The sequence below is a fragment of the Ochlerotatus camptorhynchus genome, unplaced genomic scaffold (assembly GCF_037179485.1).
Source record: "Ochlerotatus camptorhynchus isolate MF236.1 unplaced genomic scaffold, CSIRO-AGI_Acam_v1.1 ptg000316l, whole genome shotgun sequence".
Classification (NCBI taxonomy): Eukaryota; Metazoa; Arthropoda; class Insecta; order Diptera; family Culicidae; genus Ochlerotatus; species Ochlerotatus camptorhynchus.
In genome coordinates, this window is record NW_027040804.1 from 2,350,566 (window position 1) to 2,494,744 (window position 144,179).

At 40.0% G+C, this 144,179-nt stretch overlaps 2 protein-coding genes across 2 annotated transcripts; one reads left to right on the plus strand and one right to left on the minus strand.

Annotated features, from left to right (window-relative positions):
* Positions 1–9,904: 9,904 nt before the first annotated feature.
* Positions 9,905–117,783, minus strand: LOC135707715 (T-box protein H15-like). The gene is made up of 7 exons (XM_065229601.1): positions 116,521–117,783; positions 94,252–94,418; positions 94,050–94,180; positions 29,574–29,859; positions 11,530–11,774; positions 10,897–10,908; positions 9,905–10,805 (listed from the first exon to the last, which is right to left on the minus strand). Exons 1-7 carry the CDS (start codon positions 116,774–116,776, stop codon positions 10,295–10,297), a joined length of 1,608 nt encoding a protein of 535 aa, XP_065085673.1. The 5' UTR covers positions 116,777–117,783; the 3' UTR covers positions 9,905–10,294.
* A 22,628-nt stretch (positions 117,784–140,411) lies between these two features.
* LOC135707730 (small ribosomal subunit protein eS19A-like) lies at positions 140,412–140,964 on the plus strand. The gene has a single exon (XM_065229612.1). The coding sequence runs from the start codon at positions 140,441–140,443 to the stop codon at positions 140,765–140,767; it is 327 nt and encodes a 108-aa protein (XP_065085684.1). The 5' UTR covers positions 140,412–140,440; the 3' UTR covers positions 140,768–140,964.
* The last annotated feature ends 3,215 nt before the right edge of the window (positions 140,965–144,179 follow it).

Consider the following 144,179-nt stretch of genomic DNA (forward strand, 5'->3'; position numbering starts at 1 on the left):
TGAATTATCGTTTAATAAATGTATAATAATGTATAATTTAACGTTACTTCACATGAGAATCAAGCGTTTAAAGAACATCACTGTTTAAAGGAAGCAGTGATGTCTCATAAACGCTGAATAATCAAAAATATTATCGTTTAAACTTTGATACAACTCATATAAGTCGAATAAAAGCTTCTAGACATACCTTATACAACACCAAGTAGTTCAATGTTGTGGTTGAATAAATTCTCCAGATTTGTGTGAACAAAGCCTGAACAGAAGTTATTATTAAGAATAATACAAGTACTATTAAGCATGCTGTTGAATAAAATGGCCAAGAAGTCGCTTCTTCAATAGACCATTGTTTGTTGGGACTAGCTTAATGATTATTCAAGTGTGTATTTCAAAAAATGCGGGACCAGCGTTGGCAAAATGTTTAAAAGCTTATCGGTATCAAAAATTAAAAAAACGGTATTAATCGGTATTTAATATTTTAAATAATTTTATACTTTCGCCGTTTTTGAAAGCGCAAATTTTAACTTTTGGACCATGACCGGAAAATTCTGGAAGAAAACTCCAGGGAATGCTTGAATTTGCTTCTAGAGGAAGCTGAAAAAATACAGAGGTAGAAGAAAGAAGCTCTCCTGCAGGAAGTTTGAGAACAGTTCTAAGAAAAGTCGGAAAAGCATCCGGGTAACTTCCAAGACAATAATTGAGAAACTTTTTTTTCCTTGATTTATTTTGCGTCGATCTTGTTTTCCGTATTGAGCACCAATGCAGTCGACGCCAGGGAGGCAGCTCCCATACCTGGACACTACCTATCGACCCATCAACTCATGAACCGGGGACCAACGGCTTTACTTCCCTTCCAAAGGAAGGCGTGATCAGAGATGTTATGCCTCAGAACATCCCGGCGGCGCCAACTGGAATTGATTGATTTACCCCTACTGGGGTAAAATTGAGAATCTTATGGCGAAAATTTAAAGAAACTTTCGGAAAAATATTGGATTTCATATCCAAAGGAAACTAGGAAAGTTTCGGAAATCGGAAGTAAATTCCAGAAGCAGCCATTTCTAGGGGAAGCTAGAAGCTCAGAAAACCTTCCAATAGAAGTCGAATAAAACCAGACCCCCTTCACTCTTTGAAATTTATAGAGACAGATACAATGATGCGTATAACGTAGAAATGATTGAAAATCTATGCAATCATAACGAAGTGAGAATCTTGCTATCGCAATATAATGATGATGACATCGGTCATCCTCTTCCCTCAGCTGGTCATCAACGTCTGCGCTGGCATATGTCATACTGACACCTGCCATTTATTGAGCCCTGGTGGTAAAGTTGGCAGTTACAATGTGCACTCACTAGATGGCACTGCGATCACATAAGGGTGGTGTATCCATAGCCTTGTTCGAGGAATTGATAAGTGGGATATCTTGTTAATTAAATATCTTTGATAAAACCCATGGCTTATAGACAAACTTCCAGAAGAAAACGAAAGAATCTTCTTGGAGAAGATTAATTGAACTTCCTGGAGAAGACGGAAGAAGCTTCCAAGCAGAAACTTCCGAAGGTAGATTGGAAGAATCTTCTGGAGAAAATCGGAAGCCAGAGCGCTTACGGAACTGTCAAAATAAACAATGACATAATTCCGGAAGAAAGAGATTCCTGGAAGATTATTTTTATATTCATTAAAAATCCCTGAAGTTTTTGTAACAGGCACTACGGAAAATGACATAATTCCTCCGAATTCCTTAAAAATTCTTGTAATTTTGGGGCTGTTTTCGAGTTCTCTGATCATCATCGAAGTACTCGAAACTTCCCTGATTATAATGAGGTTACCGGAATACATCGAATCATCTTTGAAGGACTCTTGGCTTTCTTGAAGATTACGAAATTTCATAAGTGCTCTCACAATTTTCTTGAATTGATTGTAACATCAACATTAAAGTTCTTTGATCTTCGCGATGTTTTAAACTTTTAAAAGTTATCGACAATGCCATTAAAAAGCATGGTACTTCCCATGAAATGTTCATGGTCATGTAACTTCCCTTACGTTTCCTAAATTTGCATGAGCTTCTCGGAACATTGCTGAAGTTTTTGGAAATTGCCTGATTATGTTGGAACTCCTTTAAAATTTCAGCAATTTCCTAGATTTGTCCTGATGTTCGCAGAGCTTCCCAAAGTTTTCTTAATTCTTCGGGAAACAAATGCAACTGTCCTGAATTCTATTAAATTTCCCTGAAGTTCTTTGGACTTGAAGTTTCCAAAATATTTATGATTTTTTCTTAAGTTCACTGGACTTTCCTAAAACTCCCTGGTTTTCGAATTTTAACAGAAGTTAATAGAACTGTCGTTAATTTATCGAAACTTATCCTAAAGTCTAGCCTTTTCTGAAGTTTCAGAACTTCTTAAAAGTTTATGTAGTTCTCCTGAAGCTGGTGTGAATCCACAATAAAAATCTGTAAGCATCCCTGAAGTTCCAGGAAAATTGAAAAAAAAAACTACAAGGGGCGCCCTATGGGGTTGTACGCAATGGTGACGTAGGACTACGTGGTCATACCTACATAATAAGCGTTATTTGTTAACTGCAGCAGGAGCTTGTGTTTTGTGTAGGAATAGGAATTTGAGCGGGGTTCTCTCTGTTTATACTCTTTAGTATGACTATGATTACCCCGAAAAGAACCTTTTGATATGAATTTTAGTTGGGACATGTTCAGAAATTTAACTCTTTTGGAAAATATTGGTGGCCCTGAAAAGGACCGATGGTAGTACAAGCTTAAAGCCTTTGGAAGATGATGATGACGTGTAGGCAGCTGGATCAGAAAATCAGACCGGACAATCTTATATTCTTCGGTTCAATGGGACTCGAGTCTCGGCTGGAGGTGGCTGCGACGGGTTGGAAGGACACAGTGAAGGATACCGTAACGACGAATCGGCAGTCTCGGCCGGGCTACTGCTGGACATCAGTGGTCTATAAATGCTAAAACCTGCGTTTTTTAGTTTATGCGAAAACGGTCCATTTAAGCCATATAGTATCTTGGGAGAAGTTTGTGCACTTAAAAAGTCCCTTCTTTTGAGCTTAGCTATTTCATGATTAATTCACCTTGCAGGGAGATGAAAACTTTACTTTTTTTTTGTTTGTCTAGAGAGCAAAATTGTGTCTGCAGCAAAGTTTTAGACAATATTAAAAAAAAAGTAGAAGGGTCTGTGCCTAGGGGCACAAACGGAAGCTTGACGTAGGACCGCTAGTGGACGGAATAAATGTGAAGAGCATTTAGTTCTTTTAATTGATCAATTATCTATTATCTCAACTCTTAACGTTTTTAAATTGTAGGCGTACCAAATTTGTGGTAATATTTTTTCAAAGAGAAAGTTGATTAAGAGAATCAATCAAAATCACTTGCAGCCCTGCTTCCAAGTTTGGTTACAAGATTACAACTCTGGAGAGCATTTGGTGTAGTCGTTGGAAGCTTGTGGTTCTGAATATGGACAAACAAGCACAGATAAATTCTATTCCAATTCTTTACTGATGTAAGCTTGATGGCCCTGAAAAGGGCCGCTTGGCGTGTTAAGTGTAGGTGACAGCATCACGGACCTCATTTTCCAGGAACACCTTCAGCACACCTCGTAGATCAGACCGGAGATACGTTTGACACCACCACCGCGAGCCAGACGACCGATGGCGGTTATCTCGAAGAACTTTGCGATGACGCTTGGCGCCTCCTTTACCAGACCTTTTCCTCCTTTGCCACGACCAGTCAATTGTTGCTTGTTAGGTGTGAAGGAGTGGACTAGCCACCTTCTTACTGCTGCTATTGCTGTTCATCACACCATCCGAAGCGAAAATGAGCTAATGCCATACAGCAGCGTTCTCTTATATCTTTTCAGGTTAAAGCAGAACGATGTGCAACCAAGTGGTATAAAATCTACAAAGACTCCTCCCATTATGAGTAGTTTGCTATCAAGTAGCGACACTGGCTCTTTTCCATTTGCGTACACGGCGAATGAGAACGACCCAAATTTGAGTTTAGTTCACTCATAATCGCCAAAAGTGCAGGAACTCAGCGATGAGTAAATTTGTCTCATGCTTTCCTGTTGAAAACCTTAACAATCTGCCAGAAAATGAGGAAATTGACGAAAATTTTATTCAGTCTCGGAGTAGTACCAGTGGGAAAACATGAGGCAAATTTACTCATCGTTGAGTTCCTGCACTTTATTTCTTATTTCTGAGATAACGAAACTCAAATTTGGGTCGTTCTCATTCGCCGTGACATCACCTTGAAAGATATCGGCGCCGGTGGTTAGTGTGATTACCTCTCACCCCAGCAGGCCTGGATCCAATCTCAGTAGGTGCCACCCGCATTTTCTAAAGCATAACATCTCTGATCACGCCTTCCTTCGGGAAGTAAAGCCGTTGGTCCCCGGTTGATTTGATGGGTCGATTGGTAGGGTCCAAATGTGGGAGCTGCCTCCCTGGCGTCGGTAGCATTGGAGCTCAGTACGGAAAACAAATCTCGCGTCACTTTTCAATAGGTCCTATCTACATTGATCGATTCTCTTCATGGACACTCTCTTTCGTAAATTGGCGTTGACGAGAGCTCTGTAACTCTTTACTCCTATGGAGAAATCTCATATGTAACTGTCAGTCTATGTGTGAAACATGGCGGACTTTTTCTTATTCTCTCACTCCAACGCAAAACCCTATAAGGAACTGTCAAAATGTGTGTGAAGAAACGTCACTTCGGGACTGGTGTCAAGGCGAATAACTCGGCTTCACAAATGTTTCCTACAGTCTTCGTCGAATTAGATGCTAGATTGTTGCTTCCTCCATCGAAAATATCCGGCAGTGGCGATTCAAAGTTGATCAAGGTTGATCAAAATAATTTGTACCCCTGCTTCCAGTTTGATGACATGAGCATTTTGTGTGATCGTTGGTTCTAAATATGGACCAACAGGCAGATGAATTCTATTCCTACTCTTTACTGTAATAAGCTTGGTGGCCCTGAAAAGAGCCGTTTTGTTGCCAAAATTGGTGATGATTTAACCTCCGAAACCAACCAGAGTGCGTCTCTGTCACTTCAAAACGTAGATGACATCCATGGCCGCTTGCGGTTGGCGTGTTTAGTGTAGCTGACAGCATCACAGATCTCATTTTTCAGAAACACTTTCAGCACAGCTCGTAAATCAGACCGGAGATACGTCAGACACCGCCACGGCGAGCCAGACGACGGATGGTGGTTATCTCGAAGAATTTGCCTTTGGTTCTGAATATGGCGATGAGTGTGCAAAATATTACGCAATTCCATCCTCCCTATTCGCACAGACCGAAGATCGGAGGTGAATGCCACTTCGACTTGTTTCGTCTACTTACTACTCTCTGATGACTGTGCTGGGGAAGCAGCATATGCATGTAGGTAATTGGTGGGTTTGTTAGTTAATTCAACGCTTTCGAACAATGCTGGACATTTACCAGATTTTCAAAAGTTTTTTGTTGAAAATCAATATTTAAAAGCATCGATGCGTAGCTATATTTCTGATCGATTGGTGATAAAATGATTGAAATTGGACCAGGGGAAGCTGAGTTATTAACGTTCAAAATCTTTCTTAATTTGTTACATGTTCCATTTTCGGTTATCACAAAGTGTACCCCCATATAGAAATCAAAGACGTAGTTTTACGTCAAAAAAGTAAAGTTTTCATCTCCCTGCTAGGTGGATTTATCATGAAATGGCTAAGCTCAAAAGAAGGGAGTTTTTAAGTGCACAAACTTCTCCGAAGACACTATATGGCTTAAATGGACCGTTTTCGCATAAACTAAAACACGCACGTTTTGGCACTTTAGGACCACTGTGCGGTGGTTGGAAAGGCGCAGCGAAGGATACCTCAACTTTGCTACGAGAAATGGGCACTCAGAAGAGTCTCGGCCCGGTTACTTCAGGACTAGAAGCTTGGTTGCTACCGTTTTGCTGATCATCGCGATGGTTCTACTTCCACACGGAAAGTTGCTTTGTTGGTTATGTGACTAGATGAGTGAAAATGTAAACCACATCAAAGATTTTCGAAAATGTCATTGAGGTTTAGTGTTTACCTATGGTTACTTGATGATTAAATAAAAATAATTGTAGAAAGTAGGACACAGATTGTTGGTTGTGAAGGTGCTACGAGGAATGGACACTTGGAAGAGTATCGGCCAGGCTGCTGCTGGACACGGGTGCTTCGTTGAGTGCACTTGCCTCCAAGTTTGGTTACAAGATTACAACTCTGGAGAGCATTTTGTGTGGTCGTTGGGGCGTGTGGTTCTGAATACGGCGATGAGTGTGCAAAATGTTATGCAATTGCATCCTCTCTATTCGCACACGTGCGAAGATCGGAGGCGAATGCCACTTCGGCTTGTTTCGTCTACTTGCGGCTCTCTGATGACAGTGTTGGGGAAGCAGGATATGCATGTACGTAATTGGTGGATTTGTTAGTTAATTCGACGCTTTTGGACAATGTTTGACATTTACCATTTTTTCAAAAGTTTCTTGTTAAAAATCAACAGTCAGAATCATTGTTATTGATGCATAGACATATTTCTAATCGAGTAGGGATTAAATTATTGAAATTGGTCCAGGGGCAGCTGAGTTATTAACGTGCAAAATCTTTCATAATTTCGTTACATGTTCCATTTTCAGTTTTCACAAAGTGTGCCCCCATATAGAAATCACAAACGTAGTCCTATGTCAAAAAAAAAAAAACTGGCGAATGAAGACATAAGAACATTTGAGCGAAGGCTGAAGAAGCTTCCATGGGAAGTTCAAACAAGTTTCCGGGAGGAGTCAAACTTATGGAGGAAAATTCAGGATGTTGAAAAATTAACAAAATTTCAGAAAGTTAAATAATGCTAAAACAGTATTTCCCGATTCCCTAAGAAATACCGGACAGAACAAGGGAAAGAGCCATCAATTGTTTCTCGACTCATGGTAGCCACAAACGACAAGGAAATGGAAACATTAGTCGAAAAAGTATCAAGCACAAGACATTTTTAAAGATGTAAATATTTGAAAATATTTAAGGCTCAACAAATTTGAGATAAAAGATAATTTGAGAATAATAATTAAATAATTTTGATTATTAAAAAAAATCGGTACCAATCGGTATAAAATCTAAAAAAAAAATTGGATTTCTGGAGAACCTTATCTGTATATCGGTATCTAGTTTGAAAATCGGTATCTCTGGCATCACTGTGCAGGATGTTATTTTGATGATCTTCTTCGAAGGTGTCTCGTCTCTAAAGCCTGTACTCGAAAAAAATGCACCAGAAAAGTGTTCGTCAAAAATTTATTTTAAGTCGGATTTTCTTGAAACTTTCAGGGAATGAACTAATACATATGGATTATGTTTCGGCATAATTACTTTATTCAATTTCCTTTCCATCGCTGAAATCCCGTATCTTTCCCTTAAGACCCCTCATTACATTTTGTGCAATGGTGAAGCCGACCTTTTTGGTCACTTTCATCTATTCTTTCTTCAACTCCAGCTCGTTCTTAAACATGTTGCACGATTTTCGAACTTTGGCCTTCATTATGGCCCAAAATCTTTCCACCGGACGAATCTCTGGTGAATTTGGGGGGTTGGCGGTTTTTGGTACAAAAACAACGTTATTGTCTCTGTACCAATCCAACGTCGATCGCGCGTAATGGCATGATGCCAGGTCCAGCCAAAATAGTGTCTCGCCTCCGTGGGACCGCAGGAAGGGCAACAGACGCTTCTGGAGGCACTCGGTGCGGTAAATTTCACTGTTGATGGTACCCATTGTGATGTACGGTTTACTCAGTTTACCGCATTGGCATATGGCCTGCCAGAGCAAGTATTTTTTGGCGAATTTGTCCACTTTCTCAAACAAACATCAAACCGTGATTTGGCAACGTAGAACTCCACCCCGTTATCTGCTTTGCGTCTGCCTTGATGTAAGTTTCGTCATCCATAACCACACACATCGGTTTCGTTAACCACTCTCGATACAGCTTCCTTGCGCGGGATTTGGCCGCCGTGTTTTGTTGATCACGCCGGTACGGTGCCTTCCGGACCTTTAATACACGAAGCCCAGCTCGTTTCATGGTTTGCTGAACGAACCAGGTGGAACACTTTGCCTTCAGAACCGCGTCGCGAATCGAAAGGTTCGGATTACGCTTCCGGGCCTTCACAGGGTCAGCTGTCTTCGATTTTCTTCCACTTCCAGCCCGCCGCTCGGTCGTCTGGGACTCCTTAAACGATTTTACCACCCGAGACACAGTTGTATGGGTGATTCCCAGTTGTCTTCCGATCCATCTCATGGTCGCAGTCGGATTTTCCATAACGGCGCGTAAAATTCTCCGTCGATTTTCTTCTTGTTTTGATGACATCTCAGTAACCACTGAACCGATTGTTATGAAATTTTGCACATGTAAACAATTCACACCAAACTAGTTATACCCAGATTTTCATCAATTTTTACCCACGGATAAAAAAGTTACACACGGATAAAAATGGAGCATTTTTTTTCGATTACAAGCCTTAAAACGCCTAAAAAGGGTAGAAAATGTTTTTGACCGTCCTAAGTCAGATTTAGAAAATGACCGGTGCCAGCGGCGTGGCATGGTGGCGGTTACTCATGACCCTCAGCGCCTTGAATCGAAATGTGTTTTTCAAGTGATAGTATTGGAAGGGTACACCTCAGTGGCTGAAACATAAATGGTATTTTAAATTAAATTATCAACTTTTGGACAGGATTGATGGAGCTCACGAATCTAAACTGAGCCGAGCGTAACATTTTTTTCTGAGGAGTAGAATTCCTACTCTCAAATCAAAGCATCGAGCTTCACAGCTTGCGCAGGAAGGGGGATAAAACGGGAGTGAGTTGTGCTGCCACTGATTTTCATGTTTTCTATCACACGCTCTTGCTCTCATCCTGGATGAACTCTGAGCTTCTTGCCTTGAACAAAACAGTCATCCGGAGCCTTGAAAAGCGCATCTCACGTCAAATTATTCTCTCGCTTGAGTTCTCTCACCCGAGAAGTTTTAGTTTACTTCTTCCATATTTCTGGCGTCACTCACTCGAATCGGGGGCTGCCTAAACTCGCAGGACAAGAGTATTTTAAAACCTCCAGGTAGTTTGAAGAATTTCATCAAGCCTGCTTTTGGATGATGCAGCGTTCGGCTTTAAAATCATCGCTTACATGTCGATATAATATTTTATTTTGAAATCTAGAGCGAGTCTTCTTTTTTTGTTTTTGAATAGGTAGGGTAAATGTTGGCTTCGGCACCCATTGACTGTTTTCGGCAACCAAAATTTAAACGTTAATTTCATTATGTTTTCCCATCAACACACTTCCCTGAATGTATTCAAACGATTCTTAAGTCTTTCAGCTTCAATCTGATTATATTTGTATGACCGATCAATCCTGTAATGCCAGATTTTTCTTCAAATGAAGCATAAGCACTACAAAATGGGGTTGATTTCGAGTTGCTGATAATAGAACAGCTGGTTAACACGCAGTTCTAATGGGAAGGTTGCCGAAGAAAAAGAGTCTGCCAACAATAGTCACACTCACCTGAGAAGTTTGGAGCGTTGTAAAAACGCTTTAAAACCGTTTTGAAAAATTCTATCGATTGGAATGGATAGAGAAGCAAGCAGCAGATGAATGTAAACAAACAGACACGTCATATATGAGCGTGACGCTGAGAATATGCTTATAGAAGTGCGGACGCTGCTTAGATTGACGAGAATACGTAAATTCCCCTATATTGATTATTTTGAAATGGTTTATATTTTTTGGAAAACAAATTAAGCAAATTGGTCCTTGGAGGAGATGATAACATTAAAATCCTCATTAAATCGATACCTACCTTCCGCAGTCTTTGGATTTCTTTCAATAAAAAATTCTTCAAACGGCGTATTATTGAACTCACAGTATTATTTATTTCCCGTTCTTCTATTTACAAGAAAATTCGTTCAAATTGTTTTGAATCACAACAAGTTGTGTGAGAATATCAACCACGTTTTTCAGTGCCACTATTTTATTCATGTAGCATTATAGTACCATATTACATTAGTTTGCCTAGGAAGTGAACTAAGAATAAATTACAAATCCATTAAAAATCGATTAACAATGTGAATACACCAATTGATGGGCGAAAAATTTGTGTCAACACAGAATAAAAGAAGCAAAATAAATAACAGCGATCGACAGAACTTGATATTTACACAGTGAATAGAAACGAAGGACCTAAGCAGATTCAGAATGCAATCATTCCCGCGTATGTATTGCATGGTATTTCGATTTTCTCTAATTCGGTGGACTTCGGGGCGAGGGTGGTTGGTTGTGCTGTGGAGGCACATGCTGCGGTGGCATCTGGTAGGGGCTGAAACGGTTGCCAAAGTGCTTGGCTCGCATATCCGACGGCGACGGAGACCCCGAACTGGACGAGGACGTTGAAACCGTGGTATGCGAAGGTGGCGGTGTCGAAGCTTGCGATACGGCGGCAGATGCTGCGGCGGCCGCTGCAGCGCTCTGCAGAAATGCAGCCGGAGGAAGCTGCTGGGGCCACGGTTGGCTCTGCCAGAAGCTTCCTAGATTCATTTGGGGTGGGCGTTGGTACATCTGGGGCAGCAGGAGATCGTTGTACGGTGACCGACCCCAGATCTGCAGGTGTTGGCGGGCTTTTTCCAGCAGGGCTACGTGAGCACCGTCCATCTCCTGACCAGGACCCATGGCAAATTGGGCCAGCAAGGGATCGGGGAACAGGCGCAGGGGGGCACGCAGGTGCTGCTCCAGGAGGAGAGCTTCCATGGGATCTCTGGAAGGGGAGGACAGAGAAAATTCGGTTTTTGGTAAGTAAATATATCAACTTTCGAAAACTGATCGAAACACCACAACTGGCTACTTACATGTTGGGAAAACTGAAACGAAAAACAAAAGACAAAATTTGAATCAAAAACTCATCAAATCGGAATGATAATCAACGGAATGCAAAGCTGGTCGAGCTCTTATCGGAGCAGAATTTTGGAAGAACAAAACCGATCGGCAATCGATCGAAGGCAAACGAATCCAAATCAAAGGGGGCAACCATTAATCACCGAGTCAACACCCGTTAATTAGAAGCCGGCGATCATCGGCCGCGGCGGACCAGCGCTTTTTTGGGGCGTGGATTCTGCGAGACGCCTTTCGGCATCTCGATCCGCGCTCCTCGTTCGGACCAAATTAACTCTTCGATGAAAGGCGCAGCAAAATGCGGCGATGATGATGCTGCGGCTGCCAGCTCGGGATGATTGGAGTTAGAAGAAGGGATGCGGGTGGGGGGAGCACCGCGATATATAAAAACGGTGTCGGCGCTTTTGGCTTTGTTCTTCGAAAATCCGAGAAAACACATTATAAATTGCTAGTTTAATGTAATTAAGTTAACATCTCAACATATCATAAATCATGTTTTTGTTTTGTTTTTCTACGGGGTTCGAATATTCGGCTTGAAGGGTCGGTGGTGGTGATTGAGACAGGTGCATTAGGAGGTGAATGTGTCTTACCTGTCGAAATCCGTCAGTCGGGACGAGTCCCGGAATCCTTTGGCGAACGGATTGGAATCGATTTTCAGCTTGGTAATCAGCTGGTTCTGGTAGGCCGTGACGCCCGTAAACACTGTCTCCGGGAAGACGAACGTTTTGTGATCGACTTCCTGCAGCTCTTTTGGGCTAGTGGGAATCTGCTGGCCGGGACCGAGGCGGACCAGATGGATCCGCGGCTGATATCGGTGCATCGAGTTGAGAATGATCTGTTTTGAGAGAGAGAAAAAAGAATGTCTAATGAATACGTTATCCAGGTTGAGGTTGCTAATGGTTCGTAAAACACAGGTAAGATCAGGGATGAATTAAGGAAATGATTACCACAGGCAATCAATCTCCCAGCACCGAGAACCGTCTGTCGCCACGTCATCGACGCGTTACGTCACGGAAGAATTACGACCTCTTCTAGCGGACCTATCTACTCATAAACCAAAAGGCGCCGCGCCGTGAATGCCCCCCAAGAGAGCCGATAAAGATGCCTGCTTCAATAATTATGGCGACAGCTTTAGAGGGCGATGGCTGATGATGTCGGCGCATTCACTTTTGCAAAGATTAATTACATCCTCCTCGTGCCCACATACAAACGCACACACACACACACACACACACTAAACGCTTGACGCGCCTAATTGTTCAAACCTGAAATTGCACCGCCGGACACCGGCTGCTCATAACTTTGCAGATCATTATCGACAGGTTTAATTGTGATTCTTCTTCTTCTTCAAGCCCGAGCCATTCAAGCAATTAAATTATCGTTTGGTTATAAACGGTCGAAAAAATATGTTTTTCGAGGCACGGGCCTCGAACATTGTGGGACACTTCAGTGTGTCTATTTACTCGCTGCGTGCGGTTACTATCGGACCAGCATCGACATTCGATCCACCATCGAAGAAGTTTGTGTGGTTTTGATAAGCATCTTCATCGTATGCAGATTTTCTGACCACCTGTGGCGCCACTACTGACCCAGAGCGCGGTTTTGGGAGACCACACCGTTGGATATTCGATCCAAACTCGACGTTTAGTATGAATTGGACTCGTTCTTTGTTTGCTTGAGCACCGGTTTGTAACTCTAAGCCGCCAATGATGTCTAGATTCGAATAACTGTGAAACTGTGAAATGTTTCTCTCTTACCTAGATGTAAAGAAACTTGAAGGACTGTTATAAAATTATGTCAACATGATATAAAATCATAATGAGCGAACACGAAATTATTGCAACACAGTATGTAAATGTACTGTCAAATCTCATGTATTTATCGGATTAGAGCCAAATGTGTAGGGCAGTTTTATGAGTGTATTTTGCTCAGTTTACATACCAATATTGGATCAATTACACTAGTTTACAAAACAACATAAAAAGTGTGAACTTTAGTGGTTGACCAACGTTTATAATGCAAAATCCTACGCTGAATTCAATGCCGTGGTCAGAAAAAAATTAAAGTAGAGCCATTTTTGAGATATTCAAAAATTTTGATTTTTTGAATTTTGGACAAAAGTACGATTACTAAAATGTCAATATCTTTGGAACTAATGCACCAATTTTAAATATTTTTTTATGAAAATGAAGTTTAATAAATTTGCTATCGTTCACTAGAATATTATGTCTTAATTAAAAATTTTATTTTGAAGTCATTTAAAAATTTACAGCATTTTTTTTATTTTTCCTGCGGATTTTCCATAAAAATCTTGTTTTAATCCACATTTTTAATGGGATAAAAATATTCAAAAAATCATTCCATAATTTATTCTTAAAGTCCATTAAAAACTGGAGAAAATGAGCCTTTAATAGATGAAATCGGTTGGAAATTGTCGAATTTATGAAATTTTTTGTAAAATCATGGAAATTGAATGTTCCAAGATTGGCCGTTGTCCCGCTCCTAGGTTCATGCACCACTTCCAGTAAGCCTTTCTGCGGACGTGTACGCATACGGTGCATTTCACTAACACTACCAGCTGTCACGCAAAATTAAATGGGATATTTTCAACAATATAATTTACGCTAGTGTTTGTGAGACCGCTCGGCGAGAACCTAACGCAACCAACTCAATTTGACAGCTTTCTTTCTTTAACATTGCTTAACGATGTATAGGACAAAACGTGAATTCAAGTGTAAAAATGATCCTCAAAAGTTTTGTTACGCGTGTGGCAACTATATATTTACAAAATCGGTCAATTTCACTGCTTCGTTGCAAACTGCATACAGGCTTTATTTTAAAATTGATCCTGGAGACTTTGACGAACCGTGGATTCCAAAAGTATTATGTAGATCGTGCAAAACGTGCTTAGCTAGGTGGATGTCAGGCGCAAGGTAAATTGATTTTTTGAATAACTTTCATATAAACAATTTATGTACTGCATGGTAGTGCTTTGTTCTTTCCTGATCGACATTATCTTACTTCATCTATTTTTGATAAGTGTTAATGTCTTACTTACTAACTCACTCATTTGTTATCTGTCAGTCGCTATTTGTCCTTTGACATGCCCACCATATGGCGTCGACCGTTTTGTCATGCAACGGATTGTTATTTCTGCTTGACAAAAGTTAAGCAACAAGGACGTCACAAAACAGTTGAGTATCCACAAGTGGCTTCTATGACAAAACATGTTCCACATTCAAGTTCGATCCCGTATCCTGTTTATCCAAAGCGGAAACGAGCGCCCTCTGTTGAATCGACCGTTACAAAAAGTGAGGAGGAATTCAAGGAGGAATGCGAGGAAGACTTCGAGGTGGAATTGGAAAGAAACCCAAAACTGTTTACACAATCCGAATTTAATGGTTTGGTGCGAGATCTCGACTTATCAAAGGAGAAATCCGAATTGCTGGCATCACGCTTGAAAGAACACAACATGCTGAGCAAGGAGGTCAAAATTTCTTGTCACAGGAATCGTCACAAGAAATTTGACAAATATTATTCTACAAAGGACAAGGCATGTTTTTGCCATGACGTAAACGGCTTGTTTGAAGAGTTTGGTGAGCCATATGATCCAGCTGAATGGCGTTTATTCATCGATAGCAGCAAGTTGAGCTTGAAAGCCGTTTTACTGCATCAAGGGAATGAGAAACCTTCTATTCCATTAGCTCATGCCGTTAATATGAAGGAAACGTATGAATCAATGGCTCTATTGCTCAATTTGATAAATTACAATCAACACAATTGGAAAATTTGTTCCGATCTTAAAGTGGTTGCCATGTTGACTGGACTGCAACAGGGATACACAAAATATATGTGTTTTTTGTGTAAATGGGACAGTCGAGCTCGTAAGGAACACTACGTCCGAAAAGATTGGCCAAAACGGGATAATTTCACAATTGTTAAAGACAACGTTAAAAATGATCCTCTTGTGGTAAAAGAACGCATAATACTTCCACCACTACATATAAAACTTGGGCTATTCAAAAATTTCGTCAAAGCGTTGCAAAAAGAAGGGCCGGCATTCCAGTACTTGAAATCAGTATTTCCAAATTTATCTGACGCAAAGATAAAGGAAGGTGTATTTGTTGGCCCACAGATAAAAAAAACTGCTCAATGATTCCGCATTCAATACAGTTTTGACACCAGATGAGGAAGAAGCGTGGAAATCGTTCCAGCGTGTTGTCACAACCTTTTTAGGAAATTTCAGAAGCCCAGATTATGAGGAAGCCGTCGATGAATTCATTGTCATAAAAATGAGGGCCTAACTACAAGGAACAACTTTGTACAAAAGACTTTTAGTCTAAAGTTGCAATTTCAGGCTCAAAACATATCAACATATTACACGTGCGATGTATTTTGCAACACGCATTAGAAATTCGCGCGTTTTCAAATCCCTCTTATGAACTAGCTGTCACTGTTATAGACGGTCATAGTTATAGACCTGTCAATGTGCTGCCATGTTGTAAAAACGAACATTTTCCATACGATTTGATGGTTTGATTGGATACGTCAACTCACGATTGCTAGTATACAACTTGACTGTCTATAGTCACTGTCACTGAAAAAGTGAATAAGGGGCAGAAAGTCCCAAATTTATTCAAATTTTGCCAAACATTACTCTAAAGATTGATTTATTGATTTTTAGGCGGAGAAATCCATTTTATCTGATTCATCCGATAGAATCGTGCTTAAATCTGTAAAAACAAATAATATCGAATTTTATCGGTCGAATCTCACATATCTATAAATATTATGACAGGTAACGATGACAGCCTTTTTTTATAAGAAAAGAACATCGTGAAATCTCAACCAACAATTAATCATTTTGTCAAGCTTCTGCATTCATGTCTGGTACCTCTATATATACATTTATACATTTACACATTCTGCACACACAGGATTTCCCGTCGATTTCTATGAATGAGGTGGGGCAGAAAGTTTCTTTTGTGCAAAATATTTAAAAAAAGGGACTTCAGATGTTAATCTAAATGCATATATAGAGGTACCAGACATGTTTTGCAGTGTCAGGTACTCTATTTTGTAGTATGTGAGAGGGAAATCACAAATAGAGTGACATCAAAATACATGGTATGTTGAGAAATTGAACTAGTGAGAGCAAATTTTGTCTCTCAAATTTTTATTTTTTGGCTCTCTGGGGACTGGTTGAAAAACAGGTAAGGCTGTCTGGGGAAAATTCATCTTTAATTAACTTCAGCTTCTTTACAATAATTTCCGGGAAAAAAATTGAACGAAAAACTTCATGACTAATTTCTTCAAGTTGTCGTTCACTTTTGTTGACCTAAAACACCGAAAGCGAATTATTCTCACTTCTCAAAATTTCTACATGGGGATTTTTATCACTTCCTACCAGTGGAACAGCGCCATCTCTGTGGAAAATAGCCGGCAAATCAACAACACCGTCGGCTAGGAAAAATTCTCTCCTATCCGATGGTGGAATTGGTTTGCGTAGGCGTGCTTCAGTTTGCAATTTAAGGTTATTACAAATTTGCTGATCCACCCTTTAGTATTGTTGGCTGATAAATCTGATCGAAAATTGTATGTTCAAAAATCATTTATGGTGATTCCTTGAAGAGTTCACAAATTTTCTGATGATGGCTGAGATGCCCTATCACTTCAAGTGTTCTAGAGCACAAATTTCGGACACAGTTGTGACATCACTCATGAACTCCCTGTTTGCTACATCAAATGTGAAGTTCCAGTTTCATTGTTGTTTGTTTTGTAGCTGTGCTCTTGAAATTTTGAGGTGATAGTATAACGCATTACACACATTATAGGAAGTGCGGAAACCCATATGTCACGAATGGGAATTCTCGGAGATCTCCAAAGACATTACTGATTTCCATCACCACCTCAACAGACTTCCCCAATCTAAGGCATCCGGTGAAGATCAGCATCGATGGCACCTATCGTTTGGTCTTGGGTTTGGTCACGTTTGGCCATCAATTCTGTTGCCAAATCTCCGAGCAAATATCGTTGCTTCCTAAGTTTGAACATGTAACAATCACAAAAGCAGGTGCTCAAAAAAGTGACAGTTCACACCACAAAACACACAAAAAACAACATCAGCATAATGCTCGATAATTCTACCACATCCAAGATTGTCGATGATTAGTGTATGAAATTGGATAATATCGGCAGGTGCTTGTTATTATTCATAACGACTCGAATTTATCTTAAAAAATCGAAATTTTGAAGCAAATCTTATAGAAATCAGTTATATGAAATGTGAAGCGGATAACTTTCATCCCCTTTGAATGAAACCGACAGTGTGTTTCCATCCTATTCCATCTTTTTATTCAAGAGCACCCACCCCCGAATGCAGCTTTAGTGCTGAACGAAACAGCCATTTTCGCCATTTTGTACCTGAATAAGAGTCGTAAAAACGTAGAAAAAATCGAGAAAAATCACAGGCCCATACCAAACTTTTTCAAAGGATCTCGTTGAGATGAGTCTATTGGTATATGCCTTTTGTCTCTCCGGGTCTTGGCACGAAATTGTGTTTTCAAGTGATATCATAGCCTTTCGGTACACTTTGGTGAACGAGAAAGGCAAAAAGGTTGGTATCAACAAATTGTGTTATATTTAGCCAAGATTTTCCCCCTCAGTTGTGTAACTGCAAAATGTAATGAATATGTTGCTTAATATATCTTATTATAAAACTGTATTTGAAAAATCGTTACAACAGTGTAAGTGTTAAGCGCCAATTCATCGTACTTGGCTTCGTAGTGCAGCACTCTCCATTTCTCGATGATCTTTATTGAGGTATTCCTGAAATCGTCCTGATCCTGATTCATCAACACTTTTTGAGCAAGAAATGTTTAGAATCGCATTCATAAGCTTATAAATTGCTCTTTTGATTGTCAATTTTGCCATATTTAGGTGGTGGTGGAGTTGAATCTCTCACTAAGATGTGCTCGTTTCCCTGCTGCTGGCGTGCAAAAGGACCAGTACTAAGCAACTAGCAGATTTCCACACTACATGGCTTATTAAAATTGACTCAAATTTAAGTTTGAACTACTCAAAATCTACAAAACGTAGTTTAATAGTAGTAAATTTTTCCGAGCCTCATAAATTTTTTCGAATATCACAAAAATCGACGAAAAATTTACTCATTCTATAAATATACAAATTTCGTATGAACTTCGAGATGTTGTTTATATTAGAAAACAAATTCCTGTAAAAGCTCGGGTGGTTTTACTCAGCCTATGAGTTAACTAAGTTTTCAAGAATATAAGTGATCTAATCTCAACTTTGAGTCAACCTCATTTTTCGTTCAATCGTTACACACCAAAAAATTCTGAATTTTACTGGCGATGTAAACATCCATGCATGCAAACATTCATACATGTAAACTTCCTTTTCACGTAAACTAGCAGCTTGCAAGAAATGTTGAAAACAAAAGTGGACAGTTGCATACAATATATGGAATATTGCTTGACATGTCTCATAAATTTACACGATCTATAATCTAAACTTGTATGATATATGACGCTCCATTTATGTGCATCATAGTAACGGAAATTTACACTACTTTTTTTAGCTGTGTATTTATCTTTTTATTAGTTGCTTTTAACGTATACGACGTAAATGGATGCATTCCCAACTCCAATGAGGTTCAAATCGATAAAAAAAAAACCTCCCCACTCCCCAAAACCATCCCTCCCATTTAGGCAGCCCAATTACAGACATAACTGAAATTCACAGACATTTTTCGCAGACTTCTGAAAAAAATCTGGCATCTCCGGTGCTACACAGCTAAAAAAGTAGTGTAAATTTCCGTTACTATGATGCACATAAATGGAGCGTCATATATCATACAAGTTTAGATTATAGATCGTGTAAATTTATGAGACATGTCATGTAATATTCCATATATTTTATGCAACTGTCCACTTTTGTTTGCAATTTTTCTTGCAAGCTGCTAGTTTACGTGAAAAGGAAGATTACATGTATGAATGTTTGCATGCATGGATGTTTACATCGCCAGTAAAATTCAGAATTTTTTGGTGTGTACTATAAGTCACTACTAGGCATGGAACATCATTTACATTCATTTTAGGCATTCATTTACATTCATTTGCCTCTAACTTTTTTCGTCAACACCATTGCGCAAAATGATGTAGGACCATAATCTGTACCTCTCATGCATCACGAACTAAAGCGGGCAGAACTTGTTACTGTTTTTCAGTGAATGTAAAATACATTTATTGAAAAACAGTAGTTGCTTCTAATCGCTCTGGTTCGTCATGCTTAAGAGATACGGATTTGAGTTTTTTACAAAAGTTGTAGCTTATAACAAAACCTACAAAAGCTCTATACATAATTTTGCGGAACTCTGTTTATTTAAAAAAAAAAGGGCAAATGAATGTAAATGAATGCACGAAATGAATGCAAATGATTTTCCATGCCTGGTCACTACTTGGTCACTTATTTTATCAACTAGGTCACTAAAATCACTAGAACAAGCTATTCAAAGCAAATTTGCAAAAGAAATCATTTTTTCTTTAATGGTTCACGATTGCTTGCTTTTATTTAATAAAATAAGGTGATCCCTGAAAAATGAGATTTTCATCAGTTACTTTTTGTACATTAATTACTCGTTAGGTACTTTTGGAACTTTTGGAAAATAGTACTAGTAATGGAAATATAGATAATTATATATATTTCGTGACACATTTATTTCCTAATCTTACCACGCCAAGCTATAAGAAAAAATTCTTTGTGACAGCTATCACCGATTGTTAGTTCCTGATTACATTAACACCAGAATTGGGCTGATCACCTGACGTGTAAAGGTGTCAAAATGGTTTAGCCAAGCTCAACTTCCTTACCTCCCCCAAAAAATACATAATCCTTTAATGGAAACCCAATCGCACATCAGAGGCATCTTTCCACTTATCCCTGCACATCGCCATCGACACTCACTCTCCCACTCACCATAAATATTAATACACATTAGGGGTAAATGGAGTTTTTCTCGGGAGAAAAAAAAAAAAACGAGAAGGTGGCCCAATGAAGCGAAGGTCTCAGGTTTCCGAATCGGCGAGGCTCTGTCGGAAAAGCCGAAACCAAAAGGTGCGAATGTGTTACGTTGGTGAAATAAACATAAAATTAGGATTACACACGTCGTCCTCGGCGTCGTTCTCCGTCCGGGGTAGGTTTGGATTGGTATGCAAATATTTGACCACTCTAGGGCCCAGTTCCGTTCGTTACTCGTCAAACGGAAAAGGCTCGCATAAAGTGTCAATGTTATGACACTTACCGTGGCTGACTGCGAGGAAAGTAGCGATCGGACGGCTTCATGCGATGATTTAATTAAGTTGTAGGCGTTAGGTTGGAAGGATTTTTCCCAGGTGCGAACCGCACCTTACGAAAAGAACGTGGTGAAATCTAGCTAGGTTCGGTTCTCGAGCCAGTATCCCGCGGAGACTGGTTTGTGATTGATGGGAATGAAGTCCGGTGCGGATTGTCGGAGTTACGATTATTGGTAAATTATGGAAATTTGACTGCGGGTAGTCGAAAGCTATTAAAACATTGTTTACCTTGATTGATATCGTAAAAGAAGTAGAAGTGTCGCAGTTCGTTTGAACAGAATGAAGAATCACTTTTGGGTGGCAATAATCAGGCTTGGAGAAGAATGCGACTCTTGATTGATTCATTAACTTAACGATGGTTTACTTTTGGAACCAGCTTGGTAATTTTTTCTTAAATACTGAAGGCAAAGGGCTGTAACCTCATCTGTCAAGCTCACAGCATATCAATCGTTTCAACACTAGAAATCAACAGCTTTTCAGTGCCTTCATGCCAAACCACCACCCCTTGAAAATGTCTCAATTTTCCGGCAGAGATAGTTGTATTAGTAGTGGTAGTGCCTCTGTGCATTAGTTGATGTTTCGTACCTAATTTATCAACCTAACACCTCACTCGGTGCTATGAGCCATTTGTATGCTAAAAATCGGCGCCTTACAGACATACCCACACTCACCCACACAAACACACCCACACGGACTGTAAAACTTTATCGTCGGCGCTTCGACTCCGTAAGTGTCACCTCCACCACGCTCGGCACACTGACTGCTGTTTTACGCCCGCCATTACCACAGGCAGCCAACCAACCAGTTCTCCAAACCACCCACTCTCAATTAAAAGACACAACGCCACACTTTTGTCCATTTACCTTCACTCGGTACCCGGCGAAGCGGGAGGATTGTTAGTCGGCAGACTTGGTGAAGACATGCGCTTCACCGCCTTTCCGTGGCTTATGGTCCGCTCCAAGATGGGATGGGGTGGAAATTTTCCACCAACACTCTCACACACACACACACTCTCACATGGGCACAATGGTGCTGTGTGGAAAACATGCAAAACTTAGCAGCTCTACTGGGTGGGTTCCTAACTCCGCTCTAAACGAATGTGGGGACACAGAGGAGCCAACGTGGTTGCCATGGCAGCCAACCGATCCAGCTTCAACTTCGCACACCATTTCTCAGTGCGCGCTCAATGCGAGACGAGGATTTTGTTTTTTTTTTTTTTGTGACGGGCATTGGCATAAATTATCTTTGATAAGTCTAAAATTTCCTGTTTACAATTTTGTTCACTATTCCAGTGAATTTGACTTTGACTTTTGACGATCAAAGAAACAGCTTCCGAACGTAAGAATTCATATCCCGTTAACATTTCTCCCTCCTCCACGGTAGAATCCACAGCAACTTGCCAGGACTTGCCAAAAGCTGACGACAAATCGATTCGCTTCTTTTTCGGGGGGAAAAACTTTTTCACAGCCCATCTCGTCGCTGTTGGCGGGTTCAGCCTTGCTTCAGCTTGCCAGAAGAATATGGAAAACGACCTACCTAAGAGCCAGTTGACAGTACATAGAATGGTTCATTTTCAGCATCTCTTTAATTACTCTCAATTGGCGAGGGAAAGGGGTCGGAAAAGCATTTCCATTTTTAGAACCGTCTTTAATTCTAATTGAGTTTTCCAATTTCCAACGTAAATGGTCCTAGACGTGACGTGCCGTTCGAAAGAACGATGACACCTTGAATGGCCACACGTCGCGTATCGATTTTTCTGCCGTGATATTTATATCTTTATTATTGGTATTTGTTATTTCGTTACACCTCGTCGATTCCTTTCCCCCTCCCGACCCATTCCATTTACTCGTTGGATTTGTCCTGTCTGCTGCTGCTGCTGTTGCTGTTGGCGTTCGTTGGCAGCTTCGACGGCGACGACGATTGTGTGGCGATGGTATCAATTTCATCAAATCATAATTTATAGATTACCATCGTAGACGTCTTCGTCTTGGTCGTCGTCGTCGTCGTCGTCGTCATTCTGCCACCCGCTGCAACCGATTCGATGGCTTCAACGGGAGCTGAGTGGGTGGCTGTGGCAGCATGTGCCGGGAAGGAGTGAGTCTTTATTTATTGGTCTTTGGCCAACTCCCTTTCCGCTTCCACACCCGAGTCACAATGTTACAGTTTTACATGAGAAATTGTACATAACCTAACGGATGGGAACGGAACGAACGGCCGGGTACATTGCTCATGTGCTGTTGAGTTGTTTACTGCTCTGTTTAAACGTTTTGACAGGGTCGTTGAAATGGTCTTTGGGTGCGTTGCTGATGTGAGTGCGACACTTCAGTTCAGGACTAGATGGCAAGATCGTAGTATGTCGGTATATTACAAGAAATATTTAAATTTCATTCTTTAAGACAAAATCATGGTTTTGAACCGATTAGATCCCCGAATTAGTCGTTTTGAGTCGACTTTACAGTCAAGAAAAAGTGTTGATTACAGCTTTTTCGTCTTCAAGAATTCGATTCTCCCCAGCTCATGGGTAGATAGATAGCATTGGCGTCGGTAGCATTGGTACGCAGTACGAAAAACCTAACACGCAGTACGAGCCAGGGGTTGGGATCTTCACCAGGGCTAGTTTAAGTATAAGATCGTAAAGATTCTTGTGGTGAACGAAGTTCAAATAAGAGGGAACTAAATTGTTTGTACATTTAGAACATACAATCCTGGAAATTTCTTAACGGGGTGCGCATATCAAAAATCAGTGAATTATATCGGGTTTCTTCATAAAATTCACCTGGAATTCTCCTCACAGTCATCTTGGAATTTAACTCAGAACTGCATTGGAATTTACTCTCAATCTCCTCGGAATTCTTTTCAGAAACACCATGGAATTTTACCGAACTGCCTTGAAATAAAACACTGAATTTCCTAGCAATTCTCTTCAGAACTCCCTCGTAGTTCATCTCAGAATCAACTTGGAATTTAAGCTGGAATACTTTTGCAATTTTCCTTAGCAAATCCCCTTAAAATTCCCTTCAATTTATCGCTAGAGTACCCTATACAATTATCCAGCTTAGAAATTATCATCAGAATTCATCTAGAAAATAATTGATATAGCCTTAAAATAAACTCTTGGTTGCCTGACCACAGCATTATTCGGCTTGATTGCACCAGCTCCAGGGGGGTGCTGTTGCGGTCGTCGTCAAGAAAGGAATGAAATACCGCACTCTGTCCCATATCCGCACCTCTATCATCAAGGCCCTTGGTGTGGAGGAGAAGTCGTCGACTGGATACGTCCAGTTCATCGCCGTCTACTGCCCTCGACAGTGTGCCGCCAGCAGTGGACTAGCGGCTAAATTCAAGAAGGACCTGGCCACCATCACCCGTACCGGTTCTCGTTTCGTGGTTAGAGGAGATCTAAATGCTCGCCATGAGGCCTGGCGGAACTACCAGTAGAACCAGAACGGTCGTCTGCTGTTCGACCATTCGCAGCTTGGGCTGTACTCCGCTTGGTTTGTGAATGAGCCAACATTTATCTCACCGGCGGGCAACCCATCGACGTTAGACCTGTTCCTGACAAATACCGGCTTGTCCAAGCCGGTAGCCTTCAACGAACTCAGCTCCGACCACCAACCGGTGATGGTTGAAGTGGGCTACAACGTGGCCCCTGCTTCAAGTCTGCACAAGGACTACCAACGCGTAAACTGGGCCCTTCATCGACAACCCGCCGCTTGACACCGTGGAGGACATCGACCGAGCGTTGGAGGGACTCCACCAAGCCATAACCGTGGCTGACGAGGCGTGCATCCGACGAGTTCCTGTGAGGGGTAAGTTTATTGCCATTGATTCCCACACCCAACTCTTGATTCACATGAGAAATGTTCGTAGACGCCAGTTTTAGAGGACTGGAGGTCTGGTCGAAAAACGTGAAATGGCCGATCTGAACAGGCAGATTGCTTCCAGAATGGACTCACTCCGAAATGAAAGTTTCGGGCGTGTTGTCCAGAATCTGGACGACCGCTCCAGACCATTCTGGAAGGTAGCCAAGGTCCTGAAAACTCATCCCAAACCCGTTCCACCTTTCAGAGTCGAAAATGATGACGATCGGCTTTTAATCACCCCACAGGAGAAAGCAAATGCGATCGGCGAGCATGTCGCTTCATCGCATTTGCTTGGCTCGAATATCCAGAGTTCGCTCGAAGATCGGGTTGAGCAATGCGTTCAAAATCTAGATGCCTCCCCTTGTGTCGTGCCTCCGGCGGATATGATTACAGTACAACAGATTTGCTCAGCGCTGAAATGTACCAAGAACATGAAGACTCCCGGGTTTGACGGCATATTCAACTTGATCTTGAAGAGACTCAGCATGAAAGTGCCGTCTCTTCTAACCACAATCTTCAACAGATGCTTGGAACTGTAGTACTTTCCAAGCATCTTGAAAATAGCAAAAATCATACCAATCCGCAAACCCGGTAAGGATCCAACCGTATTTTTAGTCCCAGAATCCTTAAAATTTCTCCACGTTTGAAATGATCAATCCTTTGTCTGTTACTTGGGGTCAATTTAACCTCAGGCCACTTTGAAAGGTTGTAACTTTTTTATTTGTCGATGGATTTCACTAATTCTTTCATTACTAACTAGTTGTGTCCACCGAAACTATGTGTTATTAGATGCAATCTGCTCCAAAAACCTTGAAAAGAAATTTATTAGGAATTTTTTTTTTGAAATACTTCCGTTGTCAATTTGACCCCAAATTTACCCCCGAGATCTTGGCGAAGCAGGTGGTTGGCCGTTTCAAGAACCCCTTGCTTCCCACGGTTGAGATACTGGAAGTTCAGAAACTGGGCTCAGTATCTTTCAGCGAGGTTAACCCCACAGCGTCGTTTCTGGTGACCTTTTCTGGTTCAGCCCTTCCTCAGTACATCGAGCTGGGCTACCTGTGCGCTTGTTTGTTCCATAGGGCCTCTGCAGCCTCATTCTGTTCCAAATGCGGGGAGAAGCACGAGGATGGCGCCTGCACAGTCTCTGCACCAAAATGCGTGTACTGTAAGGGAACTCCTCATGCCCAAGAACCATTGCAATTTTTATCGAGGTTTTAAAGCGTTCTACAAGTCTAAAAATGGTGTACAGAACCCTCATAAAACCCAAATTGTTACTTGGGATGGTCTCTCGTCGTGCCCGGCGTACAAACAACGCGGGGAGAAACTAGAACGCTCTCTTAAGGAGCGTTCAAGGCAGTCTTTTGCAGCAACACTAAAGGCAATCACACCATCGACCAACGACAAAAATCCCTTTGCTGTTTTGTCTGATGACGAGTCTGACTCTGACTTGGCTGAGGAGGGAGTTTCTTTCTGTTTTCCGAAAGTTGCAAATCAGGAACCCCAAATCAGCTTGCCCAAATCAAGGAGTGGTGGAAACAATGAGACTTCTACTCCTCCTGGATTCCGCAGTACTGACTATACTCATGATTTTCCACCCCTCCCGGGGGCATCCAAAACCCCTGATGGCCCATTTTTAAGAACAGAAGCCCCTTCTTCATCTGGGTTGTTCTCATTTGATACAATTGTGGACGGTATCCTTAAGTACGTCGATATTTCTGATCCTCTCAAAAGCACTGTGAACACACAAGCACAATGCTTCCTTCTGTGAAGACCCTCTTAAAGCAATTGACATTGAAGTGGCCCCTCCTTACAGCAATTATTTACTTCGAAGGATAATTTTCCAAACGAGGTCGGGGATTTGATCACTGCTCTACAGTGGAATTGTCTAGGTCTTATTTCTAAATTAGATTGAACCCACGATATTCTGCTCAGTAAGCAAAAACGTTTGCCACTAGGCAAACGAGCTCCTTTTATTTCAACACACAAATGATCGATTTGTTGTTATTGCAATGTATTCACATTATCAAATAAAGCGATTAACTGATCTTGAATGTTAAGAGGCTTAAGATTAAACTCATGATGTCCTACTCAGTAATCAAAAATGGTCGCTCTAAGGCCACCAAGCCCCTCATATTACATCATACAAGCTACGATCGCGTTGTTATTGCAACCATTCAAAACCGACCCCTACGGGGACGTTGATGACGATGTTAAGTTTCACAAAACACACGATAATCAAGCGATGTTACTACAAGGCTCCTTAATATGATAGGACCTGGTATTTATTCAAACTCAAACTCGACAGCGCACAGTGTTGCTTTTTGCCGTTTTCGTGCGCTTTTTTAATAGCTTCTCAAACATTGATTTTAGGGGTTAAGTTTGTTTAAAGATGTTTTTGCATATGTTAATCTGCTTCTTTTTATGTAGACGGTTTTGTGATTAATGTACCTCAAAGTGAGATCAAAAAAATATTTTTTTATCTGATTCAGATAGAGACTTATCGTCTTCAATAAAGTTGTAGCAACACGTGACAACTCGCGTTTGAAAAGTATTGCAACACTCATTTGAATATTGCATCACCTGAAAAAGTTTAGCATCACCCAAGAAAAGTTTATATTTTCACTAAAATTTGAACAAAATCACTGTATTCTTGTTAAATTATTGTGGTAAACGTTCAGAAAGCTCTTAATTAGACTAGGAAGGTTTTGCAGAAAGTGATGGCTCACGGTAGAGAAGTTAGATTTCACTATGGATAGTACTGAATCATTTCGAGCTAGAAATCATTTCAAATTTATTGATCCTTAGTGGAGAAATTTTAAATCACTATGAAAAATAGTAAATCATTAAATATATTTTACCAGCCATAAGAATAAAATTGCTTCACGGTGAATCAGACCTGAAAAGCTTAGAATCTCGTGAAGTCGTTGCGATTCTATACACAAAAGTTTGGTATGATTTGAATTTGAAGTGAATCAGAACTGAAAAGTTTGACATCACTTGAATTGGATGTGAATCAGACCTGAAAAGTTTGGAATCACATGAATTTGATGTGAATCAGACCTGAAAAGTTTGAAATCACTTGAATTTGATGTGAATCAGAGCTGAAAAGTTTAGAGTCACATGAATTTGATGTGAATCAGACCTGAAAAGTTTGAAATCACTTGAATTTGATGTGAATCAGAGCTGAAAAGTTTAGAGTCACATGAATTTGATGTGAATCAGACCTGAAAAGTTTGAAATCACTTGAATTTGATGTGAATCACAGCTGAAAAGTTTGAAACCACTTGAATTGGATGTGAATCAGAGCTGAAAAGTTTAAAATCACTTGAATTGGATGTGAATCGGAACTGACAAGTTTGAAATCACTTGAATTGGATGTGAATCAGACCTGAAAAGTTTGAAATCACTTGAATTTGATGTGAAACAGACCTGAAAAGTTTGAAATCACTTGAATTTGATGTGAATCAGAGCTGAAAAGTTTGGAATCACATGAATTTGATGTGAATCAGACCTGAAAAGTTTGAAATCACTTGAATTTGATGTGAATCAGAGCTGAAAAGTTTAGAGTCACACCGCTTCTTGCAAGCAAATGAACCCCAAACTAACACCGATTCTCCTCCGTGTTTTACGGTAGGTACTATGCAACTAGGGTTCATTCTTTCACCGACAAGACGGCGAACAAACACTCGCCGTATGCCGAATAGGACGAATTTGGAGTCGTCTGTAAATAGTACTCTCGCCCACTGGTTTGTATCCCAGCTTTCGTGATCTTTGGCCCATTGCAGTTTTTTCATAATATTGGCTTCAGAGGTTTTTTAGCAGCAATACGGCCTTTCAACCCTACTTCAAGGAGTCGTCGTCGAAAGTCCTTCATTATATAGGGCCATGCACGCTGCACGCTGTTCAATGCTTGACTCCTTTCGCCTTGAGCCGTTGAGAACTGTGCAGACACCGATAGAAAATAATTTACAATGTAAACAGTCGAAATTCAAGTGATACTTTACTTTTTTGTCCTGATTTACATCGATTTCAAGCGATTCAAAGCTTTCCACTCTGATTCACATCAAATCCAAGTGATTCCAAACTTTTCAGCTCTGATTCACATCAAATTCAAGTGATTCCAAACTGTTCAGGTCTGATTCACTTCAAATTCAAATCATACCAAACTTTTGTGTATAGAATCGGAACGACTTCAAGAGATTCAGGTCTGATTCTCAGTGGAGCGATATTATTCTTATGGCGGGCAATATATATTTAATGGTTTACTATTTTTCATAGTGATTTCAAACTTATCTACTAGATCAATAAATTTGAAATGATTTCTAGCTCGAAATGATTCAGTACTATCCATAGTGATATCTAACTTCTCTACCGGGAGCCATCATTTTCTGCAACACTTTCATAGTCTAATTCTGGATTTCTGAATGTTTACTACAATTATTTAACAGTGATACAGTGAATTTGTTCAAATTTTAGTGAAAATATAAACTTTTCTTGGGTGATGCTAAACTTTTTTGGGGTGATGCAGTATTCAAACGAGTGTTGCAATACTTTTCCACGCGAGTCATCATTTATGACGGGTAGTGTATGATCCCACCTCTCGCGCTTTTTTGGCTATAAATGAGTTGAATATAAGTGACTAGATGTATATTTTCACAGCAGAGATTGTCATATATAAGTTATGTAAACCAGTTTATGACAAGCTGAGTTGCTTGGGATTGACATATTCTCTTCGTCGACTTTCTATTTGTATCCCCACGTTATTAACTAAAGAGAAAGTCGACGAACAGAATCGATCAATGTTACTTAGGACCTGATGCAATGTTCAGCTTGAAATGCGAGCACCGAAAAATTCCACACCAGCACAAAGACAGCCCAAAATAAAAAAAAAACCACAGCGGAGCAAAAACACACAACCATTCTCGAACGATTCTCGAAGCAAACTCTCGAGGGGGTCATAATCCGTATTTGCCGGAAAATTATCCAGCCATATCTCCGGAGCTGGTTGACCGACTCCATATATAATCAATAGCATTCATGAAGACCCCGCTTTCATAAAGCGTTTGTTGAGTTCCATCCTATATACTGAGTGTCGAGAATGTGATCTTATTTTTGTTTTGCCAAACCCAGACAAGGTACTCTTGGGCACTCAATGTTGACCAGCAATGATTTTGTTTTAGATTACTCATGTAATTTGATGTGTCGCATGATCTGTTTGGCACGTTTAAGGTGCCTTCTAGTCTGAAGGCCCGCATTCCGTGGAACATTTTCCTGAACCACGATAATTTTCCGATCCAGCTTATTCCGTATGGCTCCAACAATGAATACTTGAAACTAATCAAACATTCTACCATGCTTAAAATCGGGCGGTAAAAGCTTATGATTACGTACACTTACTTGACCATTCTTGTCCATCTCATTGTTGGTCAGTTTAACCTTCTCGAAGGAGATCACTTGCTTCCGGAGGGCTTCGGCTCCCAGTGGTGTATCGGGATGGGCGTATAACCGAGGAGGTGGCGGTGGATCGGCCTTGCCGGCCACCAACCACGAAGACCGATGATACGCGTACCGATAACGACGGTTATCCAGCGGGACAACGTCCATCAGCACGACATACCGATCGGCCGGGGAGATCTGCCTTAGAGGACCGGAAAATGACACACGCACCGTCGGGAACATTCGTCTGAAAGGAAAAGGAAAAAAACGGAAAGAGTTTAGTAATTACAACCGTTTGAAGATGTTCAACACGATGTCAAAAAATGTTGTAACGAAAAAGGTTGCGGTATAAAAGCATAACATGTTCGCTCATATCGCGATAACGATCTCTGCTTCGTTCTTCACCAAAGACCCTCTTCTTCGGAAGCGAATGATGCTTTAATGTGAAACAAATGTTAATATCAGAATTCACGGCGAGCGGAGGAAGCTACGGTGGCGGTGCATTCGATGAAACGCCGAACACCTTGCCTCGATTGAAGGCACATGGCGGGATCAAAAGGAGTTGTGTATAAGTACAGGAATCCCCCGAAAAGTGCGGTGGTTGGTGCCGTCCACCCACTGAAATTTCTCACCTGTCCTCAAACCAATTGAGCTTATGATTGTCACCTACAGAAACTCAGCTCAATTGGTGGGAAGTTAGCCGAGAAATTGCGGTGGGTGGATGGAACCACCCACCGCACTTTTCGAGAGATTCCTGTATAAGCAAACGCGAATGCCTAGTTCCGGAGCGTGTTTTACTCGTGTAAGTTTGAGCGATTTAGAGGGATGAGATAAGGAGCTGGCTCGTTTTTGGGTTTTTCTTTTTTCTATTTGGTGGGCTGGTTGGAGTCGTGGCTTCAAGCTCCGCCACACTATATTGAGAATAAGGTGCTGAAAATGTGAATTTCACTCCTTCATTCGCTGCTATTACAAATGGTATGGTATCTAGTATTCAGCACATAGTTAGCGATCTTACTTTGCCTGAAAATTGATTCGAGTGGGTTGGAAAGTAACTGGTATGCTAATCGAGCTTAGAGGAGTAATTCAAAGGTCACTGTGGGTGGTCTCCTACGTGATGGACGATCACGATTCGCTTGACGTAGATTTTCTTCTTCGAAAGTTTCTTTGTTGTGCAAATGCTCATGAAATCAACAAGTTGAACAAAATCGATAAATTACATACTTTGACTCAAAATATTTCAACCTTTATTTTCCATAACAGCTGTAGAAAATTGGACCCAATTATATTCTGATTGAAATGTCTCGCAATGTACGTCCCTACCGATTGCATGTACGAACCGTGCATTCAGTAGTCAATCAGCCGCAATTCATTCATAAAACTAAATGACCAACGGTGTATCAAAGTGGCAACGATGCGATGGACAGACAGACAAAAAAAACACACACACACAAACTCTCCAACTCAAGTATGCAATGAAGCAAAACAAATCATTGCCATACGGTAGTGAGGCTAAAAAAACGAGATCAATAATTTATTGTAATAACCCTCATTAAACTATTCGCTTAAGTAGACGACTGTTTGCACAAAGATGATGCTTGAGCCGTTTTTTTTTTGTTGTTGTCCTGCTTGCCAAGTGCCGTTTGATGGCTTTGAGGTAATTACCTGCCCCGCGTTGCCAAACGATGAGAACAAGACATTAGGACTTGGTGCAGGTCGTCGACGTGAGGAAACCATCTGGACAGAAACGAGGTACCGTTTCAGCACGTTTTTTTTTCCTCTCTAACTGCTAGAAGCAGAATTGGAAATTACCTCTTAACCGAAGGAAGTGCAGGAAACTAGATATGCATATGATATTGATCTGGGATAGCAATTTTCGAAAGCCTAATGGGTGCAATGATCGTGCAGCTTTGTAATGGTGCTGATGGAATCTATAATTTTCGAATTTAAATCAACAAAACGGTCAAAATGTTGTTGACTCACTTTGCGCCCGGTGATCAGCAGACGATCAACGCCGAAGAAGCTTCCCTGTTCTGTGCTGTGAAATCATTTTTTTAGCAGCCAATTTCCCACCTTCATTTGATTACGTCATCCAGTCGGTCGGTCCAAACAAAAAGGTAATAACAATTTTCCGACTTAATGATGCTTGAAAGCGAGCCGAGGCCATATTTACTGCTCTTAGGCATCACAGCGAGTGAAACGTTGGACTCTTTTTTTATGTAAAACATAATACGCGACTCGAATCGCTCTCCGGTCCCCGGTGATCAATTTCAGCACGGGTCATTATTGGAAGTTGTACCGTTTTGAAAAATTGAACAGTGTGGAAAATCGAACACCTTCGAACTCGAACCCGTTGTTGGCGGTGAAATGGGACCGCCCATTAAAAGTAGTTGGTGATCACCGGAACCGGGTGCCGTTGTTGTTTTGCCACCGTCCCGTGCCCTGACCCTACCCGATTGGTGCCTCCGGTGAAGTTAATTGAAACAAATTGCATCCGCTTATTTCAAGTAATCAATTTCGCGGGAAAGAGATGCTGAGTGTTTGCAGCTGATTATGTTGCTAATGAGGTAATTTTCAAAAAGGCAGACTAAGTGCGGGTTAAATTACTATGCAGACGCAATGGAACTTTATTGTCCTTTCTAAAATCCAGACTTTCAGTAAATGCTCAAAATAGGTTAGTTGTTTCTTCAAGCACAGACATGTATGATCGACAGACAACTATTGCGAGACGCCCTGATTTCGTATTGAAATATTTAGAATTTTTACGCCAGAATGCCAGTTCCATGAATGATTCTGAACGTAGAAGGGAAAATCAGGGTAAGACAGACACCTTAAATATTGTTACTGTTTTTTCATCAATAAATAAAGCCTTTTGCTTATAATACCAGTATTGTGTGAGTTAAACTCATTCTTAAGAAAGAGTTTCATTTAGATTTTGTCGAAAAAATCGATTTTTTTTTACATAAAATGATAACTATACATGTGAAGAATATATGTGTCAAAGTATGTTCCGATACAATACGTATTTTTCGAGTTAGAGCGTCTCGAACGGACCCATGTCACACCAAAAACTTTAAACGCGTTTTTCTCGGAACCATGTTTTGAGAACTCTTGTCAATGATAAGTCTTGTTCTATTCATCTGATTCGCTTCATTCAAACATAGTTTTAAAGTGAATACTTTTCTATACGGCTTATACCTATTATTGGCACGAAAAATTGTTTTTTTTTTTTATAATTTTTAAACGAGATCAAAGTAAAATAAAAAAGTAAAAAATAACTTTTCTTTTAATGTCCAAGAAGTTAAGTTTTTTTCGTTCAAAATTTGTTTAGGTTAGGTACTTGCCGTAGGAAATTTTATGTATTTTCATAATATATGACAGTTACTCATTTCAGTTTACCACGGAAGGCCCGCCAATTGACAGCAGGGGACATTGTTTCGTACGCAGAGGCCGACGAGATCCGCCATTTTGAATTTTTCAAAAACAAAAAACATTTTGTAGTCATCAATGTATAACGCATTTAAACTCAATAGTACAACTTTGTATGTCTTTTCGTTTTCCCACAAAAAATTCGCAAAGTTTGCACGATTTTCGGCCAAATCCAAATGAACCTCCCCTTAAGGAAGCATAATATGCAAGGAATCAAATATATCTCAAAGTGACAAAATGACAAGCGATCAACGAGCCGAACGAAAAAGCTCGAAGACATCGAAAGCAATAATGATATAATCTTCTTCTTTATTTTTCATGACAAACGCCCTTTGTAATATAGCTCACTCGGGTCGGTAGTAGGAAACGACCAAATTGTTGGCAACGTCCTTCACGAAGTAAAGCCAAAGGTGAAACACGTGTATTGATGGGAATTTTTTTTGTTATGTCTTTTCTCGATTGCGATCAACTATGTTTTCAACCATTTATATTTCAACAAAGCAGGCAAGCATTTTTTTTTATCTTTATGTAAGAGATTTTTAGCCATAGGCTAGTTCATCTCTAAAGCAGGCAAGCAATATGCAGCATCGGTACCAAAATCATGTGCTCCAGCCTGGAGGAGTACAAACAAATAGGATGTTTCCTGAAGAACAACAACGTGGACTTCTTCACGCATGATCTGCCATCGAGTAAGCCACTGAAGGCGGTTTTGCGTGGATTACCGTCGTTCGAGGCGGCTGCGGTGAAGTCCGAGCTAGAGCGGCTTGGGCTCCAACCTGAGGCCGTGTTCCCGATGAACTGGCGATCCATCAACAATACCAGCTTCCGTGACCAGTTGTTCCTGGTGCACTTCACGAAGGGATCCACCAGTCTTGCGGCTCTGAGATCCAAAATCCGGAACCTGTTTCAGGTCATCAACAGTTGGGAGCATTACAAACCCCAACATCGTGATGTAACGCAGTGTATGAACTGCCTCTCATATGGCCATGGCACCAAAAACTGCCACATGAAGACAAACTACGGCAAGTGTGCTGGAACTCACTCAACTGCGTCCTGTGAGCAATATGATGACATCGAGCCAACGTGAGTCAACTGTGGTAGAATCCACGAAGCCTCCGGAGTTCATAAATATCCGTCGGAAGGCTACAATCAACAATCAGCCCGGTCACCTCCGTAAACATCGTTCGCCTCCTGTACTCACCGAAGTCCAGTATCCAGCTCAGCCCCGTCGATACGTTCCGAACCTAGCCCCGCTTCCGCTCAACAACCAACAAGCCAATTCTGCGAATATACAAATGGTTCCCAACAGTCGGACAGTTCAGCATCCTCTCGCTGCTGCTGCGGCCCAGCCAATTCCAGGTTCATCCACCGCCCCTGGTTTATCATACGCTGGAACTGTCTCAGGGACCCTGTCGACGATTCTCCGTTCACCTCGGAGGAACTTTTTTTTTCCTGTGATTTGTTTTCCGTCGATCTTGTTTTCCGTGCTGAGCACCAATGTTACCGACGCCAGGGAAGCAGCTCCCATACCTGGACCCTACCTATCGACCCATCAACTCATGAACGGGGGACCAACGGCTTTACTTTCCTTCCGAAGGAAGGCGTGATCAGAGATGTTATGCCTCAGAACATCCCAGCGACGCCGACTGGGATTGAACCCAGGCCTGCTGGGGTGAGAGGTAATCACGCTTACCACTACACCACCGGCACCGCTACCTCGGAGGAACTTGTGACGCTCGTGGTCGAGGTCATCATCATCATGCGCACATGCAAGACTCGATCTGAACAGCTACACGCTGTCCTGTCCCTTGTCACTTAGTATGGACCGTGAAGCCATCAAGATCGTAAATTGGAATGCTTGCTCCTTGAAGAGCAAAAACATCGAGTTTGTTGACTTTCTCAACGAACGGCACATCGACATAGACGTCATCACCGAGACTCACTTGAAGCCCGAGTTAAACGTCTTCCTTCCTGACTTTCGGCTCGTAAGGCTTGACCGCACCAGCTCCGGGGGAGGGGGAGTGGCCATCGCTGCGAGACGAAACATCAGCTGCCGGCTACTACCAAGCTTCCAGTTGAAAATTATCGAAGCCATCGGAGTTGAGGTGAGCGCATTGCTTAGTCCAATCACCATCATCGCGGTCTACTGCCCCAAGCAAACCAACATTAGGGACGGCTCGGCCGCAGACCTCCGAAGAGACATCATCAAGCTAACACGACGGCGGAAAAATTTCGTCATCGTTGGCGACCTGAACGCCAAGCATTAAGTCTGGGGCAACAGTCGGCGAAACCAGAACGGCACAATATTATACAACGATCTGCAGCAAGCCCACTACAACATTCTGTGTCCGGACACTCCCACCCGGTTGAGTCGATCCGGAGCTCATGCCATCATTGACATCTTCATCAGCAACATTGGCGATAATATCTCCCAATCTATCGCCTATCAGGAACTGAGCTCGGACCACTATCCGGTGGTGGCCGAAGTAGGTTCCTCGGCCAATAGGTTTCAAGTTTCCCGGCGAAATTACCATCGTGTCAACTGGCAGCAGTATCAGCGCTGTGTGGACACAGCAATCAATTACGACGTCCTACCGGAGTCGTTCGAAGAAGTCGATCAGTGTCTGCAAGCCATCGAAGAGGCGATATCCCGTGCCAGGGAGCAACACGTACCAGCATCCAGGCAGGTGAGTCATACTCTGAACCTTGACAGCCCAACCAAAGATCTTATCAGGCTCCGTAATACCATTCGTTGACAGTTCCAGCGTTCTGGGCAGCCCCATTTGAAGACCAATGTCAATAGGCTTACCAAAATTATCCACGCCAGGATGGTGGAACTCAGAAATAACGATTTTGCCAACAAGATTCGCTCTCTCCCAGATTGTGCAAAACCATTTTGGAAGGTGACCAAAATTTTGAAAAATAAGTCGACATCGATCCCTCCGCTTTCCTCTGTTTACCAGAACTTGGACCCATCCCTATTCATAACCTCAATGGAGAAGGCCAATGCTCTTGGCCAACATTTTGTGATTTCACATAATCTTGGCCAAACCATCGTGGGCCTGCCGTACTGGAGGCAATGTCTAGAGTCGCTGACACCCCCGTAGCAGTGCATGATGATAGTAGAATATCGGCTGATGGGGGTGATAGCAGCTATTAGAATCACTAAAAACATGAAGGCCGCGGGTATGGATGGTGTAGTCAACCTCGAGTTGAAAAACTTGAGTATTGACTGCTTCAACCATCTTACCGTTGTCTTAAACAAATGTTTGGAGCTTGGCTACTTCCCTGCATGCTGGAAGTTAGCCAAAGTGATTCCAATACGCAAGCCTGGCAAAGATCCTACCAGTGCCAAAAGCTATCGCTCCATCAGCCTCTTGTCCTCCATCTCGAAGCTATTCGAAAAGTTGATACTTAGCCGTCTGCTGGTGTTTTCAAATGACAATAACATCTTTCTCAAAGAGCAATTCGGGTTTAGGAAAGGTCACTCTACCATCCACCAACTCGCACGGGTTACTAACATCATCAAGCGGAACAAGTCCGTTTCCAATACATCTGCCATGGTATTGTTGGACGTCGAGAAGGCGTTCGACAATGTCTGGCATGATGGTCTAGTATACAAGCTGCATCGATACAACTTTCCGATCTACCTCGTGAAGATCATCAAAAACTACTTGTCGGGCAGATCAATCCAGGGCTACTTGAACGATGTCCCCTCTGATACGTTCAAAGTTGATGCAGGGTAGCCTGCTTGGGCCTATCCTATACAACATTTGCATGTCAGACGTTCCTCCCCTGCCGGGTGGGGTGGTATCCTGTCAATGTTCGCAGATGACACCTCCATCATCTATAAGGGTCGAGTGATCCGTGCTTTGGGGAGTAAACTACAATCAGGCCTGGATGTTCTGTCCGACTATTTCAAAAGCTGGAAGATTTGTATCAATGCAGCTAAAACACAAACCATTCTGTTTCCACACTCGAATTCACCTTGGCTTGTTCCGCCTGCTAACGTCAAGGTCCATGTTGATAGCACTCCTATTGAATGGTCGAGTGAAGTAGTCTACCTTGGTCTCACCCTCGATAGCAAATTACTATTCCGATCCCATGTGGACAAGACATCCACCAAGTGTAACATCTTGATCAGGTCGCTCTACCCTCTGATAAACAGGAAGTCCACCCTGTCCCTAAAAACAAGCTTGCTGTCCACAAGCAGATCATTCTGCCGGCTATTGAGTATGGTATGCCAATCTGGAGGAGTTGTGCTAAGTGCCACCACCTAAAGCTTCAGAGGATCCAAAACAAGATCCTCAGAATGATCCTTAATAGTCCACCGTGAACTCGTAGTTCTGAGATTCACCACCTGGCCGGTCTTCAAACACTCGAGGAGCGGAAGACTTTCACGCTGGAAAGGTTCAGAGTCGACTGTCTGCGATCAAACCACCATATCATTTGTGATTTGGCGACCTAGTTTAAGTAGTTAGACAGGTTCCTGTGCTCAAGTAGGTAGGTTATCAAATTTTTAAATTCATACGAAAACAAGTCCTTAAAAGGGTATTCTGTAAATTAGCGCTAAACGCAATCATCACATTAGAATAACTAATTAACTAGAACAAAGATGAAGAGCCAAAGGCAACCAAAATGTTGAAACTTAAAAAACCAGTAAATAAACGTAAATTTTACTACTACAAGCAATATATCATTATCCTTCTACCACTCCAATCAAGCTGTGTTGCAGTGAGAGTTTGTCGTGGTAAACGTAGCAAGCGTTTTGTCTGTATCGTTGGTTGCTTTATGTGTTTGGATTCGCTGATCGTATGCCATTTGATTTCAAATCTTAAAACTTCTTCAATGTCAAATCTTACAGCGTTTTGTAGATTATAAAAGACAGAACAAAAATAAATTAAAAGAGTGGTTCTGAATACGTCATATCAACAGAGTCTGTTAGCTTCTAAGGTCAGAGACGAACCAGCCAACGGCTGAAAGTCTCTATAATAAAGAAATCAATCAATTAGCTTCTAAGCTAAGATCCTACCTCGTAAATAACTATTTGGTTCACATAAATATTTTGAAGTGACATGGTGTTGAACAGGTAAAAACAAATATTTTCTGCCATTTTCATGTAAATTAAGCATAAACAGACAATTTTATATGAGCTTCTAGGATGTGGCGAGAGAGGGGTTCCTTTACTACACCACTGGGATGAAAATTTAATTGACCCATTCCATGAAATTTTTCACAGCAACAGTCAGAAAAGACACAGCTACACTTCTCATTTTCTGTTATTTTATTATTTTAAATTGGGGCTTGGTGGGCGTTGGCCAAATTTGGATTTTTCAGATATAATCCTAAATAGGACCTAGATTATTTAATACTCTAGTAACCTCAAGTCCGTGCTCTGTCACAATGTTTCATTGTGATTAATCAACACTCAAAGGGGTAAAATATTAAATTTGGGGTGGATTTCAAAGAAAGGGAACTTGGAGTGTAGAGCGCACTGCCCACTGGACGATTCTGAAGCCTGGCCAAGTGAGTGGGGTATAGGTTTATTTGATTGAACGTCATTTCCAATGTATATGTTGATACATTCAAACCATTGGCATTTGAAATAAGACAGTGATAGGATGCGGAGGGCCCGCTTAGGGGAAGCGTAACCCATGTTATGGTTTCCATTTATTAAATAGGCTAGTTCAGATAGGCTGGAAATGACAGGTTCATAGTGAGAAAATGTACCATATGGGGCCCGTTCACTGATCAAAAATCAGATTCACATCGTCAGACCCTGCCCAAGAATAAGGGGATTGACGATGTCTTGTCAAGTTTTATTTTGAATTTGCGTTTTGCATTTAATACTCTAGTAAATCTCGCGTCCGTGCTCATTCACAACAGTGTTAGGTGTCAATACTCACTGGGTCATATGTCTTAGACCAGTTCCAGATTAGTTTGCTATTAATATCTTCTGCATCGCAGTTCGCGATAGATTACTAAATATGGGTTCTCTTTTCCGACCATAATAGTGTGAGGGAAGGGGGTGAGTTAAACGTTGCGATATGAGAGCGAATAGAGGCAAATAAATAGGGAAGACAACACCATGACCCAAATAAGTAACCAATGCATGCGGCTCACACTTAACTTGTTCTATTTCTTTCTTTCTTCCTATAATGTACTAATATTAACTGCCTGAGGACAAATGGGAACACGACCAGAAATTCAATAGGAGAAAATTCGAACAAAAAAAGAAGAATTCAACTTGCACCGGCAAGAGGAAGCAGACAGAAAGGATCATGCCGGTTGGAGACAGCCAATGTATACTGGACGAAGCTTGTATCTAGGAAAAGTCGTATGTGCAGGAAACCGTAAGTAGGATAAGAATCGTAAAAGGTGTGTGCTTGCTTGATAAGATCCTAACTTTACTTTAAATACACGGTAGGAATCGAATATCCATTTATGATTAAGGTTTTGCCCATTTTTCAGTGGGAGTGGCAATACTCATTGATGAGTGATTTATCGTACCCATTTATAAGTAACTGTTAGCAGCTAATGATTAATTGATTTACCTATTTTAGAATTACCTATACTTCACATCAGAACCTCATTTCCTTCAATTACTACTCCGTCGCAGCACACACCTTATATGGATCGCTAACCTTTATTTAGTTTCAGCATTTTCGACATTATAATCAAAAGGTGAGTTTTAAAAGTATAATTACCATGCATATAGATAAGTTAATGTACCAGAACCTGGACGGACACGAGCCTACCCAAGGGAGGACCCGGATACGACCACCCATGTGTGTCTAGAGTATCGCACGAGCTGACGAGTGCAACGGGAAGGACAGTAGGTGTATAGACTAGGGGGTTGGTCCCTAGATAAGCCTTCTTAGTGGAAGGCACAGCCTATGCACTGAACAATTACAATTACAATTATTTTAAATTGGGGCTTACTTTAGGCAAATCTTGAAAAACTTGAAATTATCTTAGCAAATCAACACAATTTTTTTTACCAGAAAATTTTTATAAGATGCTAATTATTGCAAAAAAAATGCTACTTTTAGGTCGCGTTATTTTGGCACACAGCTAGTAGCATTTATTACTAATAAATTATTAGTTTCTATATTCATATACCTTTTGAAAAATTCATGTTAATTTCTGCGAGATATAACGCGAATAAAATTAACGGTACATTTTACATAAATTTACGCGATATTTCGTGTGAATTTAAGCGCCATATCGCATAAATCGCAATATTGTATGCAATCTTGAAAACGATTTTGCTGTTTATGCCAATATAGCTCAAAATTAAACGAAGGGAGAATTTACACCATAGTTAAAATTCAGAATTTTTTTTCTGTGTTACTCTTTATTGGAAAACAAAGTAAACAATGTCTACTTTCTATTGGTGCACATAACATTGCCATATTATGAAGTTTATAATAAGTTTTTAACTGAAAGAGTAATCACTATTTTTCCAATGTGTAGCTAGTAAAGTTTAGTTTAGTTTTCATTATTAACGAAGCTTTCAGTCGTACTAAAGGGTGTCCCACATCAAATTGCATATCGGAAAAAACACTGTAGAAAATTGCCCATTGGGTATTTTCTCTTGAAAATTTGGTTAGAAGTAGTTTAGAGTGTATTGTTTACACTGTTTTTTATCGCTGTCAGTTTTTCGAAAGATGGAAGAAATGGCGCCACCCGAAAAGCAATTGATTTTGCGCAGGTACCTGGAAAATCTTCAAGTCTCTCATCGGGACATCAGAAACAACTCGGAATAGTGCAGTCAACGGTGAGTCGTGTGATTGAACGTTACTACAAATCTCTGAGGAAGGAGAAATGCGGTCATCAGAATGGATGTTCTAATAGTGATCCGGATCACAAGCGTGTCACGAAAGCGATAAAGCGGAATCCCAATCTGTCCAAGTCTTTCGTTAAGAGAGCCAAGGACCGGGAGGGACTGCATACGTACAAAGTGCAGAAGGCTCCAAATCGTGACGAACGGAAAAAATACGGTGGGAAAGTCACGGGCCCGGATGCTGTACACCCAAATGCTGACGAAGCTTCATTGTATCATCATGCATGATGAGACTTACGTCAAGGCGGAGTTTTCTTCACCGCCCAGCACATGTTTGATGTTTCGGAGGAAGTAAGGAAGCAGAAACTTTCAAAGTTTGCCAAGAAATACATGATTTGGCAAGCGATCTGCTCATGTGGCAAGCGAAGTGCGCCGTTCGTGAATACCGGGACTGTCAATACTGGTCTATCATGAAGCAGGCACAACGGAAGCATCCCAATGAGCTCAAATCTGAGGAAGACATGAAGAAAAAGTGGGTTTCCGTACAGAAGAAACTGCAGCCAGATGTTGTACAGAACCTGATGAGTGGAGTTAAGCGTAAGGAGCGAGCGTACGGTTATGGTATTGAAGTTGAATGAAATAAATATGCCAAAAGCTTACTAATGGGTTTTATTTTATTGTCTGAAAGTTTGAAAAGGATCGGTCAACTAGGTAATTTTCAACAGCGTTTTTTTCCGTTATGCAATTTGATGTGGGACACCCTTTACTGTGAAACCTACAAACGATGTTTAAATGTCAACATCAAATTACAAGACATCAAGACAAACATTGTAGCATCATACACGCTTACAACAACGAATGCCTTTGATGATAGAATTGCATGTTTCTGCTAACAAAACATTCTCAATGTAACCTTGTCATGGGCTCAGTCATTTCCATGATAATTTTCTGCAAACGATTATCGATGCGATAAACAGCGCAATTATAAGGCAGTTGGATGCCGAAAACTACATTGTGAGGTCTTTTCGAACAGAACTAATCTTCATACCAGGCGTAAGTCAAGGTTCAACGTAATTCCTCGTCGTGTGCCAGCAGTGCATCGAGCGGACCTCCCAACGATTGCCTCGTGTGACCCTGAAGTCATTAACGAGTGTCTAATTTATAGAAACATCCTTGACTCTATTTTCGTAGCCTTCAAAGCTTCGAACAAACAACTCGTAACTTGCCTATGGCAATTTGAGTCCGGCAGACCCAGCGGACTTTTTCCCCAGAAGAAAGAACAACAACCTTTCAGCAGGTGGAGCGAGAAGAACCCGAACGCAAAGCGGAAATAGCAAAGAATCATAAATTCCCGAAACGCACATGCCATCACTCTCAGCAAGTGGTAAGAAAAGTGCTTAATTAGCAGCAGTGCACACCTTCGAATTTCGTTCGGGGCCAGGAATTCGCGGATTCTCTCACAGCGGGCGCCAGTAAGGTTTGTTTTACAGCGCAGTGTTGTGGTTTCGGATTTCGCGACCGCGCCGGATCACGTCATATTTTTGGGTGCTGAGTCAAACAGTAACGGCAGCAGCAGCAGCAGCACCAGCACCACTCATAATCACATTATTTATGACTGATCACAACATAAATCGGGTTCGGGTGATCGTGCCTTGTGCCTTTCGCCTTGGGATGCTGCAGGGATTGAGAGAAAAGCAGCACGAACGAACGACACGAACAGAGGAACAGTCAAAAATCGATGAAAGAAGAACGGAATGACTCGGATAATGTGACGGTTCAACATAAATATCAACACTTTAAAGTGGTGTAAAACAAAAGATTTAGAACCCGATCGTTAATGGATATGGTTGGTGCTTTGAACTGGTTTGCTAGCCGGTTCGATGCTTTTGATTTTATGCATAACTTTAATGCTAGTGCATGCAAAAAAATACAGTCAACTGTTTCTAATTCAGTGTTGAAAGTGCCTTGTGTGTTAATTTAAAGCTAACAATAGGTAGCCAAATGGTACTCTTGTGCAGTTCAACTGAACTGTCCTCCATTTAAGAGGCCTTGTTCATCTGAACATCTTTGCTGGAATCCTTCCATTTGGAGGCAATTTCGATATTAGCACGAGTCATTAAAATCGAGCTTCGATAGCGTCTAATGATATGTCGAGTATTCTTCGTCTTATAGACGAGCTGACACAAACCATACTGGTACGCTTTTTTATAACCTTGCGCAATCGGCTTGTCTCTCTGTTCTCTCGATAGTCTTAGCGAGCGAGCACGTTATTGGTTGATTGCGGCTAAAAACTTTGATAATTTTGCAATAGTTAACCATTGATTAACAACTATCTTAATGATACCAAACAAATCTTACATTCAATCTGAATAAAATGGTGTAATTGAAATTGAATTTCATTCATAAATGACCATGTTATAAGCGTTCAAAACCTGACACTATATTGTCACATTTTTTTTTAAATAAAGTAAACCCTTTTTTAACACGATAATTTTATTCTGTAGCACCAGCATTAGTTTTAAATTAGGTCTCTGAAGCAGAGAAAAGAGTGAAGGTTGCATTTTATATAGAAACAGGCAGTTGTGGTTTCCTTATCAGAAGAGTACCGACTTTCAATATTGAACAAAATGTTGCTTCATATATCAGAAAAGTAGGGGAGGACGGGGTATAACGATCATGCGGGGTTTAAGCACCTCTTTGTTATCAAATTTAGAGTACAACCCTATTATAAAGTTGTCATGCATCATCATTATGTACTTTACAGCGTGTTCGTAGAATCATGCAACATACAATACTGTGACTTTTCTCAAATCAAACGTTTGGTTTCCAATCAGTAGGAGCTTAGTACAAAATTAAATGAAAATTAGGAGGATTCAGTTATTGAATTTCAAAGTCACCACCTGTTCTATGTTTTGATTTTTTTTTTACATTAAATTAATTTTTATTCAGTTGTTTTGTTTAACCATAAAATTACTGAAAGCCATTGGCTAATTTTTGCTAATTGGTATCTATCATTTTACATTCTGAACATTTGTTCTATTTTAAATTTTTAAATTATAAATTTACTATCTAACTACATTAAATCCTACCTAAACCTACTATTTACAAAACTATGGGTAAGGATTTCTAATTTTTTCGTACTCTGAATTTAGAGTCCTAGTTTGGTACCAACTGGCGAGCGCAGTCATTCTCTGGTCGATTTGATCGAGATTTGCCAGCCGATGAACGTCGGTTATCCGTGTGCGCAGAGGAAGATTAAGAAACATCTTCAGGAACTTGTTCTGCAGGAGTTGGAGCTTCTTCCGATGTGTTTTAGCGCAACAATATACCTGTAGACAGCCACCTTGTTGACGGTGGATGCTTTCGAGCGACGGTTGATGATCGGATACAGACGTTTCAGCATGATGGTGCCTTTTTTGACTCGGTCTTCCCCGAGCGACCGGAAGAGGAGTTTACTGTCGAGAATCAAGCCAAGGTAGCGTACCTCGGGTAACCACTCAGTTTCAGCGTTCAGAACCTTTATCTTTGATGACGATTTGAGCCGGTCGGTGTTGCTATGCGGAAACACAATGGTTTGCGTTTTGGCCGCGTTCACACATATGATTGCCGTATCGTCAGCAAACAGCGGCAGTGTTCCACCTTGCGGCAGTGTCGGTATGTCCGATGTGTACAGATTGTACAATATGGGTCCCAGGATGCTTCTTTGAGGGGCTCCAGCGGGTACATCATACGGTTCCGAGAGAGCACTGCCTACGCATACTTGAGACGTCCTGCCGTCGAGGCAGTCCGAGATGATCTTCATCAGGTAGCTGGGGAAACGAAATTGCAGAAGCTTGTGCACCAAGCCGTCGTGCCACACGTTATCGAATGCCTTTTCGATGTCCAGTATCGCCATGACCGTTGTCTTCAAGACCGACTTCGGCTGATTGATGATGTTTGAGACCCGCTTGAGTTGTTCCACTGTCGAGTGACCTCCAGTAGGATGTCGTTCGCCTCGGTGTGCTCGAGGAGTCTGGCGTAAATGAGTTTTTCGAACAACTTGCTAAGCGAGGAAAGCAAACAGATCAGACGGTAGCTTGACGGGCTGGTAGGATCCTTTCCCGGCTTCGGTATCGGTACCACCTTGGACCGTTTCCAGGCAGTTGGGAATGTCCGAGCTCCAGGCAGCGATTGAAGACGTTCACCAGAAGAGTATGCGCTTCAGGAGAATGTTGAAGGGTCCGTCGAAACCCGGTGCCTTCATGTTCTTCGTCGACTTGATGGTGTTCACCAGCTCATCAAGTGTGATTTACCGGTCCGCCAGAAGCTCGCTAGGCTCAGTAGCTAGCTGGTAGACGCTCTCAAGCACCTAATGCCTGTTCCTAAGTTTTTCCACCCTAATGGCAATAATTTTGTTTAATTTGTTATATAAAACTTTCCTACTAACGTTTTGCGTTCTTTGGAACTGCCTCCTAACACAATTCCTAAGAGATATTATGCGCTTGGTCTCATCATCAAGGTTGGTAAACTTACATGTCACCGGGATTGTCGGGATGAACCGTTGTTCCGCTTCGCCTATGTCATCGGAGAGCGCTTGCAGCACGCCGTCGATTTCTTCCGTCGTCGTTAACGCAGGATTTTCGACCTCTCGATCCTCCATAAAGCGCTGGGGTTGAGGCCAGTTCGCTCAATGATAGTTTCGCCTACGATGCTGCTGACGTTGGTTGATGGTTTAATTTATCTCGAAAACCACCGGTAGGTGGTCGGATGACAGCTCGGTAATGGCACGGGGCTCAGAGCAATCGTCCGCCATGTTGGTGAGAACGATGTCGAGGGTGGATCCGACACCAGCTGGTGAGTAGAAGGTAGGCGAGTCCGGATGGAGGACCACGTAGTGTCCCGCCTGCAGGTCCGTGGCCAGCACTGCTCCGTTCTTGTTACTTCTTGAGATCACCGGCGAGGATAAACTTACCCTTCCGACGAGTCAACTTCTGGATGTCATTCTTGAGACGATCGATTACATTGGGCAGGACAGTAGATGGCAATGAGTGTGATGAGACCATCCGGCGATGCCAGCTCGACTCCAATGGCTTCCACGAATGATAGACAAAAGTCAGGCAGCATCCTGTACTCCAGTCCTCTCCTGATGGCAATGGCAACGCCACTACCCCTCTCTGCTCGAACTCGGTCCAGTCTAGCAATTGTCTGATTTGGCAGGCTAAAGTTGACCTCCGGCTTGAGATACGTCTCGGTTAGAAACGCGACATCGATGTTATGTTGGCGCAGGAAATCTACGATTTCCGGCTGTTTTCTCGCCACTGAATGGGCGCTCCAATTAAGGGCGTTGATAATGAACGTGAAAGTTAGTCATGAAGTGCATCATTTTCATCATCATTTTTTGCATTTCACTGACAAGCGTTGTCAGATGACTGATTACCTGCGTCAGACCATCGGTTGGAGGGGACCAATGGTATCGCGCCAGGCTGGGTTCCCCAGAATCCTGGAGGAGTGCTGCTTGGTTCGGCTTGCGTCGAATTCCTATACTGCGGTGGAAAATCATTTTCCAGATCGATTCCGGGTAGTTGCTTCTTTTGTAGCTGTCTCGGCTGCATTTAGAGCAACGTGATTTCATATGGCAGTTGCGCGCGCCATGTCCGAAATTCAAGCAGTCACTTCACGGTGGACCGGCTTGTACCTCTTCCACTCGACGACGAAACTGAGCAGCGTTCGGATGCTTTGATGCTGCCCAATGTTTGTGGATCCACCAACCAAATTCACCAGGTACAATTGGTCACGATACTTGATCGCCTCGTTGTGGCGTTTGATCACGAAAACCTTCATGGGTTGAAGGTTGTTGCGTTTCAGCTCTTCTTATACAACCGAAACATCCAGCTCGTGCAGCACGCATAGAATGACCTTGAAAGGCTTCGTCGACGGCATGTCGTGGGTGAAATATTCCACCTTCCAGAGTTGCAGTGTCTTCGCCACGGATTTATAAAGATCCGCCGAGGGGACGGTGATTTTCACGCCATCAGAGCAGAGATGGAATTCAGCCCGTAGCCCTTTACGGACTAGCACATTCAGATTATAATGATAGAGAGAAGGATTAGTAATTTCCATTTAATTCCACTACCTTATTTGCTTACCCTTGACAGATACGCGTATTTCGTCTACAATGTGCAGACTTCTTCAGTGTCTTGTACTAATACTCGACTAGTAGAAGGCACTGAAGAAGTCTGCACATTGTAGACGAAATACGCGTATCTCTCAAGGATAAGTAAATAAGGTAATGGAATTAAATGGAAATTACTAATCCTTCTCTCTCTCATTATACAGGTATTCCACTAAGACGCCCACATTCATCAGGACATTCAGATTGTCAAGCAGCTCGCGTGGCTGTCCCTTGACATAGAAAGGAGGCAGCTTCTCCTTTTTCACAATGCTTTCACGTCTTTCGCCATCATCCTCCTGGAGCAGCGAGAACTGGCTGAGGGCTAGCACTCGCTTCGTATGTCTGGCATTGACATTGTTATCCGCCGGCCGCTTGCCGCCTTGCTTCTGGCTACCGCTTAGGCCCGGTTTACCCATGCTTGGGTTGAACGAATACACGGGAGAAAAGAATACTTGCGTTCGACCACACCGAGTGTTGATCATAGTATGACTGAGCTCTATGTTTAGATATCAAGCATCATAGTTATATAGTCGAGCGTATGCAAAGGTTGTTAAACATTTATTTGGATTTCCAACCTCAAAATGAAAGACCTTCTCCAGCGTCCCAAACAGTAGATGGTGACGCATTACCTCTGACTGCTTTCATGTTGGGCCAATAACACCGAGCACTCTCTGCAGCGGTCTTGGGTCGTTTCGGAGAACCGTATGCCTGACGATCCTTTGCGCGCTTCCGGGAATTACGCATATATTTTGCAACCATATGTTGAGACATAGGGGAAATGGATGTAATGTCAGCCTAACTGCCCCTAATTTGGGCCCATACATAAATTCAGCAATCGACTAAATTTTCAATAGCGACCAAGCATCTAGATAAAATTGATAAACAGCAGATTTTTAGCGATGGGCCCAATCTTAGATTTATAAGCCAACATTAGAGCCATTTCCTCTAGCACTAATTTTTAATTTGTAAAAATAACATTTTTCGCGTTTCGTAGTCTCACTGAAAACCGGTCAATACCGCGTATTTATTCCAAGAATTTAACTCTTTCTGTAACAATTTGTGGTCCTGAGAAGGACCGATTGTTCGATCTCCACTACGCTGTCCGATGCAAAAATTTGCTTCGGTACGACATCGGTCTTAACTTCAAGCTCATCCTACACCTGCCCGATATCATTCGGTCACAGTGCCTTCGGGAATATTCAGCACGATGGCAGAGAGAGGTTGACAATCCACCTCTTGCTCCTGCTTGCTGCTTATCACGCCTTCAGAAGCGGAAATGAGCAGAAGCACGACAGCAGGTTCAAGCAGAACGATGTGCAACCACGTGGTATTCGATTATGATGACTGGGTTTGGGGAAAGCGATTATTTCATGAAAACCGTGATAAAATTTACATTTGTACATTTTTCGAAATAGCGTGACTACATTCTCACCCCAATGCTCAGTGGGGAAAAATCGACCCAAAATCCCACTTAATTAGACGGCGCACGGTAGGAGTCCTGCAAAATAGCCTATCTTATGTGAAAAAAATCGAAGAAACGATTGGTGATATTCCCGTTTAGGGTTGACTTCAGGAAAAGGTCCGTTTTGCCCAATGTACCCCTGATTTTGGAAGAAAAATATAATTATCATCCAGAAACTGAACTTGGTGCGCTTATATTGAGCCAACGTGAACTTTAACCTTGTAAAAAGAGCTGGGGAGTTGAATATAGCTAGTTTTACTCTGATCAGACGTCAATAAAGGGTCCATTTAACACGATTTCCCTTGGCCTATAAAAACAAGATTAAACACTCGGTAAGCAGAATTTGACGGACAAAATATTGAACTTTATGCACCTAACTATTGTACAATTATTCAAGGAATCAAATGCTGCGAAGTTCTCCATGTGGCGACCACTGTCAAACCCCATTTCACCCTTTGTTCCCTTCAAACTGGAACAAACTCATATATCATGTGGTTTTTATAGATTAGCGTCATTATTATTACACGCACTTGCACTGTACTTATGTAATATTGCCCGGAGAATCGAATGGTGATGGCCGCGTCTTGGTCAGATTTCAGTAAATGGTCTATTTTGCCCGATCTCCGCTCAAATTAATAAAAACCTTTATAAATCAATTAGAATTATCCAAGAAATCGAATGGTGTGAGCCCCGTCTTATGGTGACCCCACTGTCAGTTTTTATTAATTGTAGGACTCCTATCGTGCGCCGGAGCTACAGCTGTACTTTGTAAAAAGTTCATTCAAAGCCAACTGGATGTTGCTTTGATTCAGGAGCCATGGACGAATAACTGTAGAGTATTGGGAATACCTACACAGTCAGGTAAGTTGATATACGACAAAAATCAGCTAGCACCAAGAGCAGCCATTCTCGTCAATGGCAAAACTAATTTCTTACCAATAACGGAATAAATCAAAAGAGATATTGTTGCAATTTCAATGGAGGTCCAACTTTGCGTGGAGTGAAGGAAATGTATGTGGCTTCCGCTTACTTTCCAGGAGATGACGAGGAAATTTCTCCAACTGATGTTAAAGAATTTATCTTTTATTGTAAAAGGAACAACAAACCGTTTTTTATGCGAATGCTCATCATACAGTATGGAAAAGCACTGATGTCAATAATCGGGGTGAGTTCCTTTTAGAATTTATTATTAATAACAATATTGAAATTTGCAACAAAGGCTGTGAACCAACCTTTATTAATTCAATTAGAAAAGAAGTTCTTGATCTGACTCTATGTGGTGCCAGCTTATCAGAAAACATTAAAAATTGGCATGTATCGGATGAAATATCCTTGTCTGACCACAGACAAATATTGTTCGAATATCAGGCAAACGAATTGAAAAAAGAGATTCTTCGTAATCCCAGGAAAACTAACTGGGATTTATATTGTACAAATTTAACACAAGAAGGTCGAATTCCTGTAGGTAGCTTTACTACAATTCAGGAACTAGAAGATGCTTCGGTGCAAGCATCAAACTTAATTCAACAGGCATTTTATGCTAGTTGTCCAGTTACTGAGCGTTCAAACGATAGAGACGTATCTTGGTGAAACAAATGCTTACAAAAACTAAGAAAGAAAGCACGAAAATTGTTCAATAAAGCAATAAATACAATGCAATGGGATCAATATAGAAGTGCCCTAACCGAATATAATAAAGAAATAAGAAGATCAAAAAGAAGGGACTGGAGGCGTACTTGTGAAAACATTGAAAACACTCCTGTAGTTGCAAGATTGCAAATAGTCCTTTCCAAAGATCATTCAAATGGTTTAGGAACTCTCAAAAGGGAAAACAATTGCTTTACTTCCGATGGAACTGAAACACTGGAAGTAATGATGCAAACCCATTTCCCATGTTCAGTACTTATAAGCAAAAACAATTGGTACCTTACAGGACAATACTGATCAAATCAAACCCAAGATAAATGCTCAGGATGAATCTAACATAAATAGGTCCAATGCTGGTTTATTAACATCTACATATGATGGAAAAAACATAGCTGATGAAATGTTTACTAGTTCTATGGTAGAATGGGCCATAAATGCATTTGAAACATTCAAATATCATGGCAAGGATGGAATATTTCCTGCCTTTCTTCAAAAAAGTAATGGGATACTTACTTCATCTCTTACTAATATGTTTAAAGCAAGTCTTATTCTTGGGTATATACCGTCATCATGGCGAAAAGTACGTGTTTATTTATTCCGAAAGCTAACACGAAAGATAAGACTTCACCTAAATCGTTTAGACCAATAAGCTTATCATCCGTAATGCTAAAAATCATGGAAGAGCTTATAGATCAACACATAAAATCAAAATTTTTGAAAAGTAATCCTTTGAGCAGCCATCAGTTTGCTTATCAGTCAGGAAAATCAACTATAACAGCGTTACACACACTTGTTTCAATAATTGAAAAATCGTTTGAATCAAAAGAAATTTTGCTTGCAACATTTCTCGATATTGAGGGAACATTTGACAACGCATCACGCACTTCTATGGCAATGGTGTTTTTTCTCCACTTCTGTGGTCATTAGTAGTAGGCGATTTACTAACAAATCTAGAATCACAGGGTTTTGAGATAATTGGGTTTGCAGATGATATTGTAATAATCGTTTGGGGAAAATATGACGATGCCATTTTTTTTTTTTTTTTTTTTTTATGAGGCCCGCCAACACACCCCCACACCAAAAAGCTCACACTGAGAGCCCCCTGGTAGTGGACTCCTCGATAATATTTTTTTTAACGTTACAAAAGAAAACATATAGACATATAAATATAACATTACTAATTTTAAAGGTGTGTGATGCAAAATAACAATCATTAACAAGGTTAGGATGTACCCAGTGGAACAAAGTTCCTTTGAAGGGATCCTAACTCTTAAACAATTCAATTAATTAATGTATACAATTTAATATCTTAAGCTTAGCGTAAAGAGTGTAAATTTTATAATTATAAATCGATAGTTGAACACGAATTTATATCAAGAACTCGTTGATTTTGGATTTGTAGTATCGCTTTAAACTGGTTTTGAAAAATTGTCGGTTGTTTAAGTTTTTCAAACATTCCGGAAGTGCATTGTACAGAGATGGACCATAAAAGGAAATTCGTATTTGACCGAGGCATGTGAATGCTCTCGAGCGTATTAGGTTATTCGCATACCGAGTGTTATGATCATGATTTGTGATCGGTAAAATGAGGTTACGATGCATGTTGGGATTTTTTAGCGAATCATATATAAACAAACAAGACTGTAACTTGCACAAACCGCGTAACGGGAGAATACTGTGCGAATTATTTGCGTAGAGTTGAAGAGTGGAAAACAATTGTGGAAGGTGATAGATGATTTTTATGTACCTATTTTGCAATACTTGCAAGTTTTTTAGTTTAGCCTTGCAAGCATGTCCCCAAACGATGATTAAGTACTGCAGATGAGAATGAATACAGCCATGATAAAAAGTTAGAAGTGCGTTCCTAGGCACAAATTTACTAACACGATACATTAGGCCACATAGAGATGATACTTTGCGTTGTACATGTTCTATATGATCCCCCCAAGAGAGCGTAGGATCTAATACCAAGCCCAAATATTTAAAACTTGATACTTTCTCTATTACGTTAGACCCAATTGACGGACTGTTGTGTTGAGAAATTTTTTTCCTCGGTGAGTGGAACACCATATATTTAGTCTTTGATAAGTTTAACGAAAGTAAGTTAGTATCAAAGTATCTCATGAGTACCTGTAAATCATCGTTTATGCAGGAAACGATAGATGCAGTATCCTGATTTGGGTAAAAAAGTGCTGTATCGTCAGCAAATAATTTAGCTATTCCCTTAAGAGGTAAATTTCCTATATCGTTAATATAGATAAGAAATAAGAGAGGCCCGATATTACTACCATGTGGAACCCCTATATTTACTGATCGGAGAGAGCTCTGTGCTTCTTTATATACCACAAACTGTTTCCTATCAGTCAAATAACTACGTATAATGTCATTAGCCAATCCACGTATCCCATAGCTTTCTAATTTTTTCAGTAAAATATTGTGATTCAGAGTATCAAATGCTTTTTTTAGGTCAATAAAGAGGCCTCCTACGATACATTTATTATCAATTTTATTCAGTAAAAAATCAACTAGCTCGACTATTGCTGTTGAAGTACATCCTTTCCGAAACCCGTATTGAAATTTATACAAAACATTAAATTTGTTCAAGAAATTGACAAGTCTATTTACTAGCAATTTTTCGAAAAGTTTATTTATTACAGACAGTGTGGAAATAGGACGATAATTACAAGGATCAGACACATCGCCGGCTTTAAAAATTGGCACCACTCTTGCTACTTTGAGACAATCTGGATACTTCCCTTGTCTCAGTATACAATTGAAAAGTCGAGCCATTACAAACAGGATGCAACAAGCCATAAATTACACCATTGCGTGGTGCAAGTCAGAAGGATTGAGCATAAATCCTCAAAAAACACATATTATCCTATTCACAAAAAGAAGAAACATAAAAATAACTGGTCTTCACATGGAAAGGACATCAATGAAACTTTCACCTGAAGTCAAATATCTAGGAGTTACAATTGATTATAACTTAACTGGAACCAACACTTAAACCAAATCATAGGTAAAGCAACAAATGCACTATGGATAAGTAAAAGAACCTTTGGAAATAAATGGGGACTGAGGCCAGCAATGATCCATTGGATATACATGGCTATAATACGACCCAGAATTACATATGCCTCATTAGTATGGTGACCAAAAACTAAGGAAAAATGTGCAATAAACAAACTAGAAAAATTGAAAAGACTGGCTACGGTATCTACAACAGGCGCGATGTGTAGCACACCTACGAAAGCCTTAGATGCGATACTAAATCTTCTTCCACTACACCAATTTGTGCAATTAGATGCTGAAAAGAGCGCACTAAGACTTAAGCGAACTAAAACCGTGTTTGAAGGGAACATTAAGGGACACCTATATATATTAAAACAAATACGAATCAATCCAGTAGTTACAGTCAGTAATGATTGGATGGAGACAAAATTCAATTTTAGTCGACTGTTCAATGTGGTACAACCAGACCGCTCTCTCTGGAGTGCGGGAGGACCACAAATCCACCCAAGATCAGTTGTATTCTTTACTGATGGATCAAAACAAAATGATAAAGTGGGAGCTGGTGTGACAGGTCCTGGTGTTAATATGTCAGTTTCTATGGGTGAATGGCCAACCGTTTTTCAGGCTGAAATTCAAGCCATACTAGAGTGCACTATTGTGTGTTTAAAGCGAAAATATAAACATGCAAATCTATGCATTTTTTCTGATAGCCAAGAAGCTTTGAATGCTTTAAAATCATTTACATGTACTTCCAAGCAGGGCGTCACAATATCAGCTTCAATCGACCAAATAGATGCGACGAAGAGACTGCTGGCTTTCTTTTTCTGTTAAAGTCGAACAGCTTCGCAGCATTCTAGAACCTCAGTCGGCGTGCACAAACAAATGTTCAATCGCTTGCCTCTCTTTCTCCCGTCGCTCCATTGGTCTTCCTTTCAAGCTTCGTCGAAATGGATGAGCGAAAGAACGCTCGAGTTTGATAGTTTTCTCTTTCATGAAACACATCAACAGAGGTTTCATGACGTATATGACGGAAAATGAAATAACACATTTAAAGCATTTCTCACGTCAAAACACTTGAAGATTACACGTCATATTTCTAATTTATCTTCCATCCATATATTTATCTAAAAAAAATGATCGAAAACGGGACCTAACGCATTTTAAACAAATTGAAAGAGCGGTGATAGAGTGTTCGTGAAAGGGGATTGAAAGCCATAATGAAGTTCGTTTAACTAGAAAATCGACGTTAGTTACATTGAAAGCTATGAGCAAAGCAACGACGAGAAGTTCCACAGCCAGCCTTTCCTTCTAAGCGTCCTTCTTTTTTATTTTCGTTTCTTGCTGATAGTCTAGCTAGGCGTTATAGAAATGAAGCGTCGAACACGTATGTATGAGAGAAACAAAACACGAGTTCATTTTAGAGCTTCGAAATTGTAGAGCCCTGCTTCCAAGTTAGTATGGGAATGCATTCAGTTACTTCAACAGTTGTCTAATAACAAAACAGTAAATCTCTACTGGGTGCCAGGATACTGTGGAGTAGAAGGTAATGAAAAAGCTGATGAACTACCCAGGCAAGGATTATGTAAACAATTTCTAGGACCTGAACCATTCTGTGGGGTCTCTCCAAGCTCCATCAAGATGGAATTAAGGAACTAGAAAAAGATGATGATAGATTGTTATTGGAATAATACTATCACAGCCCGACAATAGGACTAATTACAGGGCACTGTCCAGCCAAATATCATCTAAGACTAATTAAAAAAATTGATGATGATATTTTTCGGTTTTGTAACGAGGAAACATAGACCTCCGAACATTTATTGTGCAACTGTGCAGCACTTCTTAACAGAAGGGTAAAATTCTTTGATAAGGGACTACTACAGCCCTTTGAAATATGGTGTTCATCTCCTAGTAAGGTAGTGCGTTTCATACGACACATAATTCCTTGCTGAGAATATACCTAAAGTTAGGCGTTGATGGTTATTTCTAATAGTAGTTTTTCTCCCTAATAAGGTTAACAAAAAAACGGGGAATATACTACAATAGATCAAATAAATGATCGCAGTGGTAATGTACCCAACAGGGAAAAAAAATAAATAAATAAAACTGATTTTCTTGCAGATCTTCCACAGTCTCTAGTATGATTGAACACCCCGTTACATGCCCAGCACGAATTGTCATGCCAAACGAGTCTCGTCGCTCTGAAATCAAATCCCTCACATCGCGATGGCTCTTCGGCGTCGAACATAAATCTCCCCGAAAACAATTCAATTAACATAATTTTTATTTTCCGATGAAATTGAAAACCAATACCGTCCCCCTTTCGGGTCCATTCCCCAGCCCCCGGGCCAATCGCCAGCACATCCAGCAGCCTTCCGAAACTCAGCGAATTTATCAAATCCATCACCACCCATCGGACAAAGATTTGGTCTACGCGACGCCTGGGCAAACGTGTTGACCGGTCCAACTACTACTACAAACTACCACACGCACTCACACATCGCCACCACGAATCGGATACCGGTCGTCGGTCGAGGAATTCCGTTATGCCAAGCCGAGAGAGCGCGGTTGACACCCGGCTAGCTGCTTCGGGTGGAGACAGGGGAGGGTGGAAATAATCTCAATTAATTAAAACAAGATAAAACTGCCCAAATGGGGTCGATAAATCACCACCGCGCGCCCGCGAGAGAGAGAGAGAGACACACACCCGGCATTCGATTCGATTCGTGGCCATCGATATAGATGACGACGACGACGACGACGACGCGATGGTCAACTGGTTCACTCGACTCTCTCGACGCCCGTATCGTATAGCATTGGCGTCGATACATAAATGTTTGTTCCGAATGTTTTATGGATTGTCCAACAACGCAACGGTGGCTGGCTAAGGGTCCTCGAGATGTGGCTGATGCTGCTGGTGATGATGATGATGATGACGATGGCGATAGTTTGGGTGTCTTTTTAGCGTGTCGTTTCGGGTACTAAAACGGTGCGATAGGGATCTTTCAACCCTCCGAGGAGATTATGTTTGTTAGTCTCTACACAACGCAGCGTGGTCACCAATTGCTCTGAGGATGCTGGGGTAGACTTTTTCTGTCCATATCGTTGAATAGAGACCTAATTTATGAGCGAACTTGAGACGAACCACAGCGAAGTTTATCGGGTCTGATTGGACAAAAGCCCTTGCCACATCGTCCGAACCTGTTTTATTCAGGGGGAAAAAATAGAGACAAATTTCATGGTTTTTGATTGGAATTTAATTGACGCAGATGAGAGCAGATATTCATTTCCCGCTGGCTGATGCACTGCTTTCCGGATTTTGCTGGTGTCCCTCGAGAGAGAGTGAGTAGATTTTGATTGACAGATTAGCGGTTGAAGCGGTTGGCTTCCCGTTGACGTGCTGTGATGAGCAGCAGCAGAAGCACAGCCAGCGATTGTTTGGGATGCTGTCATGTCATTTTGGGTGCTATGGAGCGGCCTGTTTTTTTCCTTTTCCTTTTCCTCAATCTACCAGCTTCCATTATTGGCTGGGATGGTTTTCATATCACCTCGACGCGCCGCTAGACGAACACGGTTTTAATGGGCTTCGTCGGTTGCCGGTGCCGAAATAGACAACATGCGAAATTACGACTTCAAGGGGTGCGAATTTTCCCACCTCTCTAATGTTTCCCGGTCTGTCAACCAGGCCGTAATTGGGGGGTAGACGAGTCGGAAATGTTTTCGCGGGGAAATGTGTGATTTGAGCAGTCATGAATGTGTAACGGTTTAGGTAATTTTCTTCATTCTTTTGATAGAAATTCTCCTAAAACTCAAACTTGCACTACTCTGGGCAAGATGAATCCTGTTTTGTTCGATTTCTGATGTTTTTTTCCTGCAAGACGTTTCAGGTAATATTTTGACGTTTGGAATTTCATAGTCAGCTTGGAAGGTCTGATAATTTGGTCAATTTTTGACCATTTTTGGAATTTTTAGTACCATTTTGACGATTGGAGAGTTGTTTATTTTAATTATTGTTCAATTAAGATAATAAAAGACTAGGCATAGGCTCTTGTAGGTTAAAGAGAATACAACCTACTTGGCTGGTGGTGCAATAGTAAAGGTCCATTTCGACAGTGAGCATGCATAAGGGCGTAAACGCGATGATCGATTCTCTTCGTCGATTTTCTCTTTTGTTAATTCTCGCTAGAATTAACGTTTCTCGGTGCGTTTCCTGTTGCTTTTGATAGCCAATACAACCTGTTACAACTCTGCATTGAACAAGTTCTAGAAAATTGTTTCGCTTAGCTGTAGCAATGCAAAGAGAAAATCGGTCAAGAGAATCGATCATCGCGTATACGCCCTTATGAATGCTCACTGTCGATTTAAGGTACGTTTAGACTATCTGATTTGTTGGTCTGATTCGAGCGGACTGCTCGATAATTTTGTCGGATGCAATGTTCGGCTGCGTTCACTCTTTTTCGACAGGATTATTAGATTTGACGTTTGATTTGTCGAGCGAAATAGGTTTGCGCTTGATTTTGATTCGACTCATCCAGAAAAATAGCCGCAAGTTAAGTGAAAAATATCACGGCTTTGAACCGTTAAAGAACGCTTGATTTGTGACTTGATGGCATCCAGCAGTAACCCTAATAAAATGTGTATGGTTATTTTGCTTAACGGCGTGAGCCGAGTATCATCCAAACCATTTGTGGAATAGTTAAATCATTTGGGTTATCGTTAGGGTATGGTTTTTTTTTAATCAGTGAAGGTGATTTTTATTTTCCAGTGTGATTGACCAAAAGATGCCGTAATGGCTTGGATTATGGCATGGTCAACAAAACAGTGCTTATATAATACGAAGCATGTATTGCATGCCAGACAGCAGGTCTGAGAGCCTACTGAGAATTTTTTTTTTTAGAGCTTCAGTGAGGTTCGAAGATCTACTGAGCTATTTGTTGAGCTTCAAGGTAGTTCGTAGATCTTGTGAACAGAACTACAAACAAATTAAAACAAATTTACAGAAATCCATGAAAAATACACAAGAGAGGTCAGCGATCTTCAGATTAATGTGCAAAGAAATTTTCAAAACTTCAAGCAAGCTCAAATAATTTCAGATCTACAAATTATTTTTTTATTTAAATTAAACTATACGCGAAATTTGGACAATCTTCAGGGAAATTCGCATAATTTCAGACAAGTCCATGAATCTACAGTGAAATATAAAGTGTTTCACAGAAGTTTCGAGATCTACTGAAACATTATTCAACATCAGAAAAGTTCGTAAATCTTCAGAACAAAGCTACAGAACTTTGAAAAAATCACAAGAATGGTCATTGATCTTCAGATAAATTTGAAGACGTGCAAGAATGTGTGCAGATTTTCTGATACACTTTTAGAATCTAAGAAATGTTAATGGATCTTCAGTAAAATTTGCAGAACTTGCAGGATTTTTTTCAGAAAGTTCACAGTTTCAGACAAATGTGAGATCTTCGGAAAAATTCTTTAAATGTCAGAAAAGTACCTCAATTCCAAAAACAAATCGCAGCGAAGTACAAAAGTACAAGATTGTGCAGAGCTTCATGGAAGTTGGAAATAGATAGATCTGAAGAACTTCAGAGAAGTCCGTAGACCTTAGGAGAAGTCTGTAGAACGTCAGAAAGTTCATACGTTTTTAGAAAAATTTGCGAAACCTCAGTACAATTCACAGATCTTCGGGAAAGTTCGCCGATATTTAGAAGTATTTACACAACGTTAATCTTGAGGTAAATTTTTTAAACTTCAGCGAAGTTTAAATATTTCAGAAAATTTAAAGAGCTTTGGGGGAATTTCCAAGAATTTCTGGTAAATCTGCAGAACTTTATGGAAACACAAGAATCCACAAAGAAATTTACAGAACTTTAGAAAAGTTTGGATATCCACTGAGAAATTTATTGAACTTCAGGGCAGTTCGTAGATGTTTAGAGCAGAAGTACAGTACTTCAGAAAACTTTACAGAATTTGAAATAATTTAAAGGAACTTCAGATAAATCCTCAGAGGTTTAAATAAATTTTCAGAATTTTATTGCGGTTCTTGGATTTTAAGAGAAATTTTAAAAAACTTCAGTTAAGTTTGCTGATCTTTAGAGATATTTACACAACTTCAGAAAAAAAAGTCAATTTTCAGAAACCTTTCTGAAACATCCGGAAAGCTCAACAATTTCTAGATAGTTTTTTTTTAATTATTTAGGAAATTGTGTAGATGTTCAGAGATATTTGCAGATATTCATTGAATCATGAAAGTCTACAGAGAAAACTACAACACTTTTGCGAAATTCGTAGATTATTAGAAATTTTGTGAAAATCAGAGATAATTGTTGATCCTTAAGGATCGTAAATCTTCAGGGATTCAAGAACTTTGTAGATTTTTAGGAAAATTTGCAGAATTTATGAAAAACACACAGAATCTCAAAAAAATCTGTAGAACTGCCGAGAAATTTGCAGATCGTCAGGAAAGATTGTTGATCTTCAAAAAAAAAATACCGGAGAACATAAACAAAACTTCAGGGACGTCCGAAGGTCTTCAAAGAATTATACAGAATTGAGTTGTTAAAAGAAATTTTTCAGAATTCAAGGAATCATGTAGATCTAGTGAATACTTTTCCCCACTAAAGTTGGTATCGACATCCTGGCGAAGTTTTGAAATCCATTTTCATTTTCATATCGCAGTTCTTGAAGGACAAGATGAGCCAGATTCCTGCCTGTGTTCCTCCTGAGCAACCATTTTCTACTCCACAAAGTTAACCTTCTCCTTCTCATTTTATTTAAACTAGAAACTAGAGAAATTTTCCAGTATTTCATGATGAAAGTATTTATTTATGATTCCTGATACAGTTTTGTTTTGAAATCTGACCGATTGACAGTTTTTTCGACATGTGCAAGCAGTGTGAACACCAGCAAACACCCCCCGTTCGACAAAGAAAGTGTGTAGAAAGTAAATTCGAGCAGATTTTTCATTATGGCAGCGCTCAAAAACAGACCTTTAGACTATCTAATTGGTTGGTCTCGTTCAAGCGGACTGCTCGATAATTTTGTCGGATGGAATGTTCGGATGCGTTTACACATTTTCGACATGATGATTAGATTTGACGTTTGATGACGTCGAACGAAAAAGGTTTGTGGTTAATTTTCATTCGACTTATTCAGCAAAATAGCCGCAAGTGAGGTGAAAATAATTATTGACGCTTGATTTGTGTTTTGATGGCATCCAGCAGTAAAGTAAACCGATTTCACTATTCTATATTGTCCTGTGTATGATTTCACTTATTTTTATTTTGACCGAAAGATGCCGTAATGGCTTTGATCATGGCAAGGTCAACAAAACAGCATGTTTAATAAAAGAATAAGCATGCCAGACGGTACACACTTAGATTTTTTTGCCGAGATGGGCACCACCAAGCAGCTCGGCATTTTATTTTGCTGGAAATTCAGCAAAAAATATGTTTGTTAGCTGAGATCTCAGCAAAATTCCCGTTTGTTAGCTGAATCTCGGCAAGTTTTTCACTGAGATCCAGTAAAATAAAATGCCGAGCTGCTCGGTGGTGCCCATCTCGGCGAAAAAATCTAAGTGTGTAGGTCTGAGAGCCTACTAAGAATTTTTTAGAGCTTCAGAGAGGTTCGGAGATGTGAAATTTGTTGAGCTTCAGGGTAGCTCGTAGATCTTGAGAACAGAACTACACAACTTCAGAAACTAAAATAAATTCGCAGAACTTCAGTGAAGTGCAAAAATCTACAGTAAAATGTAACGAATTTCACAGAAGTTAGGAGATCTACTGAAAAATTATTGAACATTAACAACAAAGCTAGATAACTTTGAAAAAAAAAACTACAAGGGACAGCCTTATGGGGTTGTACGCAATGGTGATGTAGGACTACGTGGTTTTTTATAATAAATCTTATTTCATAACTGAAGCAGGAACTTGTGTTTCGTACAGAAATAGGAATTTGAGCGGGGTTCTCTCTGTTTATAGTCTTTAGTATGAAGTGCTTGACATAGATGGCCCACAGCGACTCACGAAGAGCTGCTAATTCCGATCAATAGCGCTGTGGCTTATTCATTCTTCCATGGTCAGGTGGGCTGCAGACGGCTGCTTGCGGGGATCCTTTCGTTGTGTACTGGAGAACACCACCACTCACCACGCGGTGATTAAATAAACACCGTTTGGTGAGACCGGATGGAATTCAACTTTGAAATCTGTGTTAGGAAAGTCGCTTTTCGCAGGCAATCGGTAATAATTTTAATTATCAAAGCAACAGTTGCACATTCGTGCAATTTTCAATGGTGACATTTTGAAATATGATAAAGTTTTAAATTTAGCAGGTGCGTAGAAATATATCTGATTGATTGGTGATAAAATGATTGAAATAGGTCTATGGGCAGCTGAGTTATTAACGTTCAAAATCTTTCATGATTTTGTTACATGTTCTATTTTTGGTTTTAGACATAGTGTACCCCAATATAGAAATATACAGACGTAGTCCTACGCCAAAAAATTGCAAATCTTCTGAAAAAGTCACAAGAATGGTCATAGATCTTCAGGTAATTTTAAAGGCCTACAAGAAAGTGTGCAGATTTTCTGATACATTTTTAAAATTTCCGAAATTTTAATGGATCTTCAGTGAAATTTGCAGAACTTTAGGGAAGTTGGGTGATTTAAAAAAAATATTTAAACGATTACAGAGAAACTTGTAAATCTTGAGAGAAACATTTAAAACTTCAAGGAACCTCCCATGTTCTTAGATAAATTTTGAGAACTTTAGGTAATTTCGAAGATCTTCAAAATATTTTTCACATCTTCAGTGTAGCCCAAGAGCCTACAGAGGAATTAACAAAACTTCCGATAAGTTTTCAGATCTACTGAGAAATTTATTGAGCCTCAAGGTAAATCGTAGAACTTGACAAAAGAACTACGGAGCTTCAGACAACTTAACATAACTTTAAAGGTATTTGCAGAATTTCAAAAATGAAATCTGCAGACCTGCAAGGAATTTTGCAGATCTTCAGAGACATTCAGTGGTTCAGAAAGCTTAAAAGTTTCAGAAAAATTTGAGATCTTCAGGAAAAACAAATCCAAGCCATGTACGAAAGTCCACGATTTTGCAGAACTCCATGGAAATTGGAAATAACTAGATCTGATGAGCTTCAGAGGTGTCCGTAGACCTTAAAAGAAGTGTGTAGAACTTCACTACGTTGGTCTATTTTTAGAAGAAAAAAAATGCATAATTTCAGCAAAACTCACAGAACTTCGCCGATCTTTAGAAGTTTGCTTTATGGAAGTCCAAGAATCCACAAATAAATATATAGAACTTTTGAGAAGTTCGTAACTCTACTGAGAAATTTATTGAACTTCAGGGCAGCTCGTAGATCTTCAGAGTAGAAATACAGTTCTTCAGAAAATGAACAGAATTTGAATGAAATTTTAGAAACTTCAGAAAAGTTCAAAGGGTAGATCGTAAATCTACTATCGTAATAGATTTTAAAATTTTTTTAAAGTTCTCGGATTTTAAGAGAAATTTATAGAACTTCAGAGAAGTTTGCTGATCTTTAACGATATTTGCGCAACTTCATAAAAATTAGTAGATTTTCAAAGAACTTCCTTAAGCTTCCGGGAAGCTCAAAAGTTTCTAGATATTTTTTTATACTTTAGGGAATTGTGTGGATGCTCAGAGATATTTGCATATATTCATTGAATCATGAAAATCAACAGAGAAAATTACGGAACTTTCGAGAAGTTCGTAGATAATTATAAATTTAGTGAACATCCGAGATAATTGTTGATATTTAAGCATCTTAAATCTGCATAGATTCAAGAACTTTGTAGATGTTTAGAGAAATTTGCAAAACTTCTGAAGAACACACAGAACGTATCGTAGTTCTTAAGAGACAAGATGAGCCAGATCTAAATCGGTGTTCTTCCAAGGTAACCATTTTCTACTCCACAAAGTAAGTCTTCTCCTTCTCATTCTATTTAAAATAATAAAAGCAAATACACCTGCCAAAGCATGAGCAATTTTCCCATACTTCATTATGGAAGTATTTACTTTTAATTCCTGATACAGTTTTATTTTGAAATCTAAATTGACAGTTCTTTCGACATGAGCCAGCAGTGTGAAAACCAGCAAACAGGGGTTTTACAAAGTGTGTCGAAAGTAAAATCGAGCTGATTTTTCGTTATGGTGGCGGTCAAAATCAGATAGTCTAAACGGAACTTAACTAACGATATTTGTATTTCTAATCATCTACATCAATATAGTCATGGCATGCTATTCATCGTTCTTGTTCTCCTACTTCCAACACTCCTTCTCAAGGTCGATGTTCTGCAGGCCAATCATCTTTCCTCTGTCTTGCCTCTGTTCGAGACCTAACACCACTGCGACCAGTAATTTGATCTATTGTAGAATATCCCGTGTCCTTAGTTTAGTGCATGTCGTATTACTCCATCACTATTGAGAAATGATGAAGTATTCGATTTTTTTACAGTTGTCATACTTGCATTTATCGCAAGGATCCGACTCTAATTGAAAGGTTCCGCTATTTATACCCTTCGGAGTGTTGAAACACCCTCCAAAGGCGCGCCCCTCTGTCAGTCAAAATTGGATTTCTTATCAACAAAATTAAGGAAGGACATTGATAATGACCATGCAACAGAACCCTAGTCTTAACCACTTCAAACTAGAGACCAACGAATAGAAGATTAGGAATCACATAGATGAAGACTAACTAACTCATTTTTCCTAGTTTCAAGATCATCCTCGGTGAAAAAAGCCTAATCTTGCCACTATCAACAAGGCATAAAAAGTAACAAGGACTAAGATGTGTTCCTTTAATTACTTAAAAATCCTGTTTCCCTAGTTAGTCAGGACTAGGAATCGGTGGTAGATCTTACATCCCGTAACGTACCACAAAATGGTGATCTACCCACGTTACGGGGTCAGGCCAATCATATCCGTCATCTTTGCCAGTTCGATCCGACCAAGTGGTTTTGTCAGTACGTCCGCCAACATACGCTCCGAGCAATACTTAACATGAAGAACTCCTGACCTGGTCAAATCTCGGACGAAATTGTACCTGGTACCGAGTGCTTCGTTCGTCTGGTATCACCTTCGGCGCTCAGCTTACACAGCTCTGGTTGTCCTTTTGGATGGTCACAAGCTGCTGGATGTCCTCACCAAGTCTTAGAATTAGCTTCATAAGGAAAAGTAGCTCCTTGCTTGCTTCAGCGAGTGCAACATATTCCGCTTCGGTCGAAGACAACCTTCGCCAAGCTTGAACAGAAAACCACGATCGCCTGCCCAATCAAAATCAGCGTAGCCTTCCAGACTACCACTTCCGCCAAGTTTCAACTTCAGTCCAGTGGTGGCCTTCGAATGCCGCAATGCTCGTTCCGCTTCCGTCCAGTCGCTATTGGTAGTTTTGCTGACTTTACGGCCAAGGATGGATGCTCTAATTGCCAGATCAGGCTGTCAGGGTTACTTCCACTCACTTGCTATAAAAAATTGTTTTTCGGAATTATGAAAACATTAGATGATATAATGATTATTAGTACTTGTAAGTTACAAGAAGAGGTCAGAAGGTATGTGTTTGACACATAAAACCTGACAATGTTGCTTTCAGTGCGTCACAGTCAGAGATTTTACGATTCGTGAGCGCTCACTCTGAGTGAACGCTCACGAATCATAATATCGCTGATTGGTACGCTCTGAAAGCGAAAATGACCGTTTTTTATGAATCAAACACATACTTCATAGCCTCTTCTTGTTACTTACAAGTACAACCTATCATTATATCGTCTAATAATTTCATAATTCCTAAAAACAATTTTTTATAGCAAGTGAGTGGCAGCAACCCTGCAGGCTGGGCACATACGGCAACGTAGAGCAAAGCTCCCACCAAACTCTGGTATTTCTCTGCGGTGGCCAATATCTTCTTCTCCTTTTACTCTGCAGTGACTTACCCCGAGTCCATTGGGATCGGTGATGGCTTGGCTTGCTCCAACCCAAACTTCACTAACATGCTCTTGATGTAGTTTTCTTGGCATAACAGTAAGCTTCCGTCTTGTTGTCGCTCAACGTGAATGCCAATGTAATTCTTCACATCACATCAACGAGCTGTTTACCGAACGTTCAGCTGTTGAGATTTCGGTAAAATTTCACAGATTTCGGTAAAATAATCTTAGTATGTATGAACACAAAACACCAAAATTTTGCACATCCGCCATTTCCCGCTTCATCCTCAATCTGATTTATTCTTACGATTTCAAACCAAGTCAGAAATACCGGGTTGCCGGGATGGATTTTACAAACAGCTTGATCTATGACCGGCACAATCGGCACACTGACAAAAATAAAAGGTGATTCAAGATTGGTGTGCGGAGTGACCTACCCCTAGGAGCAACCCACTCTAAACTTTAGACCTAATATTAATTAAATATTTTTAATTCCTTGGTAAGAATTGTTAGTATTTTTAAGTATTTTAAACTAAGGTTATATTTTCATCGCTGCAACACTTGATTTTATGACGGGTTGCTAGTGTAGAGATTTGTTGTTGACTTGTTGTAGGCTATATCGAGTCGTTCGTCGTGTTTTTTTGAAAATTTATATGTTAATGTTAATGAGTAAGTATCTTCATTATGTCTATGAAAAAGTATAACTAATTTCTATTTTACAGCCATTCAAAATGTAAAAATGTAGAGCTTCAAGATCGACATATGTAGTTACAAATAACGATGTTTTGTGACCGTTGGCATAGGATGCACCCAAATATAAATTATAATGTGTCTACCGATCGAGAGAGCACAGATTGTTCATTGGCTCACAAAGATCATGCTGATGAATATATATTTCCACAAATTGATACTACCCCTACCTAAACTAACTAAACTAAACCATTAAAAGTAAGCTCATGATGCAAATAAAATCGTGTCACAGAATCTTTCGAAGGACTCCAAGATGACCAAGCAAATGCGTCGCCGAGAAAGCGCTGATACATCATCAGGAGCGCGAAAACGTCTAACCAACAGCTTAAAGAAAGTTCATCCATCGACCGAATTTCCCAATTAACAAAAATGTTCAATTAAAAATCTAATACTCATAACATTTAAACATTGTATTGCTTGTTTCTATTATACGTAGGAAATCTTAAAATTTTAATCCGTCTATTTTAGTCATTCCCATAATTGTGTCATGCTATCGATTGACCATTATATTTACTTCAACCGTTGCTTTGAATATCTCTGTAACTAGTCAATCACCATATCATACAACAAGAGTATAATATATTATATTCATATCCTCCAGAAAGTTAAAATAGGATTTGTGCTGAAAACTAAAAACGGTTACAATTTGTTTCAATCACGGTTCCACCATTGGTTCAAAGAAAATATCTTGCTTCGATGGTATCTAGCTAATCGGCCTCGATGATTTTAAACAACGATGAATTAAACATTTCCCACATTTAGAAAATGAGAAGCTACGAGATCCGGATCCGCATCATAGTTTGGTTTACCACTTCCGAATTTGCTTAGATTTTCATCAGCTAGGGTCTTGCCAGTCAAACCCCGGGTATATCGTAGTCATAGTTTGACGGGCAAGCACCTAGCGGATGAAAAGTACAATTATAGCCTCGATTATAACACAATACTGCATACTGCAGCAACTGCAGCATCAAAAGCTCTCATGTCTATCCGATCAGAAAGAACTCTTTCTGGTTCCGGTCGAACAGATTACACCGGAAACAGTCCGTGACATACAGCTGCTCTACTCACTCTCTTAATACAATTTCTGTTAATTTCATAACAAATTCGACAATATCCACACATATCTCCACACATTGGATAAACAAACAAATTGAATCGGTATAACAACCGATCAAGTAAACTGACACTAGATATTTCTTAAGTATTTTTAGGTATTTCGAAGGATCTTAGATATCACTAAGAACTTTATATGTATACGAGGGACAATACAATGCTTAGAGTGGGATACCCCTACACCTACCCCTTGTTTTAAGGTCATGTTAGGTCTACAACAACTGTATTCTACATTGGTGGGTGACGGGGCTTATGGAATTTCTCAAAATGGGATGCAATAGAAAAAAGTTTGACAACCTGCGCCAAAATAAAAAAAGTGTTCAAGATAATTTTGTGTCAGTCAAAATTGAATAGTAAATGTTCAATGCATTTCATTCGCAAATGATAATTAACCTCGTCTAGCAAGAGGAAACCGTTAAAATCGAATTAAAGTTTTGAGTCGTTTTTTCTTCTTCCATATTCTGAACATTTACTTTTAGTCATTTGTTGAAATTTATCTCAATTTGAATAATAGCCGAACAAAAAAAAATATAGCTCCTTACAAAACACATCCAGGAAGGCCATTTCCCCTAGCTAGACGAAAAGCTTTTTGACCTGACCCGTCGCTGTCCCTCCTGCTTTCTCTTGCTCTCTCCCTGTGCGCCACCTACTGACACCCGACACCGACATCGCCGACGGGTGTCACTTCCCGTTTCGGTTAATTAGCAAATTAGCTAACACTCTAACTCATCCGCGCGCCACAGACTGTGAGAGAGAGAGAGAGAGAACGTCAGTCAGTTGTCTGATTATGTGGCCAGTTCAACTCCGTCACAAAGGTTCCTCAACGTCTATGCGGAAATGCAATGCGGAGTTCTGTCCCCCTTCCCACGAAATCCAATGCCACTGGAGGAAGCAAATTAAATTTATCACTTTTGAAATTTAGATTGATTGAGAGTTAGTTTGTGAACTGTCACAAAGTGGATGGAATTTCACGTTTTGCTGGCGGATTTCAAAATAAAGATATTAATTCAACACCAACAGTGTGCGTGCCAGCAGGTTCGTACGGTTGCTCGTTTACTTCTTTTATTGAATTAGTTTTTATGACCTAAAGTTGGGGTAGTAAAATGAGGGAAAATCTCAACTCTTGTCACCTGCTTGGAATTACCAGGCCGCCAAGGTAAATGTGCGTGAGCGGCACTATTCTTCGAGTTTGCACACTGGGACAAGTCTTGGACGAGGCGAAGGACATTCGTGACCTCAAGCGACCATTTCGGTAGACGTTTCACCGAGAATTGTTATATTGCGTGCCAGAAAACGCACGTCAACAGTGGAATTGCTGTCGAGATTGTTGTTTGTTGATATGGGAAAAGTTTAACTGTGGTGCTACTTTACTCGTAGAAAAAAAAACATTGTTTGCTCGATCAATCAATTAATGCTTCAAGTTTCGTCCAGTTGCACGTACCTGCAAACAAACAAAGATTCCAATTTCGAATGGACAACCGGCTCAGATTCATTCATCATTTCTGCTGGACCACACACGGATTGGTATAATTACCGTCACGCATCTCCCTTCAGCAAAAATCTTTCACAGCTCATCAAATTATCATCTCTCGAAATGACACCATTCGGTGACTGATAACTACAGACTACGTTCTCAAAAGTTGCTACTAATTTCCCGTAATAACACCTTTCCATGACACGCACCTCTTGAATTCCACCGAAAAATTTCCCCATGTTTGAACAGTTTACGATCTGTAAATGCGATTACAAATAAACGGTCCTTCTCAGTCTGATGCCACCCCGTGAAGTGTGTTGCAACAAAACAAAATAATCAACCTAGTTTCCACGATCGTCCGCAATTTGCACCCAAGCCAAGTCCATTTCAGAGTGCAATTTCCTAGAAAAAATTCAATTTTCCACCTCATTTCTGCGCTGCATCACCGCCGTCATTATTTTGATCGAGGCTCATTGCTTCTTCAATCGCCCTGGCTACTTAAAACAGTAGTGTTTTTCCATGGTTGAAGTCTGCAGTCAAACCGAGAAGTCAATTGTCGATCAATGCAGTGTTACATCCAACCGCCTTCCGTGTAAACCCAGATGCGAAACTGTTTCCATTACAATGTAGTGACAGATGTTAATAACTTCTGTTCCCACCTTTTTGCTCTGGTTGAGCTATACTCTCTCTCTCTCCTTCTCATCATTTATATTCTGCCCATTCATTCAACCTCCTGACGGTTGTGACTTCTTTACTTTCAATCATTTTCATATGGCTATTTCTCATCCGCTTCCTCCTTCTGTTGTTGACGGTGGAATATGCATGGTGGAACGTATTATGTGCAACTTTCCTACCAACATAAAGGCAGTAGTTAAAAGGGCACTTAAATATTATGATATAGCTCAATTTCCTTTCCCTTTCGGCACTTGGCTGTGCTATTTTCTTGCTGGCCGATAATCGCATCCATCAACCATTATGATAATCCATGCGTCGGATTTTGTTTTTACTATAAAACTAGCAGTTAGCTGAATTTTAGTCAACGATTCATGAGCATAAATTTTGAACAGACACAGAAGTCAATAGAGCAAACAAGTTTTTAATTTTTTGTTACCTTCATTATTTACGAAGGCACTTGATTTGTGCGATGATTTACACTTAGAAATAAATACTTTTACACGAGACGTAATTAGTATTGGACGTTAAGCATGGATCGTTGGAAACATTTAATGTAAAATTAAATGTTCTCAAACCGACACATAAGCAACGTTTCATTCAACTAATTCTTATGTCAAAAGGGCCACTTGCATGTGTCGGTCTCAGGGAACCGACATTTACATGACTTTTTCGTTACACACTTAGAAATTACTAATTTTACACGTGACGGAATCCATATTTGGCATAAAGGATCAGACGTAAACAAATATTTCATGTAAAATTAAGTGCTCCGAGACTGAAAAGTTTGTTTCTCGACGAAAACTAAATTTGATTGAGTTGAATTTCGCATCTGTTATGACTCAATTTTATGCCAAAATTGACGCTCGTCTCAGAGCACCTAAATTTACATGATTTTTTCTGAGTATGTAGCGTGTACACAGAATTAAAATTAACTATAATATCACATCAAAGTGGATGCACTTCAATTGTGTCGAAAATATGGTGTGAAAAAAAGAAATATGACTTTACGCTACTTTTACTGCATTTGTTTATTTTTGTGACCATAAAAATTACATGAGATTTTCGACATGATTGAGGTGCATCCTCGTGGATGTAATATTAAAATTTATTTTTTGCTGTGTATGTTTTGGAACGGTCAGTTCATATAAGGTGGATTTAGGTGGATATTTTGTGGGAACAGTTAGTCAAAATCGTTGGAGGAGTGAACGAACATCACAGTCACTTGATAGTACTCTAGAAAGAGCAATTTACACAGTTCGTGGCTGCTTGTCTCCAGTTATAAAGCATCCCATACTTCATCTTGGCTTACTTGATCCAATTATTTAGGTACCCCATACTTGAATCCAAACGTCCTAGTTCCCGTTACAGTCTCTACTACTATTAAACAGCTATTACTAAAAGGAATTTTAAGTTTCACTCCAAGTGGATCTTGACACCTGACTTCCACTCTGCATTTATTGATGGAGGGTTTTTTTAGTCTATACCAATTTTACATATGAATATATTAACACGACCGGTGATACCTGGTGTAGCCTGGCGCGAAGCATAGGGCAACAAATCCGCACTTCGTGAACTATGAATTCAACTGAGCTGTCATTGGATTACAACGTAAGTTCGACAGGATATCATCTGAATTCGACTTTAAGCTTACGCGCAGTAGAATTAGGACTAACTTTTCAAATATGTTAAGAAACTATCATTAGAACCACATTATGTCTGTTAATATAAAACAAATAAAGCACTAGGCACAAATCTTCCACGTAAGGAATTCCTTAGCTTAGCAAATTCATAGATAACATGCAGCCATGAAGTCATATGAGGGCGATGACTTCAACTTTCAAGTAATCCACTTGTGTTCTGGTCGATGACGATTTCTCTAAATCAGCGGTTTTCAGATTTTGTAGACCAACTTTGAGACATTTCATAAGCACGTGACCTGCCAATATTGAACACAGATGTTGTAAAAAATCAAAATTACCTTAAAACTCAAAACTGGCTTTAAAATGCCAAAGGAACTGCACTGAAACCCAAAATCGAAACAAAATCAGTCCAAAAACAGCGATCTGGTAAAAAACCGACTCCGGGTCAACTTGAAACGTCAAAATAGTCTTAGAAAAGCAAACACTGTGTGTGTATTCCCTCTAACCCCCACTGGCCGGCAGTGTTATTATGGAAGAACTCTCTTTACAATGTCGCATATATGGTCATTGCAGACAGCTTTAGTCCGGGAGTTAGACGGTGATAGCTCTATTGCAGATCCAGCAACCCATTTCAGAAAGTCTGGAGAGTCACGCCTACCCCGAGGTTAATTTCACTTTCAATAAGCCATGGATGTGTGTATTACCTCTATCAATTGGATATTAGTATTACACACACACTTCCAGTTTCCAAATGTTCTTTTGAATACTGGCACGTATTAAGTTTACGTTTTTTTTTTTTTTTAATTGTAAAATGTATTTGGACTGGTCTTACTATATTAATTTTATCCTGTATATCCATGGGTTCCGTAGTTTTGTTTTTCTCTACGCTTTGCATCTCATTTCGTGATTCATCTTTGTCGTAATACTTTCTTCAACGAACACAAATTCCAGATAAACATTTCAAAAGGTCCTATCTGCATTAATCGATTCTCTTCATCGACTATCTCTTTCGTTAACTCAATTTCAAAAGCATTCCTTACTGTGTTCAAAGTTCTAATCGCAAGACAATAACTTCTGCTATCAAACTGTGTGGCAAAAAAGCACGAAATATGTTTGCGTAGGCGTGGTTATCAAAAGAGAAAGTCGATGAAGAGAATCGATCACAGTAGATAGGACCTTTTGAAATGTTCATCGAGAATTGTCTTGCATTCCCATGGTCGTTTGAGAGGAGGTTCGCGTCTAGCGCTTTCCCCAGGAACCTTTCGCGGCCTCTAGCTACCACCCGTCCAGTCTTGGACGTATCCTTTCATATTGCTCACAATTTCCGACACCGACAGCGGAAAACTTACTGATTCGCGGTAACGTCAGCCTCCGAATCACCACCAAAACTCGCGACGGATACATTATCAGCACGTTCCCGGGCTAATTCACCAACCGGACCGGGGTCAAACTCACCAACGGTGACGAATCTCTCAATAGAACAGAACTACACGTCGAAAATGTGGCATCCGAACTCGGAGAACCGGACTCCCGGGAGGCAACTTTCGACACCAAACAATGAAACTGAAGCTGCGTCGTAGATTTTGTAGGTTAGATTCAAGGTCAACCGAGTCACTCAAGACAAACACAGGCAAAACACGATATATCACTTAATGATAACTTTATGAACACTTGAAACTAAATTTCAGCACACAAATTAACAAATTTAAAGCAAAACATAACAAAACGCTGACGAAAAATACGCTGCAAAAGAAAAACACGTCAGCTTTCAAGCGCGGCCTGCTGCGATCTCTTCTAGTCCTAGAAAAGCAAACACTGGTCTCAAATCGCAAAAATCTCCTTAAAAAACGTTGAAATTAATTTTAAAAGCGTATTGATAGATAGCCCTTAAAATGACAAAGCCCCAAAAATTACATCACATCCTATAATTCCCAAAAATTGATTTAGAACACTAAACTGGTCTAGAATAAGTTTGAAAACGCCAAAACTTAATTTAAATCCCTAGGATGACCTGGTAATTCTTATTTTGAAAACGACAACTCCCATTTGAGTTTTGAAACGTAAAAGTAGTCATAAAATCGCAAAAAAAAAATCCTCAAAGCAGTCAATATTTCGAAAAGTCAAAATGGCCTAGATGATGATGATGATGATGATGATAGACTACCACCTATTGTTGCAAGGGGCATGCATATAGCAATGGATTATTCTTACCACATGACTTGATCACGATTTGTTTTCTGGACGTACTCATCATACTCCTGTGCGAAGGGCTGAGGACACTTACGCGAAATCCACGGGAGTGAAATAAAATCTCCTTCCAGAAGTAAGTCCAGTACATCCAGAAACCAAATCAAGATGAACGTCCCAATAGGTGGGGAGAAGAGCCCACCCACAATCCACGAAATCTTAGCAACACGAAGTTGGAAATCCCACTCTCCCCATCCAAATCACGACAATGGGGTGCCCTGATGGTCCCTACCGGTCCCCGATAATTGGAAACTTTTATTGGACAAGAAGCACCCAGCTGTAGTTTTAGTAATATTTAGCAAAACTGCAACATAAACTAAAATGCCAAAACTTCGCAAACTGTGCAATCTGCATCATGTTTTTTTATTTTATTTGGAAGCTTCTGGGGCAATGAGCAATACGAAATACCTAATTTGTTTGCAGACACACCAGCCGCATCATTTGAGAATTGAATAATTCAAAAATATGAAGCATAGAACAAACAAAAAAAAAATGATAAAATTGGTTTGGTTTGGTTTTCTTTATTAAAGATACTTTCAACCATAGGCTGGTTTATCTCTAAGGGGATACAATTGGGACAATCTCACACAGTTTCATGAAGAAATAAGGAAACTGCAACTGATTGCATTTGGTACATGGGCACCTTCAACGTGTTTTGTAGTCGTTCCAAAATTTCCATTCCACGTAATTCCACACACCACACGGAGATGAAAAACTACCCAAAATTAAGTACTTTTCCCTTAATTCCGGGATTCAGCCCAATAGCCCAAATTTGAGTAAATCGCATATAGTAGTTTCCATTTAACACCACCAAAAAAAAACCTACTCTTAAGTATATTCTACCCAAAATTAAGTTTAATTCACGTAAATTTGCAATTTACTCAAAAGTAACTTATTGGGCTGCATTATATCGTTGGGTCGAATATCTTGTTCCTTTTTTTGACAACAATAACGAGTGCCAGTGAGAGGCTGAAGTCAACATTAAGTAAAAAGAATTCAGATTTTGGGTAGTATTTTTTCTCCGTGCACTATTCCTTTCAGCTATTTTTGACACTTTCTTGCTCGCTTTACTACTTTTTTGCCAGAAAACCGACACAAACGAGTACCGCGGCCATGATCTATGGTGTATTCACATCTGAGCGCGCATGAGAGAGACAAGTAGTACTTTTCTCCCTCTCGTACCTTCGCAAAATCTCTCTCCGCGCGTGAAATATCGCTCAGAACGGAATACAGCTTTAAACGTAAACGACTCAAATGTGTGACGAAAATTGCACGGCACATCACAAACATTCAAACCACTTTATTTCCACTGCAACGCTCAAAAACAATTGGAAACATCACTCAAGGAATCTCAATGAAAATCAATCTTTTCGAAGCATCACGTAGCCACTTTTTGCGGGAAAGTTCTGGTCAAGATCACTGGAGGATTCAAAACTTCTTAAATACACGAAAATCGATCGTAGAAGCGGCGCTTCGACACCATTACTTTGTTTGGATAGGTAAACGAAACATTGGACATTGTCTCAGTCTGGTAGATCATTTGATCTAAACTCCTCTATGATTTGGAGGTCCTAACAGAACACTTAATATACATATACGTTGCTATTGACATTGTCTCAGTCGTGGTTGATGTAGTAAATCAATTTATCTGGAATCCAGGACGATTTGGAGGACGTAGAACATCCTATATGCATGGAAGTGGACAGTAAACAATGCGCATATACTTCATAGATCTGCTTGGATATGTTTCGCTGCTAAGTACATTGTCTCAGTTGTGGTTGAAAAATTTAATTGAAGAATATTTAACATCTTATGTTTGTGAATAAATCGTAAATGATGTGCATAAACTCTGTGAATCCGTTTGGACATGTTCCGTTGATCGTGGATGATTTAGTAGATTTGATCTGAACTTCAAAACGATTTGGAGAACCCATCACATCTTATAAACATGGAATTGGATCGTAAATGATACATATAGACTCTGTGAATCAGCTTGGACATTAGACTGATGCAAAATTTGAAATTTTCGCTCCACAGTGCATAAACGGTTCCAAATTGGGTCCTGCTTAGCCTCCCAAAATTTGAACTACTTTAGCACTCGGCACAAACCATTTCAAGTTTATATGAGAATTACTATGGGAAAACTTATGTTTTTGTTCATATTTATCTAACAATTCACCACATCACTATGCTTTTAAAAATGATAGCAGTGATTGTAGCAAATTTTTCTCAGCTACAACTTTGTTGAAAACCACTTTTCAATTTAATGTAAGGAACAAAAGTTAATAATGATTCAAGTCACTGATGTCTTATGATTATGCTCATTCAACTGTTCAGCAGGCAACATTGGTGTTTCTGGTGCGAAGAATAGAGCACAAATATCATGGCTACTATGTCACACTGCAGAAAACAGTGTTGCTCACAGAATAGCTGCTTGATCATGCCATAAGATTATCAATCTCTTAAACAATTAATAACAATTTAATTTGACATTTGGCTGAAAAACGATTTTCTGCAAACTTGTAGCTTAGAAAATTTCCCGTTAGAATAGTTATAGGAATTTCCGAAAAAGCAATATGGAAAATGGGTAGAAAACAATGAACAAAAATTTTGGTTTTCTCATAGTCATTTCCATATAAACTTCGAATAGTTTGTGCCAAGTCAGTTTCTTACCAAATGAGTTTAAATTTTGGGAGACTAATCAGGACCTGATTTGAAACCGTTTGAGCACTGTGGAGCGAAAATTTCAAATTTTGCATCAGTCTATTGGACATGTTTAAATTCTATTGATATTGTCTCAGTCGAAGTTGAACTTGTAGATCATTTGACGTGAACTTCAGAATGATTTGGAGAACCTAGAACTTCTGATATACATAGAAAGAGATCATACATGATGGCGTATTGACTCATTGGATCTTCTTGGTCATGGTTCGGTTCAAGGAACAGTGGTCCACTCTAAGGTTGAACTAATAGATCGAATGATTTAAACTTCAGGTCGATTTGAAGAACTTAGAACATCTTATAAACAAAGGAATACGATCGCAATTGATGCACATAGGCTCCATGAATATGTTAAGATATGTTCTATTGCTAAGACTATTGCGCAAGTCCTGGTTGATCAAGTAGATCATATGATCTGATCTCTTAAACGATTTAGAAGACTTAGAATATGTTATGGCCATTAAAATGGATATAGAATGATATATCTAGATTAAATGAACATGACAAAACACCATGCCGTAGGGAAGACCAGTGCCCAGATGATTTCAATAAAGTGCGAACGGTGCCATATTAAAGTACATAACTGGAAATAATCATGCTGTGGTACAAATTACAAGAAAATATACAATGAATCGCTTTTGTCATTAAAAACAAATAAAAAAAATTAAAATGTGCCAAACGATTGAATCTACAATCTACGTATTCCACTAATTTTCTTTTGGTCGAATTGCTCAACCCGCGTTTGAATATGAAATACATTTAGTGTGAACAATAAGTGCGTTATAAATTGTAACATTTGAAATGCACGCTTAAAAGTAACTTTTTTTAAACGTAACTTAATTCATCTTAGTCATCCCAAGTAATAATTTAACAGCCTTTTGGCTTTCACTCTGATTTATTGTGGTTTCATAACGGCAATAAGAAATTTTTTCAGTTTGAATACAGCATTTAAAAGTGCAAAACATTCTTGATAAGTAGTTCAGCTTTATGCTGTTTGAAAGCCTGACGAGAAAATCAGAAAGTGTCTGGTTTTAAAAATGAATTTAATGCAGCACTTTATCAATTTATAAAACAGTTCAGTAAATGGATCGGTATTTGTTTTATTGATGTCACGAAAAAATACTCCATAAAGGTGTTTTATCATTATAAAAGCAATTATAAAATCGTTCGGTTTCCAACGGGATCAAAAAGCATATATTGATGCGTTTTGGTGTCACTGAAGTGTATCACAAAACCGCCTGGAAACAGAGAAAAACATAATCGAATGGGGCTTTCAAATGCAGAATCGCAAGGAAATGCCAAAGGATAATCGAGTAATAATTCTAGCAATGCTGTCGACGGAAGAGAAAAGGAATCCAATTCCAGAACTTTCTATGAGGCTCCGCAGCTCCAACAAAATGGGTCAACAACAACAGAGCAGCCGACTGAGAGGAGCGGTTTACAAAGCACTGGAAGCCGTCAAATTATACGCTTAAAATTGATGGGAATACATAGCATATTGTCAATGGCAGCCTTCTCCAGAAATAACTTTGCGATGATGATCCGAATAGCATCAGTACCAAAACTGGGACTGCGGCCAGGGATGCCAGATGATTTTGACGTAGGACTACGTCTGTGATTTCTATGTGGAGGGTACACTTTGTGAAAACTGGAAATTGAACATGTAACAAAATTATGAAAGATTTTGAACATTAATAACTCAGCTGCCCCAGGACCAATTTCAATAATTTTATCAGTAATCGACCAGAAATATTTCTACGCATCAATAGCAATGCTTTCGACTGACGATTTTAAACAAGACACTATTGGAAAAGTTGAAATGTCCAATGTACAAATAGAAAGTGATAACTTTATCACTGTTTTCATTAAATAAACGTTCTTCCCAATACCAGTCGTCATAATCGAGTACCACTTGGTTGTGCATCATCCAGCTTTAAACTGAAAAGATATAACAGAGCGCTGATGTCTACCCTCAACCCGTTTTCGCTTCGGACGGCGTGGTGAGCAGGCAGCAGAAGCATCAATAGCAGCAGTAGGAAGGTGGTGGCAGGTGAGGTAGTCCACTCTTCTACCCAACAAGCAACAATGGCTTGTCGTGGCAAAGGAGGAAAAGGTCTTGGTAAAGGAGGCGCCAAGCCTCATCGCAAAATTCGTCGTGATAACCGCCATCCGTCGTCTGGCTTGCCGTGGCGGTGTCAAACGAATCTCCGGTCTGATCTACGAGAAAACACGACGTGTGTTGCAGGTGTGATTTTGATCAATTCTCTTAATTTTTCATTAAAAACTCGTTAATTGCCCTTTGCTTTCAAGGTATTGACATTGGCAAACTACGCAAAAGGAGAGTGTCGCTACTTGATAGCAAACTACTCATTATGGGAGGAGTATGTGTAGCTTACCGGCGTGTGCAAAAAGAAAGGCAATCAAAATTTCATTTTGCGATTGTTTCCCAAACACAGACATCTTATTGAAACACCATCGTGATTATGCATTATAGCATTCTCTTCAGTGTTTACACTCCGCGTTGGATAGAGTCAATATTCGAAGTGAGACAAGTGTTATTTGAGAAATTCTGTAAAAATCTTCAAAATGTCTCAACACATGGCTGCTAAATATCCCCGCGATTTTCGGAAGCGCATGAGAGACCAGGAGGCAGGGAAACCTGTGACACAGACGTGGACTGTTGCTGAACGCTTTCGAATGTGTCGAGCTAACAAGAAAGCGGCCAAAGATAATCCTCATTTTAGGATTTATTCAATAACCGCCCAATTTCAAAAATTTGAATAATGAATTGTTAATTTTGGAGTTAAGTCTCTAAACCATTTATTTTGTTATTAATATATTAGTGAATGGAGCATCAAGAACAAACTCGTAGTTCTACGTCCACAATACGGTTGTGCTTTGGACACAACCCTTAACTTTTTTCAAAAGTCTTTATGAGAGTCAAAAAATATGTCTGTATTTGTATGTACACTAAAAAATCGTATTATTGCTGATTACGTATTTTCCACATGTAAATTGGCTATAACATTGTTCACCACACACTAAACTGAATAAATAAGCATTTATGGTAAAAAAAAGGTCTGGTCCCGGTCCGTAATAAGTAAAACAAAATCTTCCAGGTGCTTGCACCCTTTAGAAACGTACCATAATCACCGACAAACAGACATGAATTATCTAAAAAATTACAAAGAAATTTCTGATCAAAGCACAAAACTGACATTTTTTTCCTTGATTTGTTTTTCGTGCTGAGCTCCAATGCTGCCGACGCCAGGAAGGTAGCTCCTACACCTGGATCCTATCTATCGACCCATCAACTCATGAACCGGGTACCAACGGCTTTACATCCCTTCCGAAGGGAGGCGTGATCAGAGATGTTATGCCTCAGAACATCCCGGCGGCGCCCGGTGACAAGTTAATGTTAAGTTTCAGGAACCAATTGGTAAAAATCTGTACTAAATCTGTGTTAAGTTGTTGTCTGTATTGGGTCTGTACGAGACTTCAAATATCTGTATAAATACAGACATATCTGTATATCTGGCACCGCTGACTCCGGAAAATTGCTGACAGGACACTTTCGATAGTTTTGTTGTGCGATCATTGCAACAATTTTCTACTCCAGCGTTGGATCAACAAGTTGCGTGACATCCTTGATAAGGGCAATTCATCTATTGGAAGCAGTTACATCAGGAAGTTATCCTTCTTCCGGATGATGTGATGAAGTTTATGTGCGCTTGATTGGAATTTTTGGAACAGTTAACCCTTTCGCCGAATGAAATCGTTGGTTCGGCGAAAGGGTTAACTGTTCCAAAAATTCTAAGCAAGCACACATAAACTTCATCGCATCACCCGGAAGAAGGAAAACTTCCTGTATTCATCATAAAACCTTTTTGCAGCAAGTCATTCTTGAAATGTCTCGATAATGCAGTCTTTAGAACCTCCTTCAAGGTGGACCAACTAAACATATTCAAGTCTTAATGAGGTTTTTGTGGATGTAATAAAGGCAAAGCTAACTTGGCCAGGGTTGTATGAATGATGTTTTATAGAAGCCTTGTAGTACTTCATAAAAGCGTTAAATGTTACTTGGGATGGAACAAACATGTCATGTAAAATTTAGTGATTCGAACCCGAAACATATGCAACATGACAAAAGTGCGTTTGATTGAGTTTATTTTCTCGTCTTTTTCATCTGATTCTTATGTCATGAAGGCCGCTTGCATGTGTCAGTCTCAGAGTACTGACATTTACAAAACTAGTGAGTACGTATTTCAACTGATGCATACTAAGTAATGTAACATCGACACGTTTCTCCCATGATTACGACCCAATCGAGACTTGATTACATGGAAAATTGCTCGCTCAATATGAAATACAATTATCGACCCAGCAACTTAGTTCTAAGATAATTCGAGATTTAAGTTATTCAGTGCTAAAAGCGCAGGTGAGGTGCGCAACAAAGGCCATGTGCCCCATTCCATCCTCGTTGGATAGCTGCTAATATGACAACGCAAATCCAGTTTCACTCATTCGATGGCATTACCATGATGAACGTCAATGTGTTTAAGAGCTACTGTGTCTAGGCACTGCTGCCTGGTGCACGTTGTAAAGTTGCGTGACTGCTCACGGAAACCAGTTTCGACGGGTTGAAAAAGATGAATTCGTTTCGTGATTTGAAAACAGTTTTCATTTGTGTATACACATCGTTGCAGTATATACCTGGTGGTGCCAATTGAATTCAAAGGACAGAAAAGACACGCCTTCCTACCGTACCGGGAGTAGTTCTGGGGGTATGTAGATTTTAAACCGAGCACAAAGCGATTCCGTTGTTCGGATAAATTATTCATTCCCAGGTAGAATGCAGGTACCAAAAGGGGTTCAATGGCGCACAGCGCGACTTGGGCGTTAGATCATCGACTCTCGAACGCCCATTAATCAAGATTTAGCGCAGAGTGCGTTGTTTTTAGGTAGGGCAAAGGCACGCCTTATAAATTACCTGATGTCGTCAAATTATTCAAGCTGAATGGATTTTTTTGTTTTGTTTTCTATCTCTTGTCTGTACGTGGAAATCTACTTGTGACATCATAATTCGGGCTTTGATGTGACATCAACTTAAATCCTACCGAAATTGGATGTCAAAGTGATTGCGCAAATCGATTTGAGCAGTTGCAATTGGTTTATGGCACCCTACTGGTTTGGTCTAACGTGTGTTGAATCGTCAAAACTAATACTAAGCCACATTTTTGAAAGTTATTCAAGGTTTCTTATCAGCTGCGCTCGGTCAAAGTTTCCCATCGGCTGTTCTTCTGCTATGATGCTCCCTCAGTTTTCAGCTTTCAAATCAATAAAGGACCTCACAGAAGACGTTCATCAGAACGAACGAAAAAAAGAAACATGATGTGAGACCACCGGATTGCAGCTCACGGCTAATGGCTTTGACACGATTTTGGGAAACTTTACAGTTTTATTGCAACACATCACCACATCGAACGAAACCAGATCGTTTTCGATGTTTACACAAGCCACCAACTTGGAGTGCGTTGTTGAGCGTAAAACTCCGTCCGATCGGCCGTTTGCTGCTGTGGTGTGAAAATGTGTTAAAAATCATCGCCTTCAACCAAGAAGCACCCCGGAGAGTCCGTTCAATAAAACGATAAAGTTTTACAATCACCCGGATCGATAAAAGTGATAAATCTCCGCCGGTTTACAGAAGTTCCACAGGTCCGATTCGATTATTGAACGGGCTTGATTGAAATTCCTGAACGGCACAGCTTTTGATAAGCAACCAGATTTCTCAAAACCCAATCCAATAAAATATCAACAGTTTTCCCAAGTCCGTACGACGTCCGAACGAGATCTACTGGAGTGTGTGGTTCCAGTTCCAGAGCGAACAAAAAAGGCTCTAATTCCAACATTTACGAGCTGTGATCGTGTGTCGAAAATTCCAAACCTTTGCTGGTCGGGACCGGAGGCCTAATCTTGACAAACGTTTTGGAACGCCACAAACCGAGCGACCAATTGGATCGATCTCCGATGATCTCCGTTCTTCGATTACCAGTGGTGGTGTAGCCGAGAAACGTTCAATGCAATTAAAATTAAATTTATGTATCAAATTACTATAAAACACGGGAGATTATCAGCCCGGATCCCGAACTGGACGAAGACGACGAAGGTGCTCTTAAATGTGACAAAACAAGATAATAAAAGCTGAGCTTCTCCGTGCGTGTGCGCACCGTGTGGTTCCCGGACGAGGTGGCTCATTTCGGATGGGATCGAAGTCGAGAAGGAGTAAGTGAGACCAAATATTTGTGTGTTTCTGAAGAGCAAGCCCGCTCGTCGGCCTCAGTGGTAATCAGTGCGATGACAGCTTTAGTCGTTGTTTCTTGTTAATTTTACGATAGGTTTAATTTTTCTTCTCCACGGCACCTGATCGGGGCTCCAGAGGCTGAACGAAGGCTGAGGCAAAGGAGGGAGGTTCCTTTTTTCTCTCTCCGTTGAATGTGTTTCTTTATCGGGATAATGTGATCGGTGTGTAGGAACAAATTGTTAAACACCTAAAACTTGTGCCACTGCTTCGTGGTGGGATTTTTTGCTCGATAGAATTGACATGGACATTGGCTTATTTCGATAAAGAAAAAAACTAATATTTGGGGTGGTAATCCACACATGCCCATATTTTTTATGCTAAGCCAAAATACAGTGTCTTCCAGTTTTAGGTAACTGAAGATTTTTGTCATTTTTACATTATATAAAACCCATCGAACGTTTCATTCAATATAAGATCTTATTGGACCCTGAGTGTACCCCATTGGGCATAAATACGTTAGGCATACGGACGTTAGGCATAATGGACGTTAGGTATAAAGTCATTAGGCATAATGGACGATAGGCATAATATACGTTAGGCATAATGGACGTTAGGCATAAAATACCTTACTGCTGTGCAACTCTAGAAACCTGTTTCGAGCATGGTAAACAATGCTTAAATTAGGCTAAGCGTTGAATAAAAAATGATACAAGTTAAACAAACACAGTTTATTTAATAAGCACCGTTTGGAATCCATTATTTATCATATCATAAGTGACGTAGCTACATATTTACTTAGATCCAAGATTAGTAGCAATAGCGGTTAAGTAATCTGGCAATGAAAACTCAGCATAGTTTATATTGAAATCAATCACTTGTAGAAATAAAAAAAATCACACATTTGTTGTAATATATTCCTACACACATATTACAATAGTCAAAGAAGAAAAGGTTTTCCTCAGAGAACAGGTCATGAAATAAAGAATGGTGAATTCTGTGATATTTCATTCAATAACAAAAAAAAACATACCTGTTGCATCCAGGATTTCCTGGATATTTTTGTTGTAATCAGAATGAAAACTAGCGGAACCGTCTGCTGATGTGAGGGAGCGATACTTCCATGAACAGTGACGAGTTGCCGAAACAAACAAGGAAATGTGGCAAACGTACCATATGTAACCCAATGCTTTGCCTGTCCAAGACGTCGCAAGTTTTTATGAGTTCCAAAAATTAAGTCTCTTTCACTATTGTCACCGAAGTCAGCAATGAATAGACGGTCCCCATTATCATCCTTCTGGAATTCATCGGCTAGGTTATGCCTAACGTCCTTCATGCCCAACGTCCATTATGCTTATCGACCGTATGCCTAACGTCCGTATGCCTATTGACCGTATGCCTAACGTCGTGTACCCAAAAAAACCGATGTACATGAATCGTTCACTCACCGTAATGTCTCGACTGTCTCCCAACCAATTGAGCGGATTTTCCGTAGGCGACAAGTTAATGGTAGGGTAGAGAACTACTTCAGCCTAATCGCCCATTTTGGGCCTATCTAAATCCATTGTTTCAGAGTTAACAAGTCAATTATGCGTTTGGTACGCTGCATTAGTTCAAAAGCTACCTAACGAAATCAATGAGAGCGCGTGATATGAATGTTTACATCCATTTTACTCAAAATCAAAAGAGGCGCTCCGACCGAATCAATTTTTATCTTCATCCGATAGGCCGAAGTGAATTCATTGGCGTTTCAATGCGTACGGCCGAGTTTAGAATCCGTAGGCCGAGTTTGGTGTCGAGAAGTAGTGTTAGACTTTTAACAATATCTCAACAATTTGTTTCTCTTTATCAAATCTTACGATACGTACGGAAAGGTAAATTAATTTAGAAACCATCAGTAATAATAAAATTCCGTTTGGTGCTAAACTACGCTAAATTAAGAAAGACTAAGTACGGGTTGTGCTTAATAGACCGGGAATGGGGTAGTTAACCCTACTTACAAAAAAACAGTTTTCTCAAAATTAATGTATTTTAATTTTCAATTTGATGGAAATATCGTGACCTCATTATTTTTCCATAAAAAACACTTAGCGATCAAAAGAAATTTGCGTAGAGATATTAAATCTAGAAAATTCAAGAATCTTAGAAAAAAAAAAGGTTTTGACGTTGAACTACGTCTATGTCGACTATACTGGGGTGCACATCAAAAAAATATGTGTGGTGTTATAGTGTTAGATTTTGAACGCTTGTAACTTTGCCATTTATAGATGAAAATAAAATCCAAATACGCCAATCGACAGGATATTACATTAAGAATCTGCTGAATTTAATATATTTTTTTCAATTTTCCATAAAAACATTTGAAAATTGTACAAATGATAATTTTATCTCTGTTTCTTAAAATAAACGTTTTCCCGAACCCAGTCGTCATAATCGAGTACCACTTGGTTGCACATCCTTCTGATTGAACCTGAAAAGATATAAAACAGCGTCGTGCCTTTGCTCATTATCGCTTCGGACGGCGTGACACTTGGTCCTGCAGCAAGCTGGAGCAAATCAGCAATGGAGTGGGTCCCATTTAACTAAACCGAAAGCGTAAAAGTTATACATGCAAAACGCCCTTTAAAAGGGCCACAAATAAAATTAAAAGAGTTGATTTTAAAATTTAATTGCATATCATGGAAATTCAAACAGTCCTTTCTACGCCAAAATGCATAACGGCCCCATATTTGAATTTTCATAATTTAATACATCCCAGGAAAAATACTTGAACCAACATTGATCACTAACAAAATTTCAAATGTTGTTTTTATGTGTCATGATTGTTCATGTGCGAATTGTTGCAATGTGATCAACAAATGATATCTATGCGTCGGATACATACTTTATATGTGTACATATAACAACCATGCGTGACCCTACCATACTATTCATCTGACGTATACATTTCATGTGTACTTCTGAGTGGATTCTGTTTATGTGTTATCAAATGAAAATCATGTGGAATTTCACATGGAAATTTGTAATAAAAATGTGTAAATTGTTATGAGTCAACCATAACCGAAACATTGAAGTACTTGAAAATTTCAAGATAAAGTATAATAGTTAAAAATGCATGACGTACCGTTCCGATTCAAATTTCGGACGATTCAAATTTCGGACACTTTCATTTTTAATTAAATATTACATCCAGTTAGAAACAAAGTAATAATGTTAGATGATCGTGGAGGGCACTAGTCAAAAAAATTTAAAATTTACAAGACATGTGGATCATATTCGACCAAGATAATCAACTTTTAAAAGTGTCCGAAATTCGAGTTTAAGTGTCCGAAATTTGAATCGGCACGGTACATCAATTTTGCGTGGTTCTACGTCATACTGCAGTCGTGTCTAGGACACAACCCCTTATTTTTTTTAAATTTCTTTTATGTCCCTTTTTTATAACAAATGGATACATTCTCCTCTTCCTTGGCTTATTTTTTTAAGAAAAAAAATGGAATATAAAGGGTAAATGATGGCATCGGCACCCATTGACTGTTTCTGGTATCTTAAATTTAAACGCTAATTTAACTTATATTCAATTTTCATACTGCCGTACTCTAACGGAGCTATCCACCTACCCTCTTCTAAAGATCTTTCTCTACCTAATAAATTATCACACTAAAGCTTCATGTTAGCATTTCAAACCAACTCTGAAAATCACCTGAGAAGTTTCGAGCGTTTTCAAACAGTTTTGGATAGCTCTGTCGATTGGAAAGTGGTCAATCCATGAAACTGATCATAGAGCTCCACAGTTTATTTCAAAAAAAATTAGGAACTGTGTTATAAGGATGAATTTGAGGTCGTGACATAAATATGAACCTGGATGGCCATTGGACCGTCATTTGGAAGATCCGGAACATCCGTAAAAGTGTTGAAACTGTGAAAAAAACCGTGATTTTTTTTCGAAAACTTCACAGTTCGAAGTGTTTTTGAGAAAACCGTAAAGTTCTAGAATCAGTATCATCGATGCATCACTTTTACTGATCTTCCAGAAGACGGTTTGGTTTCATGGTCAATCGGGTCCATGTTTATGTCATGATCTCAAATTCTTTATTATATCACAGTTTCAAATGCATTCGAAAAAAACCGTTGAACTCTTGAATCAGTTTCGTGGATTGACCACCTTTACGGATGTTCCAGATCTTCCGGAGGAAGGTTCCATGGCCATTCAGATCCAGGTTTATGTCATGATCTCAAAATTCTTTCTTATGCCATGAAGTGTATTTGTCAAATGACAAATGTAACTAAATGAAACGTTCACTCTGAGATTTGTTATATTACCCATTGAGGTAAACTCGTAATACACGTAACGCATGCAAATGATAAAAGCAAAATAAACCAGTAGATAAGATCATTCTACTCTCGACTTGCAAGCGGAATACAAGTATTTTAAACCTTTATAAATCCGAAAGTTGTCTTACAGTTGAAACATAATAGTTTGGCGACGATAAAAAGTGATCATAGAAATTAAAGTGAGGTGATATAGGGCAATTTTACTTCGACTGGTGATTGCTGCCACGACCTGTTTTATTTTTTCTTCGCGAGGTGAACTTTACGGTTGCTTACAGTGAAAAACTATTTTCACCATTGGAATAGATATCATTGGCAGACGTTTTTCCTCAATCTGGCAATTGATAGCGGCAAAGGTTTGAAAAGTTGCGGTTACATTGATTTTTAGGTAAACCGTAAGTAGTTACTCGTTGAGAAAGGTCAAACCAAGAAGATAAAAAAAACTTCAAGACGGTATAGAAAAAGAATTGTGAGCTAGCATTTACAAGCGTTACGATCCACTTCGGAGGGTTTGACGTGACATTTTGTCGGCTTGCAAACCGCCATCGCGTTTGACAGCGTCACCTTCTGTCTCACTCGCGTAGACAATAGTAAACAAAGGCATTGAAAGTGACATTTCAAAAGAAGTCAGTTGCTGAATAGCAAAGCAATTCAATGCTTATTGTATAAATAATTAAATTCAATTGGATTCTATTGGTAGCCTGTTGTTGAAGAAGAATTTCCTTTTGAGTGCATTAATTAAGAGTGTGATTTCGTTCTAATTAATTTAGGAAAACGCGCGTGGTTGATTTAGATACCGGATACGGAGTTTTAGCTGGCACAACCGTTTGCAATAACCAGCAGTTCAACAGCTTGAAACGAAAAGTTCGTGATTATCGGCACTGGGGATTTTTGACGGATTTGTCAGGATCATAGTGGTGGATCATTCTTGGATCGGGGACGATTGGTGACATCGATTGGAAACATCGGGGACGATTGGTGATAGAACCGTTTGAGTATTTCGGTTGCTGCTTGCTACTTGCTGCTAACCGGTTGGAGGTTGGAGTATCTGCTTACGCATTCGTTTGCTGGTAAATCGGTGAGATTGAATTTTCTGGGTGAGTCGTTTGATTCTTTTTCTTCCCAACACTATTGAGACTCTCTTTTATAATATTAGACAAGTTTTGTTAATCGGGGCCTTTCCTTGAATATATTTTGTGTTTAGCACGTTATAATGGCACAGCCCACGGCACAGTCCTCGACCCAGTCAAACATTACTACAACCATTGAGCCTTATCGCATGGGAACTTTTTTTCGGACTGGTTTGAACGTATAGAGCTGTTTTTCACTGTAAATAATGTGAAGAAAGGATACTTTGTAACCCTCGGGGGGCCAGTAATCTTTTCTGAGATAAAGTTGCTGTTGCCTACTACCAGCGTAAATGAGATTGCATACGAGGAAATGACAAGAAAGCTCAAAGCTAGGCTAGATAAAACGGAGAGTGATCTGATCCAATGCTTAAAATTCAATAATAGGATTCAGCAACCAGATTAGACAGTGGAGGACTTTTAAATTACAGGCAGAATACTGTACCTTTGCTAATTTTAAAAATGTTGCTATTCGTGATCGAATTTTGGCGGGACTGCATGATAATTCTTTGCGTCAAAGACTTTTGAGCGAAGAAAATTTGACTCTTGAATCAGCAGAAAGGATCATTGCAACATGGGAGATGGCAGGAGCTAATAATAAAAGTATTGCAGGAACAGGAACCGTGAGCTTAGATCAGATTGCTTATTTGAGGAACCATGGGCAAGGACCAGTAGGGCACAGTCTCAATAAGTTGGCTAATACATTCCAAATAGCAAATGGTAGTGGTGTCCATACTTCTTCTTTTAGAGGACCAGTAAAAAACAGGCTTGGATACAAACCAAGTGTTAGGGAAGTTTCAGGGGAGAGAAATAATGACAGGAAATTTAATACGTATAAGGCTGATAAATATAGGCCCAGGGAGGAAAGAGGAATATAGGCAGCGTCCCAATTATACAGATGTTATTAGCGATTTCTGTGGTGTCAAAGGGCATCTTCAGAGAAAATGCTTCAAGCTCAAAAATATGAGGAGAGACACTGTCAATCTGGTGGACACTTTCAATTCAGTATCTAACGAAGAGGGACAAATAAGTCAACTGATGAATCGCATGAGAACAGAGGATTCAGATAGCGACGAAAACAATACAGGTGATTTACAATGCATGATGGTTTCTTCAATTAAAAAAAATAAACGATCCGTGTGTGGTTGAAGTAATGGTAGAGAATAAACCTTTGTTGATGGAAATCGACTGTGGGTCGTCGGTATCAGTAATAAGCAAAAATAAATATTTGTCTAATTTCAAAAACCCATTAAAAAAGTATGACAAACAGCTGATCGTAGTTAATAGATTGAAGGAGAGGCAAAGGTCTCTGTTGCATTTAATGGATTGAAGGCTCAATTGCAATTATTAGTACTTGACTGTAGCAATGAGTTTATTCCACTAATGTGTAGAACTTGGTTAGATGTTTTCTTCTATAATTGGAGACATTTTTTTTTTCAAATTCTTTTACAGTCAATAACATGTTGGCAGAAGGTCAGAGTGAAGAGACCCGAGAAATTAAAATGAGATTTCCGGATGTATTTGTGAAAGATTTTTCTACACCTATTAAGGGTTTTCAAGCCGATTTAGTTTTAAAATCGGACGAGCCTATCTTCAAAAAAGCTTACGACGTACCTTATCGCTTAAAAGATAAAGTTATTGATTATTAAGGTAGATTAGAGAAAGAAAAAGTTATAACTCCGGTCAAGACTAGCGAATGGGCGTCTCCAGTAATAATTGTCATGAAAAAGAATAATGAGATTCGGTTGGTAATTGACTGTAAATTGTCTATAAACAAAGTAATCATTCCGAATACTTACCCCTTACCTGTTGCTCAAGACTTGTTTGCAGGATTGGCAGGTTGTAAGATATTTTGTGCCTTAGATTTGGAAGGTGCATATACGCAGTTGGCACTATCGGAAAGGTCCAAACGTTTTATGGTTATTAACACAATAAAAGGGTTGTATACCTATAACAGACTACCCCAGGGGGCATCCTCGAGTGCATCTATATTCCAACAGATTATGGACCAAATTTTAGAATGAATTGATTTTGTGTATTGTTATTTAGACGACGTACTTATTGCAGGAAAGAATTTAGATGACTGTAAGAAAAAACTATACTTGGTATTAAAACGGCTATCGGAGGCAAATATCAAGGTAAATTGGGAGAAATGTCATTTTTTTGTGACTGAACTTACATATTTGGGACATATTATAAGTGACAAGGGTTTATTGCCCTGTCAGGACAAAATTTCTACCATAAAGGATGCAAAAGTACCAAAAACTGTTACTGAATTAAAATCCTTTTTAGGGTTGATACATTATTATAACAAATTTATACCACATTTGTCATCTAAACTTTATGTATTGTATAATCTTTTGAGAAACGATGTAAAGTATACGCGGGATGAAAATTGTCAAAAAGCATTCGAAGAAAGCAAATCTGCTTTATCGGAAACAAAGTTTTTAGAGTTTTACGACCCAAAAAAGCCGATAATTGTTGTTACAGATGCTTATGGATACGGCTTGTGAGGAGTAATTGCTCATATGGTGGACGAGATGGAAAAACCTATAAGTTTTACTTCTTTTACGTTAAATGACGCGCAGAAATCCTACCCCATTCTCCATCTTGAAGCACTAGCTCTCGTATGCACAATAAAAAAGTTTCATAAATACCTATATGGCCAGAAATTTAAAGTTTTTACTGACCATAAGCCATTAGTAGGTATTTTTGGAAAAGAAGACAAACATTCGTTATTTGTAACACGACTTCAAAGATATATTCTTGAGTTGGCTATCTATGACTATGAAATCCTATATAGGCCTTCAGCTAAGATGGGGAATGCTGATTTCTGTTCTAGGTTTCCTCTAGGGCAATTAGTACCTGCTGATTATGATGTTGAAGTTGTTAGGAGCATTAACTTTGGAAAAGAAGTTCCAATTGATTATAGAAGGATTGCTGATTTGACAAAGGTCGATTCATTCCTACAAGATATAATATCATACTTGAAAGAAGGATGGCCGAAACGGGTGGATAAACATTTCAACAGGATCTGGAAATAGTAGATGACCTGCCTGCTTTACCAGGACAGAGTTATTATACCAAAACAAATGCAAGGCGAGATTTTGAAATTATTACATGCAAACCATTCAGGAATAGTAAGGATGAAGCAACTCGCTAGACGTACGGTGTATTGGTTTGGACTTAATAAAGACATTGAAAGTTTTGCCTCCCAATGTGACGCTTACAATAGTATGGCAGTAGTGCCAAAACCAAAAGTTACGACTCAATGGACACCAACGTTAAGACCATTTAGTAGAATCCACATTGATTTCTTTTTTTTTTTTGAACATCGGACATTCTTATTGATCATCGATAGTCACTTCAAATGGCTAGAAGTTGAATGGATGAAGAATGGAACGGATTCGAGAAGAGTTCTTAAAGTATTGGTAGAATTTTTTGCAAGGTATGGTCTGCCGGACGTTTTGGTTTCGGACAATGGTTCACCATTTAATTCTTATGTATTCATACAATTTCTAGAAAGGCAAGGAATAGTGGTGCTGAAAAGTTCACCCTATAATCCTTCCAGCAATGGACAAGCCGAAAGGCTTGTAAGGACAGTCAAGGACGTGCTTAAAAAGTTCTTATTGGACCAGGAATACATGAAGTTAGAGTTGGAAGATCATAAATAATGTAGCCTTACTAACCTGTTTGCATCACCAGTCATGCCAGTCACTACCTTTTTTTGGGTTGTGGACAGTGGTCATGCTAGTTCCATCCAGATTCCGGAAGTTTTGCCGGGACTGTATTGATTGCAAGTTGCCGAAAAATTGTCCAACATTGTGCTTGTTAAAGCGGCTGAATTGGGTAAAAAGGCGACGTCTTATCCATTTGACAGGTCTTCTGCTCGACTGGAATAACTTTTCCTATGACTTTGACAGATCATCGATAGTTCCAATTATGACATGTCGTCTTTTTATAAATTCAGGCTCTTTAGACGCATGAATCCGTAGTACCACTCGAAAAATGCTGAAGCATTAACCCACTTCTTCACGCCGGTGGTGTAGTGGTAAGCGTGACTACCTTTCACCCCAGCAGGCCTGGATTCAATCCCAGTCGGCGCCGCCGGGATGTTCTGAGGCATAACATCTCTGATCACGCCTCCCTTCGGAAGGGAAGTAAAGCCGTTGGTCCCCGGTTCATTAGTTCATGGGTCGATAGATAGGACCCAGATGTGGGAGCTGCCTCCCTGGCGTCAGTAGCATTGGTGCTCAGCACGGAAAACAAGATCGACGAAAAACAAATCAAGGAAAAACGACAAAAGCGAACGAACTTCAAACTATCAACAAGCAACGCAACAATAAATTGCTATCGAAAAACAGACTATCGCGAGACTCGCGCCGAAAAAACACACAACTGCTTGTGTCGACAGATAAGAATGAACTGGTTACATAATTTTGACGGACTACTGTTTTTTACCCTTCTTACAGAGAACATTTAAAACCCCTGCTCTCCACTGCTGTGTATTGTGGCCCACATTAGATCCGGACCTGACGCGTTGCAGCAAAGTGACAGCCAAATCTAATGCCAAATTTACGTCAACGCAACGTCAACGGAACTTATGTGGGTGGCCCTTAACAACTGTGCCAAATTTTAACGAATTTGGATATGATATAGATTGGTGAGAGTATTTTGAATTTTGTATGCGAAAATACATGGGAAATTCGTTCTTCTTCTTCTTCCTTTTCTTCATATTTAAAGCTTATTGATTATCGAATATTACTTATCGGTCATACGGATGTTAATTTTCATTTATATAAAGTAAACTTATGAATGTGTTTGAAAATAAATATTTTCTTTTGAGAAACAGGTGTCTACTTTCATTAATGAACAGTCCTTAGATGTACTTCCATAGTTATTGAGAGTTTTCGATGCCTGTACCATTTTTGCATTAGTATAATAGCGTGGCAAGTTCAATCATACTCTATGCCCATGGAAGTCGAGAAGTGTTTCCACCCGACAAATTCCTAGACCGGACCGGGATTCTTGTTTTGTAGCTGTACCTTTACCGACTGAACTAAGGGAGGCCCCCGAGCAATGATTCATACCAAATTGATTGATGTTCTAATACCTAGTTTTGAAGGTTTGATAACTCAATATGTTATCATTGTGGTCGAACAATTAGCCAACGAAACATAAATTATAGCAAAAAATCTACTCGTTGAATATCACAAAAATCGAAATAATATTCGAAAAATTGTGTTTAGCGCAGGAGTGCCATATAGTCTAACATAGGTAATACATACTTAGAAATACATTGAATATCCCAGAAATATTTGAATAGTAATAACACGGGGGCAACAATCACGAATTTTGGCTATGGCTATGGGGCATTAGACTGATGCAAAATATGAAATTTTCGCTCCACAGTGCTCAAACGGTTTCAAATCAGGCCCTGATAAGCCTCCCAAAATTTAAACTGACTTGGCACTAACTATTCGAAGTTTGTATGGAAATTACTATGGGAAAACCTAACTTTTTGTTCATTGTCTTCTACCCATTGTCCATATTGCTTTTTCGAAAATTTCTATTACTATTCTTACGGGAAATTTTCTAAGCTACAACTTTGCGCAATACTGTTTTTTAGCCAAATGTCAAATTAAATTGTTTAAGAGATTGATAATCTTATGGCATGATCAAGCAGCTGTTCTGTGGGCAACACTGTATTCTGCAGTGTGACATAGTAGCCATGATTTATGTCTTCTATTGTACGCGCCATAAACTCCAATGTTGCCTGCTGAACAGTTGATTGAGCATAATCATAAGACATCAGTGACTTGAATCATTAATAATTTTTGTTCCTTACATTTGATCGAAAAGTGGTCTTGAACAAAGTTGTAACTGAGAAAATTTTCAACAAGCTCAGCTATTTCTAAAGTAGAGTGAACTGGTGAATTTTGAGATAGATATGAACCAAAATAATGGTTTCTCCATAGTAATTCCCATATAAACTTGAAATGGTTTGTGCCAAGTCAGTTACTTACTAAAGTAGTTCAAATTTTGGGAGGCTAAACAGGAACCGTTTAAGCACTGTGGAGCGAAAATTTCAAATTTTTCATCAGTCTAATGGGGCATCTCTATCTGGTTGACAGAGATAGACCCCCCTGAGTAATAAGCCAAACCAAATGATGAAGCTAAAAACTAGTTGCAATTAACCAACCATTTCCACGGATTGATCTGGAACATTTAAACCACCGGAATATCCACTTTTAAGCTGAAGATAATGAAGTGCAGGTTTATTCCAACAAGGTGGTGCTTTCCTACTTACTTCATCATAATGTGCTTGGAAATGTGTTTCAAATCGGAAAACCATTTTACCCAATCATAGTACAATTTGCAAGAGGACTCTATTCCTGTCAATCACATATAGGTGCACCATAATGTGAGCTGATTTTGACACGTTTGGCGGTAAAACTGACCAAGGTATGACAGAACAAAACACTTGCAGTGCAGTGCTGACTTCTAGAAAGAGTAGTCAGCTGCAGTCATCCTAATTCCTATATTCATCACATTGATATGATGTGACAATTTGATAATAGTCGAAAACAGAAAAAAAAACAACGCCACTTACCGTCCCGTTTTAGTGATGATCATTTCCGTTCCAAGATCGTGGAATTTATCCCACAGTTCTTTCGTTTCCAAATGACACTGCACTGGCCGCAGGTCATCTGAATTGCATGTGCCGACAATGTTGTGTTTTGTCTGTGTGAAAATCGCAAGAAAATGCTCCAGTTATTTCACACTCTGTATTGGACCAATAAATCCAAACTCACCGAAGCAGGTTCCGGCGTCAGTCGCTCCTCGTCCGAAGGCGTCCCGGTCGCTCGTGACCGCGAACCCCTGTGGGAGGCACGCGATGGTGTTTCCGAATCACTACACTGTTCCACGTCAACGTCCACGTCATCGTCGCCTTCCTGGAACCGATCAACCGAGATAGGACCTGGGAACAAAAAAAAAAAAAAGGTTGGCATCAGTTAGTGCTAAGAAATCTTCAATGCATTGAAAAACGATTCCGTTTATCGCGTGAAATTGCCCACCGGCGACCGATTCGTAACAAACAACAAGATAAACCGCCACCAATCGATCTTGGCCCGGGTTCGAAATCCGTGTCTAAGTGAGCAAGGGAAAATAACAAGTCTCGTTACGCCTAAATTACGGGTAATCTCCAATCCGAACAACAACCGGGGAGAGCAACAACATCGTCGTACTCGTCGCCGACGAAAAAAAAAACAAGAACTTTAGCTTATAAATATGAACTAATTAAATTAGCATGTAAATTAGCCGTGAAACAATTAAAAGTGTAAGCGAGTAGGAAAAGAAACAAGCAAATGTCAGGCAAATGCCCGTTGATAAGGCCGCCGCCGCCGCTGAACGTGACGGCAAAAACAACAGCGGAGAATTGGGGGCGGTTGATGGAGCAAAAATATGAACAAGGTACCACCAGTTCCACCGGGGACGGTCGGACTGCAACAAAGTCTCAAGGGGCCCGCAATGAGTCTGGCACGTAAGCCACTCTGGCGATTCGATCCGGCCGCAATCACAAATCAGTCCTGGTAACGCGTGGTGAAAAATTATTCAAATTTCTTAATTTATTCTAATTAGGCGAAGCCTGTATAGGAGCAGCAGCAGCAGCCTGGCATTGTTTAGGATTCCGGAGCCCGCGTTTAGTTTGTGTATTTTGTTTGCCCGATGGCCTTTCATGAGATTTTTCCCGCCCGTCCGTGACGAGTGACGATGAGAAGGCAGTCCTCGTAAATCATCGTAAAATTTTGCGGTTTGATTTATTTGTATTTACACGCTGAGCTGGTGGAGGAATTCTTGCGCCAATGAGTCAACTGGTGAGATTTTGCGATCCTCTTGCGTCAGTCACCTATTTAACGAAATTCAACCCCTTTCTCGGTATTGAAATTTTAAACGGTCTTTCAACCGGCAGTTAGCCATTCATTGTCCTTTGCGTTCCAACCAAATATGAAAGCAGTCTGTCATCTTCCGTTTTATTCCCTATTCTCGATTTTCGATAAATTGTATAATTATACTCAAGAAAGAACCGACCGGCACATCCTTTTCCACTCAGCACGAGGGAAAATAATGACAGGGACCAATTTTCCTCGTCTATTTAAATCATATGTAATATCGGTTTTGATTGTGGTGGCATTACTGGCAGCAGCAGCACCAGCAGTCAGTGGTTTTACGGTTTACCTCCCTGAATGGAGAAGGGTTATCCGTCATGTGGTGTGATAAACGGTCATCTTGAAATGTGGTGTGTGAGATCGGACGGTGTTTAAGATCTTTTTTTGGTGGCTTCATCAGTTCCCAATTAACCTCACACGCCGAAAGTGAATAATGGAACGATTTTGGTGTCTATTGATTACAGGGCTTGTGGTGGCGTTCTGGTATCAGCTATAATGTGGGGACGAGGTCACCATGATGCGAGACACGCAGCGGGTAACGTAGAAGGGAAGGGATCAGAGTGGAGGAATTCAGGATGGCTACTGAATTATAGATGTGGAATTTTAGGTAGGTTCCATGCTCGGCTGAATATCAAATGTCCCAGTTAATAATCTACAAGAATTAACTTACAGTATGCAGTAGACTGATGCAAAATTTGAAATTTTTGCTCCACAGTGCTTGAACGGTTTCAAATTGGGTCCTGCTTAGCCTCCCAAAATTTGAACTACTTTAGTAAGAAACTGACTTGGCACAAATCATTTCAAGTTTATGTGGGAATTACTATGGGAAAACTTATGTTTTTTTTCATATTTATCTAACAATTCACCACATCACTATGCTTTTAAAATAATAACAGTGATTGTAGCTAATTTTCTCAGCTACAACTTTGTTGAAAACCACTTTTCAATTAAATGTAAGGAACAAAAGTTATTAATGATTCAAGTCACTGATGTCTTATGAATATGTTGATTCAACTGTTTAGTAGGCAACATTGGTGTTACTGGTGCGAAGAATAGAGCACAAATATCATGGCTACTATGTCACACTGCTGAATACAGTGTTGCCCACATAACAGCTGCATGATCATGTCATAAGTTTATCAATCTCTTAAACAATTAATAACAATTTGACATTTGGCTGAAAATTTCCCTTAAAAATAGCTATAGAAATGTTCGAAAAAGCAGAATGGAAAATTGGTAGAAGACAATGAACAAAAAGTTTGGTTTTCCCATAGTAATTTCCATATGAACTTCGAATAGTTTGTGCCAAGTCGGTTTCTTACCAAATGAGTTCAAATTTTGGGCGGCTAATCAGGACCTGATTTAAAACCGTTTGAGCACTGTGGAGCGAAAATTTCACTAGTAGTATGCAGCGATTTTATTATTGCCAAATATATGAACATGGGTCAACTGTCGATGCCTTTATTTTCATGAAACTTATCATAAGTTTTTTTTCCTCTGTTCGGGACCCAACACTACTGCGACCAGTAAATTGATCTATTGTAGTATATCCCGTGTCCTTAGTTTAGTGCATGTCGTATTAGGGAAGAGAACTACTTCGGCCTAATCGCCCATTTTGGGCCTATCGAGCAGAAAACTTCAAATAAATCCATGATTTCAGAGTTAACAAGTCAATTATGCGTTTGGTACGATACTTTAGTTAATAAGCTACCGAACGAAGTCAATGAGAACGCGTGATATGAAGGTTTGCACCCATAATTTCCAAAAACAAAAGAAGCGCTCCGACCGAATCAATTTTTATCTTCATCCGATAGGCCGAAGTGAATTCATTGGCGTTTCAATGGCGTTTCAATGCGTTAGGCCAAGTTTAGAATCCGTAGGCCGAGTTTGGCGTCAAGAAGCAGTGTTAGACTTTTGACAATATCTCAACGATTGGTTTCTTTTTATCAAATCTTACGGTACGTACGGAAAGGTAAATACATTTGGAAGCCATGAGTGATAATAACATTTCGCTTAGTACTAAATTGCGCTAGATTAAGAACGACTAAGTGCAGGTTGTGCTTAATAGGCCGGAAATGGGGTAGTTAACCCTACTCCATCACTATTGAGAAATGATGAAGTATTCGATTTTTTTACAGCTGCCACTGTTGCATTTATCACAAGGATCCGACTCTAATTGAAAGGTCCCGCTATTTATACCCTTCGGAGTTTTGAAACACCCTCCAAAAGCGCGCCCCTTTGTCAGTCAAAATTGGATTCCTTAGCAACAAAATTAAGGTATGACACCGATAATGACCATGAGGCCTCCCTTAGCTCAGTCGGTAAAGGCGCAGCTACAAAGCAAGACCATGCTGGAGGTGGCTGGGTTCAATTCCCGGTCCGGTCTAGGAATTTTTCGGGTTGGAAAATTTCTCGACTTCCCTGGGCATAGAAGTATGATTGGACTTGCCACACAATCATACAAATGCAAAAATGGTGCAGGCATCGAACGCTCTCAATTAATAACTGTGGAAGTGCATCTAGAACACTAAGTTGAGAGCACGCAATAAGCTAATAAGCGATATGCAATAAGCTTGAAATGCGAAGGAGAAGAGAGAAGACCGATAATGACCATGTATCAGAACCCTAGTCTTAACCACTTCAAACTAGGGAACAACGATTAGAAGATTAGGAATCACATAGATGAAGACAACTAACTCATTTTTCCTTGTTTCAATATCATCCTCGGTAGACAAAGCCGAGTCTTGTCACTATCAACAAGGCATAAAAAGTAACAAGGACTAAGATGTGTTCCTTGGATTACTGAAAAATCCTGTTCCCTTAGTTTGAAGTAGTCATGACTAGGAATCGTTGGTAGATCATACATCCCGTAACGTACCACGAAAAGGTGATCTACCCACGTTACGGGGCAAGTTCATAAGTTAAAAGACTACGTGGTTATTCTTGGAAAGCATAAGGACAGTTGTTTTTCGATCCTATCAAATAATAAAAAAAACAACAACAACTTCATATGTATGAAGGCACATAGGTACAGACTGCTTTTAATCGCATATCAGTCCAATATGGGAAAATTGAGTATGAGGAATAAAGTGCATTTCCAACGAAAATGTTTGATATTTACATCCTACACGCAATCCAAATTTCTCTTACATCCAATATAAGTTTGAAATTATTACATCCTCTGCATATGTTTCATACAACCAATGTGATGACAGCTCTTGCAAGGGACTGCATTGTACAGGCATGTTTTTCCAGAATGCATATTTTTGTATAAAACCTTCACGAGATGATTTTCTAGACGCATCGCATTTGGGAAAACAAACTTTGTTCGAAAAATAAGCTGACACAAATTTATTTTATAATCCTTCCGGTGACTAAATTATAGAATATGTTCATGCCACGAAACATTGCAAACTCTGCACAGTTTTTATGCAAATCTGTATTACAATCTTACTTTTCCCGGTTGGGTGTAGTAAATCCACATTTTTTTTACGTAGGACTACGTCTGTGATTTCTATATGGGGGTACACTTTGTGAAACCCGAAAATGGAACATGTAACGAAATGATGCAAGATTTTGAACGTTAATAACTCAGCTGCCCCTGGACCAATTTCAATAATTTAATCACCAATCGATTAGATATATTTCCACGCATCGATAGCAATGCTTCCGACTGTTGATTTTGAACAAGAAACTATTGAAAAAGTGGAAAATGTTAATCATTGTCCAAAAGCGTCGAAATAACTAACAAATCCACTAATTACGTTCATGCATATACTGCTTCCCCAACACAGTCATCAGAGAGTCATTAGTAGACGAAACAAGTGGGCGAATAGGGAGGATGCAATTGCATAACATTGTGCACATTCATCGCCATATTCCGAATAACACGCCCCCAACGACCACAAAAAATGATCTCCAGAGTAGTAATATTGTAACCATTTGATAGATTCTAGGCTAGTGAAGCCATGGTCATTAAAAGAGGAAATCGAGAAGGGAATCGACTTTCACCCCTCTGCTTCTAAGAAATGACGTGGAACAGGATCATAAATTCGCCGAAAAAAGCGTTAAGCGTCTTTCTGCTGAAGTCTAAGATTTACCAACGTGTTGAGAGAAGTTTAACGAGAAAAAACTAAAAGGGGGAGGAGCTTTAGCTGGGTGGACACTGATATTCTGCGGTTTTCCAACCTTTCGCAGAAAACAGTTTAACCCCTGTCCAGTAGCAGACGGGCCGAGACTCTTGCGGGTGCCCAACCATTAAACCGAAGAATGTGGGATTTTCCGTCCGATTTGCTGATGCAGCTGCCTACACGTCATCATCACATTCCAAAGGCTTTAGGCCTGTACTACCATCGGCCCTTTTCAGGGCCACCAAGACCTTCCAAAAGAGTTAAATTTCTGTACATGTCCCAACTAAAATTCATATCAAAGGGTTCTTTTCAGGGCAATCATAGTCATACTAAAGAGTATAAACAGAGAGAATCCCACTCAAATTCCTATTCCTACACAAAACACAAACTCCTGCTGCAGTTAATAAATAACAGTTATTATATAAGACCACGTAGTCCTACGTCACCACTGCGTATAACCCCATAGGGGGCTATCCCTTGTAGTTATTTAGTTGATAACGTCGGCCTAAGTGCCTCTAATATTAGCCCAAACATAAATTTCGAAGGAAAGCATTTTCGAATTAAAAAAAACTACAAGTGACAGCCCTACAGGGTTGTAGCATAGAAGTAACTCTAAGTCTAGAAGGTCACGAAGAAACGTGCTCAACTTTTTGGCTCAGCTCTGGTACTCTCTTCGGTCTCAAGCTAATCGATGCACCCCTCGAAACATAGGAAAATCCACGAACCCCTCATTTTATCTGTCAAACTTTCATAACGAATCAAAACAAAGATAGTTTAGTACTAGAATTTCGACTAGAATGGGCTACGCTAATCGATTTGCTTGGGACCAATAGGCTAGTCAAGTAGTGAGCCAATTTAAAATCGTTAGTTTCCACCGGTTGGTTGAAGGCAATGGTGACGTAGGACTACGTGGTCTTATATAATAAATCTTATTTGTTAACTGCAGCAGGAGCTTGTGTTTTGTGTAGGAATAGGAATTTGAGCGGGGTTCTCTCTGTTTATACTCTTTAGTATGACGCGCTTGACATAGATGGCCCACAGCGACTCACGAAGAGCTACTGATTCCGATCAATAGCGGTGCGGCTTCTCCCTCCTTCTATGGATGCTCATGTTGGCTGCAGCTCGCTGCTTGCAGGCAGCCTTTCGTTGTGTACTGGAGAACGCCACCACTCACCACGCGGTGATTGAATAAACAACATTTGGTGAGACCGGATGGAATTCAACTTTGAAATCTGTGTTAGGGAAATCGCTTTTCGCAGGCAATCGGAGATAATTTTAATTATCATAGCAACAGCTTTCACATTCGTGCAATTTTCAATAGTGACATTTTGAAAAATGATAAAGTATTAATTTTAACAGATTCGTAGAAAAAATTGCTATAGATTAGCGTCATAAGAATTAAAATCCACCATCTCTGGACCAAAATCAGACCACTATCATGCCGCGACTGACTTTGGTTTTTGAAATTGCACCTCCAATGTTGCACCCCCAATGTTTTTTATCCGTGTGTTAGATTTAAACATAACTAGATAGAGCTGGAATTTGGCGCAACAGCTGTATTAAACAATGACTTCTCTCGATGATTTTAAGGAATTCAAGGCACGCCCACGCAAGCCAACATTACCGTCGGGTAGGGGAAGTATTATCCTACCTGATTTTGAAGTTGATTTACGTGGGCGAGCCTTGACTTTCTAAACATCATCGAAAGAAGTCATTGTTTACAAAAGCTATTACGCCCTAATTCCAGCTCTATCTTGATATGGGAACTGACATCCGATTGATGACCTTGACAAATGTCCAAAAAATACTCTTTTACAAATTTATGGTGGTCCTGCAAAGGAACGTTTTGTCGTGATGGTTGAGAAATGCTGATCTATTAGGATGTTAAACACAGATGAGGCTTGTGAGCTGTATGTTGTTTGGAATGAGGGTGACGCGCTTGGCATAGATGACCCACAGCGATTCACGAAGAGCTGCTGATTCCGATCAATAGCGGTCTGGCTTCTCCTCCTTCTATGGATGCTCATGTCGGCTGCAGTTCGCTTTACTGTACGCCACGCACCGAAAGCACTGCTGCTGCTGCTGATGATGATGCTGACTACCGGACACCACAAAACACGGTGAATGGAACTGAATCCGATCAGCGGTTGAGGCCAGCCTTGAGCTAACTGCTTGTGGGATAAGTCTATTAACGTCTCTTTAAACTGTTCCCCTGCAAGAGGAAAATTTAGTTCATTCGAGACGGGTTTTAAATTGCAGCTGTTTCATCATTGTGTCCCCCGTTAGGTCGGTCGTCCTCCCTCACACACCTTGGTCTTTAGGACCTTAAAGACTGCCTCTTGTCGAATGAAGTGGCATGACTATACCAGTCATTTTCTTTCTAATGCCACTTCAACTTACTCATGCTTATATCATATCGTATAAGTCTTCCGCCCTCAGGAAGTTGAGTACAGTTTGCTCTGTACTCCTGTCGTTGAACAATACCTCACGGATAGAACCAACGACACCCATATCTTCCCTCAATTGTGCTCTTGCCGGGCACTCCACCAATAGATGATTTACATCTAAGACCGCACCGCATCCCTGGCAGTAGGCCACACTGCCGCTAAAACGAGGGCCATGAGTAAGCCGTGTATGACCAATCCTCAACCGAGTCAGAACTTTGTGATCTCGAGAATTAGGTGCATCCTTCCACTCTTGTGTAGTATTCTTGATTCGACGCAGGAATGCATCACGGTTGTTATGCCAAGACACATTCCATGCGCATCGTGAGGTCTGCTTCACCCAGCTTCACGACCCTGGTTAGCTAGTTTATCAGCAGCCTCATTCCCTGGTATACCTGCGTGTCCAGGTACCTATACAAAGGTAATGTTAGCGTACCGTTGCACCTCTAACAGCCACGGATGTCCAACCCGCCCATGCTCAAGGGCAGAGAGACAACTCGCAGAGTCAGAGAATACAACGGCCTGAGACCCATTTGCTAGCCTACAAGCTTGTAGGAGAGCATAGGCCTCAGCTGAGAAGATACCACAGAGGCCGGGTAACCGGCTGCAGCGGCTTATGTCCTCCCCAGACACCCCATAACCAACCTCCTCTTCGATTAATGAACCATCCGTAAATAGCTTGGGCCTTCCCTCGTATGCGGCAGCGACCTCCCTAAATACAGCTTTCGCCACACTAGAGCTAGCCCCCGCCCCGCACATAGCTTTAACCCTCCAATCAACTTTCGGGGCAGTAGCATCCCATGCCCGTTGCCACAGCCTAGCTCGCTGGGCTAACGTGGGAAAATCAACTCCCGTCAAGTCACTTCACCATTCTCTCGCCCTTGCAACCGTGGGCCAGTCATTGAGAATGGGATCCCTTTCTAGGAGCCTCAGCGCCTTGGTGGTCAGGTCTTCAGTGACAACATTCACCAAAGGAACCTTTCCATTCTCCACCACCAGAGAAGCTATCGGTGAAGACCTCAGCGCTCCGCTACAAATTCTGTACGCCTCATTGTACTGAGGTTCCAGAATCTGTAGCAGGGAGACTACCTAGCAACCTTGGTCAATGTACTACGAGAGGATTCAGAGAAGCGACCATTTAAGGTCCGAAGGAGATTCGACTTGTTGTTGACATTATCCTTCACCAACTTGGCGTGCTTAACAAATCGGAGTCACACCAAGCAGTTTCATCTCGCGTACGGCCTTGACCGCATGCTCACCGATACTAACATAAGGCAAGTTCGCAAATCTTCCGACGAGGCCTTGTCCAACAAATGATCGAGCTCAGAGAAGAACGTCTCCGACCCATAGCCGCATCGAAATGCGTGTTGCCGTGGGTGGATCCGTTCTTGCCTCTCCAGCTCAGTTGACAGACGACGGTTAACCATCCGCTCGAGTGTTTTTCCCATGCAGCTCAGCATGGTTATCGGTTGATAACCCTCTGTTAGGGTTTTATCCTTCCCAGGTTTGGGAATAGGAATAACCAACCCTTCTTTCCACTCGTCCGGTATCTGGCCAGAAAGCCAGACTTCGTTCATAGTGTCAAGAAGGGCCAATCGGCCGACAAGGGGTAATCTCCTAAGCAAGGGATACCCGATGTCGTCAAGGCCCGCAGCCTTACCAATGCCGCGGCGTAGGGCCCAGTTGAGCTCTTCAAGCACAAATACCCTATTGTAGTCTTTCACTAGACTACACTGCCTGTCATGGGACTTTACCTTTCGCCATAGCTCACCAGAGCTAGTGGTTTCCGATATGTCCGCGGTGAAAGCAGACCATGTATCCCGCTTTTCAGCTTTGATTACGCTTCTAGATTTAGATCGAGCAAGCTGAAACTCCCTCAATCTATCGGCCGTAGAAGGATCATCAAGCTGCAACCTACGCAGCGCCCTTTGACATTTACGTCTAGCCTTAATCGCTGTATGAACTTCTGTCCCCCACCAAGGGACAGTTTTCATACCTCCTCTCCCTGCAGCCTTTGGGATATGACGATGAGCGGCTTTACTCAAGATTTGGGTCCAGTCACCTGGTCTCAATATCCTGTCATCACCAGGCAGTTGGCGACAGAATTCTTTGCCAAATCTGTCCCAATCTGCCCTCTAAAGGTTCCATCTAAGTCTTGTCACAGTAGACGGGAGGTCTACAGCCTGTGACAATGAACTAGGGAAATGATCACTTCCGTGTAAGTCATCGTCAACCCGCCAGATAAACTGGCTGGCTACATCCCAAGAGGCTATGGACAGATCAATCACGGACTCTACCCCGGGTGGTTAGCTGCTTGTGGGGAGCCTTTGGTTGTGTACTGGAAAACATAGCCACGCAGTGATTGAATAAACACCGTTTGGTGAGACCGGATGGAATTCAACTTTGAAATCTGTTTTAGGGAAATCATTTGTCGAAGGCAATGATGATTTTTATTATCATAGCAACAGTTACACATTCGTGCAGTTTTCAAGAGTGACATTTTGAAGAATGAATAATCTGAATAACAGATGCGTAGAAATATTTCTGATCGAATGGTGATAAATTTTTTAAAATTGGTCCAGGGGCAGCTGAGTTATTAACGTTCAAAATCTTTCATAATGTTGTTACATGTTCCATTTTCTGTTTTCATAAAGAGAAATCACAGAAGTAGTCCTACGTCAAAAATCACAATCAACCAAAAGTATCCAGATGACGAATGGTTCTAAAAAAAAAAATAAAGAACAGGAGATTTTTATCCATGGGTCCAATATAGGATTGGGCGATTTTGAATTTGATCTTTGGAGGATCGATCTTTTTAATCTCGTTTTTCGATTTTTACGATCGATTCTTTGTTTTTTGAAAAATCGTTAAATTGATCTTTCTGTTCGATCTTATCAATCTTTAAAGAAGCAAACGAATTTAATTTTTGTGCATCGAAAAACTGATTTCCTTTCACCCCAAACCTTAATTTAATGAATATACCCTCAAAATCAGCATCAGAATTAATTCAACAACATTAAGAGCGTTGTATAAAACAGGGCTGAGAATGTTAATTTGATATGTTGCCTCTTTCATTAAGACGCATTGTGACGGTTAGGTTGACAACAGGGATTTTTATGGATTATCATGGAATCTTAAGACATTATGATTAAGATGACATTTTGTATTTGTAAGTAGCTAGAAGAGTTTGTACACTGAGACATAATAACGTGAGAATTTCATAAGTAAAACTTATAAATTTTAGCTACAAGAAATTTAAATTAGATTAGTTTTCTGTTTGATTCAACAGTGTAAAATTTGCTCTAACTTTTGCTGCGTTAACCGTCAAGTCAACTAAAATGAGATCAACTGGAGTATTAAAAAAAAAGTTACATCATAACATCAAATTTTGAAGTCAATTTGATCTCCTGCTTTGCTCGGGTACCCTATCGGACATTTTGAAACCTTCTTTAACACTGTTAACCAATTTCGGTTGCAACTCAAGTAGGGCCACTCGGGACGACTTTTCCAGTGTCCTTAAGCCCACAATGAAGCAGAGAAACACGAGACTCGGTGGAAACTATCGATTTTCCACCCACCGCCGACCGACCGTGTTTCACTTTGCAAGTCGTTTTTCTTTGTCTTTATCGTCTCGAAGACAGCACATCGTACAAAGGAACTGGAGCACTTTTCTTCCCGTCACTTTTCCCAACCGAGCATAGGTGGATGTGTGGGTGTGTGTGTTTGAATGTGACCACGATTCGCTCTCCATTTTCCCGAGGGAGTTGTTATTCTATTTTTGAGTTTCTCGATGTTCGGTAGTTTTGAAAAGCTCTCCGGGGATGATCGATACGGAAGAGAAGCTGCTGGAAAGTTTGTAGCGCCGATAAAGCTAGAGTGCATGTTGAAAAATTACAGCCATCTGCTGAATAGGTAATGCAATTTTATGAATTGATACCGAATTAATCCCCTAACAACCGACAATTGCCGCGGCAGTCTTTATACGTTTGCACTTCCGACTGCATCTCGCATCAAAACAAACAACAATCTGCCTCATTATCATGCAGATAACCATCGCCGACAAGCGCTTCGACCGAGTTAAACATGTTCGCAGCTCATGAATGCAGTCCAATCTGAATATCTGAGAAAGTTTCTCAACTTTCAAGCAAGCCTAATTCCGCGACGTCCGACAAACGGAAAAAAAAAATGCATTAAAATGCACTCGCATTGTTTCAACCGCCTCCGAGTCCAAGAGTTTCGCGATTTGTATTTTCCTTTAATTGCGCACTCGTCACAAATGCAAAACCATTAATTACCTAGCACTAGGATTGGCGGCTCGCGGCCCGGACCAACTCAACATTGCTGCAACATGCATCTCTGCTCTGGGCGGTGGCGGCGGCGGCTGTCCGGATCGATATCTTTTCATATTTTAGCACCTTTTTCGAAACTACAAATCAGCAAATCATCACGCACATCTCCGGACGGCGGTGGCGGCGGCCAAAGTCGGTTCATTGTTTTATGCTATGTGGGTAATTTTTGTGTGTGTGATGGCGTGATACATGTGCCTTTGGGGCTCGCGCTGCCGCCGCCAGTCAGAGAGCATTGTCGGCGAGCGCCAATAAAGGGGTTTTATTGGTTGTTGAACAACTTTTCGGCTCTTTGATCGTGTTTTTGTTGATTTTGAATTAATGTGAGCAGTGCGTTACTAATAAATTGAACAGTTGTTTTATCCCTCGAAAGCGGTGTAAGCAATTAGGATGCCCGTTTGGTCTGATTGTTTTGCAGTAGACCGTAGACTTGTTATGGTCGTGTTTCTTACTGTATTCTTTAATTTAATTTGCTGCGGAAGCTTGGTTTTACTTCATAGTTCGGGCGTGTATCTACTGGTTCTTTCCCTTGATTGAATTATTGTGAAACATCTTCTGCATACTTAGTAGTATTCTTTTAAAAAAGGGAACATTTCCCCTATCCATAAACATCCTAGTCTTGCTTGCGTGTTAAACCCTTGGGCAGAGATTTTCAGATCCAGGGCTGTTACAAGATGTTGAAATCTCAAATACTAATTGGAAAAAAAGCAATGTATCGTCTTCAATTATTTATGTTCTTGGTAGTATAAAATCTGAGTATTCAGTGAACATTTTAAAACACCCTTACATAATGAGATTCTGTTGATTTAAAGCGACCTAGCTTTTATGAAACATTTTTTAAAACATTTGCATTTTCATTTGAAATGAGAAATGATTTGAAAATAATTAACATCCAAATCCCAATAAGAATAGGGTTCCAAGCAATAAATTTAATTTGAGATTTCCATTTTTTATAACAGTAATACTGAAAATAATTCTTCATAGGAGTATTCCAAACGATTTTTAAGGAAAATTTTGAGGTTATTACAAGGAACATTCCAACATTGCATAGTATAGTTCTTACAAAATCTGGAGGACAACTTCTAAGGAATCCGGGGATAATTTAAAAAAAAAACCAAAAAAGAGTTTCAAGGAAATTTTGAGGAGCATTTAAAAGAGTAAATGGGATTTCTGAGAAGAATTAAAAATTCCTTTGGAAACACCATGGGCATTTCAGGAGAATACTAGCTGAGCTGAGGAGATCTCCAAGTGATTTTTTTTCTGATCCTTTTTTTAGCAATTGCTTGAATTATTAATAGGGTAATTTGGCGATCGTTGCACAGTTAAGCACGTGTTTTATTTGTTATTTTACAATATTGAAAATATTTTTGAAGTAGACCTTTCTCACGATACTTTTTAATGTGATTCATGAAGCATTTCTTGAGGTCATCAGCAATGTATATTGGTATAAACATTCCGTACAGCAAAACTTTTTTATGTGTTTCAAATTCCAATGGTTTTTTTTATTAACTAATGTATTTGTACAGGCTCAACCGAATAAACTTTACAGAGCCAAGTTATCATTTGCGTTATACATAATTGAAGTCTTAAGTCTAGATCATCTCGCGGTCATCTCGAGGTTAGTAGAGATTTACAGTTTTATGGATGGGAAGAGGGAGGAGGAGGTTTGAGTTATGATTTACGATACAAATATTTCATTATTCCTAAAAAATGAACTTATTCCTATTCAATTTGGTATCCACAGTGTAATTATACAATTATTACAGAAACAAACATTTAAAAAAAACCCACTCGAACAAAACAAAAACTAAACACAAGGTTAGCCATACTAACAATCTAATGTTAATATTCTTTAAAAAAACATATATAAGTTTCATAAACTCCAGATCGCGTCTACCCAAAATATCTCGAACTGGAACATTAGGTTGTCTACCTCGAGCCCGAAGGGAATCGTACAGTTCAGATCTGACTCCGCGATGCTCAGCACAAGACCAAATGATGTGATCTGCGTCCTGGTAACCTTGTCCACATTCACAGAGATTGCTGTCCCCCAGCCCAACACAGAACAAGTGAGAGTTTAACGAATAGTGATTGGACATGAGGCGAGACATCACATGCATGAAGTCTCGACCCACATCCAACCCCTTGAACCAATGACTCTTCGACACCTTAGGGATGATTGAATATAACCATCGTCCCAAACTCCCTTCACTCCATTTATTTTGCCAGCTGACGAGTGACTGTTGACGATAAATGAAGAAAAATTCATCGTAGGCGATTTGTCGATCGTAAATATTGCCTTCCATAGCGCCCACCTTAGCAAGTGAGTCCGCCATCTCATTGCCCGGAATCGAGCAATGAGATGGGACCCATGCAAAGGTTATGACAAAAGATCTTAAAGATAAAGCACTTAAAAGCTCTCGTATTTTCATGAGAAAATACGAGGAGTGCTTTACCGGCCTCATGGAGCGAATAGCCTCGACAGAACTGAGACTATCCGTAAAAATAAAATAGTGATCTGGTGCAAGTGAGGCGATCGTTTCCTGCGTTTAGTATATAACCGCCAGCTCAGCAACATATACGGAACAGAGAGCTTGAAGCATTCGAGAGGCGCTATGAAATGCGTTATAAATACCAAAACCAGCGGACGCCTCTATTAGTGATCCATCTGTGAAGAACGATCTTGCAGAATCAACTTGGCCAAACTTTGCAGCGTAAATTGACGGAACAATCATGGAACGATGATGTTCTGAGATCCCACAAATCTCCCGCGTCATCAATAAACCAAAACTAACTGAGTTGCCAAAGTCGGAGAAGACTACACGATGAGGATTATGCTGTGAAGGGCTGACATCCTGCGTTACGTACACGTAGTACAATGACAAAAAACGAGTTTGAGGGTTTAGCTCAAGAAGCTTCACAAAGTTTTCGATTACCAGTGGGTTCATAACTTCACAAAAATTGAGGAGCCTGAGGGACAATTCCGAAAACCGATCCGATAGTAGCAACAAGCCCGCCAACACTTCTAGACTCATCGTATGAGTCGAGTGCATGAATCCTAACGCGATACGAAGACAACGATACTGGATCCGTTCCAGTTTGCTGATGTGAGTTTTAGCCGCCGACTGGAAACAAAAACTACCGTATTCTAAAACCGATAAAATCGTTGTCCGGTACAACGTAAGAAGATCTTGCGGATGAGCTCCCCACCACGTTCCGGTAATTGTTCGAAGAAAATTGATCCTTTGTTGGCATTTTCGTCTCAGATACTTAATGTAGGATCTCCAGGTGCATTTGGAATCGAACCAGACCCCGAGATATTTGAAAGACATGGAATGAGTGATCGGCTTACCCAAAAGTTGAAGCTTCGGTTGTGCTGGGCTATGCTTCCTAGAAAAAACGACCAACTCAGTTTTCTCCGTGGAGAATTCGATACCTAGCTGGATAGCCCAAGTAGACAAATTGTCTAAGGTATCCTGTAAGGGTTGCAGGTCGACCCCTTTGGGTATTGTCATAGACACTACGCCGTCATCTGCATGTTGTCTCAACAGGCAGTTGTCACTCAGACAATTGTCAATTTCTCTGACGTAGAAATTATACAAAAGGAGGCTTAAACATGAGCCCTGGGGGAGACCCATGTAACTAAATCGAGAAGCTGTAGAGTTTCCATGAGAAAAGCTCATATGTTTCTCTGACAGCAAAGTGTACAAAAAGTTATTAATTAATTGAAAAAAGGCCACAAGCGTGAAGTTTGTCTGATAGGGATTCAACTGATACTGAATCAAAAGCCCCCTTGATATCCAAGAATACAGAAGCCATTTGCTCTTTTTTAGCAAAAGCCGACTGAATTTCTGTGGAAAGCAACGCGAGACAGTCGTTCGTTTCCTTACCCTTCGTCTCAACCCATTTTTCCAAGCGAAAAAGGATCATTTTCTCCAACAATTTTCGAATGCATGATTTTTCCAGGCTTTTTAATGGCTACCCGACCATAAGGGAATAACACATTTATTACAGCTTGTGTTATTTTGTTTCACTATAATTTGTAACACAGCTTGTTACACTTAAGATCCCGGATGTAGTTAAAATAACAAAAAATGTAACAAAAATTTCCTCTAGATGCAACAAAAATATATTTTGCTTTGTTACTTTCATAACAAAAACATAACAAATTTTGCAACACAATTCTGTTGTGCTATTACAAAATTATATCAAATCGTGTTATAATCATATATTTCACTTTGTAAATCAAAAACTCAGATTCATTTACTGTGTAAATGAAATACAAAACATTATCAAACTCATAGAAAATATAATGCTTGAAAGACACAAGAAAAAATATATTTGATTTTTTATTGGGGTTTGGTCAATAATATCTGGTTGTGATAAAATCTTGTTAAGAATAAGTTACAAAATCATAAAAAAATCATTGCATTTAAATTTGTTAAAGATTTGTTATATTATTTCTTGGTGATAAGTTTCCTTAACTTAATTATATCATAATCAGTTATCCATAACAAGGTTTGTTATAATCTCGTTATTTTATTGTTATACCCTTCTGGTCGGGTATAACTCTGACTTGCCTCCAATCATCCGGAACAATATTAAGCTCCAGGAACTGACCAAACAAGTTCAACATGCGCCTCTTAGCGACGTCTGGGAGGTTCTTCAACAAGTTGAACTTGATTCTATCAGCCCCCGGAGCCGAATTTCCACACGAAAGAAGCGCGAGTGAGAGTTCCAGCATTGAAAAAGGCTGGCTGATCTCGTCTACCAAATTCGTCGTTTTGCGAGGAATCATCTTTGCCGGCACGGAATCAGGATATACTTTTCACGCGAACTTGAGAATCCAAAGATCCTCGCTCTCGTTGTTCGAAGACCGGTTACGCATCCTTCGCGCCGCGTTCCAAAGCGTATTCATCGACGTTTCGCGCGATAATCCGTCCACGAATTGCCGCCAGTATCCGCGTTTCTTGGCTTTGATGAGGCTCTTGAGTTCGCGTTCAAGAGCCGAGTACGCTTCGAAATTCACGGGTGTTGCACGTTTCCGGAAAAGCTTAAACGCGTCGGACTTTTTACGATAAACCTCAGTGCATTGGTGGTCTCACCAAGGGGAAGGAGGTTTCCTACGCAAAGACGTTCCTGGAGCCAGCCGAGTTTGAGCTCGAAGCGCGCTGTCCAAGATCAGATTGGAGAGGAAGTTATATTCCTCCAACGGTGGAAGCCCTTTTACCGACGACACGGCTTCCTCTTTCGCGGTCTTGAACGTTATCCAATCGATATTACGGGTGAGGTCGTATGCGACGTTAAGGTTTTCCGATGGATTGAACCCACTGGCAATCGAAATGCCGATAGGCAAGTGATCACTACCGTGGGGATCCTTGATCACATTCCACGTGCAATCCAATGATAATGAGTTAGAGCAAAGTGAAAGGTCTAATTTACTTCCATTTGAGGATGGACCAGCCAAACGTGTTACTTCTCCATTGTTAAGAATTGTCATATTGAAGCTGTCGCAGAGGTCATATATCAAAGTAGAACGGTTGTCATCATACAGTTCCCCCCAGCCTGTACCGTGGGAATTAAAATCTCCCATAATCAACCGTGGAGCAGGAAGTACCGAACATATATCTGAAGGTTGTTTTCGATTAACAACGGCTCTAGGAGGAATATAAACAGAAGCAATACAAAGGCTCTTACCTTTAAAAATAGCCTGACATGCGACAACTTCAATACCTGGAAATTGTGGAAGATTCACTCTATAGAAGATTTTTTTTTTTTTTTTTATTATAGTCACTTTAACGCTCTTGGGTCATTCGTGACTTGTCCGGGGTGAGATTTGAACTCGTGACTTTGGCGTGAGCTACAATTATATTAAATGATTTTACCCCATACAGTTTTACCTGCTTTACTACCAGTCTCCAGAGAGCCAAAAATTCAAATTTGAGAGAGAAAATTCTCTCTCACGACCTCAATCTCTCAACATGCTATGTATTTTGATGAGAATCGATTTGTGATTTCCCTCTATATGCATCGAAAGCGAATTATTTCTCCTTCTCTCAATTTCTATATGGGGATTTTTATCACTTCCTACCAACCGAACAGTGCCATCTCTGTGGAAAATGGCCGGACGATATGATTATATGTTAATCGGTGGAGAAGAAAAGAAAGTGTAGCCACCGGATTCCATTTGTTCCCAGCGTAAATTTTTCCACCACTCTTTGTGTGGATTGCTTCCTCAAAGATAAGTAGGCGTAAAAGTGCGAAGCAAATGGGAGAGCCACTCTCTCTTTGCCGAGTACTGTGCGATGCGTGTAGAAAGATGCTCTGCAAACACTCTGAGGCGATTTCCAACCCTGAAACCCATCATTTTTCATGCTTCTTTCAAATAAAGCCAGTGGTTTGTGGATCCCATTAATTTGTTCTCGAAAAATTAGTGTCAATTGAATTTGCTAGAAAACGGTCCAATTCTGACATTCATTGAGGTACACAGACAAATTATCAAATTGACTATTTCAAGACAATCAATTTTAAAGATCTAGGATGAAGAAACTTCTGTACTTCAACATCGTAGTCTATAAAAAATCTTATTATTCTGGACCGAGGTTAATTTTCCAAGAAGGAAAGATCACGGGCATAGAAAAGGTTGCATGCGTCTAGGACTTAAGATCTCGATCTTGAAAAGACATTTTAAGATTTCGAGATAGATGTTAGAAATGTTGGACCATTACTGTGTTAATACTGACAGTTAAAAAATTGAGATATGAAATATGAACAAATTAAGTTAATTTTTGCGGTTTTGAAGTTTTTTTCCCCGAAATTTTTAAAATTCAGTTCACAGTCCTAGAAAAATTCAAATATTTCTGGAACATAGAAAATATTTTATGATCTTGGACATAGATTTTTTTTTTTAAATATGGGTATGGATTTTTTTTTTTTTGATTCCAGGGTACAAGTTTGGAAAAAAGAACTACCTACTAGAATGGACTTAGAAAAAACTTTAGATTCTGCGACATGAATTTTGTTTCGATGTTTGAATAAATTTTAGAGCAAACGGGATTAAAAGGTTTTGAGATTGAAAGTCTTCGTATTTTGATAGATTCAGCTAAGGTGCTCCGCCTAGCAATGGGCGATCTTGGATCGAAACACAAAAGATCGATTCTTTTGGTTCGAATAATCGATTTTTTTAATTGATCTCAAACACGACAAAAATCGACTGGGTCGATCCTTTTCATTCGATTTTTGTTTCGATAAAAAAAAAATTAAGTGCATTTACATTTGCAATTTAATATTAACTTTTTTTTTGTCTTCACCTTTGCACATGACTTGCCTTTAACATGTATTCTACTAACAACCAGTGTGACAGCTCAGTAGGCAAGAACGAGAAAGAGAAAGCTTGGAGCTTTCTCGGATGAGTTTTGGAATATCTGAATTAAGTTCTTTCCGTACTTACCTACTTTTACACACCGACCATTCAATCGTTTTGTTTCATATGTTAATCTTTCGTTTTTTAAATCGTTCATTTAATACCAATACAACGAATATGATAACCCGTTAAATCACTGACCTAATCAAGTATCCTGGGCAAAAACTTTCACATGTCAAATGAAATCAAAATAGTCATTTACTATATTCTCATCATCATGTATGTATGCTACACTTACAACTTTTACTACGTACATACTACACAATTTATTTCTAAATTATATCAATCATCACACTAAATGACTATTATGAGTCATAACAAGATAGCTTACGTAACGAAATATCAACTTTAGACTGAACTTGGCGTTAATTTGCACCAACTTTCCTATGATCCGTTGTATTTGAAATATGTGTGTGCCATTTCGAAAAATGAATCGATTCAAAAAGATCGATTCAAAATGATTGATTAAATCGGTGAATCGATTATTTTCAAAAAAAAACTGAATCGATTTGCCTCAAGATCGCCCAATGCTAATTCCACCCCCTGATTGGGATCAGCAGTTTTTTTTCGAAAGCCCAGTAAATTTGTTAAAAGGTATGACAAATTCAAGATCACAGGCAAGGGAAAAATGCATGATCTGGACAAATTTGGAAGATAACAGACTTGAACATCTAAATCACGGAGATGAAAAAAAAAATCAAAATATTAGTCATTGGACACTAATTGGACAATCGACAAATCTTCTTGTCAGAACTCACATGCTCATCTTTTATCTATGTATATAAATGAATTTATGTCTGTCTGTCTGACCGTTATAGACTCGGAAACTATTGAACCCATCGTTGTGAAAATTTGTATGCAGGGGTTTTTGGGGCAGGGATAGGTTCTTATGATGGTTCGAGACCCCTCCCCCGCTGTAAAGGGGGGCTTCCATACAAATGAAACAGAAATTTCTGCATAACTCGAGAACTAATCAAGCAAATGGTACAAAATTTGGCATGTGGAGGTTATAGAGAGAAGCCCCTTAGATAAGAGGGGGGGGGGGACGGTTGGTGCTACGGACAATATAGCATGATTTTTTTAATTGGCGTATAAACTCAAGCTAATATTAAATCCCGAGCAAGGCCGGGCACACTCAGCTAGTTTTTAATAAATCTTTATACCTCCAAGTTGATACCTATTCAAGCTGTAATTTGATGTGATTATTCAAAGGCAAATTATTTCCTCGTAAATAAGTGACTTTAGTGACAAAATTTTAATACATAGTGACTTTTGGATGAAAAATGCGCCTTTTTAGTGGCTGACTTGACAGTAGTGACCTACCCACTAAAAAGTGACCTGCTACCAGCCCTGGTTTCTAGATCTTAAACTTGTAGTTCGAATCTTTACGGCTTTGATATTTTATGAGATCTTAGACTTAAGTTAATGCTACACATCAACTTCTAATGGTTTTGATTGTAAAACTGATCTCTTAAAAGTTATTGTCACGTCCTGAAATCAATAGTGAAAATAAAGCTGTTGTTTTACCAAAAATAAAAGATTTTTAATGCAATTAGAAAACAACATTTTTATAAACATGGAAATCATCCGAGAAATTCTGCAAAAAATCTGGAAAACGCAGGAAATTTTACGAGTAGACACCCTGCACAAGAACCAGCTAAAATGCTACATCAATGTCATTAAATAAATTCACAAGATCAGATGACGTAGGCATAAGAAGCCTCGAAAATTTCATTTAATATTGGTAGAAAAATAACAGCGATGCCTCATCAACAATGACGGCAAGTCTTGAGATGATTCCATTGTTTTTAAACTTACTAATTTGTTATAAGTTCTCAACATTAGTTAGGTCAACTTTGACATACAGTTATGTTAACTGTCATAATATCAAACCTGCAAAATGCATGTTTATGCTGTGACACAGCACGCCTGTCACGTTGCCGTAAAGCGAGCTTGATCGGAGCATTGCCATTGCAGCACTGCATTTTAGTTAAATACTGTTTCAAATTACAATTCCAATGTAAAATTATATGATGTAAGCATCTTAATCATTCTGTTCTGGCAAGGAAACTTCAGAACATGTTGCTGTAATTAATGGAAAAATAAATAAAACTGGAAGAATCCGCTTTAAACTGGAATGTTGGCATCACTGTTCTGTACAGTATAATATATGATTAAATATGATACCATACACAATCTGCGCAAAATGAATTCCGTAATTGGGTTTTTTATGGGTATTTAGGTAATTGCATATTCGCAATCTGCATTACAAATGGCACCGAAATCCAGAATTTCATAAATGTTTGAGCCTCGGTGTTACTGTATATGGGAGCGAGCTGTCATTTTGTTAATTTTGTGTCAAACAATGAAGTGATTAGTTCGCTTTTAATCATGATGATCGAGAATGAACGAAATATCGTTGTGTTCAAAAAACGAAGCCCTTTCAGATGATTTACAGTAACCGATATATTTTTCAAAATTAAAAAACGCAACTCTTTTGTTCTTCAGCCTCTACGCAATTTTCGCGACATCATTTAATGTTTCCACGATTTTCACAAATGAAAGTTCAAACGTGCGGTGACTGTACGTAGTCTATGTACAGCTGTCTTTTCCTAATTCTATTAGAACCCGATGTTAAGCGTCACATGTCATGCTTCGGTTTGTCCCAAAAACTTGGATTATGTAGCAAACAACAATCACAAAAACAAAACCCCCAACCATCGTTTGCCAAAACACTGACATTCCAATCATATCGCCTTCTGTTTTCCACAGTGAAAGACAACACTTACTTATGCTTCTCTCCGATGGCTCCCGACTCGAACTTCCCCCGCCGGCACTTCCGTTTGCTCGCGCACTGGCAGACACTGCTGCCGCCGCGGCTGCTGCTCCCCGTGCCATGATGGCTGCTATCGAAAAATCCGTCGCACCTCCGCCGCCACCGGAACCGGAACCGCCGGCCGTACCACCGGCCTTGGAAGCTGCTATGGCAGCAGCCGCTGCTGCCGCCGCAGCCATTGCCGCCGGATTTTGCGTTCCCAGCAGCATTGCGGCCGTTGCCAGCCTGTTACGAAATTCACCGATTTGTTCACCGAAAATTCTATTAAGATTACCACCTGCACGTCCTCTCTCTTCTTCCCTGACTACAACTGCTGCCGATCCTGTGACGCCACCACTCAGGCGAAGGGGATTTGAGGTATCAATTTTGAGACCGTTTCGAGGATTTTCTTCACAATTGGTGTTATGCTCGAAAGTGCTCTTATTTGTTTGTTTGCTTCCAATCTTCCAAAATCGTCACACCGACTTTGTGTCATAACAGCATGTCTTCACCACTCGACCGAACGCGGGTTTCACACAACGACACTGTATTAGATCCAAATCCCAAGCACGGGGAAACAGTTTAACGATAAAAAAAAATCAATTTTCTCACGATTTCCACACTTGACTCACATACGTCAGGACTTGGGATGACAAAAAAACAAGAACGGATGACGACAACAACAACAACAACGGCCGAACACTACAATTCCGCTAAGCGCTCAACGTGCACCAGTAGCACCGGGATCGAACTGCTGCACCGGAATGCATATGGCCGCGCGCGATTGATACAAAAAACAACACACCGAGAATCTCGCTGGAACCCATTTCACGGCGCGCGGAGAAAAGAGAACGAGAAAAACCGCACCGGAGCTGTGAGGGCGCGCGCGAAGACAACAACGACAACTCGAACCGCTGGGACCACGACGACAACAGAGAAGACCGTCAAGAAGTGGACAGAAAACGAAGTCGCGAAATCTTGGTCGCGATTCCACGCGGCGAAGCCCTTTTTTCAGATTCGCTTTACGTTACTCTACACACCCGCGTGTGTCAAACGTGTGTGCAGGCCTCAAGGCGTACTAGTGCAAACTGAACTCCAGTCCAGTACGGCCAAAACCAGACTTTCCTGCTCCAAAAGGTGCCGTTCATTCAAACCTAGGTGCCATGCAACCGGTGCGCGAAGAGGCTCACTCTCTTTCTCGTGGAAACACTGAGGAGCCACCACTGCCACACCGTGGAAAACGCGACACTGAAGAGTACGCCGCAGCGGGAAAACTCGTGCCATCGCTTCGACTGCACCCAGTGCGATCTGACAAAAGCATGTTGCACTCTGAGCGCGAGGGAGAGAGAAAGGGTGGATAGCTCTAAGCTCCGCCCCTTACTCACACTAGGAAAGCTGGTCGAGAGAATATGGTCTACCAACGCACGCTGTGATTGCGAATGGAGGGTGAAAGGAAAATGCAAACACTCAGAATTCAACGCGACGGACTTGTGGTAGCTCACTGGGTGTGAGGGGCGTTCTCAAGCCGATGGTCTCTCACTTCCAGTGAGAACTCAATCCCATCATAATTCCATCTGAGACCTGAAATCCACAAAAAGAAAATAACTCACTAATTCTTGCTCTGTTTTGCTCCTCATTTGAAGCTTTCATCGAATGCTAAACAAAAAAAAGGCGACCTTAGGTAGGTAGTTAGTTACATTCACCCACCCCCCGTCGTCCTCGTCGTCTCTCGCAAGACTCGTTCACGATGATACCGAACCGACCGACCGACCAACCGACGATGACGATGATGATGGGGTCTGGTGGTCTTTTCTCTGGAGTGATTACCCACAAGTATCACTGTTTTTTTTCTTCCCTTCTTTTAATTCTACCCCAGCCCTTATGCTCGTGTTTGTTGTATCTTGCTCATTTACACACCGTGCAGCAATGAGCTTGTTGAAATCGGGTAGTGCTGTCTTTTTTCAACGAGAGCAATTCTTGCAACGGTTTGAAGAGTGTGGTTCCCTGCTTCCCAATCAATACCGAGTTGGCAAAGTGAGAGGGGGTGGAAATTGTGATTCGAATGTGATTCTAATTTTGATGAAGACAAAAAAAAGCATGGATTGAAGGAGAGGTGAATTCGTGCAAATGCAATAATATAATGACTTTTTTAAACGATTTGAAAATATAGTTCGCGTAGCTTTGTATATTCTGATATTTACACCCAATCGGGAAATGGAGGATTATTTTAAAGATTTGCATGAAAAGTATGCAGATTGTTAAGTGTTTTACCGCAAGATTCTGAAATGTTTTTTTTTTTTTAAATAACTTTTATCTTCAATTATTTTTCGGACAAAGTTGACTTTCCTAAATGCACTGCAATGGCTAGAAAATCAACCCATGAAGATTTTATACGAAAATATTTATTCATATATTTATTCGCTGGTTGCGCTTGATAAATCCAAGTAACGCGTAGGCTTTGGTGGTTGTTGCTGCTATGTGATCGTTAAATGACCCAAGTAACACCATTTGTTTCTCAGTGAGTAACAACAACCTTAGTGTGACTAAATTATGGATAATGCATCGCATATAAAACTTCATTGTACCTTAAAAGCGCAGAAGGTGGAGTCTCTATGCAACTTATGCTTATTGCAAAAGGTGTTGCAATTCAGTTGCATGTAACACGATATTTGGATGACACAAGTTGCAAAAGAGGTTTTGACTTACTTAGCTGTAATGTTTTACAGACATATATAAAACAGTACAGTGATGTTTTAGAAGACATGTGAACGACATTCTAGTTAATCATAAAAATTGTATTGAATATTTGTGTGTGGTGATGCAGAAATATAATACTGATGAAAAAGTTATTTGAATAAGCATATGGAATTAATGACTTTAAAAAACTGATAACTTTACTGATTTTTCAAACGCATAAAGTTTTATGGTGAAATTAAACATTTTACTATAGTTATTATACGCGCCTTCTGAAAATTAACAAATTGATGCCATAAATTTACTGTTAAAAAATGTGTCGAGATTAAAAATTGATCATTGCAAAAAAACTTAAACTCAAACTATTGGAAAAAATAAAAGTTGTAGTAAGTATTTCATGTTTTAATGTTAATATGGTGTGAAACTTGAATGAGTTAAAAAATAAAATTATTATATTTTTTTCTGGTGGACTACATATGGCTGACAGTCTTACCAACAGCAAACCAATTGTGTACATTGTGGGTCAGAATTTTCAGTACAACAATACTTCTTTTTGAGTACGGGTGTATTTGGGACTGTGATTAATGTTTGGTTTCATTCTAACCGCACGACTTTAGCATGAAGTTGGGTACATAAAATTCAAAATTATAAAAAGAAAGTTACCTCAATTCTCAATGGTCACTCTAAATAATGTGCCCAGGCACTTTTTCGGCGCTCTAAGGCGAGGCGTCCACTGTTTTGCGGCGATCACCGACAAGATGTTCCGGACAGGTGACTAAAACACACCTACCAGCACCCTATTTCATGAACTGTCCAACCCTAAGGCAGAAGCCTAAATTATAATCACATCTTATTTAAAATAAATGCTTTCCAAGTAAAAAATTAGGAGAAATAAGTATTTGAAAAGCTTATTTTTTATCCAATAAGTGGTTTTTTTGCAGTACAAATTGTTAATTTTAATCTTCTTTTTTGAGCTTGTTGAAAGCTTATTGATCGCAAAACGGCTGAAAATATAACTTTAAGGTGCATTTATGCACCTATTTTAAGCCTAAATATAATTTATAAATAAATTAATTTAATTTATTTTATTTTTTAAAATCTATCAATCAATAAAGCAACAAATAAATCAATAAACTAAATAAATAAGCAAATAATGTTAAAAAGCCTTTAAACCTAACGCATACAATGACTTTAACTATAAAATCCCTATTATCGCTAACTGAAAAATGCTAAATCTTTCATAATTTTTTCGTCATTTTTGAGCAGGTTTTTAAATTTAATTATTGCAAAAACAAACCGCAAATTCCTCAAGTGTTGATGAACATTGAAGGATTAAATAAAACTCTTTTGATTAAGAAAATATTATGAACTGAAATAGTGTAGCTTTTTTATGAAAGGGGTTTGAAAATAAAACGAATGTTTACCGGGCCGACTATTTTTCAACGCGTTTTGATGTTTCTAAAAAGAGGCTATCCACAAATTATTTAAGGGATTTTGAGAGATTATTAAGTCCCCCTCCCTCCCTTGTAACTTTCTGAAAAGTATTCAGTTAACAACTCTTCCACCAACAATCTTCCGAAGATTCTAAAATTTTCAGAAGATCGTTAGAAAAGTTGGCTAAATTTTTACATGAATTGGTTCATTAAAAGTATTTGGAGGTTTTTTGGCATTTAATCGTTTAAGATCAAATTATTTTCCTTCGTCTTAATGTTATGTATGAAAATTTCAACCCCCCTCTTTGAGTTGTAAGAAATTGTAAGGGATGTTGAGACTCCCACTCTTCCCCTATTCCGTTACATTATTTGTAGATAACCCGAAATGTTGGTAAAAGACATAAAAATCCAAAGGAATAATGTTTATTATGTTGATTATTTGGAAAGTTAACATGTAAACATATGTTGTCAATCTCATCATGAAAAAAGTTGGATTCACAACAAAACCGAAAGGTCAATTTTCTGCGGTTTTTGAGTCCATCAAAAATACACAGAGTAGTTGGCAGTGGCGCAATTTCAGGTTAATACATGCTTGCTTTTTTACCCTTTATTTAATCATAATATTACAAGGGCATCCACTATCCAATAATTAGTGTAAGGGATCTATATTTCAACGCTTCGATTTTTAACTTCAAACCTTAAGGGTTCAAACTATCAGTTAATAGCACTCTGGCTGATCGATAACTGTAGACAAAATTTGTTATTTTTGATCAGGTGGAGTGATATCCGCTCTTGAAGTGTTAATCCATATGGTGACACAGGTAGGAACCGGACTGGTGAAATCTAGATCCTTTTTTTTGCGGTAAATTCGACACCTTGTTGCCGTAGATTCAATGGCACAAATTACCATGGTAGTTTGGCCCATTTTTTTTTTTTTCTTTGGTTTGTTTTTTCCGTCGATCTTGTTTTCCGTGCTGAGCACCAATGCTACCGACGTGCCAGGAAGGCAGCTCCCACACCTGGACCCTACCTATCGACCCATCAACTCATGAACCGGGGACCAACGGCTTTACTTCCCATTCGAAGGAAGGCGTGATCAGAGATGTTATGCCTCAGAATATCCCGGCGGCGCCGACTGGGATTGAACCCAGGCCTGCTGGGGTGAGAGGTAATCACGCTTACCACTACACCACCGGCGCCGTTTGTTTGGCTCATTGTAAGAATCGAGAATAAAAGACTTCTTTCTATCATCATCAAGTCATCACACACTCATCTTCAAAAAATAGTTTGTGATTATAATGCAAAGCCTTCTATCTGATGCAGAACAAATCAAAACCTCCACCTAACATTACACCATAAGAAAATAGAGTCGAACTAATTGAGTTTTTTTTAATGTCCTGCACAAATAACAAATCAAAATGCTTTCACGTAAAAATTATCAAGTGCAAAATTGTGAATCGTTGTAGTTTTAAATTTTTGGAATATTTGTCAACACTTCTCATTATAGCAACTAAATTTGTGTAGTGTACGTTTCATTAAGGTATAATCCAAGTCACTGAACTGTTGCAAAAATGTTAAATAGTACGTTACAATAGTGTAGATATTTTTCAAGACATCATGAAAAGTTTCCAACAAGCATTTTTTACGTTGCAAATAAGTGGAAATTAGTATTAACGATTCTTACTATGTTGCAACAACACCGCAAATTTGTTTCAATATATCTGCACCATTGCGTATTATCAATGGTATCCATGTTCCAGTTATGTTTAAAACAAGTAGCAAATGCGTAGTTTTAACAATCATAGAATTAGTTTAGTAAAGGGTGATACGGTCAAAATTTGGTCAAGGGAAAACGCGTGTAAATCGGTGAAATCGTTTATTTAAAAAATCAAATTAAATTTCTTTTTCAAGTTCAATTAGTATAAAATTCAGGAAAAATATTCAGTTAGGCTTCCGCTTTTCCAAATCCGAATTGCCGGGCCTTACGCTTGACCCCTGCCATCAGATTTTGTACAGCCACCTTGTCCACCTTCTTCGCCGCAGAAAGCCAGTTTGCCTTGAACTGCTGCTCGCCCTTAGCAGTTTTTTTTTGGTCTTCTTTAGGTTCCGCTTGACAATAGCCCAGTATTTCTCAATTGGGCGGAGCTCTGGCGTGTTGGGAGGGTTCTTGTCCTTGGAAACCACCTGCACGTTGTTGGCGGCGTACCACTCCATGGCCTTTTTACCGTAATGGCAAGATGCCAAATCCGGCCAAAACAGTACGGAACAACCGTGTTTCTTCAGGAAAGGCAGCAGACGTTTATTCAAACACTCTTTCACGTAAATTTCTTGGTTGACAGTCCCGGAAGCTATGAAAATACTGCTTTTCAAGCCACAGGTACAGATGGCTTGCCAAACCAGATATTTCTTTGCGAACTTTGACAGTTTCATGTGCTTGAAAACATCTGCTGCCTTTCCCCTTCCTTTTGCCGTATAAAACTCCTGTCCCGGAAGCTGCTTGTAGTCGGCTTTGACGTAGGTTTCGTCGTCCATTACCACGCAGTCAAACTTTGTCAGCATCGTCGTGTACAGCCTCCGGGATCGCGTTTTGGCCGTCGTATTTTGTTTATCATCGCGATTTGGAGTCACTACCTTCTTGTAAGTCGATAGTCCGGCTCGTTTTTTGGCTCGATGCACGGTTGTAGACGATACACCCAGCTTATTTGCGGCATCTTGGAGAGAGAGGTTAGGGTTTCGCTTGAAACTACCGGCAACTCTCTTTGTCGTCTCAGCGGCTTCCGGTTTTCGATTTCCCCCCGATCCAGACTTCCTGGCTGTCGACAAACGTTCCCCAAACACTTTAATTACATTTGTAACGGTTGATTTGGCAACTTTTAGCGATTTTGCCAACTTTGCGTGCGAGTAGCTCGGATTTTCGCGATGCGCGAGCAAAATTTTGATACGCTGCTCTTCTTGCTTGGACGGCATTTTGACAACTGAAGAGTGAATTCCAAAATCAAAATAGGAGTAACATTCTACACACACACACCTTCAAAATGAGGGGTGTTCAGGTTTTTTAAATGCAAAATTGAAAGAAATACGTCAAGTTGATATTGACCAAATTTTGACCGTATCACCCTTTATGTGCGTGCTTTAAGTGTCACTTGTGGTAGCGAAATCGGTGCAGCTCCTCCTTCAGCAGCCATCAGATTTCGGCGTTGGGAACAACTAGTTCTAACAATCTGCCCGCTATTTGGTGCCGTTTCCAGTTCACCAGCAGGTCCGGCAACAACGAGCTCCATCTCTAACACATCCTTAACGGCCAATCCCCGTTCAGCGGTATCAGCTCAAAATCGGCATCAACAACTGACAACATATTTGGTGCCCCCAGCTCCACCAGCAATCCAATGGTAGCTCAGGCTTCTCACCATTCTCTCTGGCTCTTTGGAACGGCTACGGCCACGCCAGCCGCTGTTGCCATCGTCGTTAATCACCATCGTCCTCCGCCGTTACTAATCATATTGCTCTCGTCGTGGTCTTCTTCACCATCGATTTCTCCGCTTTTGCCAACGTAGTCCATAAGTGTTTTATACGTCACAACGACATGACATATTTCAGCATGAAAGTTATTAGATGGTTCCAACAAACCTTTACAGTAACAACTTGATCCAGCTGGTTGCAAAACGAAGTTTGAATACTTTTAGATTCCAAACGCAAAGCCACTTCGCAGTTTCCAGGGGATAATTAACAGCAACCGGAAAACATTCAACAAAACTGCTTCCCAATTTCCCCATTTGGTGATGCAAATTTAATGCCTGAAATCGCAATAGTGTCCGAGATTAGCTTATTAGAAAACTCGAAGTGGCAGTGCAAGCGCCTATGATTTGTGGACGCTGGATCATATCACCTTAATTGGAACAAGATCGCAATTAGATTCTTCAACACATCTTGGTTCATCAACTTTTTAGTAACATCTCAAAATAGTGGCTCAATAGGTACATAAAACATGTAATTCACACTCTGTTGCTCCAAAGTTTGAAGAAACATAATGTTTTATGGAACTCTCATTTAACAAACATAACACAAGTTAGATTTGTTGCTCAAGTGTTTCATACAATATCACGTAGGATATAACATCATACCAATCTGAGTGTAACATGTTCTTTCCTCCCATTTGATGCATGATTTGATGGATCATCAAAGCAGTACAACGAAACAGTTGAGTTTCATTATTGAGACCTAAAGTAAATCAAGTAACAAACTTGAAACAGTTTTGTATAAAGATGTATTTCTTGTACCATTTAAGGGATTTCTGGGCAACTTAAATAAAAAATAATAAAAGAATTGAGATGTTTTCTGTGTTGCTTGGGGACAGCTTGCTGTCAAGAATTACAACCAGATCCTTGATTGATGACACTCGGTTAACATTTGAAGAAAACATATTGTACTCGAAAATTGCAGTTGTGCTCGATCGGTTCAATGACGTTACATTTGCGAATGTTCACTTCCATTCCGTTCAATGAGCACCATTCAAGAAGAGAGTCGATATCCAATTGGAGAGCACAGCAATCCACCATATAGGTGATTATACGAAAGAATTTCAGGTCATCAGCGAACATATACTTCGGTGATTTGATGAGTACGAAAAGATCGTTCACAAACAGTACGAAAAGTAGTGGTGCTAAGTGACTCCCTTGAGGCACCCCGGAAGTAATAGAGAACTTTTCAGAGCAGGATCCACCAAGGTGCACAAAAGCACTGCGGTCAGATAAGTATGATTCAATACACCGAGTGAGCCACTCCGGGAATCCCATACGTTTGAGTTTTTCCACAGCCAATGCGTCTGAAACTTTGTCGAATGCTTTGAAGAAGTCAACATATACATAGCACATCAAGTTGGTTGTTGTGGATCGCTTCCTTACAAATCCGTGTTGACTCTCTGATATCACATGATGGACGTTACGGTACAGCGAATCATGGATAAGACTTCCAAAACTGTGGGAAAACAACTCAAAATGGAAATCGCACGGTAATTTTCAATATCATTAACACTACCAGGTTTATGAATGGGAGTGATAGCTGCAGTCTTCCATTCTATTCTAGGAAAAATGGCCTCCACTAACGATCTATTGAAAAGCATACTTGCAGGTAAGGCAACTGACTCCGCACATTGTTTAATGAAGATTGGAGGTAAACGATCAGGACCTGCTCCCTTCGAAGTGTCTGTGCAATCAAGTTTAGTGCGAACATCATGAAGAGAAAAGTTGTAAACTGTTCCTTGCCCTGCGTAGGCGATTACGGAGCCTTTGGAGCTCATTGTTCCACCAACACACTTAGAAATTATCGCCGACTTCCATTTGATACATGAACAGCTGAACAGCTGAACTTTTCGGTAAAATTTATTCAATTCAATTCAGCTACTTTGAAACTAAATCTCCACTAAAACGACAAGATTTTACCATTTAAACAAGGTTGAAGATGTTTTGATATTATTTTCAAATTCAAAAGCCTTTAAAATGAAGGTCAAAGTTTTACCGAACGTTCAGCTGTTCTGATTTCGGTAAAATATTGTTTCTATCTCATCATGAAAAAAAATTGGACTCTCAGCAAAACCGAAAAGTCGATGTTTTGAAGTTTTTTTGAGTTCAACTTTATGCCATTATGACTTGTAAAAAATGTTTTTGCTCGTGAATTTTCTTTGAAAAATTAGAACAAAAGCATTTTTTTTTTATTCTTGAAACCTTTTTTCAATATTTTATGAAAAATCAAAACGTAATAATTTGTTTCGGAGCGGTGAACTTCCCTCTACGGGATACTTTTAGGTTTAGCCTTTGCACTATGGTCGAAAACGCAAAATTTTAAAACAAAAATCGATATCTTGGAATCTGTGTACTCTACACTCTAACATTATAGTACCCATTAATGAGAAAAATTTCACACATTTTGAAGCAAAGTAGGTTTACCCATTAAATGGGTAAACTAATTACCCATAAATGAGTAACGTTTACCCACTAACGGGTAACAATTACTCATTTATGGGCATTAGTTATCCATTAATGGGTAATTGTTTACCCATTAAATGGGTTAACCTACTTGACTACAAAATGAGTGAAATTGTATCCAGTGTAGAGTTTTGACAACGTGGGAAGATTTTACCCAAAAAAAAAAGATCTTCCTTCTGGCAAAGGTGATGGCTAGGGTGGTCATATTTTATTCAAAATTAATATTTAATTAATAATACTTGCTTCGACAAAGTTATAAATAATTGATTTGGTTGTTCGACTGGTTTTATGGAGATTTCGTTTTTATGGCTTTCTCAGTCTAGGGTAATTCAAACAGTTAGTTTTGCATTGCCCTGACGTTTCGGCCGTTTATTGTGGCCTTTTTCAAGGGTAAACTAGAAAAATATTACAACCTATAGAGACTACTACTAACATTAAACATTGATATAAAATGAACATACACAGTCTACCGTTTGTCGTCAAATTTTTTTGTTTGTTGCCACGATAAGCGTGTTTAGCTTGGAGGAGCTTCCTGTATGGTGCCTGTATTTTAAATGTTGTTAAGGTACTATTTCGCGGTATTTTGTTTTACTGGACTTACATTGAGTTTAATATAAATTAACATAGGACACTATATAAAGGGCAATGCAAAACTAACTGTTTGAATTACCCTAGACTGAGAAAGCCAAAAAAACGTTATAAATAATGTCTTTCAGGCAACTTTGCTGATTAAATCAACATTCAATCTCATCAAAATATCATTCTTTGTTCAATTTCCGAAATTTAGTTAGGGTGTTTCTAAAAAAAAACAGTTTTTTTTGCCCTTACTTTTTTATTTCGGTGTCATTTTGAAAACCTTCAACCTTCAATCATTAAGAAGTCCAGAACATTACAGGACGCAAATTTTGAAGGTTGTTGAGAAATGCTAGATGTTGCTTTAAAGAAGTTGTGGTGGTTTTGATGTAAAAAAATTATCGGTGCTTTTCTCCTATAGAAACAAACATGACCAAAAGTTTTACAAATGTTATGAAAGTACATAATTCAACCTACAAATTTTATGGAATTTGTGATATCCCTTTTTGTATCCTTGATGAGAAAAACAAGATTGGATTGATAAACAATATTGATTGATTTTACACAAAAACTGTGATATGTTTCGTAAAAAAAAAACATCTAGCAATTCTCAATTATCAGCAAAATGCGTCTTCTCATGCTCTTGAAGTCCTTGGAAGACAATTATCTAAATAAAATCTAAATTAAAAGGCTATTGCAAATAAACTGGTTTTTTTCTTCAGATACACCCAAACTTAATTTCGAAAAATAACCATAGAATGACATAGGGTGGAGCGCTACTTCATCGTAATCGCCCATTTCCGTTCTATCGATCAGCAAAGATCAATAATGTCAATGATTTCACCGTGCACAAATCAATTATAGGTTTGTTCCGATGCGTTAGTTCATTAACTACAACATAAACCCTATTAGAGCGCATTGTATGAATATTTACGCTCATTGTTCTCAAAACAAAAGAAGCGCTCCTTGCGAATCCCCTTTATCCACGGATGTTCAACGTGCTGAACAGTTTCCTCGCCGACAGAACATTCCGGGTGAACGCGGAAGGACATTCATCACGTGATATGCCATTGGAGAACGGAGTTCCTCAAGGGTCAGTACAATCTGTCACCCTGTTCCTGGTAGCAGTGCAAATGATCTTCAGAGTGGTGCCATAAGCATTTACCGTACTCCTGTATACAGCCGATATCGTGCTCGTAGTACGAATGAATAAGGGAGCTGTTCATAAACTACGTAGACAGTTTAGGGGAAGGGGGGGGGGGTGTACCATGATCCACAAGCTGCGGTGAGAGCTGTCGACAAGTGCAGTCCAAATGCCCGTCGGGAGCCCAGCAACGATATCTGCATCGATCGACGTGACTGAAGATCATCGGCGTTACTCTCGACCGGACGTTGACTTTCAAACGACATTACAAGACAGTTAAAACTGCATGCGACTCTACGGTGCGAATGCTGAAAATGATCGGGACTAGGATTCCACGTGGGCAACATGACTCTTTGTGACTCGGTTCGGCAATTATAACTTCTCGGCTTCTCTACGGCATAATCTTGCACTCGTCTACAGTTGGATGGTAAGGTTCGCCTCTGGAGCGTACGTCACCAGCATGATTCTAGCGATTATGGCTGAAGCGGGTACCTTACCGTTGGACCTCCTGGTTCTTCAGGCTTTAGTTCACATGCCATCCGCATGCTGGAGAAGGATCACAGAAATGTCGACCTTCCCGTTGTATAACGAGCAACCGACCGTCTTATGATGGTCGATCTACGACTTTTGAACATCGCTGTGCGGACGCTTTTCACCAACCGAAGCTGGCATGGTTCAATCGTGCTTCGGTTGTCTGCACCTATGGGTCAAAGTGTGACAATGCAGTAGGTGCGGATGTATTTAGCGGTAGCGTGCATAGAGCAATAGGCCTTCCGTCACAATGTAGCGTTTTTTTTTTTTCGGTGGAGGCCTTTGCGATCAAATCGACTCTCAAGACGGGCATATCGAACGATTTGATCATGTTGTCCGACTCTGAAAGTTGCCTTTTGACTGCAGAAAGTGGCAAACCACAGCATCCCTGGATCCACAAGATCGAAGGGCTGTTACGAAACCGCCCGATACAACTTTGTTGGATTCCTGGCCTCGCCGGCATCCGTGGCAAAGAAGAAGCAGATCGACTCGCCGGCGAAGCACGCAACAGTCCACCACTCAACGTTGCCATCCCGAGGAAGGAGGCCATCAAGACCATTCGTCTGCTATGGGAAGAACGCTGGGCGCAATTAACGGAAGTCAAGTTGAAGGAGTTTAAACTGACCAGCAAAATTCCGCCGACCAGCGAGTGCTCACTCGGCTTACACACGAGTTTGTTTTGAAAAAAAAAAATCGTCACCGCCTGTATGGGAATGCTGCGGAATGGTCGGGGATGTCCGCGACATCATCCTGTACTGCAGGAAGTTTGAAATAAAGGGTGATACGGTCAAAATTTGGTCAATATCAACTTGGCGTATTTCTTTCAATTTTGCATTTAAAAAACCTGAACACCCCTCATTTTGAAGGTGTGTGTGTGTAGAATGTTGCTCCTATTTTGATTTTGGAATTCACTCTTCAGTTGTCAAAATGCCGTCCAAGCAAGAAGAGCAGCGTATCAAAATTTTGCTCGCGCATCGCGAAAATCCGAGCTACTCGCACGCAAAGTTGGCAAAATCGCTAAAAGTTGCCAAATCAACCGTTACAAATGTAATTAAAGTGTTTGGGGAACGTTTGCCGACAGCCAGGAAGTCTGGATCGGGGGGAAATCGAAAACCGGAAGCCGCTGAGACGACAAAGAGAGTTGCCGGTAGTTTCAAGCGAAACCCTAACCTCTCTCTCCGAGATGCCGCAAATAAGCTGGGTGTATCGTCTACAACCGTGCATCGAGCCAAAAAACGAGCCGGACTATCGACTTACAAGAAGGTAGTGACTCCAAATCGCGATGATAAACAAAATACGACGGCCAAAGCGCGATCCCGGAGGCTGTACACGACGATTCTGACGAAGTTTGACTGCGTGGTAATGGACGACGAAACCTACGTCAAAGCCGACTACAAGCAGCTTCCGGGACAGGAGTTTTATACGGCAAAAGGAAGGGGAAAGGTAGCAGATGTTTTCAAGCACATGAAACTGTCAAAGTTCGCAAAGAAATATCTGGTTTGGCAAGCCATGTGTACCTGTGGCTTGAAAAGCAGCATTTTCATAGCTTCCGGGACTGTCAACCAAGAAATTTACGTGAAAGAGTGTTTGAATAAACGTCTGCTGCCTTTCCTGAAGAAACACGGTTGTTCCGTACTGTTTTGGCCGGATTTGGCATCTTGCCATTACGGTAAAAAGGCCATGGAGTGGTACGCCGCCAACAACGTGCAGGTGGTTCCCAAGGACAAGAACCCTCCCAACACGCCAGAGCTCCGCCCAATTGAGAAATACTGGGCTATTGTCAAGCCGAACCTAAAGAAGACCAAAAAAACTGCTAAGGGCGAGCAGCAGTTCAAGGCAAACTGGCTTTCTGCGGCGAAGAAGGTGGACAAGGTGGCTGTACAAAATCTGATGGCAGGGTCAAGCGTAAGGCCCGGCAATTCGGATTTGGAAAAGCGGAAGCCTAACTGAATATTTTTCCTGAATTTTATACTAATTGAACTTGAAAAAGAAATTTAATTTGAATTTTTAAATAAACGATTTCACCGCTTTACACGCGTTTTCCCTTGACCAAATTTTGACCGTATCACCCTTTAGCCAGATTGAAATACGAAATCGATGTTACCAGTCTACATGCGGCATTAAGCAACGACTATGACAAGGAAAAGCTGAAGTTGCTGAAGTTTTTGCAAGAATCCAACATAGCGGAAATGGATGTAATGTCGGCCTAAATGCCCCTAATTTGGGCCCATACATAAATTCAGCAAAGGATACAAAATCTAAGTGAAAATTGAATTGTACTATAAACACTAACACTTACACCCACACATTATAACACGTAACCACTGAAACAGACATTTATTTATTTATTTATTTATTTAATTAAATCTTCAACATAATGTTGTACAGAGTAAGTAGACTTACTAATGTTAAAATCATATACATCAAACGTTTCATTAAACACACGACAGCACAAAGTCCACGGTTCGTTGAATCCATAGTTGGTCCGATGGGTAGGTTGCCACAGAAGCGTGTAACTACGTAGAACTCTTTGAGGAGCATTGATGTAGATTTGGCCCACAAGAGAGTTGCAATCCACGTCACCGTTAAACAATCCAAACACGAAGAGTCGCTGAAGTAGTTTCCTCCTTGCTGCCAACGTGTCCAGGTCAATGCACCGTTCTTCGTAAGGCGGCAAATTTACCGAATCGTTCCAGGGCAGAACACGTAAAGCGTGCTTACGAAGTTTCACTGAATGGCTTCGATTCTGTTAGCTTGAATAGCGTAAAAGGGTGCCCACACAACAACAGCATACTCTAGAAGACTGCGGACGAGAGCACAGTATAGTGATTTCAGCGTGTAGATGTCCTGGAATGCGTTTGTGTTTCGTTTCAAGAAACCTAATGTGGCGAATGCTTTAGCAGTTATCATGGAGATGTGCTCATTGAATCTGACTTTAGAGTCGATGATAACACCCAAATCCTTAACTGAAGAAACGAAGAGCAAACTACTGAGTCCTATCCTATAGTCATGTCGTAAGGGCTCGCGTGAACGGCTAAAAGATATTGCGCAGCATTTTGTGTCATTAACCTGCATACCGTTCAATGTACACCAGCGCAAAAGGGAATCAATATCCTTCTGGAGTGCGCAATAGTCAAGTCTTGACTTAATTGTACGAAAGATCTTTAAGTCATCGGCGAACATAAGTTTCGAAGAACACAGTCGACTACACAGATCGTTCACGAACAGGATGAAAATCAAAGGCCCCAAATGGCTACCTTGGGGAACACCAGAGGGTATCTCGAAACTAGGCGAATTAACACCGTTAATGCTCCCATAGGCTGAGCGGTCAGTTAAGTAAGACTGTAGCCACTTCGTGGCCCAATTAGGTAATCCCATACACCTCATTTTGTCCACTGCAAGCACATGTGGAACCCTATCGAACGCCTTACTGAAGTCCACGTAGATCGCATCAACTTATCATCGTTTTTCAATGGAGTTGATCAGCGAGTTGACAAACACCATTAAGTTGGTTGTTGTAGAGCGTTTCCTCACGAAGCCGTGCTGATGTTCGGTAATTATTGGCCTAACCGCTTGATATACGACCTTATATACGATCTTCTCCAGAGCTTTTGGGAGGCAGTTTAGAATCGAAATTCCGCGTTGTGGATGTTTCCAGCTTTGTGAATAGGTGTGATGGACGCAACCTTCCACATTGTGGGGAAAACACCACTAACTAGCGAACGATTGAAGATAATCGACACAGGTGAAGCGAGAGATGCAGAAAATTTCTTAATGAACGATGGCGGCAAACAGTCTGGACCAGGGCCTTTAGAAGGATCTACAGATGAAAGAACTTTCATAACCTCTTCAACAGATACATCCAACTGCGGCAAATGCAAGTTGTAATGAGCTATGCTGCTCATCCAGTCACGACGATCATCCGGAGAATGAGCGGGAGGGGTAGTCGAAAAATTTGAAGAATTTTGTGAAGAGATCAGAAGCTTCTTCCGCGGAGTCAGCACGACCTTCTTAGCTTCGAGTGGTATACCGCCATTCCGCCTAAGTCTCTTCACGTAGGTCCAAAAAGACGATGGATCCCGCTTTGCCTCCGACTCAATGCGCAATACATATTCTTAGAAAACTGTGTTCAACCGGCTGGTGCAGTGTAGTGAATCCAGAGCTGGTAAATATCACGGCCGTCATGAGACAATGAGAAAACAGGTTCTCTCACTATCACGGGACGAAACTACCTATCATTGGATTTTTTGACATTTTCCAACGATCAAACACTCATGAGAATAATACTTATGCGGTTTTGACATCAATATTTCTAACTGATTTAGATGTATCTGAGCAAGCAACCGTATGTAATCGGTAGAGTAAATATATTATTAAGATTTCCTCGGTACTAGTAACATTAACAGCAATAAATGAGCTAGTAAATACTATGATCACAACACTGTCACGTTCTGTCATGACAAAAATTTCGATGATATTTTGAAGTAAATCTCTATCATCGTTTTCTCATACGATGATAATGACAGAAGTATCTCTGTAAATATCGCGTGAGATCTTTAATTGAAAATGACATTTGCCAGCCCTTAGTGAATCCATCCGCTGTATGTAAATTGTCTTAAATATAGAACAACAACAACAACAACAAAAACAGTATTCCATCGGTTTTGTGAACCGATTCATGTACTTTCATAATATACATACAACTTTTGCTCATATTTGCTCATTGTGGAGAAAAGTGTCCTGTAAAAGTGGATTGTTACACTGATAACGACACTAAATGACCCTTAAATAAATTTACGAAGCATAATAGACCACGATAGTAAACTTTTAACATTGTCCGGATTTTAAGGCTTCATAAGAACCTGCCAATTTGAGCATTCGATGACCGCAAACTGAACAAACATCAAACTATCTGCAAACAAGTCTATCGTGCAGTTGGAAAAACATACAAATCGAAATGGGTTGACACTTTCCAAGGAATTCCCATGTAAGGAGATTTCCAAGGCATGGCAGCAGGACGATGCACCACGAAATCACGCACAACTTCAGCTCACCAAGCAACCTTTTTGCGGCCACGACATAAAGCTAGGGTATTTGCGCTATACGGCGTCGTGTCTGCCTCGTCTCACTTGGCTCTGGGTGCTTAACGAACCAATAAATTATGAAATGACAGCAAACAGCGCAGCGAATAAATTATTGATACTTCAACTAGCGCACACAGACACACACACACACACGATTCTGGACGACTCTTTGCTTGTTTTAACTCTATTTGTACACACAATTAAGTATACCCACAGTCAGTCAGTGCCCGGATGCATTTCCCATGCATATTGGCTTTTGCTCGAGTCGGAAAGTGCATTCTAATGGTCGAATGGTCACAAACTAGAAAACAGACCACACCGAAGCGAATTCCGTACGTCGGTTTAGGGGCACTAAATTTGTACCGCGTCAGCGTTCGCCAACCAGATGACTTAGTACGTTAAGAAAAACTGGATTGAATCGTTTGCCATGGACCAGGAGAGCCCAGAGGGGCCAAAAGTGCTAAACTTTCCAGCCTGATGCGAAGCAACTCAATTAAATTTGCTTAATGGCCAGATAAATGAAAATTTATAAAAATTACAAACAGCTCAATTAATGAAAGGCCCATTCGGTTAATTGAATTTATGAGATCAAGTTTCTCCTGGCTCGTAGATGCGTTGATCGCTTGCCTGCGCTCGCTCGTAACTCGAGCGTTTAGTTATCAAAACTGGGTGAGAGGCAATCACGCTTACCACTACACCACCGGCGCTGATCAGTTAGTTCTGATTAAAATAACAAATCTGTTTTCGGCGCTGGTTACTTATGGGGTAACCGTGATATGTTTTCCGTTTGAATGGTCATTTCTAATTCCTTTTCAAAACCGCAATAGTCGGATAAAATTGATCTATTATTCCGGTAAAATTCTGGCTCCCTGAAGTAACAGAAGATGTCAAAATTGCGGTTAGTCCTGGACAGTCTACGTGTCGATAACTGCACCACCAAGGTAGGTGTCGGTTTGTTTTTCCACCAAAAGTGCCAAAGCCCAAATTACAGGGCTAGAAAAGCCGACACTTCGTCTCTATCTTGGAATAATTAAATTCACTTCCGGAATGCGTGATTGACTGACTTCCAGTCTGTCTCGGTTGTTTTGTGGTTTTTGTTACATCTCTCTCTCTCTCTTCCCGAGGGCAATCCTAGAAAAGGTCGTCCGATGTAATTTGAGTTACTCTCTTAGGAAATCTCGTTGTGGTGTGTAATTTATGTCCTTGGTAAGGATGACAAAAAAAAAGTTGCGTTCGGTTGGTGTAATTTGAGCCAAAGTGGGCACGGAACAACATGCGTAAACACAACATTCTCATGACAGCTGCTGCACTGGTGGTCCTGAGACTGCGATGGACCACACATTATCTGTGAGTGGATTCAAATTCTACAAGAAACTGATTCAATTATCATACGTAATTTAACGGAGATAAATGGCATCGTAACGAACCTGGATAGCTGGTAAATAAGTCCTTAATTGCACGGATCATAAAATTTTAACAAAGAAAACAAACCGTCATCCGTCATCTGGACCCGTCAAAACATGCTTCGGAGTGTTGCATTCTGTCTTGCTGAAAGAATGTAGGTCACACTTGGCTCTAGAGAATTGAAATCCTATTGTTAGGTCGTTTCTTTTTGCTTTCGTTCAATGGCACGAGGGGAAACGAATGTCTTGACGATTGTCCTTTTTCAATTCCCTATACATTGCGTCAATTGCCTCGAATCAACAATTCCACAACTGGTTCTGCTTGATGTCCAATTAAAATCAAATTGTTCCGTGGAAAATTTAACGCTCCGCATGGAAACATATTGATCTTTCTATGCGTCTTGTTTAACTCCCGAAGGCAACCGAACTCCCCCTTCCGTGCCAATTTCAATTTACTATGCCCTATCACGGTTGCTAATTTTTCCACTCGTTTAAACTACAAAGCTCGCGCCTCTAAGGGCACAAACCGCCCCACCATGGATGAATCCGCAGCAAAACTACCCGCAAAAGATCGAATGGCCACGATTAGGTCTCTACAACAACAACACCAGGAAAGAGTTTGCTCTGTTTACCCACGATGGTTCAAACATGGGCTTTGATGTGAGGCTTCAGCTTGTTTTGGCTTTGCATTATCGTTTTTACCCCTCCCGTCAACCTTACGTTTTTAGCTGATGGGGTGTGCTTATTTTGCGTTATCGATACATAAATAAATTTATTAATAATATCGCTTTAATTTGATTGGCTGAAAAATTGCGCGCCCGCTTGAGCAGAGTCAGTTCGAGCCTCGGCGGCGGCGGTTTTCCTTTGAGGCTTTGGCAAACGAAGCGGCGCGCGTTGAGTGCCACGCCGAAGGTGAGAAAGAAAGAAATGGCTGAAATCGGCAACATGGAAGCGTGAAGAAACGTCGATTAGGGCGGGAAAATTGTGATTTTTTCCAAACTGGAATGGCCTGCCGGAATGTAATCCAGTACATGTGTGGTTGGCCCATCTCCACTTCCGTTCTCAAATGTCTGTTGATATCGGTTTCTTATGACATTGACGATCCAGTTGTGAGCCTGAATTACAAATACCGGCTGCATCGGTTGACGAATGGCAGTCATAAAAAACAGACAGATGTACCAATAAGTCAAATTGCACCAATAAAATTAAAAATATTCAGCAAAAAACGTTATCGTCCATTTAATGCCACTTAATTAATTTTGGTATTCATGACAAAATTAATTAAGTGGAATTAAATGGAAGATAACCTTTTTGCTGTTTTATTTAAGCATTCCGCTAAAAACCCAATTTCATAACTTAATTAAAAATATTCTTCAGAAATCAAGGGAACGGATCAATAAAAAACATGAAATGTTAACAAAAAAGGATTTGAAATGTCTCATCAAAAATATAAAATGTTCCTTAAACGTTAGCGATTTTTATGGAACATTTCATCCTTTTGGATGGCACACTTAAATTTTCTATTAAAAAAATAACGCAAATCGATTAATGGAGGAAAATTGAACAAAACACATCGAGCAAAGAAGGTATCGAGCTACGGAAGGAGAATTGCTTTCAAAATTGAAGGGGCTTTTATTTTCCTCGAGTTAGTGTTAACCACTCCACGGTTGTCACTCCAAGGGCGTTTTTGTTAGTGGGAAACATGAATTAGATAGGGATTCACTTTGGCAAGTAATAGGATCTATAAAAGCATGGTAGGCAACCCTATGAACTCAGTAATACAAAAGAACCGGAAATCAGTCCTGTGATCGTCAAATAATAACAGATTATTCGCAATTTTTCTCAAGAGGCGACAAATATGTTAGGGTAAAGTTCAAAAGATATGCAATTCGAGAATTTTACCAGGCTGAAGCAATAGAATTTAAAAATTATCTGTGTGAAAAAAAAATCCTCTATGGAGGATATTGCAAAGATAAGAAAGATAACTTCATGAGAAGCGATTATTAGAAATTCTGAATTATCAACGATCTGGCAATGGTCCTCTGTTAGGATGATAGTTCTAAAATGAGAAGAGCTTCAAGATGACGAAGCATAAGAATTATTTAATTATCAATGAAGTATCAATCATATTCAATTAAAACTTTATTCCAAAAATTTACATATCGATAACTATATGAGGACGAAGCATAAGAAATTCAAAAATATCAACGACTTGGTAATGGTCCTCTGTAAGGGTGACAACCCTGAAAACGAGAATGTCGAGTGAATGCATAAATAACCAAACCTGAAAATTGCATTGAGGTGAAAATGATTCTGTGTTGAGCCGATATTCCATATATTCACATACTAAGAACTTCTCAAAAATAATGAAAGTGTCTATAAATCTCAGAATTTCTTTTAGTTCTCTAAAATTCTCTGAAGCTTTGCTGAAGTTTTCGGAAATTTACTGAGTATCTCAGACATTCTGTAAAATTCCTGCAACTTTATTGAAGTTAATTGAACTGATTGTAGGTTTTCTGGTCATCCCTGGTGTTCCTGTAGCTACTCTGAAGTTCTAGTATTGCAATTATCCTGAAGTTTAATGCTGTGAAATTAACTTAAAAATCATTCCTGAAAATCTGTGAACTTCTGTAAAGCTTAGGAAATATGTTTTAAGTTTTCCAAACTTCTCAGGAATTTGGATTCTGACTACATCAGCCTTGGGTAATTCAAACGGTCAGTTTGGATAAAGAGTAACACGTCTACAATGAGAAAGGCCACAATAAACGGCCAAAACTTTCGGCAATGCAAAACTGACCGTTTAGATTATCCAAAACTGAGGAAAAAAAAAATCAAAAATCTTCAAGCATACCATTCAAACATAGATTCCCTAAAATTCTCAGATCTTCTTAATGTTTCTCGAAATGTTCCTGAAATTCAGACAGTTGTTCTGAATTTATCGAAACTATACTTTACAAATCATTAACCTTTTTCTTCTAATGGGGTTTTTTTTGGCCTGGAAACACTGCGTAAATTTTTCCTAATGCCTTAGGAAGGTTAAACTTCTCCAATAGCCTGAATTTTCCTAAAGTTATTGAGACTGCCCTTAAGATCTCTGAGCTGCTATGCATATGGAATTAACTAGTTTCCCTGAGATTTTTGTAATTTCTGTAAAGTTAGTTTCCCTCAAGTTCTCTACACTTCTCTGAAGCCCTTAGCTTTCCTTTAAAGTTCCTGCAGTTATCATGATGCTGATAAAACCAGGTTGAAGTTCTCAAAACCTCTCTGAATTTCTCGAAGCTTTAAACAAGTTCTCATCCCTCCAGACTTTTCATGCAACTTCCTCGAAATCCTCGACGTTTCCATTCCTCTGAACTCCTTAAAAGATCCTAAAATGTTGACCGCCCTGAAGATTGTGGAACTTCCCTAAAGTTCTCGTAATTCGTCTGAGGATGTTCCTGGAATTGCTCTGGAAGATCTATAAACATCCATGTATTTTTTGGAGCTGCTGTGAAGTTTCCGAAATGTTCCTAAAAACTACCCAGATGTTCTCTGGAATATCTTCAACTTCCTGAAAGATCCCGCTATTTTTTTTCCGAGACTGACTTAAAGTTCTCGAAATTTGCCTTAAGCTCTGTAGCGTTCAATTTTAGTAATATTAATACGATCAAAATTTAACTCTAAATCAAATAAAAAACCATTAGAGTGTAAGCTAACATAGACGAAGAGAACGCAACCATAATCAAGATTGGCAAGAAAGAAAATTTAGTCAACATCACTGTCACTGTCTTCTGCTGACGCATCGAAAGAAGGCGAACCGAGATGGTTTCCGCTGAAAAAGGGAAAGAAGAAAACGAAGAGGAACAGAACAGTCTTGATTTGGTGGCTCAACGTGGTGGCAGTGAAAGCCGTCGGTTCGCGGTGAAAATTTGTATGGCCCGCAGTGAAAGCGCAGTGTAGTCACAGACCACCAACGTAGGCGTGCGCCGAAAATCAACGGGCGGCGTCCGCTTGCAGGGATCCGGAAGATCGGCGGAGCCACATTAATCCGATTGAAAGTGGAAAGTCTGTTGAGAACGGTTTATTTCACTGCAGTTCCCAAGCAACAGCAGAGCCACGTCGCCGCACCAACCCGATAGCAGACGAAAATTTGGAGCACCGCAAGGGCGAGTTGGCAATAAGGTACCCAAAAATGGCACAAATTAAGTGGCTTTGATTGCCCAAGAAACCAATAATTACACAGCGAGGACTGGCACTACATACACAAGGCCCCATCGTTTGGATCCCGACGAACGTGGAGGAAACAAAGGAAGTCCTCAACAAGAGCTATGTTCTTCCTGCTCATGGAGATCAAAAAGCGTGACACTAACCGCACTTTTATGTAGGGCTTCTTTTTCCCGTCTCGATAGCTGTCACGCCAAACGAGTCTAGCGACCGCCACGCCATACCGACGGAAGAGCCTGGACACAATTAAATCTGGGGGTCAGCCGATAGGTCAACGACAGGGAAACGTGCTGTTCGTACAGCCGTCGTGGGAAGGGGTCAACGTCCAGCCGACATCGAACCAGTGCGTGAAGGAGGCCGCAGAAGGCGTCAGTGGCGTTGGCCTAGTAGCGGCGATGGTAACCAGCATTTCCACAACTCGTGCTTACTCCTGTGTCTTCGTGAGGGCCACATCACTGTCGCCGCAATCCTGGTTGACGTCTGGATCCGGTGAGCCCAGTTGATGTCGCTTGCTGGCGTTACATGTAGAAGACAGAAGCGGATATAGGCGTAGCCGTGAGTCAGGAAAAATTCATAAGTGTTATGTATTAGGATGAGACTTGGCAGGTCAAGCTAGTAGGGCATTAGTAGCAAAAGGTACCATGTTATCTGGTCTGACATAAGTACACTTCACATTGGAAACTTTTGGCTCTTTATTCATTATTTTGGTAGGAAAACGCAATAGTTCTTGAAACTTAAATGAAGGTTCCAAAATTTTCTTGATATTCATGGAATTGATCTAAAGTTATCATAACTCCTCTCGCTATCTAACCACTTATCTTTTTTTTCGGTTGCACATACTAGTGAAGATGCCAGGAATTACCGTGAAGGACGTCGATCAGGACAAAGTTGTCCAGGGCGTTGCCCTCTTCTTGAAGAAGTCCGGTAAGCTGAAGGTCCCCGATTACATCGACCTGATCAAGACCGCCAAGTACAAGGAGCTTGCTCCCTCCGACCAGGACTGGTTCTACGTACGCTGTGCCTCGATCCTACGTCGTCTGTACCACCAGAGCCCGTCGGGTGTTGGTTCCATCTGCCGTGTCTACGGTGGTCGCCACCGCAACGGTGTCCGCCCATCGCATTTCTGCCGCGCTGATGGCAGTGCCACCCGCAAGGCCGTGCAGGCTCTGGAATAGATTAAGCTGATCGAGAAGCACCCCGAGGGAGGCCGCAAGCTGACCAGCCAAGGCCAGCGGGATTTGGATCGTATTGCGGCCCAGATCGTAAGCAAACAGCGAGCTGCCCTGAAGAAGCAAGCCGCTGCTCTCGTGCTGGCGTAAGGATTCCGGGGCGAAACAGTTTTTTTTTTCGAGGATGTAAGCATACTAAGTTAATATAAACTCAACTGAAATTTTGGAAACTTCTGCCAAGTTCCTATGTTTTTTTCTAAATTTACGGGAACTGCCCTACAGTTCTTCAAATTTTTGAATTTTTTTTTTATTTTCCCTGATATCTATGGAACTACTCTGCAACTGTCGGAACCTAAAATATCTTAAGACTACCCCGTAGCTCTGGATGATCTTGATTTTCTCGGCACTACCCCAAAAGTTTTCAGATCTTCCAATTCTTGGAATTTCCATGAAATTTTCAAAGATTTCTGAAGGTCCCCGCAATTTTCCTGATCTTAATGGAACTAACACAAAGTTTTCAAAGTTTTCCAGAAGTTCCAGCAATTTTCCTAACATTCATGGAACTCCCAACTAATATGAAGTTTTATGTGATGTTTCTGTAATTTTTTTGAAGCTAATCAAGAAGGGCCTTCACAAAATTTTCCTGAAATTATCTAAATTTCTCTAACATTCCTACCCCAAAGTCCTCAGAACTTCCCATTGCATTCTGACCTTTCCTAAAGATATTGAGAGATTTCCTAAAATGTTCTTGAAGTCCTGGAGCTGTAGTCCCAAAAACTTCCCTGAAGTTTATCAAATCTTTCTGAATATTTCGGATGTTCCCTAAAGTTTTTGGAACATCCCTAAAGCTTTCCTAAAGTTCTCAAAATCGCTCCAAAAATCTCAGAACTTTCTCGAATTTTCTGGATTTTCCTCTATGTCCCATAATTTCTTAAAATTTCCTGAAATTTTCTTGATTTAATAAACACATTTATATAACTTCATCACTAGGGTCAGAGCAATATAGCTGCTTTTCGCGAGTGCCTAGGGGGCTGTTCATGAACCAGGTACACGGGTCAATAGGAATGTTTGGCAATTTGTATGGAGGATTGTGTACACTGGAGGAGGAGTGGTTGGTTTCTCAGACCTCTCATAAACGGTCCAAGTCGTTTATGTACACGCCTGTTGAAAATTTACATCGAAACTTCGTTGATGCATTTGAAGATGTACAAAGGTACATGAACTAACCATTTCATTTTAGTTAAAAATTACATTTCTCTAGTGCAAATATTCTTAAATGTTAGACTGGCTCAAAATGTAAAAAATGTTATAAGATTTCTGAATCAGAAAATACGGGCTGCATCTTTGGTCATTGGTTTCTTAAGTCACAAGATTTTTTTCTAGTTTTCAATAAACATTAAAGTTTTTCTTAACAAAATATTGCTTAAATCCATTCGGAGTAATATGAGCACCACTGATATTTCAAACATTTTCAACATAAATTCTGCAATTTTGCATTATTCCTTTTATAAATATGACTGTCTTATATGGAATCACGTTTTGAAGCAACTGCTTTGGAATAAAATCAGTCATTCTTAAATAGGCAGTACTTATTAAATTTGAATTTATTCTAGAGAAAATAATTGTTTCTTTAAAATCCTTTAATGCTATAAATGTTCATTGTTGATCTTTTTTAAACCCTCATGAGAACAGAATATTCTTACCGGCTGCTTACTAGGGCGCTCTGACCAATGAGGCTCAGATAGAGTTGAAGCAGATCGTAAAATATTGTTGTGCATTTTTACTGAACATTTCAGCTGATTTCATTGTAGGGTTAACTACCCCATTTCCGGCCTATTAAGCACAACCCGCACTTAGTCTTTCTTAATCAAGCGCAGTTTAGCACCAAACGAAATGTTATTATTACTGATGGCTTCCAAACTTATTTACCTTTCCGTGTGTACCGTAAAATTTGATAAAGAGAAACCAATCGTTGAGATATTGTCAAAAGTCTAACACTGCTTCTTGACGCCAAACTCGGCCTACGGATTCTAAACTCGGCCTAACGCATTGAAACGCCATTGAAATGCCAATGAATTCACTTCGGCCTATCGGATGAAGATAAAAATTGATTCGGTCGGAACGCTTCTTTTGCTTTTGGAAATAATGGGTGAAAACCTTCATATCACGCGTTCTCATTGACTTCGTTCCGTAGCTTATTAACTAAAGTATCGTACCAAACGTATAATTGACTTGTTAACTCTGAAATCATGGATTTATTTGAAGTTTTCTGCTCGATAGGCCCAAAATGGGCGATTAGCCCGAAGTAATTCTCTACCCTACTTATTAACCTTTCTACAGCAGCTTTTCCGATGATATATGGTACAATTACCCTTCAAAATGGCGCAAAGCGGTGCATACTAAGGAGCATTTTCAAATGCTTAATGTACAGTTTTCTCTATTTTACTGAGCACACTTTAAATATTTACTGAGCATTTTAAGATTTTTAACGTATTTTGATCAATCATTTAAGGAGCAACCCGATCTTTTTTAAGGAGATTTTTTTACTTATTAAGGATAATTTCATCTATTTGATTGAGCAAAATTAGGGCTGCCGCTACTACGCTCCCCTAGAAGGACGATGGAGTAGTTCCACGAGAGAAGAGCAGTGGACCCAAAGTGCTACCCTGTGGAACCCCTGATCTGTTCGAGAAACAGTACGATGAGTAGTTTCCAATGCATACAGTAACTTCCCGTTGCACGAAGTATGAGCTAAGCCAGCTACAGAAGGAAGCAGAACATCAAATTTTTCCAAGCTTAACTAGCAGAACGTCGTGCACAACTCTATCAAACGCAGCTTCAAGATCAGTGCAGCTGGCATCGACTTGTAAGCGGTCTCGATAGCGGTCTCCACACCGAGATCGTCTCGCTGGATATATGGAAGGCCTTCAACAGGACGTGGACGCCCCTCATCTTAGAGCAGCTTGTCAACTGGGGGCTGTGCGGATCCATGGTTCACTTCATCAAAAATTTCCTGACCGATCATTCTTTCAGAGTCGCAGTTGGCAACACGAGGTCCCAGCTTTTCAGAGAAGAGACGGGCGTCCCACAAGGTTCAGTTATCGCCGTTACCCTCTTTCTTGTGGCGATGAACGGAGTTTTCGGAGGACTACCGAAAAATGTTTACATTTTTGTGTACGCTGACGATGTACTTATCGTTATTACCGGCCCAACCAGCGTTGCCAGATTGTTTTAAATCTTATCGGTATCAAAGGTATTAAAAAATCGGTATTTATCGGTATTTATTATTTATTTAATTTGATATTTTTGCCGTTTTTGAAAGTGAAAATATTAACGATCGTGATGACTGGGATTTGAGGGGAATTGCTTTGTTTGTCTCAGTCTTAAAACACTCTTTAATTTTTAATTTTAATTTTTT

Bases quoted from the DNA above. Each gene is read 5' to 3' on its own strand.
- LOC135707715 (XM_065229601.1), bottom strand. From the start codon at position 116,776: ATGCTGCTGGGAACGCAAAATCCGGCGGCAATGGCTGCGGCGGCAGCA. The intron at 94,419-116,520 runs GTAAGTGTTGTC...TTTTGTTCCCAG, and splicing joins GCCATCGGAGAGAAGCATAA to GTCCTATCTCGGTTGATCGG. The intron at 29,860-94,049 runs GTAAGTGGCGTT...TTTTCCTTTCAG, and splicing joins ATCATCACTAAAACGGGACG to ACGAATGTTCCCGACGGTGC.
- LOC135707730 (XM_065229612.1), top strand. From the start codon at position 140,441: ATGCCAGGAATTACCGTGAAGGACGTCGATCAGGACAAAGTTGTCCAG.